This window comes from Sminthopsis crassicaudata, chromosome 2 (assembly GCF_048593235.1).
Source record: "Sminthopsis crassicaudata isolate SCR6 chromosome 2, ASM4859323v1, whole genome shotgun sequence".
Lineage (NCBI taxonomy): Eukaryota > Metazoa > Chordata > Mammalia > Dasyuromorphia > Dasyuridae > Sminthopsis > Sminthopsis crassicaudata.
Window position 1 is genome coordinate 551,662,395 of NC_133618.1, and position 126,408 is coordinate 551,788,802.

At 33.6% G+C, this 126,408-nt stretch overlaps 2 protein-coding genes and 1 pseudogene across 20 annotated transcripts; 2 read left to right on the plus strand and 1 right to left on the minus strand.

Annotated features, from left to right (window-relative positions):
• Nucleotides 1-60,115: 60,115 nt before the first annotated feature.
• ASB7 (ankyrin repeat and SOCS box containing 7) lies at nucleotides 60,116-95,005 on the minus strand. 3 transcript variants are annotated; one of them, XM_074295025.1, is made up of 6 exons: nucleotides 94,377-95,005; nucleotides 94,102-94,186; nucleotides 86,618-86,740; nucleotides 83,054-83,315; nucleotides 72,267-72,872; nucleotides 60,116-61,016 (listed from the first exon to the last, which is right to left on the minus strand). In XM_074295025.1, exons 4-6 carry the CDS (start codon nucleotides 83,262-83,264, stop codon nucleotides 60,877-60,879), a joined length of 957 nt encoding a protein of 318 aa, XP_074151126.1. In that variant the 5' UTR covers nucleotides 83,265-83,315; nucleotides 86,618-86,740; nucleotides 94,102-94,186; nucleotides 94,377-95,005; the 3' UTR covers nucleotides 60,116-60,876. The 3 variants fall into 3 exon arrangements, with proteins under 3 accessions (XP_074151126.1, XP_074151127.1, XP_074151128.1); XM_074295026.1 differs by having other exon boundaries at nucleotides 94,458-94,910; XM_074295027.1 differs by having other exon boundaries at nucleotides 83,054-83,361; nucleotides 94,377-94,910.
• LINS1 (lines homolog 1) lies at nucleotides 94,909-121,444 on the plus strand. 17 transcript variants are annotated; one of them, XM_074295018.1, is made up of 12 exons: nucleotides 94,909-95,208; nucleotides 97,082-97,172; nucleotides 98,959-99,111; nucleotides 107,827-107,943; nucleotides 108,046-108,198; nucleotides 109,412-109,530; nucleotides 113,601-114,088; nucleotides 114,180-114,269; nucleotides 116,147-116,288; nucleotides 116,994-117,596; nucleotides 118,888-119,059; nucleotides 120,543-121,444. In XM_074295018.1, the coding sequence occupies exons 7-12, from the start codon at nucleotides 113,693-113,695 to the stop codon at nucleotides 121,441-121,443; spliced, it is 2,304 nt and encodes a 767-aa protein (XP_074151119.1). In that variant the 5' UTR covers nucleotides 94,909-95,208; nucleotides 97,082-97,172; nucleotides 98,959-99,111; nucleotides 107,827-107,943; nucleotides 108,046-108,198; nucleotides 109,412-109,530; nucleotides 113,601-113,692; the 3' UTR covers nucleotide 121,444. The 17 variants fall into 17 exon arrangements, with proteins under 17 accessions (XP_074151119.1, XP_074151112.1, XP_074151108.1 ...); XM_074295011.1 differs by lacking the exon at nucleotides 109,412-109,530 and adding an exon at nucleotides 100,154-100,277 and having other exon boundaries at nucleotides 95,195-95,344; XM_074295007.1 differs by lacking the exons at nucleotides 94,909-95,208; nucleotides 109,412-109,530 and adding exons at nucleotides 100,154-100,277; nucleotides 112,918-113,023 and having other exon boundaries at nucleotides 95,211-99,111.
• Nucleotides 108,377-109,414, plus strand: LOC141558185 (large ribosomal subunit protein eL15-like; annotated as a pseudogene).
• Nucleotides 121,445-126,408: the final 4,964 nt, after the last annotated feature.

Consider the following 126,408-nt stretch of genomic DNA (forward strand, 5'->3'; position numbering starts at 1 on the left):
TTATACGTGTTCATAGGCAGTCTATGATATCTACATTAATATTTTGCCGTCATCATGTACCCTTTATCTTATCCTGTCCACTGGACAGTATCATGGTGCCTTCCTCTGTATCTATCACTCTGCATATAGTATGTATTTAACAAAAGTTTAATTAATGCTCTACAGTATACCTTTTCCCTGAGATGCTTCAAATAGTCACTAGTGTTTTCTTCCTCTATTTTATTTCAGCACTTCTTACTTGGACCAAAATAACTTACAATAACAATTATGTCAGATATAATTTCTTTTCATATGTAAGCAATTTTTAAATGAAATAATTTTAAATGGAATATAGTAATGACCACAACTTCTGTCTTAGAATACAAATTTGAAAGTTGTGATGTATCTGAAATGGGATTTGAATTCCTGTTTCTACACTGCTAATATAGCAGTCTATCATTTTTCTGTGTTATAGAAATATGGACACTATTGTGATCAAGATACAACCTTTTCACCTATATTTTTGTAAAATAGTAGATTATTTTTGTGAATTCTCCCCTGTTAAAAAAGAGGAGGAGGGTCTCATATGACTAGACAATAAACAAGAGTGACTCACAAAACCTCAGATCTGTGTCCCTTCAGACCATACTGTGTGACCAACTGACTTTGGATTTTTATTTACTTTGTGTTTAGTTGTTGACTGAAAAACATTTAGAGAGATAAATAAAATATGGGATTAGGAAAAAAAACACCATGGTATAAAGAAATGAGGAACAAAATGCTCTATCCAAAGAAAAACAAACAGGCCTAGTCAGGACTTAGACTTATCTTCCAACTCTATTGCCTCACTTAGACAAAAGTAAACATATAGGGGATAAAAATGCAAAATTTTTTTAAAGAGCTACACATCTCAAAAACACTAACCAGTTCCTGGAAGGATTTCTAGTATTTCCCAGCCCTCTATTTCAGTTACCAGATGTTTTCCTCATTAAGACCTTCTTAAGGCAGAAATGGGCCCTACCTAATTATTGTTCCAGATTAGTAATAGTTTCTAATAGGCCTATAGAATGTCTTCTTTCAAGTTTCCTTTATTAACATATAGAAAATTTCCCCCACCAATTTTTGAAATAGAAAACTATGAATTGTGTTGTTTTTTACTCCTGAAAAGCCCAAGGGAAAATATTCTACAGAGTGACTCTACAGTTAGTCACTCTGTAGAATATATATATATATATATATATATATATATATATATATATATATATATATATATATATATATATAAATATATATATATATATATATATATTATATATATATTTATATGACATGATGGTATTTAAGTGATAGGAAAATGGGAAAATGGGCTGGGGACCTATATGAGGCAGCCACTCTTTTTGGTCAGAGTAAAACAAAGAAAACTATTATAAGTGGACTTAATTATGGATGATTAATTATGGGATATGTATGCTGTTGGTTTTTAATAGCATTATTGTGCATATAAAGCTACTATAATCAGTTAAAAATGAATAGTTTCCATTAATTTGCTTGCAATAGCATAGAAGAAAAGACCACCAAAGGCTACCTTGCATATCAGCATTCCTCTCTATTTCTGTGATTAGATGGCAAAAGTTGATGTGTCTGTCTCAGTCACTTCCCCAAAAGCCCCTACAGTATTTGGGGACACCCATCAGGATTAATAACAAGGCTATTTCAGAAAGCAACAAGCATAATTAGACTTTTCCTTTAATGACAAACTGTTAAGGGCAATTTTTTCAGAACAAAAACTGTCCATGAAGACGGTAACAAAAGTTCCTTTTAGTTTAACTGTGAAGTTTAATTAGTACATCCGATCTGCATAGAGCACCTTATAGAATTGTAAAAATATTGTTAACACAGGAGAAAACATGTTTCACCATATTCTTCCTTTAAAGATTAAAAACAATACATGAAACTTAAACTCATATTGTTTACGTATTCCTAGCTGGAGAATAAAAAATGACTGACACATCTCTGCTGAATCCTGGGTAGTGGTAGGGTTCAAGTCCTTCAGTAGACATGTGCATGGACCAGAGGAGGGTCTTCCTTCCTGTCCCCTTTGTTTTTTGCATCAAAAGGCCATAGCTTATAAAAAGTTAAAGCTCTTTTTCATGCTGTTTTTTAAATTTTTTGAGTTCTAAGTACTCTCTCTCTTATCCCCACCCATAATTAAGAATCCACATTTGAAGTTATGTAAAACATTTCCATAAAAATTAAGTAGTGAAAGAAAACATAGATCTCCCACCCTAATAAAAAATAAAAACTGTTAATAAAAATTAAGTTTTAAAAAAAGAGGGAGATAGAGTAAGAAAGAATGCTATGATTGGTATTCAGACAATCAGTTCCTTCTCTGGGTATAGATAGGATTTTTCATTTTAAGTCCTTTAGAATAGTCATGGATGACTATACTGCTGAAAATAGCAAAGTCATTTACAACATTGCTATTACTTTGTATACATACAGTACATTTCATTTTGCTTGAGAGTTCATGGAGGACTTTCCAGGTTGTTGTTGTTGTTTTTCTGAGAGCATTCCACTCATCATTTCCCATAGAACAATAATAGCTCACCATAAATGCACACCACAATTTATTGAGTCATTCCCCAAATAATGGGCATCCCCCCTCAATTTCCAATATTTTTGCCTTGAGAAGAAAGTTGCTATGAATATTTTTTGTACATATAGGTCATTTTTCCTTTTTTTAAAAAAATAAATTCTTTTGGTATTCATGCCTAATAGTGGTGTTATTACATCAAAGGATATGCATGAATTTATAGCCCTTTGGGCACAGATCATATCTCTTGATCATTTATCCATTGGGATATGACTCTTTTTATAAATTTGACTTAGGGGACAGCTAGATGGTCCAATGAACAGAGTACAGCCCTGAAGTTAGGAGGACCTGAGTTCAAATCTGGACTCAGACATTTAATACTTCCTAGCTGTGTGATCCTAGGAGAGTCACTTAACCCCAAGTGCCTAAGGAAAAAAAAAAGGAAAAAAGAAAGAAAATGTTCTCTAAATGTTCTCAGATTTCTTTGTAATTGAGAAATGAGAAAGTTGCTTATCAAAGATCATTTATTGGAGAAACTTGCTTCAAAATTCTTTTTACAATTACTATTGCTATTTCCCACAACTTTCTCTCTCTTTTTTCATTCTGTCCCTCTTCAAAAATGTTTTGGTACTGACGACTCCATTCCCCAATATGTGCTCTCTTTTATCACCCTCTCCCCCTTCTCATATCCTATTCCCCTTCTATTTTCCTGCAGGGTGATAAAGATTTATACACCCATAATGAGAATGTATGTTATTTCCTTTTTGAACTAATACTGATGAGAATAAGGTTCACTCATTCATTTTCTCCTCCCCCCCTCTTCTCCTCTATTATGAAAGCTTTTCCTTGCCTCTTTTTTTAAAAATAGCAGATAACTTGAACCATTCGACTTCTCCCTTTCACTTTCTCCCAGTATATTCCTCTCTCACCCTTTAATTTCCTCATCTCTCTTTTTTTTTTAAATTATCACTTCATATTCAACTCCCACTAGTGCCCTCTTTATATAAACTCCTTACAACTGTCATAATAATGAGAAAGTTCTAATGAGTTACAAGTATCATCATCCAATGTAGGAATGTAAACGATAAACTTTATTAAGATCCTAGTGTTATCAATTTCCCGATGACCTCCTTTCACATTTTCTCTATCTTTTTCATTTTTGGGGGCAGAGGGAAAGAGTTTGCTTTATTGTATCTTGATTTCTTGTTTCATTAACTTCCATTTGCTCGATTTTTTAAGAAACTATTTTCCTCAGTGTGCTTTTGTACAAATCCTTTTCCAATTGGCCAATTTTGCTTTTTAAGGCATTCTTCTCCTCATTAGCTTTTTGCATTTCCTTTTGTACCATTCTCAATTCTTTTTCTAATTTTTCCTCTATCTCTCTAATTTAATTTTCAAAATTCCTTCTGAGTTCTTCCATGTCCTGAGTCCAATTCTTGTTTTTCTTGGAGCCTTTTGTCTGCTCATTTCCCTAGCTTATTACTTGTCTTTTAACTCTTTGTTAAAGTAGGGCTCTGTTTCTAGAGTGGAGGATGCACTGTCCCAAGCATCAGGGATTTTGTGCAGCTGTTTTCAGAGATCCTTCTAGGGAACCTGACCACAAACCCTCTTTTCTGCCCTAGAGCCGTTGGAGTGTCTCCCCCCCTTCCCACTATAGCTGTAAGATCTAGTGTGCTGGCTGGGACTGGGGCCAGGACTGTGCTGGGACTGCACACCAGACTCCCACATCATTGCCACACACCCTCCCCATTGACTTTTCCAAGTCCTCCCTGGTGTCCTTGGGCTGAGAGGTCCAGAAGCCTCCAGCATTGTTTCTGATTCAGAGGTCCCTCCTCCCTGAAGCTGGGGTTCTGGCCAGACTGGACCAGGGCTGCACTGATGTGGCCTGCATGGGGCTTGTGTATGGGACTCCCACCCTGGTTCCACAGACCTTTTCTGCTGACCTTCCAGGTCCTTTTTGGTCTGGAAGCCACCAGTATTGCTGCTGATTCAGAAGTCTGGGGCCTGGCTAGGGTTGTTCTGGGCTGGGCTGGCTTGGCGTGTACTGGGACTGCTCAGAACTCCCACCCCGGTGTCACAGACCTTTTCTGCTGACTTAAGTTTCCTTCAGCTGAAAAATATTCTACTCCATCTTTTTGGGTGTTCTTATGCTTTAAAATTTCTTTAGAGTTATTATTTAAAGGAATTTGGAGCAGTTGGGGGAGAGGCTAGGCAAATTCCTGCCTTTAAAGTGTTGACTTTGTCTCCTAATCATGCTTATTTTGAATAGTTGTTGCACCTTAAAAAGTTACTTTAATGGCTATAAACTATCTACTAGACAGGCCAAGACCAAGCCATTATTCTCCCAATAGTTGATTTGTTCCTTCTTTAGTCTATTGAGTAACCAAGTGGAGAGTAAGTCTAGTTAGAATCTTTGGGAAAAGGCTTAACTAAACACCTCCTCATGGAAAGTGAATTAGAGATTTCTTATACTTTATTTATTCCAAGCTTTGGATCATAATTAGTCACATATAAATTAGAACTGGAGTTCCTTATTTGGAGTCAATGGAATATAAGTAAAACAAAAGAAATGTGCTTTATTTTCAATTTCTTCCTCATCCTTTACCTTACCATCAACACACACACACATGTACACACACACACACACACACACACACACACACACACACACACACAATGTATGTTGCAATGACACAAGAGGCAAGATGATCAGGACTGGATCTGGTGTCAAGCAAGCTGGTTTGATCCTATCCCTATCACTCTGGTCCTCACTTTCCTTTTCTGAAAAATGAGAACTTTGAGTAAGATTGACGAGAAAACCCCAAAACTCTTAAAGAGAAAACCTCCTTGGACTCTGCCTCAGGGAGGGGACTCCACCCTAAGCACAAAGTTTCATCTTTATCTGGCTCAGTCTGAAACCCATTGAATTCAATTCAAATTCTAACCCTGGCTGAAATCCAGCCCGGAGCCAACCTGGGACTTCACCCACAAGCCCCCTTCACCTTGGCCCCCTTCACCTGGTAGCCAAAGCCCCCTATTATAAAAGAGCCAAACTGGAGTCCTCTCTTTGCAGAGGTCCCCAAACATGGCAGCCTTACGCCTGCCATGTCAAAGGATTTCTGCCCACTGGAACTCTGGTTCTGGTGCCTTTTATCTCTACCCTCAACTTTACTAACTAAACTTTACTTCCAAACCCCATAATAAACCTCTTTTATCAATCTAGGTTTTCAGGTCTGTAAATTCCTTTACAGAGAACTCTTGTGTTGCTGCTAGAACTCATTTAACTCTGTATCCTTGAGCCAAATCCAAAGGCGTAGCAGGGGGAGCTCTATTTGACTCCCTGTACCCCGAACCTACCACTATATCTCAATTAACCCTAATTTCATTCAGTTATCCTTTATCTATATCTCATCAAGAAGACTTTAGTCACCCCTACTGGCTCTAAATCTATAATTCTATTATCCCTTCCCCTTCAAAGTCTCACAATATAGAGAAAGGACTGAATTTAAGGGCCTCTGTCTTCTCATTTATAACATTACTAAAGTGAATTTTAAATGATGTTCCCTTTCTAATATACTGTCCCAGAGAAAATGCTTACTGGACTAGAGCTCGCCAGACCATTTTGGATAACCTATATAAATTCTGTAATGCTAGATTACTAGGTCCTGAATTGTCATTTTTCATTTAATGCAAATATTGAGTTGGACAACTATTAGAGGCAGAAAAAATAAACTGAAAATGGACAAAAAAAGAATTTCTAATCTTTTCTTAATGATAAAAGAATTACTTTTGATTTTTTCCGTTTTCCCTTATGTTCATCAACATTAGGTATAGGCCTGTCAGGATATTGTAAATTATTAATGGAGAAAGAAAGAGGAAAGCAATAATTAGCCACTGTCTATTGCTGGTCTTCTCTGAATGCTTCCAGGAAGAAAGCTGATGAGGGAAACACTAGGATGATTTAGAGATATTTCATATAAGGTTTTGAGATCTAATGGTAAATCATAGTCTATTGATTTTGGGGAGAAGAGAAAGATGATCTAGGAAGAAAGATCAAGAATTCTTAATAAAAGTTAAAAAGATGAGAAAATAGGGAGAAATGTTAGATATCTCATATAAAAAATAATTGACTTGGAAAAGAGATAGAAATAACATGAGAATTCTAGGGTTACTTGAAATCCATGACCTAAAAAAGAACTTGTACGTCAAGATATTAAAGAAAATCTTGAAATGTATTAGGACATGAGTTAATGTGAAAAATAGAGAGCATCCATTGGTTATTTCCTGAAACAAATCCCCAAATGAAAGTTCCAAAGAATGCCATTGCAAAAATCCAACAAAATAAAAAATAGAATAGCCAGAAAGAAAAAATTCAAAAATCAAGGAACCATAATCAGGTCTTAATTACAATCTTAAGCTGTCACTTTTAAGGTAAGAAGAACATTGAATAAGATATTCTAAAAGGCAAAAGATAAATGTCTACAACCAAACTTACTCAGCAAAACTGAATTCCTATAAGGAAAAAGTAGATCTTAAATGAAATAGAGAATTTTCAAATATACTTGTTTAAAGGAAGGTGTTGTAAAGGAACTTTGAAATGTAATTGTGGAAGTTAAGAGAAAATGAAAATAACTACAAGTGAAAAAATCAGAAGGGCTTTTCTACAGATGAATTGTTTACATTCTAAAGAACAGAGAGCTATTATAAGGTTTCTTTTAGAATCCTAATGTCAAGCTTTTGTGACAAACTCTCTATTTGGCAAAAACACTGAGAAATAGACCAACATCTCATACCAAATACTGAGATAAGATCATAATGGGTTCATGATTTAGATATAAATGATAGTATCATAAGCAAGTTAGGGGAGCAAGGAAAACTTTACCTGTAATATTTATGGACAAAAATGTTTATGACCAAACAACAGATAGGAAGCATTATGGGATATAAAAATGAATAATTTTGATGGTATTAAATTTTAAAAAGTCTTTTCAAACAATGCAACCAAAATTAGAAAGAAAAGAAGAAACTGGGGGGAGGGGAGGATGGAATGTATAAGTTTTTAAATTTTTTTCTGATGAAGGCCTCATTTCTCAATATCTCCATAATGAATGGAATCAAAAGTATAAGACTATAAGCCATTCCCCAATTGACAAATTATCAAAAGATATGAATAGGCAGTTTTCAGAAGAAGAAATCAAAGCTATCTATAGTGATATAAAAATGTTCTAAATAACTATTGATTAAAGAAATGTAAATTTTTTAAAAAACTGAGGTGCCAACTCATTCATATTAGATTGGCTAATATGACAGAAAAGAAAAACGAAAAGTATAAGAGGGAATGTGGATAAGTGTTAGGATTACAAGGTGAGAACTCAGGTTGTCTGGGCAATTCTCTAGCTCAGAATTCACACCTTTAGTTCCGGCCTTTAGGGGAGTTTGCACCTTTGAAATTCTGAAAAGGAGTTTACACAACCTTTGGGAGGAGCAAGTTCATTGGTTGAAGTAATTTTCTCACAAGCCCTGTTGAGTTCTCACTACAATCTCTGCAAGGATAAAAGGGGGCAGCACTGGGTCTGGAGAGAAGTCCAGTCTGGGACAGAGTTGGGATGGCACTCTGGAAGGAGAGTAGTCTGGATTAGGGAAGGACAAGAGCTGGAGGAGATTCAGAGCTCCCAAGAAACCTGCATACAGAGAAAAGGATTCACAGAGAAAAGAAATCTCCTCCTAGAGAAGGATTCTAATTGAAGAGATGACAGGACCTTTACAATTTGGCGCCCACAACATGGGGCCAGGACTTTTGCTTATCCTGATAAGGACTGATTCTGAGCCTTTCAGAAAGCCTGGACCTTCTCAATTTGAATTGTGGAGGCAGCTAGGTGGTGCAGTGGATAGAGCACCAGCCCTGAATTCAGGAGGACCAGAGTTCAAATCTGGTCTCAGACACTTAATACTTCCTTGTTGTGTGACCCTGGGCAAGTCACTTAACCCCAGCCTCAGGGGGGGAAAAAATGAATTGTAAAGGTCCTGTTGTCTCTTCAATTAGAATCCTTCCCTGGGAGGAGATTTCTTTTCTCTGTGAATCCTTTTCTCTGTATGCAGGTTTCTTGGGAGCTCTGAATCTCCTCCAGCTCTTGTCCTTCCAGACTCCCATCCCAACTCTGTCCCAGACTCAATTCTCTCCAGACCCAGTGCTGCCCTTTTTTATCCTCGAAGAGATTGTAATGAGAACTCAACTAGGCTTGTGAGAAAATTACTTCAACCAATGAACTTGTTCCTCCCAAAGGTTGTGTAAACTCCTTTTCAGAAGTTCAAAGGTGCAAACTTCCCCTAAAGGCCAGAACTAAAGGTGTGAATTTTGAGCTAGAAAATTGCCCAGACAACCTGAGTTCTCACCTTGTAATCTTAACGGAAAAGTAGGGACATTAATGTGTTATTAATGGAATTGTGATCTGATGCAATTTGGAACTATGACCAAAGAGCTATAAAACTTTGCATACACTTTGACCCAGAAATACTATTGTATTTCTGGTCTGTATCTCAAGATGATGAAAGAAAGGGAAAAGGACCTATATGTATAAAAATGTTTGGAGTAGCACTTTTTGTGGTGGCAAAGAATTGGAAATGGAGGGAATGTCCATCAGTTGGTCAGTGGCTAAACATATGATTGTGATAAAATACTATTGTATTATAAGAAATAATGAGAAAGGTAGTTTTAGGAAAACTGGGAAGGCTTACATGAAAGCAAACAAAGTGAAGTAACCAGAAATAGGAGAACATTATACATAATAAACAATAATATTGTATGATAATCATCAATGAATGACTTAGTTATCCTCAGGAATACAATTATTCAAGATAATTTTCAAAGACTTATGAAAAATTCAATCCACCTTTAGTGAAAGAACTGATGGACTCTGCAGATTGAAGCATAATTTTTTGTACTTTTTTCTATATTTTTTTGGGGGGTGAGGTGAAGGAGGTGGGTGGATGAAGTAGGGTCCTACATTTTCTTTGGCAAAAATAGAAGATTACAAAAAATTAGAGATAGGAAATAAATGATAGAAAAGAAAATACAAGAGAGAGGGAGGATAGATTAAAGGAGAGACTAGTCATGAGGAAAATAAATTTTAACTCTGGAGAGATTAAATTGAGATGATTGAGAGCTTAAAAGAAAAAAGAAAAGAAAACATAGCAACATGAAACAAATAGGAAAAGAGTAATATAGAAAATTCTAAAATTGTTAACTAAGTTATTTGGAATTATTGTCATCATGTTAAACCTAAAATTGGCAATTACTGTGTGTGGAACAAGAGGGATGAGATAAAAGTCTTATCAGTTTACCTTCAAGTATGAGACATGCAACATCTAATATTTACCCTGGGAAAAGCTATCTGTATGAAAAACATTCAAAATAGCCTCATTTACCTCTGCAGTCTTCCTTTGGGTGGGTTTCCTGGTTACTGTTCCTAGTAACCTCCATACTAATTCTATTTTTATTCTTTTTTTTTTTGCTCATATTTTGTCCCTGTATTTTAACCTACTTGTGAGATTTGTTTCCTCTAGACTCCAAGCTATGAACTTCCAATTATTAGTTCATTCTGAAAACCATTGCCTAACTGATTCTGACACTCAGCAACTCTCTGAATGCTGCTGTCACCATCTTCAAGTTGCATCCTTCCCCTACTCAGTCTGGACCCCACTAGGCAGGGAAAACTCTACATCCCTTATTAACATGAAGCAGCTTCAGAAGATGAGATTTTTGTCCTTTTGTCCCAAATGAATTTGGGAGCTCAAATGAAGGAAGATAACTTCTAGGGGAGATAGCACTAGGGAGGTTCCCCCCCCAACTTTGGAGTATTTTTGTTCTGGCAATCTGTCAATGATTGTAAAAGAAGATATATTAGCAATCCTGAGACTCTAAGTTTAGAATACTATTGTTTTGACAAATTTTTATGTCATGATTCTAAAGTCTTCTTGCTTTAGGATAGTCCTACATCTGCTGAACAGTAATAACTAAATTCCTTAGACCACCTCTCAGTTCTACCTCTATGTCATAAAATTAACATATCAATAACATGAAGAACTAGATAAATGTGTCTCCTTGCTTCTGGCTCTTTGCTAAGTTATTTCCAAATTTAGCCCACTTCAATTAGTGTTACAGTTACAATAAACTATGTCCCTTGACTTGCATATGGGTTCAAGCCTGCAATTTCTTTTGAGACACCTCATGACATTGGTCTGCATGATGAGGGTGTGAGATAGGGCAGGGATGGGTCTGTGGTTCTTCTCTCTCCAAAGTTCTCTGGGCTGGTCCATAGCGAAAGAACTTCATCTACTCAAAGCTGTGATAAGGAAGGCTTTATTGATTAGAAATAAACACCACAATGTCTTGGAGGGCAATATCAGCTTCAAGAGAGAAGTAATATTGCAAAGAAACATAATCTGAAAACTTCATACAGAAACAGAATAATAGAACAGAATAGGCAAGACTACTTAAGTTTGTATCTGAAAAGGTCTTCCTATTTCCAGAGAATGTAAGTCCATTTAAGTTTGTATAATGTTTTGTTGGTAATTTTACATCACTTTATTGAGCTGTCTGGTTTCTCTCTTATCACACAACCCCAACCTTTTGGGGTCCCTTCTCAACCTCAACACCCTTACTATCTAAAAGAGCCCAGATTGAGCTGAGAATCAGATCAAACTGAGTATTCCTTAAGCTGGGACATATTGGAAGTTTCTTGCAAAAGTTCCTTGAGGTATTGCTACACTAAACCCAGAATATCCCATGATATGACAGATAACTAACTCAAACTGATTTACATCAACTCCTAGTTTGAAAATTAAGTCAGTCCAGAGATGAATGATAAGACCACTATGCAATTACATCCCCTCTTTGTGATTTTTCTCTTTAAAATGCTTGCTTCCTATGTCTACCCAGAGCTCATATCTTGTATGTAAACATGTCTGCCTGCTTAGAAGGATGAAGAAAAGCAAGAACAAAGACAGAGAACAAGAAAAAAAAAAGTAGCATTCCTTCTGCTCTAATTGGCAAGTTGAGTTCTATTAACTTTTTTTCTCCAGTGTTTGGTCTAAGAAAGAAAAGAATTATTGTATTAAAAAAGGTTGTATCAAAATTCTGAAGTTTCTATTCATTTTTTTTTCTTTTTCAAAAAGCTGAAACAATTTATTTTTTGTTCCATACAGTTTTCAATTATTATTTCTTTTTCTTTTTTTTTTTTTTTTTAGGATAACTGATTTTATTACTTGATAAACTGTCAGACTTTAGCTATTTACTGACCTTCATAGTACACAAGATTATTGTGAGGATCAGAAGACATAATGTTTTTTTTTTGCCAATTCTTTTTATTATTGATCCATTAATTAGCTTTTTATTCATTTGACCAATTCTTTTTTTTAAGTCTTTTTTTAAATTTAATTTTTATTTTATTTTATAATTATAGCTTTTTTTTTGACAGTACATATGCATGGGTAATTTTTTATAACATTATCCCTTGCACTTACTTCTGTTCAGATTTTTTCCCTTCCTCCCCAACCCCCTCCCCCAGATGGCAGGCAGTCTTATACATGTTAAATATATTACAATATATTCTAGATACAATATATGTGTGTAGAACCGAATTTCTTGTTGCACAGGAAGAATTGGATTCAGAAGGTAAAAATAACAGATTACACTTATTTCCCAGTGTTCCTTTTCTGGATGTAGCTGATTCTGTCCATCATTAATCAGTTGGAATTGGATTAGCTCTTCTCTATGTTGAAGAAATCCACTTCCATCAGCATACATCCTCGTACAGTATCATTGTTGAAGTGTATATTGATCTTCTGGTTCTGCTTGTTTCACTTAGCATCAGTTGATTTAAGTCTCTCCAAGCCTCTCTGTATTCCTCCTGTTGGTCATTTCTTACAGAACAATAATATTCCATAACATTCATATACCATAATTTACCCAACCATTCTCCAATTGATGGACATCCATTCATCTTCCAGCTTCTAGCCACTATGAAAAGGGCTGCCACAAACATTTTGGCACATACAGGTCCCTTTCCCTTCTTTAGTATTTCCTTGGGATATAAGCCCAGTAGTAGTATGGCTGGGTCAAAGGGTATGCACATTTTGATAACTTTTTGGGCATAGTTCCAGATTGCTCTCCAGAATGGTTGGATTCTTTCACAACTCCACCAACAATGCATCAGTGTCCCAGTTTTCCCACATCCCCTCCAACATTCATCATTATTTGTTCCTGTCATCTTAGCCAATCTGACAGGTGTGTAATGATATCTCAGAGTTGTCTTAATTTGCATTTCTCTGATCAATAGTGATTTGGAACACTCTTTCATATGAGTGGAAATAGTTTTAATTTCATCATCTGAAAACTGTCTGTTCATATCCTTTGACCATTTATCAATTGGAGAATGGCTTGATTTCTTATAAATTAAAGTCAATTCTCTGTATATTTTGGAGATGAGGCCTTTATCAGAACCTTTAACTGTAAAAATGTTTTCCCAATTTGTTACTTCCCTTCTAATCTTGTTTGCATTAGTTTTGTTTGTGTAGAAACTTTTTAATTTGGTGTAATCAAAATTTTCTATTTTGTGATCAATAATGGTCTCTAGTTCTCCCTTGGACACAAACTCCTTCCTCCTCCACAAGTCTGAGAGATAAACCATCCCCTGTTCCTCCAATGTATTTATGATTTCGTTCTTTATGCCTAAATCATGGACCCATTTTGATCTAATCTTAGTATGTGGTGTTAAATGTGGGTCCATGCCTAGTTTCTGCCATACTAATTTCCAGTTTTCCCAGCAGTTTTTGTCAAATAATGAATTCTTATCCCAAAATTTGGGATCTTTGGGTTTGTCAAACACTAGATTGCTATTTTTATTCACTATCTTGCCCTGTGAACCTAACCTATGCCACTGATCAACTAGTCTATTTCTTAGCCAATACCAAATGGTTTTGGTGACTGTTGCTTTATAATACAGTTGTAGATCAGGTACTGATAGACCACCTTCACTTAATTTTTTTTTTCATTACTTCCCTTGAAATTCTCGACCTTTTGTTGTTTCATATGAATTCTGTTGTTATTTTTTCTAGGTTACAATTATGATTTCTTGAAATAACATTCTGTAAAAACAAGCTTCAAAATACCCAAAGTGTTTCAAATGCTGTTACTTGACCACACCTTTAAACCTGAATCACTGGCTTGTGGTGAATGGGCAACAATATCCTCCAATGCCAGACTTTGTGGCTCATTGTTTAGGTTTTGATGGTTTAGAATGAGTGTAAAAAGCACTTGTTTTCTGTGCTGGCCAAAACCACTAAGGGTCTTTCCCTCCCACATTGATAGTTTTATGATCATAAGTTAGGCATGCTTTTTTTCCTCAATTCTTAGTCACTGAATGAGCAAACTGAGACCTGAGAAGGACCTTAATTTAGAAAGACCTGTTCACCCTCTGTATCCTGTGTCATTTCCAATTGTTTGGCTTTTATTTTTGCCACTTGATTTCAATAATTCTGGATGAGAGAGTGAAGCTAATGACTTTGTATAGCTCTGCCTCACTTAAATTCAATTTGCACATGTTAGTACATCACCCTAAGCATTATTCCTCTTCAAGAACATAGAGTGAATGGCAATGACAACTATGTGTCAGACACCATTATTTGTTTGGGTGATTTAAAGGCTAGGAACAAGAGTCTCTGCTCTTAATTAGGAAAAAAAAAGGTACATATGTAGATAAGTAAATCTAAAATATATACAAATTAAATGTTAAGTTTTGGAAATTAGGGACTCTTAAAAATGGAGAAAATTAAAAAAAAAAATCTCCCTTAAGTAAATGCCACTTAGCCTTGAAAAATATAGTCCCAAGAGACATATGTGAAGAGGAAGAGTCTTTTTGGGGGACAGACAGCTTCTGCTGTTGTATGAGGGTGGAGTATGTTATACATGGGGAACAACAAATAAGCTAGTTTGATAAGAACTTTAGATTCTTAGGGGAATAATGTGTAATCATCTTGGAAAGATAAATTAGAGCCAGATTATAAACTTTATTTGCCAGAGGAGTTTGTATTTTGGCCAAGAGGCAATAGAGTGACAGTCTCCTTGAGCAATAGTGTAGAATACAAATTTACCAGTTTTTAGAATACCTGAAGACTAATGAGAAATATATTACAAGTTCTCAAAAGAGAGATAGTAAAGCCTGAAAATAGGGCAATTAGAGTGTGAGGAGAAATAAGTACATGGATTTGAGAAAGGTAGAATCAACAAGACTTAGCAACTAATTACATATGTGGGGTAGTGCAAGGAAAAGACAGGATGACTTACATAGATTGGAAACCTAAGTGCCTACAAGGATGATGGTGTTCTCCATATAAATAAGGAAGTTAAAAAGGATGGTTTGGTTTAGGTGGAAAAATAATAAATTCTGTTTTGGATCTATTATATTTGAGATTAATGAGTATCTGAGTAACTAGTTGGGATTGGCAGAGAAAGACTGAAGTATTGCTAGAATTACTCCCTCAGGCAAGCAGGAAAGGGCACTGATGGAAATCAGTTTAACCTTATAGACCCCACACTGTGAAAGTTGTTTAGTTAGAAATCCAAGTTATGTCACCCTGTAGGTTAAATTTCCCCCTTAAATCTGTCCATGGTTCACACCATCTTTGCTGTGGTGTCTCTCCTCTCATCCTCCTCCCAACCATGTCTCATGGTGTCTTTCTCCTTTTTATAGCTAAGTAACTTTTTCAAGGTGCTAAACTACTTTATAGATTTAGCCTGTCAGCTAAGGGCATACTTCAACTTCTTGATTGTGAGTTCCACTGTGGAACTTGTCTTTTCTATCATTAATTGTTAAAATCCTCTTCTTGCCAACTATTTGCTCTCCCAACTTCATTTCTCTTCATTCCTCTTCATTTTTTCTGGAAGCTTTTCCCCCAAATAAACTTATCTTTTGCCAGAGAGAATGACCATTGTGAATTCTTCACATAACTGAATCCCAGTATTTGGTACCTCAACATTTGGTACCTGAACCTCAATTTTATCATTTGGCTCTCCTAAATTACATCATTTGTTGCCTATGTGAACCACATCAAGATGACCACGGGACATGGGACCAGATTTCAAGAAAAAAAGATGAAGATGGATAAGAATTGATAATTCCTGTGATTTCCTTTTTAGCTGCCATGGAGTTTTGAGGTATTATCTAACTTCCTTTCTACTCTTCATGCCAATATGTGCTCTATCCCATATTAGTATTTTGAAAGATACAGTATCTGATGGCTAACTGACTTTCATTTGTGCTATGATGACAGCACCCTAATAGGCAGCCAAGGCACATGCTGTTTTACGCAAACAGAACTATCTGCCTTCTACCCTAAACAGACTAGCACTGTCGCTATAAATAATTAACAGGCATGTTATTATTATTTATGGGCTGCTAAACTAGGAAAGGGAGCAATAACAGCAGGGTAACAGAACTACAGACAACTGGTTTTAACTATGGCCATCTTAAATTAAATACTCATGATAATTAAAGATGTGTATAACTTAGAAATAAAAACTGCTTATAATCTGAAGATAGATCTATATTTCTTTTAATATGTCATGGTCAGCATTATATGAGACATGATTACTTATGATATAACAATAGTTATACCTTATATTTATATAGTACTTTGAGTTTTACAAAATGTTTAATGTATGTACCTCATTTAATCCTCACAACAATCCTGAGAAACAGGTACAATAATTATCTCCACTTTATAGAGGAGAAAAATGGAAGAAATTTTTTTTTGGTTTTACTTTTACGTAGACAAAATATTCCTATTATCATGGAGCCTAAGAACTGGAAAGAAACCTTGAGAAGGTCATCTAGTCAAACTATCTGAAGCATGAGTCTCCTCTATTATATATTTCGTGATTGTCCAATCTTTTTGTTTGAATGCCTCTAATGACAAGGAACTTACACATTAACCCAATCCATTTTTTAGGAGTTTCTTCTTTATACTGAGTATAAGTGTATGTTCTTCTTGTAACTATTTCTCATACGTCTCAGTTCTGTTCTCTAGCACAACTAAATGATACAGTGAATTGTAAGGGCCCTTTAAATGGGCTGCGCCACAGGGCATCATTGAGGCCCGGAAGTAATTTCTGTGGATATTAGGACTGCCTTGTAGGTGGGATCCTGTCCATTTTGAGATAGCTTCGTAATGGGTGACTCTCTCGCTGATTGGCTGTGTGTGTGACCTCACAAGCCCACTGCAGGCAGCAGGCGGTCCTCTTTAACCTGGCGTTCTTCACCCTGGCTTCCCAGCCTGGGTGGCCAAGCCAAGATGGGTAGCCAAAAGAGGTAAGGGTTTTGGTAGTGAACATGAGGGTCTTCTGACCAGGTGTTCACTCGGAACCAACAAGTCAGGGCATCAGTCAGGGCATTATGGGAGTAGGTATAATAAAGGCTTTTAAGATTACACATGGCTGTTCTTGAGCACGCTACCGGTTATTAAGCTATAGATTCAAGAGATTGTGGCCAGAGACCTTTGAAGGCCTCAGAGGAGGCGAGCCGGATAGAGTTCACACTGCTAAGCACAGTGGTCAAAGGTACTCTGGTGGGTCTAGGACAGTCTAGTAATTGTAACTGCCAGGAGAGCACGTTACAAATGGCGCCCAATGTGGAGGCATCAGGAATTATCAGGTTTGGAAAATATTTAATATTCAGAATTAAGATTCTGAAAGATCCGGTAGAAACGCCACTTAAGAGGGAAGACAGAGAAGCAATATGGACCCAGGTAACTCTGGGATCAGGCTCAAGGACACAGCTGAACATAATGTTTATATAAAAAGGTTCAAGAGCCAGATGGACGATCTTTTAACAGAGATCACCACTGAAGAACAGCAGGAAGCTTGTAATCAAGCTCCCAGAAGGCTATCCCCACACCCAGTAAATATAGCTTGGAGAGGGAGCAACCTAGAGCTAATGCGTATATATGACAGTATAGAGTATAAAATGCCACAGCAAAAGTTGCTGGAATTGCAGGTTAAACTACAGATTGAGACAGAGAAAGAAGAAAAAGCTAGGTTACTACAGATAGAACAGGAAGAGTTCAAACCAGTGGCTGAAACTAAGGAAGGAAATAAACGAACCACATGGACTAAAGTTGTAGAAATTCTTCTTAGCTTTTTGTTGGTTTACCTTGTGTATTGTTGTTTTAAGGAATCTATTGATTACTATTCCATTGAGAAGAAGTTTAGTTCTTTTTATGTGCAAAGCTCAGGTTGGATTTTAAATCAGCCTTTGGGGAATTTTCCAATTCTTCCCTCTGCCTCACCTTCTTGGGCCTAGGGAGAAGGAGAAGGAGGAAAAGGAAGGGCGATAATATCATCAGCACTGCCCATTAATCCATTTAAAACTCCTGTGTCTTCATTTCAAAGGACCGGAGTAGGCTTTATGCCCCAAGGCAAAAAGGAATTGTGGGGTATTGACTATAATCAGAAAAGTTTTAAAAATACAGTTCAGTTAATTTCTAAGAAACCTTACAGGAGTAAGACTTTGCAGTTAGAGAGAGTGGAGTTTTATCCTTGTAAAAATGCTAGGATCGTCTTTGGAAAGTTGGAACTCCTCTTTTCTTACCTCATAGATTTTTCACTTCCACAGGTGGGCTTGATTTCCCAACCCGCTATGAGTAATTATAAAACAGTGTTTATGTTTAGAATGATTTGGAAAATTGCTGTTTTAATCACTAGAATAAATAGACAGTGTGTGATCTTTGACCCAGGAGGAAAAGTAATATCAGATTTATTGATTCACACTCCTGAAGTACAATTCAGTATCAGAAACTCAAACTTTGATTTTTAGGCAAAAGAATTCAGGGATATAGCCGAGTCTTCTTTTTTCATTAACTGTATGAGCGGATGTTTTAAGACCAATGGACATTATGGCTTCATTCCATTCTGGAGAAGCAGCTAGATATGTGATCAACCATTTTTCCATTGTAGAAATTTCACATGCATTTAAGACAGTTTATGGATTGGCTTACAAATATTTTGTCTTTCGGTGTTTTTGCATTGAATTTGACTTTGCCCATTCCATTGGCATTTCTTATAATCCTATTAGTAAAGTCATTACTGCACAGACTATATCCCCAAGATCTTCTCTTCTAAACAAGAGAAGGGAATTTCGGGATATGTACAAGATGTGGCAATACATATATGTGATTGCTTACAATTTTTAAATTTTGATTTTACATTTTTAAACATTTTTGATTTTACATCTTCAAAGTATTTTGATCTTGCTAAGTTATTTTGATTTTACATTTTAAAGTTATTTTGGTTTTATATTTTTAATCTATTTCGGTTTTACACTTTTAAATTATTTTGGTTTTACATTTTTAAATTCTTTGCCTTTTACCTTAGCAATGCACTTCGAGCATACACAGAAAGTGCAGCTAAGTGACAGACTGACTTTTGTTCATCTTTTTGACAAGAACTTTCCTTCCATTGTGATGTGGAAAGGCCTGGATGGCATTTGGAAAGGCCCAAGTTGGGCCCCGGGTACATTCCTTCCTAGGTGCAGATCCAGCAGTAGAGTTCATCCCCACCAGCGACATTTGTAACCTGGGGATCCAAGAGAAGGACCAGACAACAGCCCAGAGGGACCAGCCAGATGTCCGCAGCCCTTCAGACGCTGATGACAGCAATGTCCCTCCTGACCGTGACACCAGAGACATCAGACCCAGTTCCAGTGTTGCAGCTGAAATGGACTGTCTTGGGTGATATGCAATATAAAGACTATAAATGGACAATGGGCCTGCTTGCTTCTCCTGTGGCTACTTGCCATATGGTGGCCTGGGAAGAGGCTTTGCCCTATGCTTTCTATTGAAGGACTATGCTTTTAAATTAGTGGGTGAAAAACCAACGCACCCACCTGCCATTGTTACTGAGACAATGTTACTGGACATGACTTTGCTTATGTGCACCTGTGAAACTAGAATTGCTCTAGGATTATGAAAAGTGCAGTAGAGAATTGTGATAAGCTAGAATTGCTCTAGGATTGTGAAAAGTGCAATAGAGAATTGTGATAAGCTAGAATTGTTCTAGGATTGTGAAAAGTGCAATTGAGAATTGTGATAAGCTAGAATTGCTCTAGAATTGTGAAAAGTGCAACAGAATTGTAAGAAACTAGAATTGGTCTAGAATTGTGATAAATGTAACTAGAATTGTGACAACCTACCTCACTGATATTTGTTAACTAGAATTGTGATGTTTTACCTTGTTGACTTCCCACCTCAGTGTTGACATCCTACCTCATTGGCATCCAACCTCTTTGGCTTATTATCTTGAGTATGACTTTGATGAATGGGTTGAACATATGGAAACAGAGTGTGTCATTTAATGAATGACCAAGCAAATTATGGCACATTAATGTAGTAGAGTATTCTTGAGATATAAGAAATGATAAATATGAAGAATTCATAGAAATATAAATATGAACTGATGCAGAATGATGTAAATAGAATAAAAATAATAACAATGTAAATAGAAAGAACAACTAAATAAAATTAAATATATGCAGTTATAATAACTAAACTTACCTCAGAGGACAGAAGATAAAAGTATTCTTCATTCCTTCATTATGAAGTGGGGAATTATGGATATTGATAGTTAAATGTGATATTGTTAGACAAAGTTGATGTTAGTTGTTTTTTCTGAATTTATTATTTTTTTACATAAGGGTAAAGGATACATTGGGAAATATACATAGTGGCAAAAAGGTATCAATAGAACTAATAAGTAAATTAATAAATAAATGAAATCCTCTATTATTTTCACAGGAACTGTGTTTAAGTTAGATTTCCCCTTTACTTATACAGTTAATTTTCTGATCCAACTAATTTTAGGACTTCACATTCATTCCTATTGCATTTAAATTGATAGATTTGCTTTATGTTTATGGTCCAAATTCTTTTTGCATCCTGATCCAATCACTCCAGCCAGTATTAGTGATCTTGATTATCTAAATTCCCTCATTTTCAAATCTGTTAGTCATATAATCAATAGTTCCATTTAAGTCATAGATAAAATTTTTGAACCAAACAGTGTTGAGGACAAAGTCCTACAGTACAAGCCTCTGCTTAGATTGAAATCAACCTATTTAATCAACATTCTTTAGATGTAGTAGTCCAGTTCAACGAGTTTTCAATACTTTTTCTATCATGTGGCTGAAAAAATTGTTTTAGATTTATTTTCTCCCATACATATGTATTTCCTTCCTACTTTCCCTTTCACTCTCCCAACCACCAGAAACGATCCCTGTCCCTATGCCCAATACATATGCAAAACATATAGTATCATAATTCAAACTTTTAGGGACCCAACAGTGTGTAGATTTTAGATTTTGTAGTCAGAGTGACTTTTCATTGTTTTGTTTTGTTTTTCTGTATTTGTTTTTCTTATGACTATCTGCTGCCATTATCTATGGATCTTCCTATCTTATATTAGCTATTCATTTTCACTACTTTTTTATTTTTCTCACAATAGTTTAATTTTTGGAAATCATTATTTATAGATTTGGACCATTTGCTAGTTTCAGATCATTTTCTATACCTGCTGATTGGCCACTGGCTTTTAGTTTGTATGATTGGCTATTTAAAAAAGAGAGACTGCAATTGGTCCAAGCTTTTATGAAACTCAAACATATTTTAATTTAACATAAATATTTATTGAAGGAATTGAGTAGATGAATGAAGAATGAAAAGAATCAAGATTTGGTGCTAAGCAACTACAGAAAAAGTAAATAAAACTGTTTTTAAGATTTCTGTTTTTTGCCTTACTCTTTGGAAATTTTCTCAGATAGTTATGAGTCAAATTGTTGTAGAGCTCCCTTTAGCACTTCTGCATACTTAGGCTATAAATTTGCCTTAGAGAGTTTGAACATATTTGAGAATTTGGGAGTATAGTCTCCAATCCTATTATCTTGATGCAATTCTGATGTAATTTCTCTAATATTAGTTCTGATGTAATTTCCCTAATGTTAACTGTTAGTAACTAGAACCCCAACTTTCATTTAATCAATTAGTTATTACAAAAAAAGATGTTTTCTGAGAGGATATAGGAAGAACAGATATATAAATATTCTCTTCAATATCTAAGGGCATATTCTTTTCTCTATTTTTCTGTATGTTACTGTAGTTTCATGGACTGGAATTTAAAGCAGCTTCCTCACAGAATTCACTCCACCAAATTTACTTCCAAATATAGCATCGTTAGATGGATGGATGGACGGACGGACCTTTGCTGCCAGTACTCTGGGTTAAATAGCTTGGCTTCAGGTCTTCAGGTGCTGCTTTGTCAAACTGCTTTCTGTAAATTTGGGCATGAACTCCAGCTCTTGGATTTCTTGCTATTCTAACTTTTTGAGTCACATGGTGGCTACTGGGATCATTGCCTTATCTCTTGAACACAACTGGAGTAACAGTAAAAGATAGTGGTTCACTTTTGCCAGTTAGTGCCTTTTGATACCCCAATTATTGGTGGCTCAATAGGCCATCCACAATCCATATCTTTACCACATGATTAGCAGACAGGAATCAGGAATAGAATATCTGCATATGCTACAAATCAGGGAGCAGTAGCTTTCCTTTACTCATCTATAGATTTTTTTTTTTTTTTTTACTCCTTTTAATTCTAAGATCTTCCTTTTGTTCACTATTTCTTTTCTTTTCTTTTTTTTCCTGGGTAAGTCACTTAACCCAGGGTCACACAGCTAGGAAGTATTGTGTCTGAGATCAAATTTGAACTCAGGTCCTCCTGACTTCAGGACTCTCTTCACTGTGCCATCTAGCTGCCCCTATTATTTCTTTATCTTTCATATAGGGTCTTTGTACATAGTGTTTAAATGTTATTCCCATCATCAGACTGTAAGTTCTTTGAGAACTGAGTCTTTTACCTCTCTTTGCATAGCCAGCACTTAGCACAGTTCTTCACACACAATAGGTGCTTTAATCAATGTTTATTAACTGATATCATCATGCTTTTTCAGAAGCAGGTTCCTAAGCCTCTTCCACATGGCCTGACAGCAGGCAAAACTTGTTGTATATGCTTTGAGGATAGAGTTCCACAGGCCATGCCCCATTCTTCTTTTCCCACTTTTCCACCAAGTTTTTATTCCCCTCTGGGACTCATTCTCATAAAGTGAGATTAACATTGAGTAACACAAAAAAGAAAACAAAATAAAACTTCTCGAAAGTTACACTAGTACAAACTCATTTGTTCTTAGACAAATTAGTCCTCAGAACAATTATAAAGCAAATAGCATTCCCCATAGAAATTAGGGACTAGTATACTTTCTAGCCTGTTTTGTTGTAGTTTCTAGATACTTTAGCTACCTCAAGGACCAAACAGCTAAATTTTAAACAGAGAACTAACTGTAAGAAGACATCCATACAGGTGAGGATCAAAGCATTCTTGATCATCTGAGTATACCTAGCAGAAGGTCTCAAGTGCCGATGAGGAATTTCAAAATAAAAATTCTCTAGATATGAATGAACTATGGCAATAATTTAGTCCAACTTCCTCATTTGATAATAAGGAAATGGAGAGCTAGAGAAGACAAATTAGACAGGGAATAGATAAGGTTAAGGCTGAAGCCTGTGTCTTTTGACTTCTGAATAAGAGCTATATTGTCACATTTATATATGCTGGGAATTTTGTAATGACTGTGTTGCTATAGGCACATTACTGACCTCTCTGTGCTTCATCCATCCCAAGGACTCTGAAGATGGTAGCTCTTAATTTCACCTCCCTGCTCAAAGAAATGGTCTAAGAACTAGTGAACTTATACTAAAAAAATGCTTTGAAAAGCTATAGCTAGTGTGTGTATTTTGTATACTATTATTAATATTTCATGCTTGAGGAGCATTAATCAGTTAGCATCTATAAAGTACCCACTATATGACAGGCATTGTATTAGGCACTGGGGATAGAAATAGAAACAATGAAAATATTAGTCTATTATGTAGAAAAATATTCTGATCTAGACTAGGGTCTGAACAATGGCATAGTTCAATTACTTAACAATACTTCTATTGGAGGCACATGACTACCATATCATTTTTTGGGTATTCAATAATGATTTTTATTTTATGTAGTCTCCAGGGAGAAGTGTAGACCATGACTTCTTAAACTTTTTCTATTCACAATTTTTTTGCCCAAGAAATTTTTATGTTACCCTGAGTATATAGATATATTAAATAGGTATACAAATGAAACATTTACTAATAAATCATAATTTTGCAACCCCTACATTCAGTTATAAGAACCTATATGGGGATGCGAGCCATAGTTTAAGAAGCTGGGGTATAGAGAATATATAATTTCATTATATCTATTGATTTTTAAAAGGTATTTAACTCAATTAGGTAATGGCTGAATAAGTTATAGTAAACAAATACAATGGAATATTATTGTTCTATAAGAAATGATCAGCAGGATAATTTCAGAAAGGCTTGGAGAGATTTGCATAAATTGATATTAAGTGAAATGATTAGGACCATGAGAACATTGTACATAACAGTGACAAGAGTATGCAATGATCAACTCTGATGGGCATGACTTTTTTCAAGAATGAAGTGATTCAAGCCAATTTCAATAGACATGCTGGAGATAGCCATCTGCATCCGGAAAAAGGACTAGAGGGACTGAATATAGATCAAAACACAGTATTTTCACCTTTTTGTTGTTTGCTTGCTTTTTTTTCTATATCATTTTTTTTCCTTTTTGATCTGATATTTTTGTGTAGCATGACAAATGTGGAAATATGTTTAGATGAACTGCACATTGAATTACTTGCTGTCTAAGAGAGGGGATAGAGGAAGGAAGGAATAAAAAATTTGGAACATAAGGTTTTGAGAGGATGTATATTTGCATTTAATTAGAAAATAAAAAGCTATTATTACATTTTTAACTCAGAAGAACAAAGGAAGTCTTAAAGAAACATTACACAAAATATTAAAACTATACAATTTCTTAGATGGCACTTAGAGAAATGATACTATTTAGTTACCCATTGAATGATAATAATAATACCTAACACTTATATAACATCTTAAAGATTGCAAAAGACTTTGTGTTTTATATCTTGAGTATTGACATTTACAAAGATCTAAAATGGAGATACACACTTACCTAAAATGTTCACTAGTTTGATGAAAGATGTTTTGTGGGATACCAAAAAAAAAAAAAAAAAAAAAAGATTCTCAGTTGATCATGTTTCCCAAATGCATTTATTTACAGATCATGTACTAACTTTCTTAGGTCCTGAAATACTGAAAATTCTTTCCAGTGATAGCCACAGGAATATGAAAGACACTGGTCTAAATACTGGTTGCAGGAGTGAAAAGTAGATAAAAAATACATATTGCTCAGATATATAATTGGATAGGCAATCTATCAAGTTACTGTATGTATGTATATAATGTTATATGTTTAATTATATATATATATATATTATATAATTTGTAATATAATATACACACATATATGAACCTATTTAACTTTATTGGATATATAGTACATTTGCATGAACTAGACCCAGAATTGAATAAGAGTAAGAGATGGGCTAGATTACATTTGGAAGCTTGTACAATGCTTTCAATGACTCAAAACTGTTCATTCCATTAATCAATATATTTTGAAAACCAAAAGCGATCAAAATGGAGAGTCACCCATAGGACAACAAAAAGGCACATGGCAAGCAGGTATATATAAATAGCATTTTATTAATGAATCAAAAGAAAGCAGTATAAAAAATTCTCACTTCTGAGATCCAAAAAGTAAGTGTGTCTGCTATCTAGAGAGAATGAAAAGCAATAAATAATCAATAGACTTCTAAGGTTTTAAAATAACTGGAAGAAAGCCTCTAGCACATTTGGGTAGATCCTCTGCAGATGATTTGTGAAAAGTCAGGGACAAATACCATATGGGATGAGAAGTTGTAGAAATGATGTAACTAGCAGTGTTGATGTGAGCACTCACACCAAAGAAAGCAAGGAGGTTACAATCTGTGACATGGAAGTATATCTAAATCTATGCAATAAACAAAACTGTATCATATTGTGGTTCTACTAAATGGATGCTTTATTGATGTCCATTAAAACTTGATTTTAATAGCTTTTTCCTAAAAAAATTAGAAAAATATAAAATAATGGTGCTATCAATTCATCTCAAGAGTCCTAATAACTTTGAAGCATCTCAGGAAGCTAACCAATGCTGTCTAATTATAGACTATTTAGCAAGTGCTTAAACTGAATCATCAAAGGTATTCTATAATGCTGCCTGGTGACCAGGACCTTTTTATAACAGAAGGCTTAGATGTATTAAACAGAACCTCATATATCTAAGCAGCCTTTTATCTTAATGCAAAGAGGTGCTAAGAATGGGAGGCAAAGGAGAATTAAAGGCTTAAAGGAGACAGCTTGGCTCAGTGGATGAGGCAACAATCCACAGAGTTATAGCATCAGAACTCTGGGGTCTAACATCAGTTGTGTTGCTGACTTGTTATGAAATCCTAAACAAGTCACCACTTTTAGTTATCATTATCCATTCAGGCATGAAATTAGAAAAATAAGTAAATAAATGTAATTATATGAAGCAATTCAATGGTTTACTTTTCATCTTTGAAAGCCTGTCAGCAACATTTTTGACTTTCATGTTATTCTTCTTCTATGACTCTCTTGCTACCCTTCTGCTTGTTTTTTCTCCTTTTTTGCTAGTTCTTATTAGTCCTCCTTCAGTCCTCCATCTTCTCCTCTTCCCTTTTTCCCCCTCCCCACCCCTCTGCCACATCCCCAAAGACATTAGCATTCCCTAGGACTTTTCCTTTACTTCATTTTTTTTCTCTTCCTCTCAGTGATATTTTCTATTGTCCTGGTTTCTATGATTGTCTCTATGCAAATAACTTAGATTTTCAAATTTTTAGTCCCAAGTAATCCCAAGAATTTGATAGGATACAGAATTTCTTAAACTTTTCCCACTTGTGACCCATTTTTTGCCTAAGAAAATTTTACGTGTATATAAATCAATCATTTGATGCTAATAAATCATAATTTCATCACCTTCACATTTAGTTACAAGACCTCAAAAGGGGTCTTGATCCACAATTTAAGAAGCTGAAAGATACAGCATTGAGAGGGACTATAAAAATCATAAAAAAGGTTTAGATAAATAAATTAGCCAAGATTACATAGGTAATGAATGGCAGCACTAAAATGTGAATTTGGCTCCCCTCATTTCAAATGTACTGTTATGTTTACATATCTTTGTCTGCCACATTGCTTGTAGTATATCTCCACCTTTTTCTAGTTTTCTTAATAATAACTACTATCCTTCCAGTTAGTGCAGCCTTAAAAATTGCATTAACTTTTTATTCTTTCTTGTCCTCTAATTTCTACTAACCCTATTTGAATTAGCTTTCCAAAATGTCCCCTCTGTAACCATTTTAGTTAAGGATCTCATTACTTCTATCTTTTAAAAATGACTTTATTAATGCTTTCATTATTTCTAATGAGATGTAATGAAGGCTCCAAGTCTTGAAATTAAAAAAATAAGTTTAGCCAAACTGATATTTTTCCCCTTGTCTAACAGCATATACACCATTCCTTTTTAAATATTATATTTACAGTATTCAACCAATTGGTCATATCTGGAAAAAAAAAGATGTGCTTTATTTTATTTTCTGAAGTTTCATACTGTGAAATCCTCTGAAGTCATGACTGGAAATTGCATAGATCAGTCAGAGTTCTGAGTTCTTTGCTTAATTTTACTGTGCTCACTGGGCAAATTGTTATTGTGGTTTTGCTTATGTCATTCTCTTATGCAACATTCTACATCTGTAGTCTCCTATATCTTCATGTATTAGCTTTTAATTTTTTTAACTTCCATTAATTGTCCTATTCTTTCTATGTTTTGCTGATGAAAGTTTAGAGATAAAAAATTTCCCCTCCGTCCCACAAATTTTGGTATGTTGTCACATTGTTATAATTTTATCTGATGAAATTATCTCGTTTTTATGACATTCTTTTCCCACTGATTCCTTAGGATTGTTAGTCTCCAATTAGTTTTTAATCTTTTCCTCAATAGAATTTTTAAAAATATAATGTTTATTGCTTTGTAGTCAGTAAAAATGTGCTTAATATCACTGCTTTTCTGTATTTACTTATAAAGTTTTTCTGTGCTAGGACATGTTTAACTTTTAAAAAGGCACTGTTCATGCTAGGACATGTTTAACTTTTAGAAAGGCACTATTCAATGCAAAGAAATATGTGTACTTTTTTCTCTTCCCATTTAGTAGATACCAGAGATCTGTCATGTCTAACTTTTCTAAAATTCTCTTCATGTGTCTACTCCCACCCTGGGAATAGAGTCTAACATTAACATAAAGTTCAAAGTCATGAAAAAAATGGGAAAATGAGCAGAAAAAAACAACCTGATCATAAAATACTACCTATGGTAACAAAAATATACAAATTCAGAAGAATACAGCAATGTCAAAAGAGCCACAAGCAAGGCCTCAAAGGAAAAAAAAAATAAACTGAACACAAACTCAACAAGAATTTCTGGAAAAGCTAAAAAAAAAAAAAAAAAAAAAAGATTTTCAAACTTAGAGTGATAGAGGGGGCAAATGAGGAAAGGAAAGAGCAATGCAAGAAAATTAGGAAAAAACCCAACAGATTGATAAAAGAGACACAAAAACACTGAAGAAAATAACACCTTAAAAATGGGCAAATAAAACAACATGATATAAAAGCTCAATAAAGAAAATAGCTATTTAAAAATTAGAATTGATCAAGTAGAAGTTAATGACTATGAAACATTAAAAAACAAAAATAAAATAAAAAAATGAAGAGAATTAAAAGAGAATTTTAAAAAGAGGATAAACAGAAGAAAATAAGATGGAGGAAAATGCAATTAGTAATCATAATTGAGCATGAATTGGATGAACTCATCTAAAGGTTAAAATATTTACATACTATTTACATACCTACATGAGAAGATTATACTTTTAACTCTTCAGAACTGTATCTTTTGTCAGGGCAGTTAGAAGGGGTATATATACACAGAGAGGGTGTAGGTATAAGTTGACTTTAATATGATATAAAAAATAAACTAAGGAGTGGGGAAAGTATTGTACTGGGAGAAAGAAAAAGGGAAGGTAAAATGGGGTAAAAATATATCATATAAGAGATACAAAAGACCTATTCCAGTAGAGAGAAAGAAGGAAAGGGAATGAATATTGTTTGCACATTAATCTCATCAGATTTGGTTTAAAGAGAGAACAATATATATCTTTAGTTTGGTATAGAAATTTGTCTCACCATGTTGGGAAGTAGGAAGGGAAAAGGGAAAAGAGAAATAGGTATGTAATAGAAGGGAGGGCAGAAATAGAAAGGGGAAAAGAATAAGAAAGGAGGTGGGTTGATATAAGGAAGGTGGGGGTCAGAAGCAAAATACTCATAAGGAGGGAAAGGATGGAAAGAGAGAGAAAAGTATAAATGGGGAGAAATAGGATGGTGGGGAATACAGAGTTAGTAACCTTAACTGTGAATATGAATGGGATGAACTCTACCATAAAACAGAAGCAGATAGCAGAATGGATTAAAAGACAGAAACCTATAATATGTTGCTTACAAGAAACACATTTGAAGCAGAAAGATATATAAAGAATAAAGTAAAAAGCTGGAGAAAAATATATATTTTTCTCCAGATGAAGAAAAAAAAAAAGCAGGAGTGGCAATCTTGATCTCAGATCAAGCAAAATAAAAAATAGATCTAATCAAAAGAGATAAGGAAAGAAAGTTCATGTTGTTAAAGGAATGAAGTAATATTAATACTAAATGTCAAAGCTTCAAGGAGTATAGAATTTTCTAAATTCTTAGAGAAGTTAGTAAGTTGCAAGAAGAAATAAACAACAAAGGATCTCAAGCTTTCTCTTTCAGAATTAGATAAATCTAACCAAAAATAAACCAAGAAAGAAATTAAAGAGGTGAATAGAATTTTTTTTAAAGTTAGGTATGATAGACCTATGATAGATGAATGGGGATAGGACTATACCTCTTTCTCAATGGTACATGACATCTACAAAAACCTCATAATCAAATTCAGAAAGGCAGAAATATTAAATCCACCCTTTAAACGGCCATGGAAAAATAGTCCAAAATTAATTGAAAACTAAATAATCTAATCCTAAAAAATGAATGAGTGAAGCACTAAAACATAGAAACAATCAATGATTTCATCTAAGCGAATGACAATAATGGGACAACATACCAAAACACTAGAGAACAAAGGAATAAATGGAATTTTCCTTAAAATGATAAGTAACATTTATCTAAAACCATCAGCAAACATTTTTTTTGGTATTGAGGACAAGTTAGAGACATTTCCAATAAATTCAAGGGTGAAAAAAGATTTCCCATTATTACTACTATTATTCAAAATTGTACTAGAAACAGCTTTAGCAAAAAGAAAAGAAAATGATATGTTTTATTAAAGCTTTTTATTTACAAAAGAAACACATGGGTAATTTTTCAGCATTGGCCCTTGCAAAGCTTTCTGTTCCAAATTATCCCCTCTTTCCCCCTACCCCCTCCCTAGATGGCAGGTAGTCCAATACATGTTAAATATGTTAAAATATATGTTAAATCCAATATATGTATCCAACACAGTTATCTTGATGCATAAGAGAAATCAGATCAAGAAGGAAAAAAAACTGGGAAAGAAAACAAGATGCAAGCGAATAACAGAAAGAGAATGCTATGTTGTGGTCCACACTAAGCTTCTGGGGGGGAGGGGGAAAGGGGAGGTATAGATGGCTCTCTTCATCACTGAACAATTGGAATTGGTTTGAATCATCATTGTATAGTCTTGTTGTTGCTATGAATAATAATATCCTGCTTCTACTCATTTCACTTAACATTAGTTCATGTAAGTCTCTCCAGGCCTCTCAGAAATCATCCTGGTGGTCATTTCTTACAGAATAATAATATTCCATAACATTCATATACCATAACTTATTCAGCCATTCTCCAATTGATGGGCATCAATTCAGTTTCCAGTTTCTTGCCACTACAAAAAGGGCTGTCACAAACATTTTTGCACATGTGGGTCCCTTTGCTTCCTTTAAAATCTCTTTGAGATATAAGCCCAGGAAACACTGCTGGGTCAAAGGATTGAGAATTTTTTGAGCATAGTTCCAAATTGCTCTCCAGAATGGTTGGATCCATTCACAGTTCTACCAACAATGTATCAGTGTCCCAGTTTTCCCATATCTTCTCCAATATTCGTCGTTATCTTTTCCTGTCATCTTAGCTAATTTGACAGGTATGTAGTGGTATGTCAGAGTTGTCTTAATTTGCATTACTCTGATCAATAGTGATTTGGAGTACCTTTTCATATGACTACAAATAGTAAGAAAATAATATTGAAGGAATTAGAATAGATAATGATGGGCATACATATAATTTCTAATTGGAAAAATACTTGTAGTAGCTCTTTTTGTAATGGGAGGAATTAAAAATTGTGTGTATGCCCATCAGTTGGGGAATAGTTGAATAAGTTATAAAACAGAAAGGAAGGTAATAGTATATTATTGTTCTATAAGAAATGATGAGAAGGGTGATTTCAGAAAAGCCTGGAAAGACCTACATGAACTGATGCTGAGTGAGGTGAGCAGAACCAAGAGAACATTATACACAGTAACAACAACTGATGAACTTGGAACTTTTCAATAATGTGGTGATACAAACCAATTCTAATAGACTTGGGATGGAAAATGTAAATCACATCCAGAAAGAGAACTATGGAGACTGAATATAATTTGAAGTATCTTTTTGTTTGTTTGTTTGTTCTCATTTTTTTAACTTTTAAATTTTTTGTGCAACATGGCAAACATGAAAATATGTTTAAAAGGGTAGTACATATTTGATCTCTATCAGATTTATTGTGTTCCTGGGAAGAGGGGAAATAACAGAAGGAGGGAAAAAATTTGGAATGCAAAGTTGTTGTTTTTTCTTTTCTTTCTTTTTTTTTAAAAATAGAAGTCTATAAATTACATCTATAACAATAACAACAAAACTAGAAAAAGAACAAATTAAAATTTTTTGGCTAAGCACCAAAATGGAAATTGTAAAAATTAAAGGAGAGATTGATAAAATTGAAAGTACCCCAAAAAACCCCAAACTAACAAAACTAACATTTGATTTTATGAAGAAAAAACAACAAAATAGACAAACCATTGGTTAGTTTGATTTTTTTTTAAAAGAAAATAAAATACAAAATTATCAGTATCAATGAAAAGGATGAAGGCCCTATCAGTGAATATGAATAACAATTGTTATTTTGCCTAATTTTATGCCAGTAAATATGACAGTTTAGGTAAAATGGATGAATATTTTTAAAATATACAAATTGCCCAGATTAACAAATGTTGAAATGGAATAAATAATCCTATCTCAGGAAAGAAAATTGAACAAGCCTTTAATAAAAGCCTTAGGGAAAAAAAAATCTCCAGGATCAGATAGATTTACAATTGAATTCAGGCAACAATCTTAACACTATTCTTTGAAAAAACTAGGTAAAAGAGAGAGAGGACCATGGGAACTGAGTGTGGACCACAACATAGCATTCTCACTCTTTCTGTTATTTGCTTGTTTTGTGCTTTTTTTCTCAGATTTTTTCTTCCTTCTTGATCTGATTTTTCTTGTGTAGCAAAATAACTATATAAATATGTACACTTATATTGGATTCAATATATATTTTAACATATTTAACATGTATTGGACTACCTGCCATCTATGGGAAGAGACAGGGGAAAAGGAGGGAATAATTGGGAACAGAAGACTTTGCAAGGGTCAGTGTTGAAAAATTACTCATGCATATGTTTTATACATAAAAAGTTTAAAAAAAAACAAAAAAGAAAAAATTAGATAAAGAAGGAGTCCTACTAAAATCATTTTATGACAAAAAGGTGAGCAAAAACAGAAAGAAAAACATAAGGTCAATTTCTGTAATTAATATCAATGCAAAAAATTTAAATAAAATACTATCAAAGAAACTTTTGGCAAAATACAGCACCATTCCTATTAAAAAAAACACTAAAGAACACAAGAGTAAAGGAAGCATTCCTTAAAATGATAAAAGTAGTATCTATTTAAGACCACCAACAAGCATTATGTATAATGGGAATAAGCTTAGAATCCCTCCCAATAAGATCAGGGTGAGGCAAGGATGCACATTATCATCACTGTACACTGTTATACACTTTAATACATTGTATTAGAAGTAATAGCTATAGCAAAAAAAAAAAAAAAAAAAAAAAAAAAAAAGAAAAAATGAGGAATAAAAAAGGCAACAAGGAAATAAAACTATCATTTTTTGATGATAATATGATGTTATAATAGAGAAGCCTAGAGAATCAACTTAAAAACTAGTTGAAACAATAACTTCAGCAAAGTTGTAGGATATAAAATATAGGTAGACAAATCATCAATGTTTTTATATTACCAATAAAAATCAAGCACCAAGAGGTAGAAAGAGAAATTCCACTTAAAATTGCTGCAAAGATTATAAATACTTTGGAGTCAACTTGCTAAAATAAACCCAGGGACTATATAAACATAATTACAGAACACTTTTCACACAAATAAAGACAGATCTAAACAATTGGAGAAATATTAATGTCTCATAGGTAGGCCAAGCCAATATATTTTCAAAGATAATTTTATTTAAATTGATGTACTTGGTGTCATGCCAATCAAGCTACCAAAAATTGTTTTACAGAGCTAGAAAAAAAATATAACAAAATTTATCTACAAGATCAAAAGGCCAAGAACATCAGGGAAATGAAAAAAAAAAAAAAGTGAAGGAAATGACCATGGTAATCTAATATTTGATAAACCATTTTGAAACAAGGACTCACCATTTGATAAACATTACTGGGAAAGCTGGAAAGCAGTTTGGCAGAAACTAGACATAGATTAATATTTCATAACGTATGCCAAAATAAATTCAAAATGTTTGCAGGATTTAGACATAAAGAGTTATGCCATTAGTAAAATAGAGGAACATGGAAATTTTTAACTTTCAGGTCTATAGATAAGGGAATAATTTATGATCAAGCAAAAGATAGAGAGGATAACAGGAAGTAAAATGGATAATTTTGATTACATGAAATTAAAAGTCCTTGTACAAACAAAACCTATGCAGCCAAAATTAGAAGAAAAGCAGGAAACTGGGTGAAAGTTTTTACAGAAAATTTCTCTGATAAAAGCCTCATTTCTCAAATACATAGTTAGCTGGATCAAATTTATAAAATTGAGAGCCATTCTCAATTGACAAATTCTCCAAAGATATGAACAGGTAGTTTTCAGCAGAAAAAATAAAAACGATCATTACTCATGTGAAAAAAAATGCTCTTAAAAACTATTGTTCAGAGAAATGCAAATTAAAGCAAATGAGGTACTAATTCCCACTTAACAAAATCGCTAATATGATAGAAAAGGGAAATGATAAATGCTGCAGGAGATGTGGAAAAAACAGGTACATTAATATACTGCTGGTAGAACTGTGTACTAGTTCTTTTAGAGAACTATTATGGAACTATGCCCAAAGGGCTCTAAAACTGTGCATATCATTTGGTCCATCAATACCACTACAAAGAAAAAAGGATCTACATGCACAAAAATATTTACAACAGATCTTTTTAGTGTGGCAAAGAATTTCAAATTAAGGAGAGGCCTAGTATTTGAGTTATGGCTGAACAAGCCATGTTGTATAATTGGTGGCACTACTGTGCAATAAGAAATTATAAGCAGGATAATTTCAGAAAAACCTAGGAACACTTTTTTGAACTGCTACAAAATGAACTGAGGAGTACCAAGAGAAAATTGTACACAGTAATAGCAGTATTGTGATGATTAACCGTAGAAGACTTAGCTGCTCTGATGAAAACAATGGTCCAAGGTAATTCCAAAGGATCTAGGATTAAAAAAAATTCACCTCTAAAGAGAAATTGGTGAACTCTAGATATAAACCAAAGCATATTTCCCACTCTATGTTTCTTGCTTTTTTGTTTATTTATTTACACAACATAACTAATAGATAAATTTCTCTTGCAGATCTTCACATATATAATTGATATCTTATATTTGCTTTCTCAATGAGTAAGAGGGAAGGAGAAAATTTAAAACTCAAAAAAAAAAGATTAAAATCATCTAAATCTTAAAAGGGTATCCAGCTACTACAGTTATCTTCCGAAGATAAGGACAAATAAGGCAGAAAAACTGTAGTAATTGGCTACCCTTTTAAATTTAGTTTTACCCTTATTTAAATTTAGTGAATATATATTAAGTATTCACATTATCATTACCTATGGTACTTTTCAAAATGAAATAGTTTTCTTGCTTACCTTTTTAGCTAAGTTTATTTTCCCCCTATTGTTTCATGTGGCAGTAATCCCTATCCTCAATTATATTAAGCTAGTTTTTCCTTAATAGATACTGAGATCATTCTTGAGATTTCATTGTCATAGGGGACTCACAGATAAGGCTTTTGGCATCAGTTCCTGGTCTCCCAAGTACAAAATGCCCAGGAGAAGTTCTAGATGCTCTCTGTTGTTTTCCTAGTGGATCATGAAGGACTATTCAGATAGGGAAATCTTCAATTAAAATAATGCAAGTGGTTTTTTTTGTTTGTTTGTTTGTTTTTAGAACTTGTGGGATTCTTTAAGGCCACTTGTATTATGTTGTATATATAGAATGTTTCCTTAGAAATTGAATCAGGACCATTATCATTGTAATATTCAATTAGTTACTCTCCTACTAGTTTCCATTTATCTGCCCCTAATTCTTCTTCCTTGGAGAAGCAAGGAGATATGTATTCTAACGTTTCTAAGAGTCCACTAATCTGCTCACAAGTTACAAGCAAACCTTTCCTCTTTAGTAACCTAAGTATGCTTTCTATAGATTTCCCTCAGAGTGGGTGAGGGTGAGGGTGGGGGAGATTCTTTCCTTAGTATCTACCCCATTTTAGTCCTTAACAAAGCTTCCTGCTTGGCTCTGCCCAAAGCAATGAAAATTTTTATTGTTGAAACTTCACAAAATATTTTGTGGTTCATGGGCTAGATTTCTTAAGGACCATGCCCTAAACTCAAATTACTCTGGCTCTTGTAGATTATCAAAAAACAGGTCCTAGCCCAAGCCGCACTTGGTCATTGTGTGGACCTGATAATCAAGGGGAGTCCATAACACGAGTTCATTGTTATATAGAGTTGTAGCGAGCTGTCGTCTCTAGAAGCTGCCGGATCACTCTCTGGGAAGAAATCTGCTGTGTCTTCTACTCAAATCTCTCCGACAGATTCTTCTTCCTGTAACGAATCGTTGTCTCCAGGCAGTTGCTGTTAACTCTTGTCCAGAGAAGTGACTTCCCTTCCTGCAGAGAGCCCACTTCCCTTCCTGCAGAGAGCTGCATCAAGCCAGATGTAATGCAGAGTCTTCTTCTTGAATCCTGGCTCTGAATCTCCTCCAGCTCTTATCCTTCTCCAGGCCGACTAACTTTCCCACTGTTGTCTCTTTTATCCTCCCAGAGAATGGGCGTGGGATAATGCAAGGGCTTCTGGGAAGAACCACTTCAGCCAATGAGCTTGTTCCTTCTATCAAGTCAACCTGAGTTCTCACCTTGTAATTGTCCAGACAACCTGAATTCTCACCTTGTCACTGTCCAGACAACCTGAGTTCTCACCTAGTAATCCTAACATCTCCCCCTTTCTTTTGATTTAGAACATAGGACAGTCATGACCTTGAAACATAAATCCATCAATATGGGAAGTATTACAGATAATTACATAAATTACATAAGCACATAGTAACATAGTAACATAACACATGCTAGAAGTATATGACAAATAACATAATCAAATAATCATAAATTGAAAATTTATAAATGTCCATAAGTCCATTGTCAATTAGTCTCATCTTGTGTGAGGAAGTCCAATGATTCCTGCTGGTTTTAAAGTTCTTTGACAGTCTTTTTATTAGCCATGCTCTTTCGGTGTAAGATGTTTCTTAGATTTTCTCCTTTATTTTGAGGTCTTTCTCTTTTTCTGTCTCTCTCTGATGGACGAGGCGAATACGACTCGTTGGCACCCATCTGATTCCTTCTCCTGCTGAAGAAATACAAGCAAACCCTCTCTCCCAGGTAGCCAACCTATCTATTTACAACCTTCTATTTATCACTTTCTAAATCTCTTCTCATCATCTAGCAATTACATTGGAATTGTTTGCACTGGATACAGCCATGTTGGTTTAAAAGGCCTGTATTCTCCCCAAGTATAATCCATTTTTGCAATCTGATTGCCTTTCAGCTGACTTATCAGGTAATCCCTTTCTGCCATGTGATTGCTTTTCTGCTGGTTGATCAAATCAGAGTCCTGGCCTTCTAAAGGTTCTTTGGGTGTAACATCAGCTGCCATCATGCCCCAAGTCTTTTTTGCCTGGGGCCCTGGACCTGGGCCCCTCATCCCATTTCCCTGAATTATTCTACACTCTGATGCCCAAAGGAGTCCTCTGTTGCATTTTGGACATGGGGTTTTAGGTCTTCTCTCACTCTGTCTTCTCACTGTATCTCCATATCTACACTGAGCTCTTAGATGCCCAATTTTTCCACATTGAAAACATCACCGAGTTTCTCTAGAAGTCCCTTGCCAGGAGGGACCCTGTCTTTCCACATTCATCATTGTCCGGGTGTAAAAAGCATTTGTTCCCTCTGTAGCACAGCGTCTTATGATCTCCTCTAAAGGAGCATCTTTGTCTAATCCCCATATAATTCTTTTGCAAATCTCATTGGCATTTTCCTTAGCCAGATGTCTGGTCATTATTTCTGTAGCTGCATTTTCTCCAATAGTTCTTTTGACAGCAGTTTGCAAACGTCCCACAAAATCTGCAAAAGGTTCATTGGGACCTTGCTGTATTTTAGTGAAAGCCTCTCCACGATCTTTCTGTCCAGGAAGGACACCCCAAGCTTTTATTGCAGCCTTAGCAATTTGTTCATATATTGTCATGGTATAATTAATCTGTTCCGAATTCTCTCCATACTGACCTTCACCAGCTAAGTGCTCAAAAGTGAATTGTGTGTTAACTCCTATTTCCAAATTGCATCTGACTTGAATTTTACATAATTCATGAAATTCCGCAAGCCATAATAAATTTTCTCCAGGTTCCAGACATGTCCTTGCTATGGATTTCCAATCATTCGGGTTAGGACTTCATAAGACAAACCATCTAGTAACATTTTGACATAAGCTGATGTAGCCCCATAAAGGGTACAACCTTTTTTCAAATCCTTAATTTTATTCAAATCTAAAGGTGCATATCTTCTCCTTTTTTTACCTACAGAGTCAATCTCTTCAATCACAGGATATGCATGTATAAAATCACTTATATCCTGTCCTTCTCTCTTAGCTTTAACCAATGCTTTTTCTAATCTTGTCATAGGCTTAGGCTGCTTCACAGGCAATTCTGTTTGTATTTCTGCCTCTTCCCCTCCTTCTTCCTCCACCTCTGAAGGTGGGGTTGATGTGGGCCTGTCAATAATCTGTTCTCTAGGCAGGGTTGAAGCTTCTTCAAGAGAATCATACCATAATTCCTCATTTAAATCCTCTTGCTCTAGGGAAAGATCTTGATCTTTCCTTTTTTCCTCACACTTCCTCCTCTGTTCATTTTTAGAACTTTTCCTTCTCCTACAACTTGCTTGATAGTTTAAGGCTAATTGAACTATGTTGTAGATATAAAATACTTCTGCAGAAATTGAACGAGGCCCATTTTTTGCTTGAAATTCTTTCATTTCATATCCCACTAGCTTCCATTTATCTACATCTATCTTTTCTTCCTCTAAGAACCAAGGGGATGTGCATCTTAATGCAGCCAAGAGTTTAGCAATCTGTACCCAGGTTACAAGTAAACTCTGCTCCTCAATTATCTTGATTATACTCTCTATAGTACCACTCCTGAATGGTGGTGGAGCTGAGGTTGCTTCTGGTGCTGGGGTTGAGTCGGCTGAGGTCCAGGGATTGAATATAGCTAACATCTGCCCCATTTCAGCTATAAGAGATTCCTGGTTTAGCCCTTAACAAGTTAAGTTCCTTATTTATCTATTAGCACATTCACTTAATCTTTAACAAAGTTTCCTCGTTACTCACGGTTCTGGGTCAGAGAGACTGAGATCTAGATCGGAAGCTTTTCCACTGGAATCAGGACCGTGTCTGTCCCTGTTCGGGCGCCAAATTGCGAAGGTCTGGTCTAGCTCCTCTTGTCAGGATAAGCAAAAGTCCTTGCCCCACGTGTGGATGCCAATTGTAGCGAGCTGTCGTCTCCAGAAGCTGCTGGATCGCTCTCTGGGAAGAGATCTGCTGTGTCTACTCAAATCTCTCCGACAGATTCTTCTTCCTGTAACGAACCGTTGTCTCCAGGCAGTTGCTGTTAACTCTTGTCCAGAGAAGTGACTTCCCTTCCTGCAGAGAGCCCACTTCCCTTCCTGCAGAGAGCTGCATCAAGCCAGATGTAATGCAGAGTCTTCTTCTTGAATCCTGGCTCTGAATCTCCTCCAGCTCTTATCCTTCTCCAGGCCGACTAACTTTCCCACTGTTGTCTCTTTTATCCTCCCAGAGAATGGGCGTGGGATAATGCAAGGGCTTCTGGGAAGAACCACTTCAGCCAATGAGCTTGCTCCTTCTATCAAGTCAACCTGAGTTCTCACCTTGTAATTGTCCAGACAACCTGAATTCTCACCTTGTCACTGTCCAGACAACCTGAGTTCTCACCTAGTAATCCTAACATAGAGTGTATAACTGGGGCAATTTTCCTGAGCCATTTAAACAATGTCTTTCTGCTAACACATAACAAAAGAACATACATCAACCTAGACTATCACCATTTCCTCCTTAACCAATGAGAAGGCAATAAGGAGAAAAGAAGGACCTAAAAAAGTCACCTCAATAAGAAAACAAGTATTCCACTTCCCATTTAGAGAGATATGGCAGTCAGGCACCATCAATTCAGAGCAAAAACTAATTCTTATAGAGAAGAAAGATATAAGCTCAAGCAATATGAATTCAGAAAATAAGAAACAATGGAAGGAAAACACATTTATAGAATGTTTGGCAAGAAACCACAAGATCCTTAAAGGACTATTTCATTTTTGTTTCTACACCCCCTATTCCTCCCACAATTCTTTGCACATACTCAAATCTGTGATCTCACCAATTTTTAAGTTTCCTCTAATGATGCAGATCTATACCTGACTATCCTGTTTAATGTTTGTTGATGCCTTATTATAAATTTGTCATGAAAGGTCCACATAACATACTGAAAGCCAATCTTGATATGTCCTGATACCACAAAGATGCCATTGAAATATTCTGGCTATTGTCACTTATACTTAATATGTGATCAGCCCATCTTTTTTATCACAGAAGACTTTCAAGATTCTTCACAAGTTATTGGTCATATGTTGCAGCCTTATTACACCCATTGCATACCCTTCATTTGACAGATATGATGTTGATTTTAAAATGCTTTATTGGTATCTTTTGCTTTTATATTGCATATAATTTCTTCTGTATCCCTCCCTTTTTCCCCTGCTAGGCAGTCATCCCAGATAACAAAAAATAAAGAGAAAACATATCAAAACTGATCAATATGTTTTAAAAATCTGAAAATTTATATAATTTCATAGTTGTGGACCTCCTACATATACAAAGAAATGGAGAAAATTGTAGAGGGTTGGAACTCTGAAAAGGTATACATGAGTCTAGGTCAGCAGGGTACTTAATGGCTACAGTTGGCAATGCTCAGTGTGCTACAGTGATATAATTATACTGAAGTATTTAAGGGCTGGAAGGGCTGGGAAGGAGTCTTTCAGCAACAGACATAAGACACCAGACTCCAGATTGCAAACTCCAGACTCTTTGACCAACCTTGTGGTGGCCCTCCTGCCTTCATCACTCTTCACTACAACCAAGGACTCAGGCTGATCCCGTGGTCTTCCAGAGAGCTAGTCCAGACATTACAGAAAATATCTCCTCATATCTTTTCTTTGAGGACATGTTTGTTCTTTAAAATTTCACAACATTCAATTATGATTGTTTTGCATTAACTATCCTTTTGACATTGTTGTAATCATTGTGTATATTATTTTCTTGGATGTTTACTTCAATTGGCATCAATTCATGTAAATTCTCCTGTCCGTCAAATTCATTCTTAGAGCATAGTAATGGTCTGTTACATTCATACATGATTCATTCTCCTTCAATGTATTCTATCACAAAAAGTGGTGCTATTTTGGTGTACTTGGAGACTTTCTATCAATGATTTCTTTAGGGAATATGCCTAATAATGAAATCTCTGTATAAAATGGTATGGAAAATTTAATTATCCTTTGTCATAATTCCACATTCCCATATCAAATGATTAATTCACAGCTCCACCAATAATACAATAATGTGCTCACCCTCCCTGAAGTCCTCCAACTCTGACTATACCCATTTTTAAAATTCTCTTGCTGGGTGTGAGATGAAACCTCAGGCTTACTTTGATCTTCATTTCTTTTATTAGTGATTTGCACTATTCTTTCACATAGCTGCTAGTTTATAATTCCTTTTAGAATATTTGTTGGTAGTTTTAAACTACTTATCTATTAGGGAATTGCTTTGAGAATATTGATTTTCAATGTAACTGGGATAACTATTTTCTGAGAAAGTTGATGTGATTTTCTCCCCATGTGATCTAACTCCCTTCTTAAACATAAATGAAGTATTTCTGTTTATAAAGGAACTTTTCAATTTTCTGAAATCAAAATTATCTTCTTTGTGAAGGATATTTTTCGAATTTATGGCCCAAAATATAGCTAGCTTTTTAAAAGATTCACATGTTTTAGTAGTAGTTGCAAAGTCATGTGTGATTCTGACTCTGGTTCCTTGGAATTTTTCTGACGGCTTACTGTATTTTTTCCCCTTTGACATGGAAGTTCTGATTTTTGTCTTTTATTTTTATTTTGGGGTTTCTTTCAAAAGATAACTAGTGGACTCAGTTTTTATTCTTCCCTCTAGTTGTAAAAGAGCTACACAATTTTAGTTTAAATATCTTGAAATTGGTTATCTAGGTTTTTCCTTCATTTTTCAGTCATACCTTGGAGGTTGTCCAGTAGTTCATATATTTATTTCTTCTTGATCTGTTTGTCCCAAGAGATAGTTTACCCCTTCTTCAGATTTTTTTGTTTTTGTTTTTGTTTTGATATCTTGCTGTCCCTTGGAGTCATGAACTTTCATTTGGTACATTCTAGTCTTTAAGGAATCTGTTGCTTGGTAAAGATTTTGTACCTTTTATGCCAGTCTGCTCTTTCCAATTTGTTGCCTGTATAATTATATTTAGTGCTTTTTAAAATTTTAATTTAAAAAATTTAGGTTATATATGTACATTCATTTTTAATGTATTTCCATAGTTGTGTTGAGAAAAATCAGAACAAAAGGGAAAAACCATGAAAAAGAGGGAAAAAGGGTGAAAAATGATATGTTGATCCATTTTCACTCTTGATGTGAATGGTGGAATTTTAAACATTTTTCCATATTCATATTGTGCAAGAAAAATAAGACCAAATGGGAAAAAAATCTTAAAAGTTTAAATACTATGCTTTGAGTCAAATTCAGTCTCCAGAATTCTCTTTCTGGATGTAATTGGCATTTTTCATCCCAAGTCTATTGAAATTGCCTTGAATCACCTCATTGTTGAGAAGAGCCAAGTACAACATTGTTGATCATCACATAATCTTTTTTACTGTGTACAATGTTCTCTTAGTCCTGCTTGTTTCACTCAGCATCAGTTCATTTAAGTCTTTCCAGGTTTTTCTGAAATCAACTTACCATTTCTTATAGAACAATATTTCATTATTCATATACCATAACTTATTCAGCCATTCCCCAATTGATATTCATCCATTCAATTTCTAGTTCCTTGCTACTACAAAAAGGGCTGCTACATTTTAAAAAATTATTAATTTTATACTTATAACATTTTTTGACAGTACATATGTATAGGTAATTTTTTACAACATTATCCCTTCTGTTCCGAATTTTTCCCCTCCTTCCATGTAAGGGTCTTTAAATGGGAAGCCACAGCACAACAGGAGATTGAGTGACACAGAAGTAATCTCTGTGGATATAGGACTGCCCTGTGGGTGGGATCCTGGCCATATTGAGATAGCTTTGTAATGGGTGATGGCTCTCTCGCTGGTTGGCTGTGTGTGTGACCTCACAGGCCCATGCAGGCAGCAAGTCTCTCTTTTTAACCTGGCTCCCTAGCCTGCGATAGCCGAGTCAAGCTGATGGATAGCCCAGAGAAGTAAGGAGTTTGGTAGTGAACTCCTGGGTCTTCAGCCCAGGTGTTCATTAGGGAGTTAACAAGTCAGAGAATTAAGTCAGGGCATTATGTGAGTAGGTCTACTAAAGGCTTTTAAGATTACAGTGCTGTTCTTGAGTGCGCTACCAGTTATTAAACTAATATTTAAGAAATTGTGGCAAAAGATCTTTAAAGGCCTCAGAGGAGGCAAGCCGGGTAGAGTTCACACTGCAAAGGTCAGTGGTCAAAGGTACTCTGTTGGGCCTAGGACAGACTGGTAATAGTAACTGCCAGGAGGGCATGTTACACTTCCATCCATCCCCTCCCCTAGATGGCAGGCATTCCCATACATATTAAATTAGTATATCCTAGGTACAATATATATGTGCAGAACCGAATTTTGTTGTTGTTGTTGCAAAGGAAGAATTGGATTCAGAAGGTAAAAATAATCTGGGGAAAAAAACAAAAAATGCTAAAAATTTACACTCATTTCCCAATGTTCCTTTTCTGAGTATAGCTGATTCTGTCCATCATTGATCAGTTGGAATTGGATTAGCTCTTCTCTATGTTGAACATATCCACTTCCATGGATATGGGATAAGTTGATTTTTTTTTTTTTTCATTACTTCCCTTGAAATTCTTGAACTTTTGTTCAAAAAACACTTGGCAAGTGTTTTGTACTCTTGGTCATATAATTCTTGACTTTCCTTTGGTAGATATATTCCCAAATATTTTATATTATTGACTTATTTTGAATGGAATTTCTCTTTGTATCTCTTGCTGTTGGATTGTGTTGGTAATGAATAAAAATGCTAAGGATTTATGTGGATTTATTTTGTATCCTGCAACTTTGCTAAAGTTCTGAATTATTTCAAATAGCTTTTTAGCAGAGTCTTTGGGGTTCTCTAAGTATACCATCATTTCATCTGCAAAGAGTGATTTTTTGATTTCCTTATTACATACTCTAATTCCTTGAATCTCTTTCTCGGCTCTTATTGCCGAGGTTAGCGTTTCTAGTACAATACTGAATAGTAATAGTGATAGTGGGCAACCTTGTTTCACTCCTGACCTTACTGGGAAAGGTTCCAGTTTATCGCCATTACATATGTTTACTGACGGTTTTAAATATATGCTCATTATTTTAAGGAATAGTCCATTTATTCCTATACTCTCAAGTGTTTTTAGTAGGACTGGATGTTAGATTTTATCAAATGTTTTTTCTGCATCTATTGAGATGATCATATGGTTTTTGTTAATTTGGTTATTGGTATAGTCGATTATGCTAATAGTTTTCCTAATATTGAACCAATCCTGCAATCCGGTATAAATCCCACTTGGTCATAGTGTATTAACCTGGGGATGATTTTCTGTAGTCTTTTTGCTAATTTTTATTTAAGATTTTAGCATCATTATTCATTAGGAAGATTGGTCTATAATTTTCTTTCTCTGTTTTCAGCCTACCTGGTTTAGGTATCAGTACCATGTCTGTGTCATAAAAGGAATTTGGTAGGACTCCTTCAATCCCTATTTTTTTCAAATAGTTTATATAGCATTGGAGTTAGTTGTTCTTTAAATGTTTGGTAGAATTCACATGCAAATCCATCTGGTCCTGGGGATTTTTTCTTAGGGAGTTGGTTAATAGTTTGTTCTATTTCTTTTTCTGAAACGGGACTATTTAGACTATTTACTTCTTCCTCTGTTAATCTGGGCAAGCTATATTTTTGAAGGTATTCTTCCATTTCATTTAAGTCATTGAATTCATTGGCATAAAGTTGGGCAAAGTAGCTCCTAAATATTGTTCTAATTTCCTCTTCATTAGTGGTGAGTTCTCCCTTTTCATTTCTAAGATTATCAATTTGCTTTTCCTCTTTCCTTTTTTTAATCAGATTTACTAAGGATTTGTCTATTTTGTTGGTTTTTTCATAGAACCAATTCTTACTTTTAATTAGTTCAATAGTTTTTTTTTACTTTCAATTTTCTTAATCTTACCTTTTATTTTTAGAATTTCAAGTTTTGTGTTTTCTGGGGATTTTTGTTCCTTTTCTAACATTTTTTGTTGTAAGCCCAATTCATTGACCTCTTTATTTTATGCAAGTAGGCCTCTAGAGATATAAAACTTCCTATTACTGCTTTGCCTGTATCCCCACATTTTGGTATGATGTCTCATTATTGTCATTTTCTTGGGTGAAGTTATGTCTATGATTTGCTGTTTTACCCAATCATTCTTTAGTATGAGATTTAGTTTCCAATTATTTTTTGGTCTATTTTCTCCTGGCTTTTTATTGAATGTAATTTTCATTGCATTGTGGTCTGAAAAGGATGCATTTACTATTTCTGCCTTCATTTAATTTTGAGGTTTTTATGTTCTAGTATATGATTAATTTTTGTATAGGTTCCATGAACTGCTGAGAAGAAAAGCTACTCCTTTCTGTCTTCATTTAGCTTTCGCCAAAGGTCTATCATATCAAACTTTTCAAGTATTCAATTTACCTCTTTGACTTTTCTTATTTTGTGGTTTGATTTATCTAATTCTGAGAATGCAAGGTTGAGACATCCCACTATTACAGTTTTGCTATTTCTTTTTGCAGCTCTCTTAATTTCTCTTTTAAGAATTTAGATGCTGCACTGCTTTGTGTGTATATGTTTAATATTGATACTGCTTTACTGTCTATGCTACCCTTTAGCAGGATATAATGCCCTTCCTTATCTCTTTTAATTAGATCGATTTTTGTTTTTGCTTGATCTGAGATGAGATGGCTACCCCTGCTTTTTTGGCTTCACCTGAATCATAGTAGATTCTGCTCCACCCTTTTACTTTTAGTTTGAATGTATCACCCTGTTTCAGGTGTGTTTCCTGTAAACAACATATAGTAGGATTCTGGCTTTTAATCCAGGCTGCTGCTTCCTCTTTATGGGGGAGTTTACCCCATTCACATTTATGGTTAGAATGACTAATTCTATATTGCTTGCCATCTTGTTAACCCCTGCTTATGCTTTTCTCCTTTCATTCCCTCTTACCCCCTTCCCCAGTATTAAACTTGTGAGCACCACTTGTTTTTCATAGCCCTCCCTTTTTAGTATCCCTCCTCCACCTTAAAGTTCCTCCCCCTATTTTACCCTTTTTCCTCACAATTTCTGTATTCCCTTCCCCTTAGCTTACTCCTTCCCTCCCACTTTTCAATGAAGTGGAAGAAGTTTCACCATAAATTGAATATGTCTATTGATATTTACTGTGTTCATCCCCCTCCTTTCTTTCTCTCAGATATAATAGGTTACCTTTGCCTCTTCATGAGATGTAGCATCACCACTTTACCCTTTTTTATGATATTTCATTTACACCTCTAGTTTCTAGGACAAATTATACATGTGTTCTTTACATATCTTTATGGCAGAAATATAGTTCTCAAGATTTCTTTTTACCATTTTAGAAATCTCGAGTTCTGTATTTGAAGATCAATCATTTTGTGCAGATCTGGTTTTTGCATCAAGAATAGATGGAATTCATTTATTTTGTTAAATGTCCATTGTCTTCCCTGGAAAAGGATGCTCATTTTTGCTGGGTAAGTTATTCTTGACTACATACCAAGTTCCTTAGCCTTTTGGAATATCATATTCCAGGCCCTTCATTCCTTTAATGTGGACGCTGCTAGATCCTGGGTTATCCTTATTGTGGCTCCTCCATATCTGAATTGCTTTTTTTTTTTTAGCAGTTTCCAATATTTTTTCTTTTGTCTGATGGTTCTTGAACTTGGCCACTATATTTCTTGGCATTTTGATTTTAGGGTCCCTTTCAGTAGGTGATCGATGAATTTTTTCAATGTCTATTTTTCCCTCTGTTTCCAAAACGTCTGGGAAGTTCTCTTTGATAATTTCCTGGAAAATAATGTCCAGGCTCTTTTTTTCCTCCCATTTTTCAGGGAGTCCGATTATTCTCAAATTGTCTCTTCTGGATCTGTTTCCCAGGTCTGTACTTGAGGTACTTGAGATTCTTTTCAATTGTTTCATTTTTCTGGTTTTGCTTGATTACTTCTTGGTTTCTCCATGAGTCATTCATTTCTACTTGTTCGATTCTAATTTTCAATGATGTATTTTCTTCACTCACTTTTTAAATATCTTTTTCTAATTGTCCAATTGAGTTTTTATCTTCTAGGGAATTTTTTCCCATTTCATCCATTTTAATTTTTAAAGAGCTGTTTTCTTTTTCCAACTCACTAATCCTGTTTTCCTTGGAGTTGTTTACCTTTTCCAACTCACTAATTTTTTCAGTGATTTGATTTCTTTATCCACTCTGTCTTTAAATGTGTGGGATGACTTCTCCAGACTCTCTTGCCAAGCTTCCCTTTCCTTTTCCCATTTCTTTTCTAGCTCTCTTGTGAGAGCCTTTTTGATTTCCTCTATGAGAGTTTTGTGTATTGAGGAGCAGATCATATCCCCCTTAGGGGATTCCTCTGGAGACAGTCTGCTTTTAGTCTCCTCAGGGTTTGAAGCCTGCTCTCTATCCATACAGAAGCTGTCAATGGTTATAGCCCTTTTAAATTTTTTTGTTCATTTTGTCAGAGCAGGAATTGAAGAAAACAAATTGATAAGAGAAACAATTGGTCTGTTTCTGGTGGTGGTGGGGGGGGGTTTGAATGGTGTTACCGGGCCTCCTCTACAGACTGCGGGAGACAGCAGCGAGGCATTAACAGGACAGCAATGGCTGTGCTGCGTCTGTGCTCTGAGGCTCTAAGAACACGCTGAGTCACTTCGGGTGGGGGTGGCCAGGTCCCGAGAGACACTAGCTTTCCAGGGTTTTATTCTTTTACCTCCAGTGTTCAAACCTTCTCTAGCTTTCTGCCAAGATGGAATATTCACACTGGGTTAAAGGCAGTTTCTCAGAAACGGAAGAGATCGCACCCCTCCCCCCTTGGGACCGCACAGTGTGAGCTGCTTGCCTCGCTCTGGCTGCTTGCCCTCAGTCTGCGCCTAGTATGTTCATCCACTCCTCCGAGCAAACACAGACCTTTTCTGGCAAATTTCAAGGATGTCTTCTGTTGGTGATTATTTGTGAGGGTTTTTTTCCAGTCAAGCATTAATTCCAAGGCTTGTCATGAAGTAAATTCTGAGAGAAAATGCAGAGCTCAAGCAGCTGTCTGCCTCCACGCCGCAATCTTGGCTACATTTTTGCACCAGTAGATCCTTTTCCCTCTTTTACCTAGCATCTATTTCACTTATAAATTCATCTTATTCCATTTTAAAAAATACAAATTTTTTGTTAGGATTACAAGGTTAGCACCTCAACTCAGGTTGTCTAAACAATTCTCTAGCTCAGAATTTTTAAAAAACAGAAACTTCAATAGACCCAATCTCTTGGTTCATTTCTTCTAGAAATTCTAGTTGAACTTCTTCCCAAGCTGTTGCGAAGTCTTCCCTTAAAGATGTTTTGGACTAATTTTCTTTTATATTTGTACATTGAATATTCCTACTACCATCACAGCTTCTTATGGTAGTTTTTTGGGTTTTTTTTGTTTTTTGCTCATTCTTTGAAATATTACTTTCTTACTCGGTATTTTGGACTTGAGTCATACTCTCTTCATTTCTGAAGGTAAAGGTTGGGCCTTGCTTGGTCCTGTTTTGTATCCTCTTGGGTCCTGATGTTGCTTTGGGGAAGCATTGAGTATTGTATTATTTCAGGAACTCAGGCTTACAAGTTTTCCTAAAGTGGTCTAATATAGTATAAAATCTGCACACCATTCTCTGGTCTAAGCATTAAATTTGTTTTCTTACCTGAGTTGGTCTGAGGAACACAACTACAGCAGCAACTCAGCTAAATACTCCCAACATTTTCTTCCAAACAACTAAAAAAAATTATTCTCCAAATAAAATTCTTGGAGCAGCAAATCCAACAAAAGGTTAGAGTGAAATATATATATATATATATATATATATATTTTTTTTTTTCCCCCAGGCTAACACAACTTAGATCAGTAGTAGAGGTCTAACAATGACAGTAGCAGTTCTGGAAACAATAGATTGGAAAACTGATCAGAAAGAGATCACAGGGGTCTCTTTTCTGGCACTGAGTGTAAGACTTGGTGTTGTCTGCCAACTCTCTTGCCCTGAGTTATAGTTCCAAGGATATAGTTCTGGGCTATAGTTTCAAGATGAAGAGGAGCACTTGTGGACCCATGGTCACAGTTCCAAGGCAATAAGAAAAACTACTAATGACTGCAAGGGAGCAAGGGCTCTTTTTACACAAAGGGCAAAGTATAGACCAGAAGAGCAGTTGATGAGGTGCAAAGGATGAGGTTCAAGAATCGAGGAAATGAGATCCCCTAACAGCAATGGGATCCCCTTGTTTTGTAGCAGGCTTTGCAAAAAAGTTCACCAACCCCAGTGAATATAGACCCAAAGTTTGTGGCAGAAAATGGGGTTTATTTGCATTAAGAAGCCAGTGTGCTAGGAAGACAGACTTCTTAGTGGACAAGCAACATAGCAAAGGTGGGTTACAGTGAGAAGAAAATATCTTCAGCAGTGGACATGATCCTGTTTGGACTTCAAGGAAGATAGGTTTCACCAACCCTTGGTTATATTGGGTACACCTTGGGCTGGGGGGTGGGGAGCAGTTTGAAATACTCAATAGAGGACTATTGACTATGAAGTCTCCAATTTAATGAGATCACTTAATGGGAGTTTGAGCCACTCAATGTTTATGCCCCAAGCCTAGATTTCCAATTGAAAAGAGATTACTTATCTTGGGAGTTTCCCTTATGGACAGAAAAGTGCGGCCCCTCCCAAGTGGCCGGGAGAGTTTGAGACTCAGGAATTCCCCCCCAAAAGAAGGATGAAGTTTCAGGCCTCCCCTACCCCATCCCATCCCCTGAAGTTGAAAGGGGACACAATTTACATCAGGTTACAGGGGACACAATTTACATCATAGTGACCATATCTCTGCCTAGATCACATTACCTTAGAAGTACTGAAAATTTGCAGAACTCCAGAACTAGTTCTAAAAACAGCATAACAACAAAAAAGCCTGAAAATTGAGATGATGCCTCCCCACCTACAGGTGAACAGAGTACATCTTTAACATATAGCTCAAAGTTAAAAATAGGCTGAAAAAATGAGAAAACAATAATAAAATAATGACCATAAAAAAAAATCTACTACAGAGGCAGGGAAGACCAAGACAACAAACTTAGAAGACAACAATGTGAAAAGAGATATAAAGCCTCAAGTAGCACAAAACCTCAACAAAAATTCCTGAAAAAGAATTGAGTGGTAGAGGGAAAAAAATGAGAAAAGAAATGAGAGATAGAAGAAAATTATGAAAAGAGAATGAATAGCTTAATAAAGGATACCTAAAAAATATTAAAGAAAATAATACCTTAAAAACAGAATTAGTCAAATGGAAAAAAGGTACAAAAACTTACTAGAAAAAAAAATTCCCCCAAAATTAGAATTGGGCAAGTGAAAGATGATTCTATTAAATGTCAAAAAATAAGTCAAAAGAATTAAAAAAAAATAGAAAAAGTGAAATGTTTAAATAAAAAAAAAACTGATTAATTAAGATTATCTTAAGAATTATTGGACTTCCTGAAAGCTATGCTCAGAAAAAGAGCCTAGACATCACGATTCAAGAAATTATAAAAGTGCCCTGACACTTTGATCCAGAAGGAAAAAAAAAAAAAAATCCATTGATCACCTGAATAAAATCCCCAAATGAAAACTCTTAGGAATGTTATAGCCAAATTACAGAACTTCTGGATAAGGAGAAAATATTGCCTAGCAGTCAATCATAGAGCCAATCAGGAATTAAAGAAGTAGATGGCATGGAATATGGCATACCAAAAACCAAAGAACTTAGGGTTATAACCAAGAAAAAAACCATCTAGCTAAAGTGAGTATAAGGCATCAAGAGAAAAATAAGAGAACTTCCAAGCATTCCGGATGAAAAGTCCAGAGAAATAGAAAATCTGACATTCAAACACAGAACTCAACAGAAACATAAAAAAACTAAACATGAAAAAAAAATCACAAAGGACTCAAATGTTAAAATTCATATATGGGGTGTTATGTAACTCCTCAAAATTTTATCATTAATAGGGCAATTAACAGGAGTTCGATAGAAGCTGATTTTGTTGGGATCTCAAAAAAATTAAATTTGGAGGAAGAGGAAGAAAGGAAGAATGGGAAAAACCATCTCATCTAAAAGAATCACACAAGGGAGTTTTTACAATGGAAGGAAAAATAGGGGAGAGGTGAGCAACACTTGAACCTCTCATATAAATTCCTCAAGAGGGAAATAAATGTGTGTGTGTGTGTGTGTGTGTGTGTGTATGTGCACCCACATTCAGTTCGGCATAGAAAACATTTTTTAACTTATTAGGAAAATAGTATGGGAAGGGGATAAGAGAAATACAAGAGGTGATAAATAGAAAGATAAAATAAGGGAAGCAATGGTCAGGAGCAAAATATACTTTGGGGAGGGACAAAGTAAAAAAAGAGAAAGAGAAGAAAATAGGATGGAAGGAAATACATAGTAATTATAACTGTGAATGTGAATGGAATGGATTCACCCATAAAACAGAAGTGGAGAGTAGAATAGATAATAAGAATCCAATAATAGATTGTTTACAGAATTACAGAATACAATAATACATTGAAAAAGTGTTATAAGGTTAAAATAAATAGCTAGAGCAGAATCTATTCTGCTTTGAAGTAGAAAAAGGCAGGGATAGCAATCATGATTTCAGAGCAAAAGCAAAAACAGATCTATGTAAAGGGCTGAAACTCTGAATAGATGCACTGCAATCAGACAATAGAGCACTTAAGTCTAATTATCTATTGGACAATACTCTATTATGCTTGGAAAATGGCCCTCCCCACTGTATCTTTTACAGATACAGATAATTGTAGGAAGGATTAGGGGGTGGAGCAAGACAAGCCAAGTCCCTTTTGCAGTGGACCAAGAGAAGGGAGGTTTTGAAGAGCTTATGTCCATCCCCTTCACTTCTCCCCCTAAAGACCAAGGACTTTTGCTTATCCTGACTCTGGCTGATTCTAAGGCATCCAGCGTGCTAACTCGGACTTCACAGATCTAATTAAAAAAGAGAATCAGGGAAGCTACATTTTGTTAAAATGTACCACAATGAATATAAAAATTTTTACATTAAGTTTCATCTCATTTCTCAGAAATATAGGGAACAGAGTGAAATTTATTTTTTTAAAAAGTATTTTCCAATTATTAAGTAGTCCAATTATTATAAACAAATTTTCAGAAAAAAATCAAAGCTATTTATAGTCATATGAAAAATGATCTAACATACTTAATTAAAGAAATATAAAGGAAAAAAACCCTATATGTACAAAAATGTTTGTATAGCTCTTTTTTGTTTGCAAAGAATTGGAAATCAAAGGAATGTCCATCAAATGGAGAATGGTTGAACAACTAGGATACTACTACACTATAAAAGATGATGAATATAAGAAAAACAAAGGAAGATATGTATGAACTGATATGAAGTAAGCAGAACCAGGACATAACTGTACACAGTAAAAATACTGTAATGATGATTAAATGTGATTTAGCTGCTCTGATCAATGATCCAAGACAATTTTGAAGTACTCATGATAAAAAGTACTATCTACTGCCAAAGAGAACTAATGAACACAGTGCAAATTGAAGTATACGTTTCTCACTTTTCTTGCTTTTTTGTGGTATAATATGAAAAATTTTTGCATGATTTCACATGTGTTATTGACATATTGTTTGCCTTCTCAGTGGGCAGGACACAACATGGAATCTGAAATTTTAAAAAAAATGTTATGAAATTTAAAAATAATTATATAAGTAAAAAGAATTTAGAGTCTTGAGTTTTTAAGATTTCTTTGAAAGATGTCAGCATCTTTCATAGTTTTCACTGGTAGTCAGTTTGATTGCATTTTGCATGATTAGCAACCCCTTATTTCTCCAGGCTGACTTCAACTTTTCCATAGTCTGTTGTAACCTAACTAGAAAGAGAATATTAATATAGGAGGATATCTCTTCTTCGTATACAAAGAGAAGCCTTTGAGGTAACTTATCTTTTTAGAAGTTACCAAGCTCTGTAGCTAGTGGTCTGACTGTGTCAGAGACAGCTAGGTGGGTACAATTAACTGTTAACATTGCAGTTAATATTGGACTGGAGTTAAAAAACAAACAAACAAAAAAACAACCCAAGTTTAAATTCAGTCTCAGACACTTATTACCTTGTGACCCTGGGCATGTTATTTTACTTAAGCTCTGTCTGCCTCAATTTCCTCATTTAGAAAATAGAGTTTAATGGCAAAACACACAACAACTCAGGGTTGCTGAGAATCAAAATGAGATCACATTTGTAAAGCACTTAGCATAGTGCCTAGCATACAGTAGGCACTTAAAGCTCCTTCCCTTTCCTTAGAGCAATTTAATTTGTACTGGAGACATTTGAGATATCCAGAACTGTCATCAGGCAGAGATGTGACATACCCTTCCACTCTAATCCAAAACTTCTGGAGTCATGCCACAGTCCTCCCACAGTTAGGATTTTGGGAGATTTTCTGAACTTCTTTTCTGCTTAGAATATCATCTTTCCACCATTAACATGGCTCACCACCTATGACATCATCTGCCTTTATTTGCTCCCTATAACCCAAGAAATTGTCAAAACTTGTCATTTCTAGCTCCACATCTCTCATGTTTATCCTTTCCTCTCCATTATGTCTCAGTCTGCAGGAAGCCTCTGCCCTTGAGGTCCATTGTATCTATTGGCTCTTAAACTACTCTTCAAAAGGTCTTTTTCTGAACCTGTTAAGTCCAATCTCAAACTATGGGTCTCTTTCTCTTCCCTTCCTCCATTTTCCTCCTCCCATCCCCATCCCAATTGATCATTTTCTATGCCTTCAGGGACTTTGATCTGATGAAAAGAGAAAAGTATATTCTTTTCTACTAGTGATCTGAGATCATGTCAGGTCATCCACACAATCACATTGTTGATTTTTTTCTTTAAATCATGACCAATAAAACACAAGATTATCTCTTGATATGTTGCTTTTGAAATTAAATCTACCAATTCCTTTACATGATTTAAAATCTTTTAAAAATGTATTTCCGGGACAGCTAGGTGGCACAATAGATAGAGCACCAGCCCTAAAGTCAGGAAGACCTGAATTCAAATCTGACCTCAGCCACTTAATATTTCCTAGCTGTGTGACCCTGGGCAAGTCACTTAACCCCAACTGCCTCAGTGGGGATGGAGAAGAGAGTAGGGAAAATTTAGGAAAAAACTGTATTTCAATTAACAAGCATTTATCTCTCTTTTCTTCTCCCATTAAAAATAAACAAATCCCTTTATAAAAATATGACTCATTTTGGTACTTTTCTTTTTTGTCTTCTGGTTTCATTTATAATGAGATTGAAATACATACTAGTTTTGTATTACTTACTTTACTTTACTCACCAGAGAGGATTTCAACAAAACTTCAAAAACAAATTGTAAACTTATTGAAGATCTAAAAACTGTAATTCTTGGCATCCTTTCTTTTTCTGCCACCAGTAGGGCAGATATAAAAGGAACTATGTAGGATTAAAGGCTATTTTAGATTTTTGTTTTTCACGGGTTGCAACAGTCAAATAAATTTATCACCCAATCAAGCCCGATGGTGATAAATCATTTTATACTTAGTTTTCAAAAGCAGACAGGGTTTGTGTTGATTATTTGTAGCCCTTCAAGAATTGTATCACCTGTTAAAACTTGTACCTATGTTCATTTCAACAACATTGTGAAAGCACTGGAAAAGGATTTTGTGGAGGAATCCAAGTATCAAATTTTATAATGAACTTAGTAAACTTTCTAAATATAATACATAAATGTCATTATTAAAATATTTCAAAGTCTGACTGAATATAATAGAGAAGCAGCAAATTACCTTAATGAAAGTCAACACAAAATTATTCCTCACTCAACAATATTCAGAAATTCAATATTCACTTAATAGTAGTTAGAAGATATAACACTGCCTTTAAAAAAAAAAATTCTTCCTAGTAGAAATGGATATCATTAGGAATACTGCACAGGATATTATGCCCACTAAAAAACAAAAGTGTACATAAAGGCATTTTATGTTTGTCCCCTGGAATGCTTTCCCCTCTTCCCTGGTTTTTGTTAAGTCTTAACTAAAATTCCATGTATAGGAAACCATTCTAGACCCTTTAATACTACTGCCCCTCTCACTTAACTATTTCCTTTTTATCCTGTAAATATATTGTTTATATCTGTTTGCTTGTTGTCTCCCTTATTAGATTGAGCTTGAGGACTAGGACTTTGTCTCTTTCTGTCCTCAGCATACAAGAGATGTTTAATGAATGTAAATATTTAATGACAGATTCTCTAATTCAGTGTAACTGGTGGAAAATAAAGGGAATAAAAACTAAGAATGTAATACAGAATCCAGACTTCTTTCTGAAGTAAAAGTGACTGGACCCTTATAAAAAGCTAAGTGATCAGCAAACTAAAGGAGTGAATATAAACTAATTTTATGCAAGTGTCATTTCTAAATAAATAATTTTTTTCTATGATTTTTTGGGAGGGAAAGGAGGTGGCATAGATGGGAAGAAATCACTGAATACTGACTTAATTTGAAACTACTGGGAAGAAAGAAAATAGCTATCAGCCCCAAAACTAGCAACAGGAAAGATCTGCCTCTAATTGCCAGTTAATTTTACAGGAAGTGTCTACAGCTGTATTACAATGTTTCCCTACCAACATATTCATTAGATAATAGTTATTTCCTAGTTTCAATTGATAATCATTGTCTCAGCTCAATTATCATTCTGCTGAATTTTAAACATTCTTGTTTCAAAAACAAAATGGAGTCACTACCTTACTTATGACTGTTAAAAATGTTCACAGTTGAAATGCATTTGCATTTGTATTCATTTCAAACCAATTTTCTAATTAAAATTATATCTGTAAGCAAATAAGTCAAAGGAATAATACTTTTAAGATGCACAAATAACAAAATGTCAAACATGATATATTTTTTCATTAGAAAGAAATAATATTTTTCACAATTTTAAGGTACCAGCAAAACAGGACAAAAAATTTGTCTCAAACATTTGTTTATTTGAAATATGTTACCAATATCCTATACTTATTAATAACTTACCTCTTTGGTACTGAATTGAATTATAGCACAGATAAGTGAACAGGACACATTCATAATTATTCTAATAAAAATTATTTATTGAGCACCTACTATGTGCAAGGCACCATTTTCAAAGAATACCAAGTCAAGAAAGAAAACCAAGGACTGCAGAAAAAGTAATCCAACTTATTAATTTTAGGCTACCACTTTCCTACCTTGCCATTTATTCAATGGATAAATTTCTCAAAAACTGCCTCAAGTAAAAACAGTAAAAATACTCATGTACCAACAAGATGGTAAAAGATGCTATAAAATATATTAAGATCTTCATCTCAAGCTATCTTTAACACACAAAATTAGTTGAATGATACAGGAAAGGTAATCATCATTTTTAAAATCTTCATACCTACCACTTAAGTCTTAAAATTCAACATTTCTGAATGAGTTTTAAATTTTTTACTAGTACTTTGATGACAATCATGTTTCAAAATTACATAACTCCTTTCCTTATACTCAAATGACCCAAGAATATCTTCTATATATTGATTTTAACTATATAAGATAGAGTTGCATTTAATTTCATCTTCAACATCCAAATTGCATGGACTTTGCAAATGTTTTTATCAGATATTCTCTTAAGTCAATTTTTTATAAACGATCTTTCAGTTGAAAAGATAAATAGAATGCTTACATAATATATGAAGAGAACTGAAATTACAACTTCCAAACAACTTAGTAATTTTCCAAATTTGATCCACCAGTAGATTGCTCCTCAGACTTAATTTCAAATACACATTCATGGCCTTCAATAAGTCATGTATTGGATCAGTTTATGTGCTTTTAAAAACATTTTTAAGCTGATATAGAATTTACTTTTCATTAATGTGGCCATACTATGTGGTACATGAAATTTAAAGAACCAATTTGCTTTCTTCTTTTTGAGTTCTACATCAAACTAATCAACTTGTCTTGATATACCTTTTTGTATGTCAAGCAATGTGTGAGCCAAACCTCATCCCCTTTCAGTAGGGCACACACAAAAGTAGTGGTTGTTAAATTTCCCCCCAAAAGTTTGGTGCTGAGTCAGCTTTTGGTTAAATATATGAATATATTTTGACTTTTGGAGATTGCATATTTTTGGTTTTGAGAATACTGGCTGGATGATGAAAGTTCAAATTAACAAGATTTTAATATCTGATGATTTTATCTATATTAGCATATCTAAAAATCTATTTTTTATGGTCTTACATAATTCTTGGTCAGTCAAAATGCTGACACATGAAAAATGCTTCACTTTTTTCTTCATAAAACAGCTAGAAATAAAAAAAAAATTTAGAACAAACTAGAAATAAACAGGACAAGGCTCCAATATTTTTTAAACCAGGTTTAAGTTTTTTTTTTTGTTTTTTTTTTTTAAATTCAAATTGACCCAAACAAAACTTACATTACAAAGGAAGAACAAAATACATTATGATATAACACACAAGGAGTTACATGGAAGCTAAATTTGTGGGCAAATTGGAAGTTGTTCTTATCCCAATCATATTTTGGGCTAGTGAGCAACTTTGCAGAAAAGTTAGGATTTCAGTTTCCTCATGGTCCACTCTGGCAATCAATCTACATATTCTCTTCTCTTTCAGGGTGTGTATGAGAAATGAATCATGCTCCTCTTTGTCCAGATGTGCACTTCTGCTACTGCCAACTCTAGCCAGAACATTAAATTCTTTAGCTGAAGTGCTGTTCCAAGCATGAGTGATAATGAATTAAAAACCAAAACAGTCAAAAAGCCTTTCAAACTAACGAGTATGGACTATAACGTAGTAAATAGTTTAGAAATATGGGAATTAAATAATCTAAAAAACACTCTTACTCTGCTGTACATTTATAAACACAAATATTTACAAAACACTCTGCTTAGTTTTAAAGGATGAGGTTTGCAGTTCATTAATGATCATAATCTTTTACTCGCCTGCGTCTTTGGTGTATTTGCCAAATATATTTTTTAAAAGATTTAGTAATAAGTTAAATAAAGTAGTTTAGAAGAAAACTATGAGGATCAGTGAAAATTATAATATGGTCTCATCTTTTTGCAGTCAAGATTTTCTGGTATAATCAAATCAGTTTGTTTTCTATAAATCCTTGTTCTTTCTATCCAAATTGTGACAACAGAATGGCTCCATGTAAATCTAATTCAAATACAGACTAGCATTTTAATCAATAAATTTGACCAATTACCTAGATAAATTTTAGATACTGTAAAATGTGATATATGATTGGGATTTTATTAACAACAACAAAATAAAGTGTTCTTTTTTAAGTTACCAGTATAATCAAACTTCAAACAATAAATAATGGAATTATACAATTCTTCATTAAATAGAAATTTCATTTCCAGGAAGATCTCTCATAATTTTTCTGAAGTCACAGCAGCAACACAGAACAAAGAATTTACCTTAATCTGATTTGTTTATCTGGAACTCCCTGACTAAAACTCAGTGGCTAAATCAGCTTAGAAAATACTGATGTAACTTTTGGATGAACATGGGGAAGAAAAGTTTTAAAGTAAATTAATAAATTAACAATTATGGGGGGAAATTCTTATGTTTATGACAACTAATATTACTGCTCTGGAATGCCAAGAAATTAAAGAGTGCAAGGCTCCCATACCATCCTACTCTCACCTCATCATACCTAGGTGCTGCAATTTCCTCAGATTATAGAATCGTGACATACATGGAGAGGAACCAGGTAGACTCAAACAATGCAAGTGTCTCTATTTGACCTTTATTAATCCACCCTGATCTGGGAATCACCTAATGGAATGAGAAGGTAGTTAAATTCAGACTCCCCCTTTATTTAGTAAATGGCCTATCTCTGGAAACCATGTTTGGGAGGCATATAATTTTTTTATTACAAAAAACACAGACCAACTCAAATCCCACTCTACCAAGTGATAATAACTCTTCAATCATTACTGAATTAGGCCACTTTTTAACTGGTGTCCTGAAATTGAAAAACTTTATGTATATTATCAATCTCTTCTTTCGGTAGGTCTCCATTCTTGAAAACCTGCTCACTGCCTAGGCACAATAGAATAAGATAATCCTCACTCCCAATCAATATTGTGCATTCACACTAACATTAAGCTTTGTGCTTAAGCTACTACTTCTGGCTCTAGAGAGATAAAGCCAAAGGAGACCTAATTCTGAATTGAGCTACATTTTTTCAGTTAAACCACTTCCCTCATATTTTCTGATCTGAAACTAGCAATACAGAAAATAATAACTGCTTCAGCACCTAAGTTTCTGATAATAAATTCATTATCAGTACCTAAAACTGTGAAAAGTCTACAAAAACATTAAGAACAATGACATTCTGAAGCTAATATGATGCCTAATTATGTGCAGAAAACGTTTCCAAGGGCATCATTTCAGGTCTTTACGGGTCCCAGAAATCTTGTCAATTGTTAAGACACTTCATGTCTTATCATGTTTACAGTGCAAATATGTGCCCGGTCAACTTAGAAAATAAAATCATTCAGTATAACAATTTTCAAAATATAGTAGAAATTTTGTTCCTGCATTATGAATTATGTGGATTTACTAACTATGTAGCCCAAAGACATTCTATTATACTTTAATTGGAAAAAAATTGAAACCACACCAAATTATTTAACTAAATTAAAGCAAAATGTTTTCATCAAATTCTGGACCATATATTTTTTAAAGAGACCTACATGTGAAATCTATGCTTGGAGTGAAATAAAAGTATGTATCCAGGAAAAATGCTAAAATCAAAACTTCAACCAATGTGTTATGGTATGGCAATGCAAAATTAAAGTGGCAGTCAGTTACTACTTTCATGGACATAAGCTGGCTATGGAATGATGAACATAAAATAAAACAATGTATAAAATACACCAGAAAAATTATTGCACCGGAGGCACTGTTTTAGAAACAGAATAGATTAGCTTTATAAAGTTATTTTCTTTCCCATTAACTTTTTTTTTTTTAAAGAACATATTCAACTAGAGACAAAGAGAAAGTGAGACACAAAGTCTCTGTGTAGTGTACTACTGTTATTAAAAAACAAAGTTAAAAACACGAGCACACTAACAGAAAAGCCGAGGTACTAGACTTATGATATCTTAGCTATAGCAATTAGGAAAAGAACTGTATAAAACAGCCAATTTGTATTCATTAAAATGGAATGGGATGTCTGTATTTATTTTAAATTTTCTTATGGCATTTTCCAGCATATCCCTGGACCCCCCTAGATAAAACTATTATCTCCAAACCTCACTCAGCTTAACAAGTTGCTCAGCTGGTTTACAATACCATGCGTGCCAATGGAAACCATAAACATTCTGAAAAGGGTAAATTCTCCATTCCAAACCTGCACGCTTCATTAAAAAAAAAAAAAAAATAACAACAAACACAACAATTTTCTAAATGCAATATTGTATAGAAAGCTTGGACCTTTTAAACTTGGACCAAGAAACCAAAATTAAGACTTTCTAGCATGTGGTATAAAAAAAAAGTCCCTCCCCTACAGTGAAAAACAAACAAAAAAAAAACCCGAAAGTGTATACCTGCCTTCTGACTTCACAGCAAATCAGAAATTGCATAGGATATACTTTGTGCAAGGCAACAAGCCTTTTAAGTATCTGGTATATATCTCCTAATCTTGCTCATGATGTCCCAATGATATCAGATATCATCAAATTTGTGTTTTAAGTAGTCTTTCATGACCTTGGCAATTGGTAGTTCATCAAGTAGTTTTAGGTTTTGAAGGCCTATACATTGGCGAATTTTAATTCGGCACAGGTCCTGCAAGTTTCTGGGCTGCCCTAAAAAGAAAATTAGAAAAAAAAAAGTTATAAAGCTAAAATGGCAAAATTTAAGGTAGCTTTTTAGCTTATCTATTGTGGAACTGTTTTTCTACTGATTTTTTACATGACCTATTTTTCTATTATTGGTCAACTAACCATACATAGGCAAAAACATAACTGTCTAGTAATTACTAAAAATCACATGACGACCAATTTCTTTCCATTTTCAAAACTACCCCCCAATTAATTTTTCTCTCTTTCCTTCCCCTCTCTCTCTCTTGATACACACACACACACACACACACACACACACACACACACACACACACACTCTCTCTCTCTCTCTCTCTCTCTCTCTTTCTCTCATTCTCTCTCTCTCTTCCCTCCCCCTAAACAGACACAAGAAATATATGTATTTTTTCTACTGCTGTTCCTTGAACTTCAGTGTGGGGCTATGTTGCTCTAACTGTTGTCTAACTGGCTCCAGTTCTCCCAATCATGCTTCAACCTGGCTGTCCTCTGGTGATGCCATCATTTTTTACAACTAAGAACAACCTTCATCCCATCACCTATGCTTTTAAATTTAGGCTTAGGTAATGGTAATCAAACCAACATTAACACTGTTTCTGGAAACATGAGTAAACTCACAATCCTATAACTCTACTCACTATCCTTTTAACTTCCAGACCAAAACACCCTTCCTTAACTAATATTTCCTAATATATGCTTAGTTCCCCCAGTAGAATGTAATCTTAAGAGAAGAAACTTTTATATCTGTATCCTCAGCATTTAGCTTAGTGCCCTAGCACTTAGTAAAAGTTTAAAGTGTTTTCAATCATTTTCACCAACTTAAGTGGAATGCAGAAGTAGTTTTATTTATTGTAAAATAATATAACCTATATATTGACAAAGTAAAAATCTTCCTTGGAGATTTTTCCTTGGAGATACTTCCTGGACTACTCCATTTTATTATTTAAAGTCACCTTATGTTCTGATAAAACGTTTTTTAATGATTTTTAAAATTATGCTAGTTTGCACAAAACTGCATTTGTTTACAACGATCTAAAATGCAGATTTGGGGAATGAACAATCTCCTCAGAGAAAAGCTTTTTAACTTTATATAAAAATTGATCTTTATAATTCTATTAGGATAATGGGTAATCTATTCCTGAAAAGGATTTGCCACTGTTGTTATTATTCTTAATAAAAATGTGTCAACATAATGACATAAGTATGTGTCTATATGTGTTTGTTATGTTGTCTGAGTTTGTGCATATGTACACAGCATACATTGACATGCACTTATAATGACAAGTCATGGCAAAGGTTTGAAATAGAGATTAATAAGAGGAAAATTCATTAGCAATAGTGTATATATTTTTATGGTAAAAATTGATTAAGGTAGATCTCATCTTATGCATGTTTAGCTTATAACTGAATGGCTATACAAGCAGGGCTGAGTTAGCTAGGAAGATAGAAGAATTACAGGACCTTTTCCCTCTTTTCATACTTGCCAACATTTGGAATTTTACAGTTCTCATCCTCAACAACGCCGAACCCTTTGTTATCTGGATTCTAGATCTACCCTCAGTGTAAATCTAAGGTTGTGTATGTGATGGAAAGGGAAAAAGCCCTGTTTATTACTATTATTTCTCCTTAACAGGGATAATTTATGTAGCCCAAATACTTGGTCTTGTAGTGTAGTATATTCCTTCCCTCTCTCACTCCAATCCCTAGTAGTGAAACCAGTTGTGTAGTCACATGAACTATATAAACTCCATATGTTTATCTCCAATTATCATTACATATACAGTTATTAGGAGAATAATCTATCACTGTCATTTTCAATAAATGCTTACATAAATTTTTCCTTATCCAGCTAAAAGGATTCTTAAAATCTTCAATTCAAGGTTTACTGCTATATACAGATTATCTGCAATACCTGAAATAAATTGTAAACAGTAATAGAGTAGAAATTAATCCACAAAAGGGGGGATTAAATACTCCCATTTTTTTAAAACTGCAATTTTAGAACCTAAACTATGATATTTCCTCTTGCAATATGAATCACCTCATAAGGTAAATGACTGAAGATTACATTCAAGATTAGTTTACAGAAACCACTACAATAATATATTCAAAGAAGAATAGGTGAGCCAGTCAAAAGCATGATATATTATTGCTGTGTGTTTTATAAACATCTTTCTTAACCTTCTCTATGAATATGTACCTTCTAGGACTACGTCTCAACAGCAAAGTGCTTTAGTTTGCTCTTGGTCTCTTTCCCCTTAGAAAATGAGTTAAGTCCTTTATTAATGTTAATGCTTAAAACATTTTTTTTTTTTAAATTCTGAATGTTTCTTAATGAAGCACCGGGCTGTTTTTGATTATGTTTTTTGTTTTTTGTTTTTTTTTTTTTTGCCATTTGTATTTAAAAAAAAAAAAAATTCTCAAACTTCCTTTAAAGGAGGGACCAAAGCTGAAGAAATGAAATTACCCTAGATATTCAGACAACTCTTAAGTGTAATTTGAACCTCTTTAATCACCAAAGATACTTTGATCAAAATAGATCAAACTCCTTGCTAGGTAAAAATAAGTGTCCCCTCCTTGGAATGTATAATCTCTGTTCATTTTGTATATACTATTTAACAGTAAAATTTTGAATCGTTTAGATCTCTGAGATTTAAAAGTGCTTTAAATGAGGGCATTTCACATCTCCCTCGTTCAATTTTTTTATAGAGATAAGGAAACAAAAAGTTTACATAATGTATCTGAGGTCACAAAGTCATGGGCACATAGGAATGAAAACTGAATGCTGCTGAGTTGAATTCACTAGGCAAAATAATTTTCCCTTTTAATACAATATAGCTTAATTTATTTCCTCATAGCACTCTAAAACAAAAGAAGCACTTATATTCACAACATTATATATGCCTCATAGGACCAGATTTAGAGCTTGAAGATACCTTGAAGATATAGTCTAACCTCTCTCATTTAATCAAAACACCAGAAAATGTATAAACAAAGTAACTGCTCTGCAAAAAAAGACTTTTCTCACAGTTGTTGCAGTCATTAGTGCACAAAGGAAATCATATACTACATTAAGTTCCAATAATTTAAGACAATGGTGTCAAACTCAAATAGAAATGGCTTATTTGGGTGAGCATATTGACTTAGAAAAGCACGAATTAACATTATTTATGTTGCATTGTATTTTTATTTTATGAAACACTGCCCAGTTACATCTTAATTTGGTAAGTACTACACTGAAGAATTTTTCATAGAGTGGACTCCCCCCCCCAAAAAAAAAAATTGACAGCTCTACTCTAAGACAAATTATTACAAATTTGTAACAAAACTTTTAAAATATTTTCACATCTTTTATTTCATTAAATCTTCTAAGAACTCTATGGGGTCAGAATGGGTATTCTCATCTCTTCTCAAGATGAAGAAACCAAGGTTCAGAAATGACAGGATTTCTCTAATGTCACACAGCTAATTAATAGCTTAACATTAGAATTACTGAAGAGTAGGAATATTCTTAGAAATATTCTTGGACCTGTTAGGAGAAACTACACAGTTTTGTTACATTACTAAATAGAATTAGAAAGGATGTGATTAAAAACATAGAAGGAAATTATTGTAGGAAAACTGGCAATAGTTCATTCAATCAGCACATGTCTGAATAAAGACTTAAAAATGCTATACTAACACTTATACTTCAGAAACTTCTGTATTTGATTGTAATATTATTTAAAGAGATAAAAAGACAATTCACATAATGTATTGAAATATACTGAGAAAATCCCAGGAATTTCTGGAAACACTACATACCAATATCAAAGTTAACAAGGCCTATTCAATAAGCACATAGTAGGTATTTAATAAATGCTTGCTGAACTCTCTCTCTCTCTCTCTCTCTCTCTCTCTCTCTCTCTCTCTCTACACACACGGAATTTTGATCCAGGACTGTGGTGAGTAAAAACTGAGATAATGTATGTAAAAACCTTTACAAATCTTAAAAAAGATTTTATGTTAGCTTTTATTATAACATCATTATTTATAAATGTTTGAATCTAGAGTTGAACCAAACTACAAAGAGAATGGGGTTAGGAAAAGAGGAGATTGAAGAAGTAAAAAGAGTAAAGAAAATAAGGAAAGGGAAAAAGCACAAATATAATTAGGTAAAAGGCTTATTTGCTATCCTAGAATTTCATTCTTATGCTAGTTTGTAAGAGCTCAAATGCCTATAAGACTTTAAAGGTAAAAATGAGCAAGAATGACTGCAAACAGTATAATTTAAGGCTCACATCAATTATTGGATATACACAAAAACTGTAAGGTAATCATACTGAATAATTTAAATATATTCTATAACAATTCAAAAGATCGTTAGCATTTTGATTTTGTAAGAAAACTATCATAATGGGTGGGTATAAAATAGAAGTAAATCAACACTTATAGGTCCATTACAAACCTTGAACTATTATCTTAATTTCTGAAATTAGAAATTCAAGTCCACCCACATTTGAGATCCAAATCACAATATTTATAATTGGTCAAAGTTCTTAATTTAGATAAGAAACCATCTCAAAAATATAGAAGAGGGCAAAACATCTCTGATATATAACATTTTAAAAAATGAACCAAGAAAGGTTATGATAGTTTTTATAATATAAATATGAAAGAGCTGAACCTTTTTTTTCCAGATTACTTCATACAATCTCACTATTGTTAATACAAGGGCCTTCACGACAGCACATCTGGAATAGCCTTCCTGTACCTCCTTGTTTTATCTCACCATCTCATTTTAAAAACCCACCACAAACATATTTTCCCCCTTGCCTGTGCCTTGGAATTCCCTTCTGATTCTATTTTAAAAGATTATAATTTCACAGTAACATAAAACAGTAAAACATTAGACTTAGATTAAAACAAATTAAACAAAATCATAACGATGCACAAAAAGTAGTTTTTATTGCTCTTTTTTTTTTTTTACTCACAAGGGAATGCAGTGAAAAACAAAAACAAACAAACAAACAAAAAACACCAATTATCTAAAAATCAAAGGCTGTTTAATTTAATTAATCTATAATTAGTGTTGGCTTTGAGACTTTTGTCTATAAATCACATTTTCCTTAGGTAAACTGTTAGTCTCATTTTATATTTTCAAGTTGCATTGAAAGAAAAAAAATCCCAATAATATGATACACTAAGAATGAAGTCTTTGAGTAAATATAAAAAGTCACACAAAATAATACAAAAATTTAAGGGGAAAACATTTTTTCAATTCAAAATATTCCAAAATCTTCTGCAATTAGATTTATGATTTTATATTTTATTCCTTCTAAAAGTGTTTTTTAAGATTCAAAACATAATGAGGGTTCTCTCTTGAATATTAGGAGTTGTCTTTAATTTATACAGTAAATCAAGAGTTCATCAGATAAGTTTTAGTTCTCATGTAATGTTGTTTTGATAATTCCCTTTGGTTCTTTTAGTTGATTTATCAAAGAAGAGTACATAAAGGAATGCATGAGTTGACATATTTAACAGTACTTGGTATAATGGAGTTTTTGTGCAGTCTTTTAGTTCACATACCTGGCATTTTACTGTATTTGACACTACCACAGATTAAATTTCACTATCTTAAGTTTAAAAACAGGAGTGTTCTGAATTTTTATTGTCACTTTATGTTTGGTAAAAGTGAAGTTTGAAACAGTTATGCTTCTTCAATTTAAAAGAAGATATGGCTGTAATTAAACAAAATAAGAAGTTTAGAGTCACTGCTATCATTGTGAAATAGTATTTTTAAGCACATGTGAATGATATTATATTTTGTGCTTTTCAGAACAAACTAGATAGATATTAGTCCTTACCAGATAATTCTGCAAAGAAAAGATCCTGCGATTTGTAACACACCGAGTGTTTCTGGGATTTTAAAAAGTTCTATGAAGTAAGTGCTAATTCCTTTTCTACCACTAACATTTCTTTTAGGAAAAACATGATCCTCAATCATTCATTCATAAGAGAAAAATATAAGCAGGTCAGAATGCTATTTATCTTTCATAAATTACAGAAAATTATAGGAAAGTACTACAACAATTAAGTTTCATTAAGATGAATAAGGCAACCAATCAGCACAAAATGCCCAATTGAAGAATATTTATTATAGATTGGCTGTGCACAGTATTCAGATAATCAACAGAAAACTATTTTCAGTACATTAAATGATAGAGTAATGAAAACAGCAGGAAAAAAAAAAAAAGAGATAAACTGAAATACTAGATCTGGTACATAGTAGCCTCTTAATAAGTGCCTGTCAAAGGGACATACTTTGAAGCTTGACAGATATAAGTAAAAATAAAAGGAAGTGCTATCTTACATAGTAGGCCATAAATTTACAGGCTTAATACCCCAGAAATCAGTAAAGGCAGGATATAGAAATGGAGTCAGAGAATTTTTGAAATGAAAGATTAACATCTACTCTTACCTCTTCACTTTACAGATGAGAAAACTGAGGTCTAGTGAGGTAAAGTAACTTGCCTAAATTCACACACCAAGGCAGTATAAAGGTAAAAACTGGAAATCTGGTCTGAAGTCAGAGTTCAGTGTTCTTTCCAATTCATCACACTGCCTTTGGTCAAATTTATGAATGACAGAGGCACAAAGAGCTACAGAGAAAAGATGAGATATTTAAAAGATATCTATGTAGGCTTCTCTTGAAAATCTCTGGGGGTTACCATAAATAAACTGATGGACTATGATTTTCCCTAAACGGTCACTCTTATATTTTTTGTGTTTATAAAATGAAATCAGAAGAGTGCTTTGCTAAAGACTTATTTTTGCTACATCAAAACAAAGCTCATCTCAAAGACAAAGTTGGATAACTGAAATTTTACTATAATTTTTTTTTAAACTTCAATATGCTGTAATCATACTTTTCCTCTATCATTAAGAGATTCATAGGGACAGAAAATACACCTGTGACTTCACTGTAACATAAACTACCAGGTGAGGAAATTTCTTCTACCAATGCAGAGTTCCACATTTCCTCTGCAACTTAAAATCTTAGAAAACTGCCTACAGGACTAATGTTAAAAGATTTTCCCCAGGTTAAAAAGCCAGCTATGTATCATGTAGGCTGGCTTTCTATACCATTATACCACAATGCTTCTTCAAGAAGAGATTAATAGACATTAAATCATTAAAGGCACAGTCATAGAATTGTAAAGCAAGAAGAAATCTTTGTCCAAGCCTCTTATTTTACAGCTGAGGAAACTGAAACCAATTTATTGAAAACTAAGTCTCAGGTAAGAAGAAAGTTCCCACATATGACAAAATCTTTACGGTAGCACTTTTTGAGATAACAAGGTCACTAACTTTAGAAAAGCTAAATAAATTATGATTCATGAATGTGATAGAATATTATTGTACCATCAAAAATGACAAATATGATGAATATAGAAAAGCATGGAAAGATCTGCATGAACTGATAAAGTAAGCAGAGCCAAGAAAACAATACTCACAATGACAACAATATAAAGAGAACCACAAAAAAGTCAAAAGTGAATGTTTCCAAAATAACAAAAAGCAAGCATGACTCCAAAGAAGAGTTATGGGAAAATAACTATATTTTACCCTTTGCCAAGGTAGGAGATCTAAGAATGGTATGCTGCACACATTTTTCAGACTTTTTTGATATATTGGTTAATTTTGCCAATTTTTCCCCTTCTATGTGTTATCTTTAAAAATATTTGTTATATAGGATAGCTCTCTGCAAAGGGAAGGGCTGCTGGGGAAAATTTGGTGATTAAAAAACCCAAAAGATATGAATAAAAACTTAATTAAAAACAACAACAACAACAACAACAACAACAACAACAACAACAACGAAGTTTAAAAAGTCCCAAGGTTTTTAAGAAACCTAGGGCAACAGTAGTTTTCTTCCCTCCTTAGAATCAAATGATATATCCAATCAAAATTCATATCTTGCTATATTTGAAGACCTGACTATCTAATAAATTTTATGTTTTTACATAATAATCACTATGAGACAATTTTGCTTTCCTAATATGTTGGGGAGGGGAGAGAGTCTAAGCTCATAGAATCTAATTAGATAAGGAAAAGTGATACAAGTTGCAATTCCCTTCCAATTCCTAGTTATTAGTACTGCTTGAACTTCACTTTGATTTTCCACAGTATAAGTAAGAAGTCTAGTGAAAAACAGCAAGTTTTTCATATAGCTATCAAGTGAAGAATATATCTAAGCTAATACCCAGATCCCAGACAGACACATTCCATTTATTTTTAGCAATAAACTATCTTAAGAGTACTGAAGCTTAAGATAAATGGAATTTTTTTTTTTTTGAACTTACACAAGGGGTCAGAAATTACTCTTGAAAATTATATTGAGATGCCTATTTTCCTCATTCATTTATTTATTTAACAGACATTTACTGAAATCTATTATTTGTAAAGTACTATGTCTTGGGATTACAGATTCCATCCCAAAACCTTATCCATCAGTTTGATGAATAAATATGATTTCTTCCTCTCTGATATATTCTTCTAGAGCATTAGTGTAAACTGATGCTAGTAGCAATTGAACAAACCTACTTGCTGAAAATTTTTTTAAAAATGTTTAAATAAGTTTTCACTTCTTCTAACCAAAATTATCTTTGAGACCAGGAATCCTTAAGAAGGTCCAAAGATTCTCAAGGGGTCCATGGATAGATCTTTCAGGACCCATGAACTTAGGGGGAAAAAAAGAATATTTTCACTAATCTCTAATTGAAATTTTCTCCAATTATGAATTTCAAACACAACAACATTCTGACAAATGATGATTAGGCTCCAGATCGATAAATGAGTCCATCACACACACACACACATGAAAGAATCTTTGCTCCAAGCTATTTGGAGCCAAAGTTTCTGGATGCACATGGTCAGAATCAATTCACTTTCCTATCAGGACTGAAAAATATTAATAAATGGCAGTTGTGGATTTAGTTTGCAAAGATTGATTTAACTGAGTCTGAAGAAAATGTGACATGTGAAGGGGAAAAAAATCAAATATTAAAAAAAACAAAAACAAAAACAGTCCAAAAAACAGAATAAAATAAAAACTATACAGGAGATACAGTATGACATAATTCTAAGCCTCATGTTCAGGTTTAGTTTTATCTGTGATGATACCAAAGTCCTTATCAGTGTTATAAATTACGACTGCTAGGAAAAATTGCTGAGAGACACAGGGTTTGAAATTTCATTCAATACCTTTTTAAAAATCATAACACTAAGAAATGAAATGGTCAGGATTAGATAGGGATAAAGAAGAAGCAATATCATTACAAGCCTAGTACTGCAATCCTCCTCAAATTCTAGTTGAACTCAAATTATTTTATCCAAATAGTGACAATGAAACAGGTCATGAAGTCCTTTCCTATATAGCTAGACTAATTTTATTTAATGTTATTGTTATATAATGGCAATAGCTTTAACAAGTGAGACTGAAACATCTGAAACTCTAACACTTTAAGTAGATAAAGGTAATATTACATTTGTAAAATAATGATCAAACACAACATTTAATAGTATAGAAAAGGGGTAAGGGAGGAGTAGGGGTCACATTAAATATCATATTAAAGTTTACTGTTAAAACTCAAGGTACAAATGGTAACATATCCAAGATACCTAGGCATTGTGGGAGTAGAGTAGGACAGGCATTAAGTACTGGTTTTGCTACTTAATAGCTGTATGACTTAGGGCAAATCACAACTTTTCTATGCTTGAGTGTCTTCCTCTGCAAAATGGGGATAATATACTATCTAATTCACAAAATTGCTGTGAGGAAGATGATTTGTAAATTATAAAATGCTGTATGAATGTCAGTAATAAAGGGGCTAGATGAGAAAAAGTGAATGGATAAATGCCAAAGCCAACATTCCTATTACAAGATAATGATATAATATATAAAACATTTATAAATCACATGACTCTTCCTATAAAAAAGTAAGCATATAACTAAGCATCATAAGTATTAATTCTTTGCTAGTATCATAAAACATTCAAAAGTGATTGGCAAAGCATGTGTTTTTTTTTTTTTTTAATAGAAAAAAAAAAGAAAGCCAAGAGGGATACCACTTGCCTGAAATCAGTAGTAGAAGCCAGATTAAAACTCTGAATTTTATTTTATGTCTTATTTCTAAGTCAGATATGTTATCTTTTCTGACAAAGATAGTTCTAAATTATTAAGGAGTACAAGTGAATTTACTTATGAAAAAAAACTTCTAATTTTTGCTGAAAAAGAAGCAATCATGAAAGTGAAGAAACTATGAAAACTGAAAATATTTATGCATTAAAAATACTAAATAAGATAAAGGAAAGAGAGAGCAACAGCAAGAATAAAATGGATTTAGTTTGACAGTGAGTGGGGTTAAAATGTGATCCATAATACTGTGGATTCAAAGATTCAACTTCATATGATTTTTTTCACTGCACTAACCAAATGCTTCAATTAAACCAAAGAACTGATTTGCTATCATTTAGACCTGACTTTATTTTTTTCCATCTCCATAAAAAGTTAGCATAATATTCTTCAAGAAACTAAAAAACAAAAAAGAATAGTGTGAATAGTACATTACAGTAACAAAATAATGAAAACAAATTTTTTAAAATCTGTAACTGCTAGTATGCACATATTCATAAAGTAACTAAATATGAACTTATATTCTTTTAAATATGTTCCTTTAATATAAGTTCACAATACATATAACACTACAAATAAGCTTAAAAACTATCCTAATTACACATCACAAATGTCAATATTACTCTATATCTAGAAAAAGACAATAAAACTTGTGTTTATCCTAATCTCAATGTCAAATCTGCAAAGCTTGAAAAGATAAACCTTATGGTCAATAGAGATTGTTTTCTATTATTCTAATATGAACCTTCTATAATTTTCTTGATTCTCCTTCACCCTTCTCTTCTCTTCTCTTTTATATTGTTTAACTACAGCTATTCCCAACACCAGAAGTAGCATCTGTTCCTCTTAATTTGTCATAGGATGTTTGATGTGATATGAGGGTAACTTCCTTTTTATTTTGAATGAATAAAGCATTACTTACCAGTCAGAGCTGTTGTAAATAACTGATGCCTGATACTACATGAAGTTTATAAATGCTTCAAATTCTTCAAAAGAAACATGCAAAAGTAAAAACAACTGCAACAATATCAATGACAATTATAATAAAATATATTACATACTTGTTACTTCTTGTAAGAAATCCAAACAGGGTCGACTATTTCCAGAAATACTTATTGAAACAGCCAATGGGGTCTGTCCTTCATAGTTCCTTGTGTTAGTGTCCGCTCCATAATTATATAACATTCGGGCACAAAGCACATCATCCCTAAGGGCAGACAAGTGTAATGGTGTTTGTCCATCTTCTAAACGACCCAAGTTTGTGTCTGCCCCTCTCTGAAGGAACATTCGGCAATATGAGTGATTGCTTTTGATCACAGCATATCGTAACAGGAAACCATTCTGAATGTCGATATTGGCATTGTGATCCAGAAGGATTTTCACACAGCTTGACCTCTCCCGGATAATGGCTAGCTGAAGCGGTGTTGTACCTTTATCACTCAGTGGATCGACCTCAGCCTTGAACTCTAGCAGGAGTCTGACAAATGAGTCCCTACCATAGTGAGCAGCTACATGGAGGGGAGTCCAACCATCATTGCTTTTTGCATTGATAATGTCACTTCTGTATTCAGATTCTAACATCAAGCGTGCAATCCGGGCTCGACCATGCATAGCTGCATAATGAAGAGCAGTGAAGCCTCCAATTAAGTCCTTAACTGTGGGATCAGCTAAAGTCAAAATCAAAACAAAAAAATGTTAGAAAACATTGAGAGAAGAAACTACCCTAATGTACATTTTAAAACAAAAATTTAAACCAAAGTTTTTAAATGAATATATAATAATCTTTTCATTAATGACATTAACATCAATTTTAATGGAAAGTTAGCAAGTCTAACTTAATGGAATGAGAATGGCAGATCACAGAAGTGTTTAAACAGGCATCCACAAAACATACAGCTCCCTGACAGCCACATCCTTTTCTTCTGGTTATTTGAAACCAATTGCTTACATCTCTCTTCTGGCTATTGAAAAATCTTCATTTCTATCATGTTTTTCCCCACCACTTTTAAATTTTTATTTTCTCTTGTGTTGCTTCTTAGTCTTAAAAAGAAGCATGTGTAGCAACATCTGCTATTCTAAATTGCGGATGTGCTGTGGTCTGGCAGATTGTGTTATTTTAGGGTGTATTAGGTAAAAGTTTCTCTGTGGTCTGTAGGATTTCCAAAGCATGTAAGATATATGTTCTTTAAGTAATCTTGATAAAGCATGTTTTTATAAGATGAAAAGTCTGTTTTGAATTATTATTTTTACAAGAACTTTGGAATTTACAAGAATGTAAGCAGCACATTGTGTGAAAAATTAGAAGAAACCTCAGTAGTGTAAATATTCTCATTTTTGAAAACTATACAAAACTCTTCCTAAGTTAACTAACTTAATAAAACTATGATGATTTAAGATCTTATGCACTCTTCACTTATTGCTATAGACTAACACTTTCCTCACCTGCTCTAGAAATTTTCCTTAGGCCAAAAGACTGTATCAGCAACTGTTTGTGGTTCTGATTCCACCAAAACTGCCTGACCAGTTGGCCAAGCAAGGGCAAAAGTTTCTGCTATGACTAGACTAAGTAAGTCACTTTGCTGAGCTCATTCTTCTTATCAGGCTAGCATTTAAATGCAAAAAATTAAATTTGTCAATTCAAATGACTTGTTAAAATGCTGTTTTATTCAAGTAAAATAATTTTTAGTTTACCTTGTTTCATGGATACTCAAGGGTTGAAAAAAGGATGAAACTTTTCCAAAAATCATCAACCTTCAAAATTGTGGAATTAAATAATCATGTATGGCTCAATAAATGGTTAAAACAAAAAATAATATGAATAATGGATTCAATAAATGAATAAAGTAGGTAATGATAAATAAGATATTGATACTATTTGAGAAAAGCAAAAAATTTCAACCAAATACATAGCTGTTAATGAAAACTATAAAAACACAAAGATTTCAATACAGATTTATAAAAACATACATTCAGTTCATTGGTGTGAGTATTCCCTTCACTGGCACAGGATGCACAAGTAAATTGTTCATGAGCTGTGGAAGCCAAAAAACTTAATCATGTGGTGGTCAACCTTCTGGTGAATAGTCTCTCTGAACTTAGCCAGTCTAGTCCTCTGACAACAAATATATAGTTTGTCATCAGGCTTGTATTTAAAACCTTTCTAGTTTTGAAGACCTGTACTGCAGTAGTATAACTTTTGAGAAGCCAGGATTATCTCCATGCCATGAAGAAGCATCAGCCTAAGTCATCAGGGGAAGGTAAAACATACAAAGACCAGAACCAAACCATATGGTTTTATTTTCATACAGAGTGATAGTGAAAATACCATGGTTTTCCTTAGAGGTAAGTAACAAAACTGAGAAACTATGTGATTTAAAAAAATGAAGTTAGCCAGAAATTTTTTAAAAAGTATTCTACTGCCACCTCCTGGAGCAAATAGTCATGAGCTGAGCTGCCAATGTTCAATTTTTTTTTTTTTTTTTTTTTTGGAGGGGGCTTAGTTTACCCAGAGGAAATACTTATATCAGTCAAATCTGTTTGTTTGATGTAAATAAGTATAACAGTGAAAAAATGCTACTATTTCCTCTAAAACAGATAAGCAACAAGTTGTGAACTCCAAAAGATATCTCCCTCTATTACTTTGAAAAGAAAAGATCCTGTCAAGAAACTATTTCTAACCTGTATCCAGATAGGCCCTACGTAATCTTATTAATGAAATTGTTGAACCTTTCCCTCTTCTCCATTTGTTAGCGTAGATGAATTTTAGCTTGATAGTAAAGTATACTTTAGTAGCCCTTGCTTCTACTTGATTTGTTCTATTTATTAATAAAGTTAGAGTAAAGATTCTAGAACTTAAAACTTTTTCCTTGTGTGGTTTGTTACCTCCCCCCGTGGGTCTTTTTTTTTTTTTTCTCTAAAAGTTGCTAACAGTTTGCTGCTGAACTAACGTAGGTCAATTCTAGATTTTAAACATCAAAGAATCAAGAATTAATCAATAGTCAATCAAACAATAACCAAAGAATCAATCAAAGAATTAACAATCTGGTCTAGTTTCCTCATTTTATAGATGAAAAAAAGTAAACACAAACTGTGACTAGCCCAAGAACATACAGCAAAACTAGATTCACTATCAAGGCTACAACTAATGCTATAATCTCCTTTATTTCTATCCCAGGACATGTCCCATTTATGCCAAGCTCATTAAAAAAAAAAAAAAAAAAAAAGAGCTTCCTAAGAAATGCTGGGTTTTTTAAAAAACAGAAGGTATACAATTTGGTGGTTGTGTTTAACTAATATGACTGAAACTAACAGACTATTACAAACCCTTCTCTACATTTTTACATAGGATATGTAAACTTTTTTTTAACCTGTTCATAACTACTCCAAAATTTATGTCATGCATAGTAAATGGATATACTTTGAATTTTTGCCTTCCCTCAACATTATAGTACATAATGGTAACTCAAACTAATCAGTCTAAGTGGTTAGGGAAGAAACTCAGTGGTGATAGTATTTATAACCAAATAATAGGTCACAGAGGTCTACAGATTATATATCTATGTTTATATACTAAAAGCAAAAATATGAGTTTACTTTACTTATAGATATTTATAAGTGAAGATATCAGCAAACTTCTTAAAACTTGAATGTCAGTAGTAGGATTAATGTCTGTTAGTATTGATAGTACTCAAAGACTTAAAAATAGAATAAAAGCAAAAAAGTGAAGGAAAAGAATAAAAGAAAAAAGTGTAATATACTGTTTTGTCTAAATCTACTACAAACATAAGAGTTCCTTCAACATGAAAGAAATCTAAGGGAAAAGACTCAAAAAAAACCTTTAGGAAGGCTTAATTTTGCTTAGAATTCCTATAGTGTGTGTGCATATGGGTGTGTGTGTGGGGGGAGAGCATATCTGTGCAGATTGCTATAAGAAGTTTTTATTTTTGTTCTTCACTTCTTTTATCTGCAATTTAAAGGTTTCCTCAGGAAAACTCTAACTCTGATAAATTAACCAAATGAAGACTGGTATATTTTCTAAATCCATTATATAATTTGCTAAGTACATTTTTCTCCCAACTTTAATAAATTTTCATCCCTTCCCCATTCTACACAGACAACATAAAAATTATACACATTTCTACTTCTGAAAAATCACTATTAACTAAAGCTACACTCCCCAAAATGTTAACCTTTCAAAATATCTAACGGGTTCCTGCAATTTGCTGTTGTTCAGTCATTCAATCTTGTCTAACTCTTCATGACCTCATGGATCACAGCATGCTAGGTCTTTCTATCCTCCACTATCTCCTGAAATCCATCCAAGTCCTTGCTTCCATGACATTATCTAGCTCATTTCTTTGCCATTCCCTTCTCTTTGTGCCTCATTTTTTCCCAAAGTCAGGGTCTTTTCCAATGAACCCAGATTTCTCATTACGTGGCCAAAGTATTTAAGCTTCAGTTTCAGTATCTGTTCTTCCAAAAAAAAAGTCTGAATTAACTTAAGTTTGAGAAATTTTATTTCCTTGATATCTAAGGAATTCTCAAAAATCTTTTCCAGAACTACAGTTCAAAATGATTGATTTTTGCAGCTCTCATCTTTCCTTGTAGTCCAACTCTCACAGCATACATTACAATTGGAAAAACCAGAGCTTTGATTATCTAGGCCTTTGTTGACAAAGTGATGTTTCTGCTTTATAGTATGCCATCAGAGTTGCTACAGTTTTCTGTTCAAGAGCAAGAATCTTTTAATTTTATGGCTGCAGTCACTATCTGCAGTGATTTCCAGGTCTAAGAATAGAAAAATCTGACAATGATGCCATTTTTTCCTCCCTCTATTTGCCAGGATGATGAGCAATTGCCATGATCTTAAGTTTTTTTGATGCTAAGCTTCGAATCAACTTCTATACTTTTCTCTTTCAATCCTCAAGAGGCTTCTAAATTATTCTTCATTTTTTTGCCATTGAAGTGGTATCATCTATGTATTTGAAGTTGATATTTCTCCTGACAAATCTTAAATCCAACTTTTATTTCATTCTGCCTTCTATGAAATAGAAGGCACTCTGTATACAAGTTAAATAACAATACAATATACAATCTTGATTTCCTTTCCTAATCTTAAACCAACTAGTTATTCCATGTTTAGGTCTAATTGTTGCTTCTTGGCCTTCATTTAAGCTCCTCAAAGACAAGATGATCTAGCACTCCCATGTCTTTGAGGGCTAGCTACTTTTAATGTGATTTACATAGTCAAAGATTTTAGTGCAGTCAATGAAGTAGTAGATGTTTTGGTTTTTTAACTTCCTTCCCTTTTCCATAATCCAGTAAATGGTGGCAATTTGGTTTCTAGTTCCTCTGCCTCTTTGAAAAACAGCATGCATTTCTGGTAATTCTTGGTCCACATATTATTGAAGCCTACCTTGCAGAATCTTAAACATAACCTTGCTGGCGAAGGAGAGAAGCATACATTGTTCAGAAATTTGAATATTATTTGATATCATTCTTCTTCAGAACTGGGATATAAATTGATCTTTTTTAATCCAGTAGCCACTGTTGTGTTTTCCCAATTTGTGGACATACTGAGTGCAGCACTTTAACAGCATCAACTTTTTAGGATTTTAAATAGTAAAAATGAAGTTTCATTACGTCCATATTGACACCAATGCTTCCCAAGGTCCCTTGATTTCATTCTCCAGTATATTTGCCTCAAAATCAATAACTATATCATGTAGGCTATTGATGATGTTAAGATCTTTCTTGTATAATTCTTCTATTTATTCTCGTCACTTTTTAATCGCTTTTACTTCTATTGTCTTTATCATTTTTTTAATCATGCACATTTTTGCACAAAACATTCCCCTGCTATCTCTAATTTTCTTGAAGAAAATTTTTCTCTTTCTCATTTTATTGTTTTCTTCCATTTCTTTGCATTGTTACTTTAAGAAAACTTTCTTAACTCTCCTTCTGTTTTCTGGAATTGTGCATTCAGTTGAATATATCTTTCCCTTTCCATTTTTCCTCAATTTATTTGTAAAGTCTCATCAGAGAGCCATTTTGCTTTCTTGCTCTTCTTTTTCTTTGGGATGTTTTTTATTGTCTATAATTCTTCTATCCAACTTTTTGTCTTCTCCATAATTTTTAATGATGTTGATATAATACTCCTTTTTGACATTTATTTTTTTCTTGACTTGTATTTATCCTACCTAGTTTCCTACTGACTGTTCTTTCTCAGTATATTTTGCTGGGTCATCATTAGGATTGTACTCCTTTAATTGTGGCTGTCCCTGAAGGTGGTCTTGGTTTTTCTCCTCTTTATTCTCTCTTGATGATCCTATCAATTCCCATGTGTTCAGTTATCAGCTTTGTGCAGGTTATTCCCAAAATCTATATCCAATCTCTTATCACTAACTTCTTTAAAGCTGCTTTTCATAAGCATCATAAATTTAACAAAAATTATATTTATCTCCACTGTCTTGCAAAATAGCAAAAATAAAAAGAAATTTCATGCACCCACCCTACCTCTACCATTCACAAAAAAATCTTACCAAACCAAAAGTTCAAAACTACCTAAATCCCTTTTCCAAATTTCTCTGTTACAGAGGCTATAGCCATTCTTAGCACAATGCCTGGCACATAGTAGACCTTTAATAAATATTTAATGAGGGATCGATTTTTCAAGTCATTTAGATTTATAAGGAAAACATCCTCAAATCTTCTTTCTTTCTCACTCACATTACTTGCTATCAAAAATCTTATTGACTTTATCCATATAGTATCTCTCCTCTGTTTCCTTCTCTCACAGTCACAAATTGAGAGCTAAATTAAAATAATTTTTCCAAAGTCTAGGTCTCACTGCATCATCCCTTGCTCAAAATATTTCAATGGCTTTTTACTATCTCAAGGATAAAATATATACACCTTTGCTTAGCAATTAAAACCCTTAACAGTTTGGCTCCAGCTTATCTTTCCCAGACTTATTCCTATTACTTCCCTTCATGAATTTTATGTCCTTGCCAAACTAGACTGCTTGCCATTTCCTGAACCTGGCATTCCATCTCTCACCTTCTATGCCTTTGTACATGCTGTCTCATGTACCTGGAACACTCTTACTTCACCTGTCTCCTATAATCCTAAGCATCCTTCAAGGCTCATTGCAGGTATTATACCTCTCACAGGAAGCCTGTTCTGCTCTGTCTGGTTATTAATACTCTAGCTCTTCTCAAATGACCTTGTCTTTACCTGTGCAAACATTATATTCCCTATCAGTTAAGATGCATATAATTTCTTGAAGGCCATTTCCATTTGATCATCATATCTTCAGCATCTAGCCCAGTACTTCATAAATAACTGATGGTTAATTTTTGTTGAAATGAGAATAGAATCCAGAACTGCTGATCTCAGTTCAGTAGTCTTTTAATTATATAACAGTGCTTCTCATCTCATCTTATTTACAAATAATGCTACTACATAAAATGAATTTAGCTAAATAAATAAAAAATGGGGGAGCAGCTAAGGTGGCAACAAGAATTTTACATTTTAGAGAAGCTTAATTAGTTATCTTATTTATATATTAGGAAAATGAATCTTTTTTATAATTAAAATCTTTTTCATTCATTTTACTTTCATTTTTATTCACTGTGAAGGTCCGGTCGTCTGCCGTCTCAACTATGTCCCAGACTCAACTTCTCTCCAGACCCAATGCTGCCCTCTTTTATCCTCCAAGAGATTGTAGTGAGAACTCAACGGGGCCTGGGGAAATACTTCAACCAATGAACTTGCTACAAACTTCTTTTAAACATGTAAACTTTACCTCAGAAGATCAAAGGTGTAAACTCCCTTCAAAGGCCCAAACCAAAGATATGAATTCTGAGCTAGATAATTGTTTAGACAACCTGAGTTCTCACCTTGTAATCCTAACAATTTTAGCTCAACAATCAATTGAGAAGTGGTGGCAAATACTCATTCTTAAATAACTAACATGTAGCTCCAAAGATTGGCATGGTTTACAATCACTTTAAAGAAGAAATGAGTCCTTTTCTTGTAAGGGGAACATAGAGAAGGTCTCTTAGTGCCTGAAATTGTTTGTCTATTCTAATTGCTCTTGAATCAATTTGCTCTAGATCCAGAACATGCCAAAGAAGAGTGTGTGTCCAATCTCTTTCCTGGCTCAGATCTAGCTACTTTTCCATGTATCAAGAAAGCTATTATCAAGAAGTTCTGGATTCCAATGATCAAACAGTACCATAATAACACTAATTTCAGCAGTGACAAGCTACTTTATCTGGGAGAAGACTGTTAACATGAATAAAAAGGCATATTTATAGTACAAAACAAGTAACAGTAAAGAATAGACTGGGGAAACATAGTTTCTACCTAGAATATATGTCTAAAGCATATGTATTTCTTGGGCATAATCACACCTGGTTTAGTAGGTAGTAGAAGAGATAAAACAGTAGGACATAGGAGCATTATCTCAGAAGGTAAAATGTATAGGGAATTTTTATTTAGGACCTTAAGATGCCAGATTCTAAGACATAAGAGAATTTAGAGCTCCAATCATAAGAACATGTTCTAAAGGAAACAAAACAACTCTATGAACTACAAAGAGGACAAGTTATAGGAAAATATGATGAAGGAATTATTAAATCAAGTATTAGTAATAATTAGTATGAAAAGACTATGAATAATACAGAAAGAACACATAAGTTCATATTCTATAAAATTAATTTCATATGCATGTATGCAAAAGAGGAGGAATAGGAGGGAAGGAAAGAAAATGAGAAGAAAGATGAATAATAATAGTGACAAAATCAGAATAGGAACCAATAGGCTATGGTTTTAGTAAAAGAAAAGTGAGTTGTAAGCAAGAGAGATAGCGGAAAAAGAAAGACGATAAAAATGCACATGCAAAAATTGTACTGACTATATACAAATTCTTGTTTTGTTGCAAGACTAAGTCAATGAGTCTACCATTCTTGACCCTTAACCTTCATACCAAAATCCAGAGATATTTTAAGAATGAGACAATAAGAAGTTCAGAAAAACTAGTTTCATATATTTTCTATGCTTCAGTTTTCTCATCTCTAAAATTAGGTGACTGAATTAAATTATATCTTTTGAGGCTCTTTTTAAAGGCCTCCACTCGCGGAGTTAACACTAATAACTTACTAACTTTTATTTCATTAATGATCATAGTCACATCAACAATAAGGCCTAGGGGCAACTAGGTGGCTCAGTGGATAGAGAACCAGCCCTGAAGTCAGTTCAAATCTGACCTTCAAAACTTAACACTTGCTAGCTGTGTGACCCTGGGCAATACACTTAATCCCATTTGCCTCAGGGAGAAAAATAGTAAGGCCTTCAAATTTTTAAAAATAACTGCAAATATTAAAATCAAAGTATGGCTACACCATTATAAAATATACTCTTTTAAAAAAAAGTGTGTTATTGTTAAAATGCATCTGGAATACAGAAGAAAAAAAAAAAAAAACTGGGTTCAAATGCCTATTATGTAACTGCATAACTTTGAACTTAACCTCCCAAGGTCTTCATCTGTGAAATGAGTATAGAAGCATATAGCAATAAAGCCTCTTTGTACATTATTAAATATTAAGAAAATTATATTCTGTCAGTGACCTAGTCTAAATAGAAAACCTGTTCAATACTTATACAAAATTCCAAGAAAGTAACACTCATTCTACTCTGAAGCTTTTACTTCTTGTTCATAACTGAGGACAATCAAGTTCAAGGAGGGATCTTCTTAAAAATTAAGAAACTTTTATCTTAACTATGTTGAACAAATAAGGAGTAGAAATATCTAATCGACTAAAAAAAATTATCTCTTTAGAATACCTTTGAGGACAATGAACAGATAAATCCTAAGAGCAAGGAGACACAGAGGGGATATTCTCTTATTCTTAATTTTGACCTGTACTAAATCAAGACAGTTGAGGGAATTCTTATGTCCCTCTTACATTTAGCTTAGATAATTAACAAATTTGTTTCTGAAAGACATATTAATGTTCAAAATATTGAATTTTTCTAGACTAGAAGACCTCTAAGGTTCTTTCCAGCTCTCTATCTTTTAACTTATTTCCTACTATCTACTTTATGTGTTCTAACCAAGATGGCTTTAGTTTATAATGTACAAAGAAAATTCAAACATGTAGATGGGTATAGTATTTATCATTGGATAAATGACAAAAGTATGAAGAGACTTTATTGTATAGAAATTAATTTCAGATAGATGAATCAAAAATAGGACATTTAATATAACTAAAAGCTTGTACAAAAAAAAAAAAAAAGCTGGGATAAAAAATGTCTAATGGCCTATAAGTATACTAAATTAGAATCAGATTCTTCAAATGCCTACAAATTAACAACAATTCTAGGAAAAGGAAATAGGGAAATTACCAATATAGAACTAAATTAAAAGAATAATTTATATTAAGATTTAGGAGTATAATTTATAAGGGAAGCTCAGTTATGTGGCTAAATCTGAGCTATTACTTGTGAGGAAAAAATCTTTTAACTAATTGTGGGAGCATGGGGCTGTACTTCAGCTTTTAAAATAAAATAATCTAGGCAACTGAAAAAAGGAGTTTAGGAAAAACTCAAAGAAAATTGGCAGTACTATCAAGTAAAATAACAAAATAGCATATTAACACTGTGAATACCTTTTAAAAATTTTGGTGCTAAACAAGGCTTAGTGGAATTAGAAAGTAATTGGAAAAAAATCACCACTAAAATAGAACATTAAAATATTTTCTAATGACTAAAGGCTAAAACTATCTTACAATAAATTTCAAGCTTATTTTGAGAGAAAATTTTGGGGAAATAAAAGGTCACTTACCTCCATGTTCAAGAAAAACTCGTACACATCTTTCCTTTCCTCTTGCTGCAGAGAAATGAAGCAGGGTCCACCCATTAGCATCTCTGCCATTTGGAGAATAGCCCTGTTCTAACATCTTTCGTACTGTGTGAACATCCCCAGCAGCCACTGCTGCCTGAATCTGTAATTCTTCCTGTAGTTCAGGATTCCTTCGACAGTGGTGGTGTAACATCCTAGCTGAGTCGACTTTTTACAAAAGATTCATTGGGTCATGGGGATTCACCTTCAAATGGAGAACACACAACTCAAAATACTTGGTTCTTTTGATGCTACGTTTATAAAATAAGATTAAAGATTGCAAATTGTTAAAACTCAAAATCCTTTCTCAACAGATGATTCAATAAATGAGCATATAAATTTTAAAAAGAAAATTTCAGAAATTTCCCAAAGATTACACAATGAATGCTAAAAAGGACTGGATTTGAAACCTAGAACTCTTTAAAATGCAAAATTCTATCTCGACTTACTGAAATTTGGCCTTCTGAAACACAAAACAAAATGACCATCATGTTCAAGAATTCTATTGCAGAATATGCCCCAAAAAGAGACAGGATAAGATAATAGTTGTATCAGGTAGTGGAAATAGTTTTCAACAGAAAATGATCTATCTGGCATGAGGGAACATTAATGAATCACAGGATAAATGCCATTCAAAAATTCTATACCAACAATGATTTGCAAAATTCTACTCTTATAACACAAAAGAAAACATTAACCAGAAAGACAAAACTTAAAATCAATAGCAGAAAAAAGCCTAGAATAATAAACATAAAAGAATGATCTCTTCAGAAAATAAAATCATTGATAAAGCATTTAATAAACCCTTATTGGAAAAGAAAAAAGATCAGTGGCAACTTTTATGAAAACTGGAATAACATTAGAAAACCAAATAGTCTGTTCACAGGCCAATACTGTATTTCTATCTGTATGCTCATTCTTAACCAAAACTCAATTACTGTTACGTCAATGCAAACGTTTTCTATCCTACCTGTTTTAATAAATAAATCACTATTTCCCAAATGAATTTGAAACAGTATAACTAGAAAACAAATGTGAAAGGAGTAAAGTATATTATAAAAATAGGTTAAAGATATTTATATCTAATGAGTATTATTTCAGAAATAATTTATTTCCTTCAAGAAAATTGGAGCACATATACTTCACAAGTTTTTGGTATGTATTTTTCTTTTCTGTTTATTTTTTACATCTCAATCCATAAACATTCATGTCAATCCAATACATGGTTTATTATTCTACTCTAGTTGTCAGTATCCTCCTCTTACTTTTTTTTTTTTTTTTTTTTTTTTTTTTACAAATTCAATTTTTAGAATGATTTTAAGACTAAAAATACAATACATCAAAGTGTGGAGAGAAAAAAAAAACTTGAGAAAGTCTAGCAAAAGGATAATCATAGGCATACAATTTGAAACAGGCAACAGAACCACATTAGAATCAAACAGAAAGTAGCTAAGTGACTATATAAAAATAATTTTAAAATCGCTAATACAAACCAATGCGATAGAGAAAAGTAAAAATGAATTAATGAATATGCTGAACTTATTTTAAAAAGAAATTCATTTTATCCTTTGTTAACAAATACACCAATTAATGATCCCTATAATTATTGCTAATTTGCTCAGGAAACATTTTCTTTATTCACAATGGAAAGTTCACAATTTCAAATATTTAAATTAAACTTATGTTGGTGTATGCATTTAAAGAAACATTGCTGACTCTATAATCACAATATTGGAAAATAAAGGATGTAATTCAGATTCTAACTAGTCTTCTAATGACATATACTTAGAAATTAGTAACTTTCTGATCTCTGTTCACTTTTAGGATGCCTGTTTTTCCATTAACCCATAACCTATATAAATTCAACAATTAAAAGCATAAAAATTGACTTAGAAAGACATGGTATATTATTTTGGAAATAATACAGAATAATATAAGAAAAAATTAAAGCACATCAGCTGGATTTAATGGAAATATTAACTAATAAGGTAACAATCTTGACAAATACAAGCTTTACTATTTTCTTAAACCCTGTTTGATTTATAACTAAGGTTCTTCATATAAGGAAAGAAATTTAAAAATACCAAAATGTTTACCTGGGATATGGAGAGTTATATTTAATATAAATCAGCTATAATGAAAGTAAATTTTAAAAATCAGCTAAAAGCAAGCTTGGATTCAAAGAAGAGTTGAGAAAATATCATTCTTCTTTGTACAGATGGAAGACTATAGTAGTCTATGCGCTTATAGAGATAATCTTCAACATTTATGCATTTAACTTTTGTGACTTTAAGCATTTGTGTGGTTTTATTAATAGCCTCATTTTTACTTTCACATCAGGAACCATGCATGTCTGTGAGTATGAGCAATAGAAAAAAAAAAAAAAGAGAGAGAGAGAGAGAGACAATGTGTGCAAGTTTGTGTAGCAAATAGTATCTGGCTAGGATATATTATTTCAAGCTGGTATATCCTTCATGATCACTAGGGCTAGACACCAGCCATGAAGTATGGTGTTAGGGATAATGTTGAGACTTAATCTATCTTGGCAGCTTCAACAACAACAACTAAAATCCAACAATCTCTCCCTTGGTTTTTAGAAGGCAGCCAAGATAGAGAGGTGTTTACAATGGTATAGTATACAGTATAATACCCTTACACCACCATCTGACATAGTGGAAGGTTAAGATTCAGGTTAAACAATGTTTTTGTTTTAAGAATTTGGGGCAGCTAGGTGGCACAGTGGATAGAGCACCAGCCCTGAATTCAGGAGGACCTGAGTTCAAATCTGGTCTCAGACACTTAACATTTCCTAGCTGTGTGACCCTGGACAAGTCACTTAACCCTAGCCTCAGGGGAAAAAAAAGGAATTTTATTTGCTGTGCAGTATTTGTGTCATTGTTATTTCATGTGTTAAAAAACAAAATATTGTCTGAAATCATGTTTTTAATTTATTGAGATGTTAGCACAAAATTTTGGTCACAGAATTCAAGAATATTACTAGCAAAAAAAAAAACATTTTGCATGTTACCAATTTTATTTTATGTACTGAATTTTAAGGGCCATTTCATGATTATAGTGTTAGCATATTATCAGAATCAATGTTTTGTTATAAAGAAATGTAGGTAGAAAAATATATTTTCAAAAATGTCTAGTGAAAGATTAAGTTAGCAGTTACAGAAAGCTAATGCTCTATTTAATATAGGTTCAATGTAACAACACTTCTGCTATTTACTTTCATGCTGTTTTCTAGGAAATGTTACTCCTGTACAAGCTGAGGACTGACTATGTACACATGACTTGAACAATGTGTTGGTCAGTTTTGCTGAAGTGTTTTTTTTTTTTTTTTCCTTTCTATTTTTATTCATTGTTAAAACAAATGGTTTTCTGGAGAGGCATATGTTTGGCAACATTTAACCAAATAATATCAATAATTTTGTAAAAAAAAAATTTTTTTTTTACAAATATAGCTCAGCAAAGACAAAATTAAACCAAAAATCTAAAGATTACCTTATTGAAGAATTTCACTTCTGTTGCTATGAGTGCCAGTGATCATTGTGCTTATAAAGCACAATGTGAGGAATTCTGCTAAATCTATGTGTCCAGAACACATAGCAAACAAGTTTCATTTACCTTAAAGAAAACAAAAATAATTGTTATATGAAAATCTCTTTTGAAAACTTATCGAAGGCACCTAACATGCAAATTCTACTTTTTACTAAAAATCAAATTTCATCACAATTTTCCTGTCTACTAGGGAAAAAAGAATTAAGGCCAATTTTTATTTAAAATCTTCTCATTATAGACTAGAATCTCCAGGTTGTTAAATGTGATATTTTTTCCAGGGCATTTTCCCTGAAAGGCAGTTTCAATGAATAAATAAGTAAAATGAGATATTTCTGGAAAATGGATATAAGTAGGGATACTTTTTTCTATGTTTAGAATAAATCTTTTTTTTTTTTTCCTTCATAAGAGCTACTTTTTAACTTCCAGTTGGTCATGTGCTCATTCCAAATAAAACTAAAGTGAATTGTACTCATTCAATAAGTAGATGACTAGGTAAAAATAAAAGCACTGTTGAGACTGTTGCTGGTTTTTCAAAAGAAATTTTAACTGTTAACTTTGGTTCTTGAAATTTCTAAGATCTTCAATGGCATTTTTCACAACTTTGAATACTAAATTGTATACTAAAAGCATGTGCAGCAAAGAAAGCAGTTGTGTTAAACTTCTACCTTAAACTATTTCATAATTATTTTCCATGAAGAGTGAAATAAGAATTTTTTCTATATAGATTAAACCATAGCTATTTAGCAAAAAAGATGAAGTATATTAACTTTTATTATATAAAATTACAAAGAAATTATTTTTGTCTAAAGATTGAAAAATTTTGCAAATTTTATCTATATCACATTAGAGCCTATAACAAAAAAAAATACACACACACACACACACACACACACACACACACACACATATATACATATTTACGTATTTATCCTTATACTGCTTAGTATAGTTGTCAATATCTATTCAGGTCAGAGTGTCACAGAGCTGGAAGGAACCTCAGATGAAAAGACCCCCAAAATAGCCACTCTATCAATGAAATTAATGGGCAAAGTTGGGCTAGAAAAACTTAGCATTCTGATGGTAAGGGGAAAAAAGGCTATTTCTCAGAGCTTTGAGCTCTATCTGGAAATCTTGAATTTTAATTATACACATCAAGATAAAACAGAGGAATCTCTTGCACAAGTGTCCATTATTTGAGCCATAGGGTCCCTTCTAATTTTAAAACTACTCCTTTCTATATACTATTTTAACATGTCTCCTTTATATAAAGCATCCCAAAGCAGGGGTTATTTTAAAAGTATATAAAAATATTTTTAGATTAATAATAATGAAAATTATTACAAAATAATAGTCTGCATTTATATTAGGATTAAAAGTTGATAAAATATTTTTATATAAAAGATTTTGAGTGATCCTCATAATAACACACAAGGCAAGTTATATTATTATCTCCATTTAATGGACAAGGATACTAAGTATAAGCAAGGTTAAGTGACTTGCCCATAGTCACAAAGCTATCAAGAATATAAGGTGGGGCAGCTAGGTGTCACAGTGGATAGAGCACCAGCCCTGAATTCAGGAGGACCTGAGTTCAAATCTGGTCTCAGACACTTAACACTTCCTAGCTGTGTGACCCTGGGCAAGTCACTTAACCCCAGTCTCAGAAAAAAAAAAAAAAAAAAAAAAAAAAGAATATAAGGTAACCCAGGTCTTTTTGACTCTAAGTCCAATATTCTTTAATCTATTTCACCATAATGCCTCTTACAAATGTACTTATGTAATGTCAGTATACGTAAAGAAATGTCAGATGCAAAAACGTGCTCAGTAAATACTTTTAATAATTTTTGTACAATACTTAAATCTGTAGGGTTTAACAATCTTTATATTAAACTGTGCCTACTTCTTCAAAGAAAATTACCCTGAATATCTTTTTTGCATAATGCATTTGGCTACTTCTAGTACCTACTAGAAGCAGAAATGTTCAAGCATAATTCCAATTCTTATTTCTCCTAACTTGGTTTCTTCAAAAGGAGAAAAGAAGGAAGATTTGGGAAGGGGGGTGTAAAATAGATTTTAATTGTACACAGAGACAGAGCCATTGTTAATATTGAGGTTCTACTAAGTTATTTCCTCCGTATCTTGGGGGGGGGGGAAGGCATAAATAACACTGACCAGTGAAGTAATTGGGAGGGGCCTTTTGCCCTGAATACAGACAGTATAGATAGCTCAATTAACCAATTTACTAAGCTTTTACCATTTTCTGACTACTGTGGTAGATACTGGGTAGTTTACAATCATTTTCTTTAGGTTATGTTTTAATAAAAATTAGGGAAACTGAAACAAATGAAATACTAATTATTTCCAATATTACTAATCCCCTTTTCTGACTGCACAAGTTGTATATATAGGCTGCATCTTCAATAACAAAAATACAATACTCATTGCTTCTGCACAACAAATCAGTCTTTTCAATTATACCTTTACATAAAAGTGGTGATCACTATCACTTAAACATATTCAATTGTATTTACCAGAACTGTAAGGCTGATAATAAATTATTTTTCATTATTTTATCAAGGATCTTCTTCATTTAATTATCTATCTATGCAAATAAAGTAAGGAATAGGAGAGAGAGAATGAACATGTTGAGTTACTATTAAAATAACAAATCAATTCTAAAAATAAGACCAAGGAATAGGTTTGCTTTCTTCCATGAAATCCAAGCTTAAGACCTCCATGTAAATTACTTGTCATAATAAAGCCAAAAGTGATGATTTTTCTAAATAACAAACTATGTTTCATTTAGCTTTGATAGATATATTTGATGAAACTCATTTTAAGGGAAATTTCCAAATAACGACAACTTGTTTTTACTATCATTTAGTGTCACAAAACTTTGAAACTCATAGCTTAAATTTAATAATCCCACATATCATTTTATATTTCAAAGTCAAGAAAGACCACTTGTACAGTAGTAAGAAAGGGGGGAAAAAAGAACACTATTTGTTTAGGTACTATAGGAGGAAGTATGATGAAAAGTTAAGGACTCAGAGCTAGCAGACCTGAGTTTGAGTGCTAGCTTTGATATTTATCTCTGTATGCTTCAATTAATTCATCCATAAAATGAAGAGTTTTTGGGCTGAACATCCTTTAGGGTTACTTTCAACTCTGAGAGGCTGTGAGTCTAAATACCAAATATGAATTAAATTTCAAAGTGTTCAAATTATTGGTATTATGCAACTAAAATAAGTTTTCTCCAGTCTATCTTAAATTGGAAATAATTGTTTACCTTATTTCAAAAGAATGTTTAAATGTTTTAAACTCATTCTAAAGATTCATTTTGTTTCAGCTGACATTGAGTCAAAAGAAACAAACCTCATTTTTCATATTGACTATTACATTATAAACCTTGTGAATTAAAAGTTCAAGATACCTATTTCCACATAGACAGCAAATAAACATTTGGTTATAATAAAAATGCCCAATGTTTGTAAAATACCCATATTCTTAAAATAAAAAGCACAAAAGTACCACCCAAACAAAATACAAGAATTTACAAAAAATAATCTTCACACAATCATAGTTTCACAAAATCTGATCTTGCAAAAGTAATTAATCCTTAATAATGTTTTGCATATAAGTTTTACTTAAAAAAAAAATCCACACATTTTTGATTAGATGATGCAAATGAGAATTGTGCTGATTTCACACAAACTAGAAACAAGATAACAGCTTGCTCCACAAAAAAAGAAACAAGCATTTCTTTCCCAAGTAAAGAGATACAGGGAGGGAGTAGAGAAACAAAATCAGTAACTCCAATGACTTTCTGAGCAAACATCAATTTAAGACTTGTAAGATATAAGGAATAGTAAGTCTAAATATTTAATATTCAAATCTATTATGGAAATTATTTGTTGAGATGTAAAATGACTTGTTACTTTATATAATCAATAAATTAAATATAAAATTAAATATTAACATTTTAATATGAGAAAGACAGCATGCTACAATGATTAGAGAGCTGGCCTTGCAGTTAGGAACATCTAAGTTCAAATATGGCCTTGGTCATATTCTGATGGCAGTAGCCTGGGCAAATCACTTAACTTCTCAATGTCCCAGACAATTCTCTATCATTAAATGTTACAGACTAAGTGCTGATCTGCATTGGTAGAATGAGTTCCTCACTAGGCGCTTTCTAAAATGTATGAAATCACAGATACAATAAAAAACAACAATTACCTCCCAATTTTCATTCTAAGGAGATACATTTATCTATTCAAATCTCTATCACAACCCCAAACTTTTTATGCTTCTTTGCCAAACAAGAATAAATAAATTTTCATTTACCCAGAAATTTTGAAAAATCCAAATTCTAATTTTCCTGACTTAAAAAAAACCACAGAAATTAGGGACAAACAACAACATCAACTAACTTCAATTTAGAATGAATTCAATCGATATTATTCTTATCACACATAGACATGGATCACAACTGAACATATCTGTCTAGAATGGAAATGACTAGGATAAAGCTTATTATTTTGGTAGTCTTATATGTCAATATTTGAAGATCTCTTAAAAGGGAAAATGCCATGATCACTCCATTCTGGGGATAATTATAATTTAGAATTAAAAGAGTTACAAGAATTAGATTTGCTTACATAAGCCATATTTGGCTTTAGAATTTTCTGTGTTTATAAACTTCCAAAATCATGCAAGATTTAAATAAAATAAAATTTTAAAATGACAATTATAAACATTACTATGTTTTTCAGATGTAGTAAAAAAAAAATTTGTATAACATGGCAAAAATGCATTGTAATATAATGTTCATTAATGAGAATGCCAAATACTTTCTACAAAATTATCACCATCTTAAGATTACCAAGAGAATTAGATAATTCTTTCCAAAAAATCTAGCTTTCAAAAAAAATTTAAATGTAGCTTTCAAGAGAATTAATGAACTAAAAAAATCCTAAAAGGACTAAGATCTGAACAATAAATTTCAGTGAATTGGCTAAAAGAGTATCTTAAACAACTTTTTCAATTCCTGACACAAAAGAGGTTTAGAACCTTTATCAGATAATCAATTCATTAGAGATGAACTGCAATTAAAAAAAAAAAAATCAATGAAATAAAATTGAACAGATATAATATAAACAATAAAAAAGATGATGGATTTGTTAAGTTGTAGGTTAAGGAAGCAAACTTCCTTTACCTTATAGTTGCACTTTAGTTAGAGACAATTTTAGAACCATCATTAAAATATATATATATATATATATATATATATATATATATATATATATATATATATATATATATATCTTCACTATGTTACATGACCCTGATTTCACTGGTGTGAGTATTCCTAATAATGCGGATCACAACCTTTCCACATTTTAATATGTGGTCTTCATGTGTTGCTGTGGGCAAACACTTGGTAGTTAACCTTCTGGGGATAAACCTTTCCAAATTTAACTAGGCCTGTCACTGAATAAGATATATACATATACACTAGAAGAACCCTATGCATGTTCTTTCACTTTGATAGCTCCTTCCAGAACTTTGCCTTACTCATATCATTCCTTCCAAAAACCAGGATTGTTTGCCTACCCTAATGAGACTTTAGTAGTACTTTAGCAAAGAGATATAAAAAGAACCTTCAGAAAGGAATATGTTCTATTAAATTTAATCTTGAAACAGGTTTAAGTGAAAAAGAAAGCTTGCATAACAAAAAACATTTCATTTTTATACCCAAAACTGAAGCGTTTAGAGAGAAATCCTGACATATATACTATTTATATTTATATTTAAATGGAGAAACTTATTCCCTAACTGCTTGGTTTGATGAAATGTAGCAATTATTTTTGATTCTATATATGTTTATGCCCCTCCCCCCCAATACATGCAAAAGCTGTGAGTGGGTGAAAGTCACTGCATTAAAATTTCTTACTATCTACTTTCACTAATAAAGAGTAAATGTTAAATTGTTCTGTACAGTACACTCAAGTCCCTGTAAGGCTCATGGTATATGTTATAAATATGCAACACATGAGAAGGGAAATTATCTCAGAATTTATCCTAAGATATGCCATGACAATGAAAGGACCATTAATGACACGATTTTTTTGTTTTACACAAGGAACACACAAGGCCACAGGGTAGTTACATGAAGCAAAGACATAACTACTGACTCCCTTTGCTATTAAGTGATGTTTAGTAACTGTAACTAAAAAGGAAACATCCTAAGTAATTTGAAATGTTAAAAAGATTATGAAAGAAGTTAGAAGTCATTTTATATCCTTAAATGTCACTGTAAAGATGGAAACATATTGTTCATTTGGCCGACTCCTACATAAAATTTTCCCTGGCCAATTTTCCTGTTTCTTTCTAATGCCTGAATTTACCTCTCAATCATTTTCAATAATATAATCCAAATGTGGCAAAAGAGAACATTTTAAAATTCCTTTACTAAGGTTTTTAAATAGTAGCACCACATTTTCTGCAAGATTTTCACATTTAAAAAGCAGTCCAATTATAAAGACTTCCAAAATAAAGTCTCATATTTCTAATCAGACCATGGCCTAAGATAAATCTGACCAAGCTTAATGCTAACTATCTCTTTCTTAAAAGGAAAATCACACACACACACACACACACACACACACACACACACACACACACACACACAGAATCAATTGCCAAAATATTGTGAGATATAAAAATTTTTTGTAAAATTATGAAATGTGATACATTTTGCTTTGATAATAATTTCAGTGTCCATTATCTACATCTCAAATTTGAAATGATCAAAAAACAGTGAAAGCAATTTTTTCACTATGTACTCTGCTCACAAAATTAATGTTGGCAAATAATTCAAAGCAGCATAAAGATTAATGTTACATATAACAATTATCGATATATTTTCAAGGACATAAATTATTCTATAGCAATTTTCAAACAATTTCTTTTTTGGTGACCTCCAAATTTCATGGGCTTTGATAACTTTGAAGATAAGGAAGAAAAGGAGAAAATGTCTAGAAATCACAGTTTAATGAAAAACTATAGTTACTCAGAACTAACAAGCAAAGCAATTTGCTTGTGAAATTCCTATGGGTATAGCAATAAAATGGCAAAGAGAAGGTCTCAAAGCTGCAGGGCAAGGTAGAAGGAAGGTATAAGAAATGATGACATAAACCATAGAAAAACACCACATAGAGTAGGGAAAACACAGTCCCTGGGGCAAGGAAGTTAGCGAATGTTCAGGGTTAGGAAACAGTCGGTGTTTCTGTTTTGCTGGGGTAGGGGAAGAGGATTGGGAATATTCCCTGGGTTCTACCCTAAAAATAAAGCTCTGACTATAGAGATAGAGAGGAGGAGGGAAGGCAATAACTCAGTGGGGGAGGGGAAATTATTATGATTACCTTTGTACTGGATGATGGTCCCACTTTCACTGGCTCTCAGTGGGCAAATGGCAGTAGAAATCTCCTTTTTAGATCTCAAGTCAACCTGGAAAAAAACCAGGCAAACAAACAAACAAACAAGCACAACTCAGTTAGTGCAATGTCTGGGTGAAAAGGGTATGAGGAGGAAAGAAAACTGAGATGAGGTAAAAAGGGCAAAGGACTGAGGAGTGAGAGGAAGGAGAAATGATTCCTTCCCCTCCCCGCCACCCCCAAGAGATAACTGACTTTTTTACCTTTTTTTTCTCTCAGCTGTTTCTCCTCCTCCTTTCAGCCGCTACCACAGCCACCAACTTCTCCATTTAAAAAAAAATCACCTCAGGGCCAAATCACTTGGTGTTTCCAATTCTCCTCAGCGCCTCCGTCTCAGCCCGGCGAGCATCAAGACAGCAGAGGGGGTGGAGGGAATCCTAATTTAGGGGAACCTCAAGGCAGGGGGTGGGGGGGAAGAAGTCCCGGACAGGAAAAAGGGGGGAGATCTAGTCAGGGTGCTCAGGGCAGGGGGTTGCCGATGTCAGGGGCAGAAGCGCCGCAGTTGTGGGGGGACCGGGAAGGTCTCTGGGCAGGAAGAGATCACCTCATGCAGGGTTTGAGGGTGCCGGAGGCGGGAAGGTGCTGGCCAGGGGGCTCAAGGCTGGGGGCTTTCTGGGTGCACTTTGCACAGGGCCACCCCCGCCCCCCTTCAGCACTTTGGGGTCACAGGGAAGGGACCAACCCCCCACCAACCAATCAGCTGCCTCACAGGGGACTGAGCCTGGAGCCGTAAACCAGGTCTGAGGTGGGTGGGGGTGGGGGTGGCTTGGTTGGTTGGTTGGTTTCTTCTCTCCGCCTTCTCCCCGCTCCCCCACCCCCCCTCCTCTGCCGTAAAGCCACATGCGCGTTCGCGACAGTTGGAAGAGGCGTGCCGTTCTGCGCCAGGACTCGTCTCCGATTGGCTCCGCTGCCCGCTCCCCTCACCGCTTCTCCACTCCCTTCCAGACTCCGCCCCTAGTGAGAGGACTCGGGGAAGTTGCTAAGCGACGACAGCTCGAGGGAGGGGTCTCTGCGCATGCGGTGGGCGGAGAGTAGGTGAGTATACGAAGGTCTTCGAACTACGGTGCCCCGGAAGTAGCGACAGGGTAGCGTCCCTGGGATCTATGGTCCACTTGAATCCAGAGCGTGAAGGCGGAGCGACTTCTACGGGACTCCGGGGCTTATTGAAACGGTGACGTGATAGAAGGAGGGGTGGACGCCGGTTTCTGGGGGAATCTCCTCCAAGAAGTTTTTGAGTCTAACCGAAGGGGAAGAGGTTGGCTGGGGAGGGGAAAAACGGGAGTAGGCCCGGGAAAGTGAGGGTGGAGACAGGTGACGGCGGCTGCCCCTCCCCAGAGGTCTGGGAGCCCTGCAGCCCCTCCCGCCTCCTTGGCTGGGCGGCTCTTCCAGACTGGGCTGAGGGCGATGGGAGGAGAGGTCCAACCCTGCTCTACCTGAGCTCTGCACGTGCGTTTTGAGAAGTTTAATAGTTTAAAATCTGACTTCTCCATAAGGGGCCGGGTCAAAGCCCGGCACCTGTCAACATCTCTCTCTTTGCCCTTCTCCTTAAAGGCGGCCAAAAAGTTAGTGATTCTTAAAAAGAATCACGCCCCGGAAGTTTGTGAACTAGAGATGTTACCTGGTTCGTCTAATCCCCTGTTTTTGTGGGGAATACACTTCGTGAATGATAGATTCAAGTCCATCTAAACCAGTGCTGCTGCTATTAAGTTATGTGGGGTTTTTTACTTTACTGTTAGGGGAAAGTGAGACTAATGGATCATTATATTAAAACTAATTTTAAGGAATAAATGTTACACGTACTTAGCAAATATATTTACCTTTACCAAATTCACCAAATAACATGTTTATGTTGTTGTTTTGCTTTGTTGAATCTTCTTAATTGGAGAAAGTTTAAGAAAGTCAACCTTGGTGTGGTGTGAGGTTTTTTAAAAGCGGGGTCAATAACCCAGAAACGCACAGAAGCTGATCACAGTTTGTGAGGTCCGAATTAATGACATTTTACTTCTTTAAAAATAACTTATAATGTATTCCATATTGCAGTTATCATCTAAACTATACAATCACGCATGCGGATTAGTGGGATTTCCTTCTCTTCTCCCCAGCCTCATTTTTGCCAGACCACTAGTTATTCTACTTTCTGTGGAATGAAAGAGTTGGATTAGGTGACTTCTATGGGTCCTTTCAAGGCTCTCAGTTTTATGATCCTAGGACTGCAGAGAGACCATATTCACAGACTCTTAAAAGACCAAACAATTCCAATGATAACATTCTTACTTTTAGAAAAAGCTTAATTAATTATATAGTTCAATATTTCACATGGGTAAAATGAATTGCCTACTCTGTGCCAGACACTACTGGAGATTCAAATAAAGGGGAAAAAAAAATCCTCAAGGAACCTTGTAAAACCACATTCTGTAAAATTGAGCTGTCTCAATTACTGTTCTTATTGGTTCATAACAAATTGAAATTTTAGAATAGCATGGCTAGCGATTTGAAACTGTAAAATTAAGACTGGTGAGAGTCTGATATCTGTGCTTAAATCACATATGCTGAAACCCTGCAATTAAATATTTCTAAGCATAGATAGAAAATGAGCTGCAATGGCCAACCATTCCAATATCTTAGAAAATCCAAAATGGAGTTGGACATGACTGAAAAACTGCTAAACGACATTATACAAGTCCACCACTGAATTACCAAGTAATGCTTCATTGTTTCAGGAGAGTGATCCTTAGTCCTTTAATGGTATGCCTGCAAAGTACAGCCCATAGTAGATTTTGCTAAGTGCAAAGTGCCACCATGGAACCCAAAATATCAGTTCTCCAAGATTCAGCCTAGTTAACTCAGTTTAGAATCCCTTCATCTAAAGGTAGGAAAGAAAATGAAGTTTGTTTATTTTTGGCCTCAGAATTTCCTTGAACCACCTTTGCTTAATGCCTGGTTGTGATCTGCATTGCTGCAGGGTGCCTACTTGAAATAGATTTTGGAAGAATATTCATGTAAGTATGTAAAAATGATTATGTTGAGAGTGTAGAGATGAAAGAGTACCTCTATATCAGAGTTAACAATTCTGTGTGTGTGTGTAATAGAAAATAGGATATCAAAAGCTCAGTGTAGTGTTCTAGATTGTGCTGTAAAGAAAATGCTAGGATAAAAATGTAAACCTATTTCAGAGAGAAACTTAAAAACATTATGCTACTTTCCAAAATCAGTCCAGCTTACTGTCTTGTTTTCAGGAAGTTCTGGGGCTAAATGAAGTGACGATGTTCATTTCAGTCCAGGTGAAATAGCTGTTTAAGATAATAGGTACTGATACTTTATATAGCTGAATTATAGCCTGCACAGTAGACGTTCTTCATCTACCTGATTTTTTTCCCCTTGTGGATCACTAGATCTAACATATGATAATATATATCACTTATGAAGTTATGCAGTGTGCCTGGGCTTGGTGTAGTTAAAGTCATACACAAAAGAACCTCTGGAGAACCTGAATATCTGTGTTGTTAAGTCCTTTTAACTGTGTCTGACTCTTTGCAACCCCATTTGTTTTGTTTTTGTTTTTTGACAAAAATAGTAGAGTGGTTTACATTTCCTTCTCTAGCTTATTTCACAGGTGAGAAAACTGAAGTAAATAGGATTAAGTGACTTGCTCAGCCTCACAGCTAATAAACATTTGAGGCCGATTTTGAACTTTTCCTCCAGACCTGCAACTTCATCCACTGTGCCACCTAGCTACCTTTCATTATCTGTAGAGATTGCCCATATCAGTTGTACTTTACTCCATTTTCCATAATATCTGTAAATATCTTTGTTATGCATATATCTGTGTTATAACTCACTTAATATTTATGATCATTTTTTGAAGAAATTCTCTGATTGACCAATTTCCATTCTTTGACTATGAAACAAGAATATAGGCTAGCTAAAACATTTTTTAAAAATAAACTAAAACAAGTATTTTCCCTTGAAACAACTGATGATATGTTCTCATTCCAGTGTTGTCACAAATTTTCAGTGCTTGTTTTATAATTATCTTAAGAGCTATACAAGTTTGCAGCTCTCATAAGAAAAATTCTCATCACTACTCATTTTTTTTGACTAAAAATGATATTATTTTTGTTGATGAGTATATTTAGCAGATATCATAGCTTCCAAAAGTTAGAGTGGCAAGGACCTTATCCAACTCAATGTTCTCATTCTATATAGAAAGAAATGGATCTGGAGAGACTTGCATACTGGTATCTTAGGTAGAAAGAACAGGGCTAGAATTTGAAGGTCTGGATTCTCAGATATGGTGCTCATTCCATTTTACCATGCTGCCTCCAAATTATTTTTGGCTTCTTGCAGAAATATCAAATTTGCTTTTAAAATACAAAGATTTTCTGAAGTTGTCTAAAACAATGCTTTTGGCAAATGACAACATTAAAAAAAAATAATTCTCCCCAGTGTGAAAAAGGGGATGATTCTTTAAAACATATTAAAATCATAAGATAATTTGTAGTCATAATCTATATGTCAATCTAGTCATGTTCAATATTGATGTAATGTTTAGTTTAAAGCAAAAAAATTACCATTTTCTACACAAAGTAGAATAAAAATGAATAGTAAAGCCACAAAATAGTATTTTATTTACAAATAACTTGTATACTTTTTGTTTCCCTTTATACCTAACCTTTAAAATAAAGTCTGTTGAATTAATAAACCTATAAAGCTTATACCTTTAAGTAACTCATAGTTTCTCAATATTGTTAGTAATTTTTTTCTTATGATGCTATTTATTTCCAGGGGGAGAATTATTTCAAAATTAATAGTTCCATTTTAGGAAACTACAATGATAATAAAACTGATTGATTGTTTTGCTACTGGAATAGAGAACTTGAGAGATGATCTACTACAAATCATTTATATTAGAAGTGAGATTATTTTGACCGACAAAAGGTAAGTGACTTGCCCAAAGTCACTGAACTAGTTGTAGATACCCTGTTTTTCTGATTCTGTCTAGTTCCTTTTTCACTATTTACTGCTTCTCCTGCTCATTGCATTGAAGTTAAAATGGTCTTGAGAATAATCAGAATGTGGTCTTTAATGTAACTGCAGAGCACACCATTGATCCAGAATTAAAATTTATAAGTACAGATCATCAAAATCTAATTTCCTTCATTATTTAACAACTGTATATTTAAATGCTTGCTAGGTGATGCATTGGGATAGCTAGGTGGCACAGTAGACAAAGTGTTGGGTTAGGAGCCAGGAAGACTAATCACTTCACCCTTTTTGCCTCAGTTGCTCATCTGTAAAATGAACTTGAAAAGGAAATAGCAAACCATTCCAGTATCTTTGTCAAGAAAACCCCAAATGGAGTCATAAAGAGTTAGACATGATTGAAACTACTGAATAATAATGCAAAGTACTATGGAGAGTAACCCCCCCCCCCCACACACACACACACACACACATCCCTTTTTTTTTTGATTCATTCTAAATTTTATAACTTCTCCTTGCTTTGGAATTTTGAAAGAAACATTTCTGACTGGGGAATGATTTTTAACCAATGAACGTTTGTTCTTAACATATATTTTATCTCCCATTCATCTAGACATATATAAAATTTGAATGGAAACAGTAATTGAACATGTCCATAATTATATTGGGCATACATTTTATAAGATTTTAGATCATAAAGTTGTATCTCAATTTTTATTTTAATTCTTTAATGAAAAAAGGGTTTCTAGAATAATTTAGTTAGATTATTTGTGCTAAAAATAATAATTTTAAAAAAGCCACAAGCTGAAACAGAAGAAGGCAGAGTAAGTTGTCAAATTCTGATAGCCTAGATCTCTTATTTCATCAAGAATGCTTGAAATAAATATGAAGTAAATGAAATCCATTTTTGTAGTTAGCTCAGGTAGAATAATGTAATGACTACATCACATTGTCCCAAATTATTTACTATGTATTTTTTTTTTGTTCAATCTTTCAGTTGTGTCTGATTCTTCATGATCCTGTATGGAGTTTTCCCTGGCAGACATACTAGAGTGGTTTGCCATTTCCTTTTCCAGTGAATTTAAGGAATCGAAATCAGATGATTTGCTCAGTAGTATTATGTGAGTATTTCAGGTCAAATTTGAACTCCAATCTTCCCGACTCCAAGCCCACTGTTCTATCCACTGAGCTATGTAGCTTCCTTCCTCGTATTGTTTCAGACTATTTACGTGTCTATATGTCCATTTTCAATAATATGTATTCTACAATTTTTTTTCCTATCTCAGTGTTTCTGTTATAATTTTTGTGGTGGGGGAGGGACTTTAAATTATCAGGTCTTCCATTTAGTATTTCATTGTAAACTAGAATTTAACATTTTTAATTGAAGAGATTTTTTCTTAACACAGATTAATATAATTTTGCCTTTTAAGAAATCATTTCCCAAAATGTGAATAAGCTTAAAATTTATCTAAAAGTATTATGTCTTGTATATAGAAGTAGGTAATTTCTACTGCTCTGGATTAAAGTGACATCCAAGAAAATGCTAGGATATAGGAACAAAATAATTTTATACTTTGTTTAAAATAAGAAAAATTTTATAAATCATATTGATGTTAGGTGTGTTTTCAGAGGAATTAAAAAAAATTAATCCCTGAGGCAGGCAGGGAGAAGGCTCTGATAGAGATCAATTTAGCTCCATGGTCCCACCCTCTGGGAAGGTCATCTAGTCTGAAATCCTAGTTATGCCAAACCCCAGAGACTCACCTTCTCAGTCTTACCTTGTTATTTCCTCTCAGAAATCTCAGTCATGTCCATGAGGTTAAATTTTCCCTATTTACTTATGGGCCATCTTATGATTGCTTTCTTCTTTTTGGGTCAGTCTACTATGACATTCTGCCCCATGATAATCTTTCCCCTTTCCTTCTTTCCCCATGCCATGTGATATCTAAACTAATTTCACTATACTTCCTAACCCCATTTCTCCTGATAGCTAACTAACTCTTTTGTGGTGCTAAGTCCCTTTCTCTAATTTAATGGGTGCTAAGTTGTGGTGCTCCTGAGTAATTGTGAGGTCCACTGAGGAACTTGCCTTTCATATGCTTTCCCATTCTATTTCATATTTACCATTCTTATGTCTATGTCACTTCATTTTGTCAGTAAACTTTTCTGTAAATAAATCTCCCTTTTATCAAAGAGAATGACCATTGTGAATTCTTCATATGACTGAACCTCAACTTTTAGTTTTTATCATTATCTGGTGTCTACTTCAACTACATCATTTTGGTCCATTTACCACTTCAATATAATACAGTCACATATGTTCGGGACTATATAGGGAGAGAATATCTTTCTGCATATGTTCCCTTTTTTTGCAGCCATAAACTAGAGGTTATGTTTTAGAAATTTTTCTTCTGTGTTCAACATCTTATGTTTTTTACCTCCCGTGTTGACAATTTCTTCATCTTTTTGCAAATCTTAGGCATATCTTGTCTTCTCATTTATATTATTTCTGTGTTGGATAAAGACCACCAGCTCAAATAAATAAATTAAGGAGATTTCTCAAGGTAAAAGCAGAAAGTGATTTTATTACGATCTTGTGAGAATGGGCATCTTCCTTCCAACAAGCAGTTAGACAAGGAGAGGCAAGGCCCAGTTCACAGACAAGAATTATATAGGAACTTGAGGTAACGTTCCATATAGGCTGGATCTTTGCCCCAATTAGTCAGGACAAATGACCTTAGATTGTAAGTCATAAATGAGGAAAAACTTTTAACTCAATCACATCTTTAGGATTATTAAATTACCTTATATGCCAAGGTGGCCCCAACAAAAATAAGGGTTTTGTGGTCTCACTCCTTGTAAACCACATGATCTCTGGAGAAAGAAACTTGGCCCTGGGATGCAGCTAACCTCCATTCAATTTTTAGAACACTATTTCTATCTTGTGAGATAGGTTTCACAGTTCACTCACATTCATCAAGTCAATGAAGCCAGGTTGTTTTGTTTTCTTTTGTTTTTAGCCTAAAAGAAATCCTTCAGCACATAATTGCATAGTTCAGCAAATCAAATTTTCATTTTATCTGTGTCTGAACATTTTAAGTTTCATCATGTCTCTGTCAGGAAATGAATGTAGTGTTTCATCTTCATTTTTTTGATCATGTGCTTTATCATTGCATTGATAAAGAGTTCTAAAGTCTTTCAAAGTTTGTTTTTTTACTCTGTTATTATATAAATTGTTTTCCTTGTTCTATACATTTTGTTCTGTGTAATTTAATAAAAATCTTCCCAATTTCCTCTGAAATTTTCCATTTTATCATTTCTTATTGCATGTTAATACCCCATCACTTTTATGTACCACAATTTGTTTAACAATTTCCCCAAAAGCAGGATAGTCCCTTAATTTCCAATTTTGGGCTACACAAAGAAAGTTACTATAAGTATTTTTGTATATTTAGATAGATCCCTTTCCTATTTCTTTGGGAGTATATACCTAGAAGCCATTTGGCTAGGTTAATGGTATGAACAGTTTGGTAACTTTAGAGCCCTAGTTTCAAATTACTTTCCAATTTTGGACCAAGTCATAGATTGACCAACAATGCACTAATTGTACTTATTTTCCCACAGCCCCTCCATTGCCTGTTTTTTGTTTTTTTCCCTGTTGTTTTATTGTTGTGTTTTTTGTTGTCATCTTTAACAGTCTGGTACAAGGTAGAATTTCAAAATTGCTTTAATATAGATTTCTCTAATTTTTAGAGATTAATAGTATTTTTATATGATTATTGATAACTTGGATTTCTTCCTTTAAAAATTTTGACATTTTTTTTAAACATTTCCTTTAAAAACATTTGACAGTTATATGTTGGGGAATGGCTCTTATTTTTATAAATTTGAAGTTGTATTATTTTTCATTTTTTATGTTCAACTGAAATTAACACTTCATTTTTTGACATTTCACAGTGAAGCAATTAAACATATTTCAAAGCTTCTGGTTGTGAAATAAAAGCTTTGTTTCTGATCTTTAAAGGATTTTCAATCTTCTGAAGCCAGTTATGCTCCCAAATCCTTTTGGATATACCGGTACATTTATTTGAAGGTACCTCTTTCTAAAATTACTTAGAGTTCTAGAGGCAAGTTTGATGTAATATGATTTTGTGGTCCCCTAATTTTAGAGGGGGGGGGCAATAAGTCAGTGATTCTAGATTTTCTGCCTGAGGAAACTCCTGAGGTCAGAAGCTATCTGAGTAAGAACTTCTGAAACTATCAGTAAACCAAAAAATTATTAGGCATATCAGAAGAGAACCAGCTCTTTTATTTGGCTGAATGTAAAAGATAGATTACTCGCAACCCACCATTTGATACTTTTGGAATTACAATGATGTGACAATGTTGTCTTCCCAGTGAACAAATTGTACTTTTAAGAGAGCTGTCTTCCTCAGATATCTTTTCTGTTTTATCTTTTTTCCTTTGAAGAAAACATTTTCATACCTATTAGAAATTTCCATTTTGATTCATTTAAGGTTTAGAAATTTTGTTAAATAAAAAATCTTAATTAGCTTGAATTTTTATTGAAATGCAGACACAAAATAACAAGGTGTTCTGTATCAATGGACTTAGTTTGTATAGTTGAAAGTATTACACTTAAGGATAAAACTTAAGTCCCATACTTCCATTTAAAACCACTGGTGTAGTTTGAGTTTTATAAAGAACTTGTGAAGTAGATCATCTTCATATAGACAGTTATGATTTATAAATTGAAAAGCTTCTTAAACAAATGCTATTTAAAACAGAATAGAGGGAGGAAGAACCAAGATGGCTGAATAAAGGGAGGAAGAACCAAGATGGCTGAATAAAGGCAGGAACTTGCCTAGCCTCTCCCCCAAACTGTTCCAAATTTCTTTAAACAATGACTCTAAACAAATTTTAGAGTAGCAGAACACCCAGAGACAAAGTAGAAAATTTTCCTGATGAAGGCAATGTAGAAGGACAGTAGAAAAGGTCTGTGACATCAGAGTGGGTGTCCAAAGTTCAGTCTTTGTGCAGTCTTTGTGCAGGGTATGCTAGTGCATCTCCAGCCCTAGCCTCAGCCTGACCTCTGAATCAGCAGCAGCTCTAATGGTTTCCAGACTTCTCAGCCCAGAGATGCCAAAGAGAACTTTATAGTTCACCAGAGAAGATCTGTGGTAGGAGATGCATAGGAGCCCAGCACACAATCCCAGCACAGGCTACCAGCCCCAGACCGAATCCAGACCCCCATGTCAGCAAAGCTAGAGGGACCTCTGAATCAGCAGCAGTGTTACAGGTTTCTTGACCTTTCAATCCAGGGACACCAGGGAGGACTTGGAAGGTCAGTGGAGAGGGTCTGGGCACTAAGGTGAGACTCCTGCATGTAATCTCAGTGCAGGCCAGCACAGTCCTGGCCCTGACCTCAGCATCAGCAAAGCAAGACTCTGTTAATTTAGCACTCAAGATCTTACAGCTACTGTGGGGCAGGGATACTCTTAACAGCTTCAGGGCAGAAAAGAGTGTTTATGATCAGTTTTCTAGAAGGATCTCTGAAAACAGTTGCACAAAATCACCAAAGCTTGGGATCCTCCATCCTAGGACCAGAGCCCTACTTTAACAAAAAATTAAAAACAAAGTAATAGATTGGGAAAATGAGCCGACAGCAGAAAAAGTTTCTGACCATTGAAAATTATTATGATGACAAGGAAGATGATAACAGAATCAAAGTTCCTACATCCAAAGCCTCTGAAAACAATAAGAATTGGATCAGCCCATAGAAGACCTCAAAAGAAATTTTGAAAATCAAGTAAGAGAGATAGAAGAAAAATTAAGAAAAGGATTAAGAGTGGTACAAAAGGAAATGGTAAAAAAAAGCTAATGAGAAGAAATGCTATTAAAAGCAAAATTGGCCAAGTAGAAAAGGAGACTCAAAAGGTCACTGAAGAAAATAATTCCTTAAAAAACAAAATTGAGCAAATGGAAGCTAACAAAGTTATGAGAAATCAAGCAAAAAAAAAAGAAAAAATAAAAAAATATATCATTGAAAAAGCAACTGACCTGGAAAATAGATCCAGGAGAAATAATTTTTAAATTATTGATTTACCTGAAGGTTATGATAAAAAAAAAGATCCTGGACATCATCTTTTAAGAAAAAATGAAGGAAAACTGTCCTATATTCTAGAACTAGAGGGCAAAATAGAAATTGAAATAATCCACCAATCATTTCCTAAAAGAGGTCACAAAAGGAAAATTTTCAGAAATACAGCCAAATTTCAGAACTCCCAGGTCAAGGAGAAAATATTGCAAGTATCCAGAAAGAAACATTTCAAATATAGTGGAGCCAAGTCAGGATAACACAAGATTTAGCAGGTTCTCTAATAAAGGACCAGAGGAATATGATATTCTGGAGAGTAGTAGAGCTAGGACTACAACTAAGAATTACCCAAACAGCAAAACTGAGTATAGTCCTTAAGAGGAAAAGATGAAAATTTAATGAAATAGAGGATTTTCAAGCATATGTGAAAAGACCAGAGCTGAATGGAAAATTTGATTTTCAAATACAGGACTCTGCAGAAGCATAAGGAGGTAATACTTAGTAAGCTTTATGTATTTATTCCTAACAAAGGAGAATAATACTTGTAACTCGTTAAAAACTTTCTCATCTCATTATCATGGTAGTTAGAAGTATATGTAAACTGAGGTGACAGGTGTGAGTTGAATATGAAGGGATGTCTTTTTTAAAAATGATGAAATTAAGAGGTGAGAAGAATGTACTGGGAAAAAGGGAAAGGGCAAAGTGGAATGGTGCAAGTTGCTTTAAAAAAAGGCAAGAAAAAGCTTTTACAGTATGGGGGAAGAAGGGGAAAAGAGGATGAGTGAGTGAACCTTACCTCTTATCAGAACTGGCTCAAAGAGAAATTAACATATTCTCAATATGAATATAGAAATCTATCTTACCCTGAAGGAAAATAGGAAGGGAATGAGGTATGGGAAAAGGAGGAGGGTGATGAAAGAAAGGGTATGTTTGGGGAGGGAGTAGTCAGAACCAAAACTTTTGAGGAAAGCAGGGTGAAAGGAGAAAGAGAATTAATGGGGGGAAATAGTTATCAATAGTAATTATAAAAAGAATTTTGAAATAAGTATTTCTAATAAGGCTTCATTTCTCAAACAGGGAACTGAAGTCAAATTTATAAAAAATAAGCCATCCCTCAATAAATGATGAAAAGATATGATCTGTGCCCAAAGGGCTATAAATTCATGCATATCATATCCTTTGACCTAAAAACACTACTAGGCATAAATACCAAAAAAGATTTTTTAAAAAGGAAAACATGTACAAAAAAATATAGCAGTTTTCTTCTCAGGGCAAAAAATATTAGAAATTGGAGAGATGCCCATCAATTGGGGAATAGCTCAATAGCTTGTGGAATATTTTTTTGGTTTTTTTTTTTTTTTTTTTTTTAAAAGCTTTTTATTTACAGAGCATATGCATGGGTAATTTTTCCAACATTGACCCTTGCATAACCTTTTGTTGCAAAATTTTCCCTTTCTCCAACCCCCTCCCCTATCTGGCAGGTAGTCCAATACATGTTAAATATGCTGAAATACATGTTAGAGCCAATATATGTATACATATGTATACACTTATCCTGTTGCGCAAGAAAAAATCAGATTAAGAAGGAAGAAAAAAAACAAAAAAAAAATACAAGCAAATAACAACTGAGAGAGTGAGAATGCTGTGTTGTGTTCCACCCTCTGTTCCCATGATTCTCTCTCTTGGTATAGATGGCTCTTTTCATCACTGCACAAATGGAATAGTGTGAATCATCTCAATGTAGAAGAGAGCCACATCCATTAGAATTGATAATCATATATTATTATTGCCATGTATAATAATCTCCTGGTTCTGCTCACTTCACTTTGCATCAGTCATGAAGGTCTCTCCAAGCCTCTCTGAAATCATCCTACTGGTCGTTTCTTACAGAACAGTAGTATTTCATAGTATTCATATACTACCACTTATTCAGCCATTCTCCAATTGATGAGCATTGTGGCATGTTTTTGTGATGGAATATTATTGTTCTAGAGGAAAAGTGAGCAGGAGGCTCTCAGGAAAAAAAAAATCTGGAAACTCCTCCATGAACTGAAGCTAAGTGACATGTATTCTATATGAAGTAATAGCAATGTTTTGGGATGGCCAATTCTGAATAACTTTGCTATTCTCAGTGATACAATCATCTATGACTATTCTGAAGGACTTATGAAAAATCCTATCCATACTCAGATTGATTCAGATTGTGGCTGAATACAGATTGACACATTCTTCCTTTCTCTTTCTCTCTTTTTTTTTAAAATTATTTTTTCTTGAGGGTTTTTAATTTTTTTAGGGTGTAATCACAAACTTGACTTTTATGAAAATATTTTGCCTAACTTCACATGTGGTTTCTTAATTGTGGGTAGGGATGAGACAATTAAGAACTCAAAAATTTTAGAAACAAATGTTAAAAAAAATTTGTTTTGAATGTAACTGAAGAAAAATTAAAATAAAGTTGTTTTTTTTTAAAGTAAAAGAAAATAAAACCAGAATAGAATTTCAGTTAATTGACTTAAAGAATCTAAGGGGTTAAAGGGCTACAGTCATTGTCCCATCCATCCTTCATTTTTCAGGTAAAGAAATCATGATGTAATGAAGGGAAGTGATTTTCTCAGGATTCCCTGATTGGTTAGTAACAGAGCTAGCATGATGATGATGAAGATAAATTCTACAGTCCTTTTGTCACACTGGTAAGAGATGTATTTGATTCTTGGCCATGCTGCTTACAAAACTATATAATTGGAGAAAAGTCTTATTTTATCTAAACTTCAGTTTTCTTTTCTGGAAAACAGAGATCATCATGGAGAATCTGGCTTGACCTGGATTATTTGTGTCCAGTAATATGTATTTGCATCGCTTTCATGGAAGTGATCTAGCATGGAGAAGCTAGGTCAGAAGGGCAGAACTTTTGTATAGTGAGGGTTTCCAGATACTTTCACTCCCAGGTAATAGATTATATCAAATCCAAGAATATCGCCTCCTAAACAGGATCCAGAAAAGCTTGGCCTAACTATAAAAGTGGATAAAGAATACCTCCTGAATAGAGTTGATGTAATTAAATAGACAAAATATGTATTTTGGGCAATCCCTAGTCTCCAGATTTGATCAGAATTAGGTGAGTAGATTATGTTGCTTTTAGAAGATTGTAAAGTTCTTATAATATTCCCAGACTTCTTTTTGAAACAAACGCTCAGTTAACTTTTTTCTGATTGGTGGCAGCCATTAGGTAGGCTAAGTGGTAGCCAGCATGGGGACCTCCAAATATATCCAGGAACTCTGGAGAAAAAAGCACAGCACTTGGATGTCATGCGGTAACTGCTGCTTATGTGCTGTTGGCAATATCTCTAGTTATCTGCCCTGAAGGAAACCCCTGGCTCATGAGACTTGATAAGATGCAGCAGCTGGGGTACAAGGCCAAGCAGGGTTATGTCATCTACCATATTCGTGATGGGCACAAATGTTTGGTTGCCAAGAATACAACCTATGGCAAAGCTGTGTATTATGGTGTCAGTTGGCTGAAGTTTGCCAGGATTCTTTGATCTGTAGCAGAAGAGGGTGCTGGTCACCACTATGGAACCCTAAGAGTATTGAACTACTAGGTGGTTGAAGATTCGACAAATTCTTTGAGATTGTTCTTATTGACTCATTCTGTAAAGGTATCAGAGGAAACCTTGACACTCAATGTATCACCAAGCCAATGCACAAACACTAAATGTACCTCAGGTGGCCAGAAGAGCCGAGGTCTTAGAAAGGGTCACAAGTTCCATCATACCATCGAAGGATCTTATGCTGCTTGGAGAAGGTGCAACACTCTCCAGCTACAGATACCACTATATTGTACATTAATTTGTAAACTTAAATATTTAATAAACAAAATTCAAAATGGTGAAACAAAGGCCAATCTTTTTAATGCCAATGTTTCATATAACAGTATAGTTAACAAGTCATATAATTTCTAAAGAAATGGAGTTGAAAATCACCCAGAGGTCAGTCGAAAGGTGTGCATTGAATTTGGACAGTCTGAAAAATGTTTTGAGTAAAGGATTAGTGTAAAGGAAGGAATAGGAATTTTTAATTGGAAAAAAACAAATGGACTGGTCATGTGGTAAGAATGATGAATAGTTACTGAATGAACCTATGTATGTGCTTTATTGTCAGGGGAATTCAAGAATCATATTGGGGAGACCCCTCGATGGTAAATATATGGACATGAACACTCAAGATGAGCAAAAGTAGATGGATTGTAATGTGTATTATTGGAGGAAATAACCACATCAGTGAGAATACAGATCTCTTAGAATACCTAACTTAGAGAATTAAGAATCTAATGCATGTAAAGTATTTCATAAAATTTAAAATGCTATAGAAATATAAGTTATAGTTCAGGATTTTATAGTAAATATGCTTTTTAGTATTAGTTGTTTTATAGTACTACAAGTATAGGTGTAATGATATAGGAAATTAGTCTAAAATTGTGTCATTAACATATCTTAGATTTGGAATAGATTTAGTGGTTCATCTAATCATACTTCCTCTGTTCACTTCCATTTACAGCCTTGCTTCTTTCCCTCTTTCCCCTTCACTCAGCTTCCTAACACTCCTAAGAAGCACTCCTGTGCTTGAACACCTTTAGTGCTGGGAAGCTTCAACCTTAGAAGTCAGACTTCACATCAGTGAAATCGCAGATGCAGATTTGATGCTTTCTGCCACAATGTCTACTTTTTTAATGAAAAAAAATTCTATATGGCATATCAGTATTTTGTATTAAGTAATGGCTTAGGTCCTATTTCACTAAAGTCTTAAGACCTGCAATAGAGAATAATACAATCACTATTTTCAAAGGCTGAGAGTATGTCAACTTTTAACCCTGCTTAAGGATAGATGTTTTGTCCTAGCTCTGCCAAGGACATGCCGTGTGTTACACCATTTATTAGAATTCTAGACTGAAATGAATCAAATTCTTTGTCTATGGTTGTCCGACCACTTAAATCCATTTAACTGTGTTGCAGTTAGTGAGCCACATTTCTTTTGTGCATAAAGAAATAAACGTTTATCAGATATCTTGCTGAAATTGTTATGCTGTATTCATCCTTGATTATTCACCATTCTTTTTCCACTTATCGAGTCAGTTGCTAAGTCTTATTTCAAACTCCTTAATAATTTGTTCTACTCAAAACCATCATCTTATTTTAGAATCTCATTATCTCTTAGTTACTGTAATGGCCTCATCATTAGGCCATTGAGATTGTTCTTATTGACTCATTTTGTAAAGGTATCAGACAAAACTTTGACACTCAATGTATCACCAAGCCAGTGCACAAACATTGGCTGTACCTCAGCTGGCCAGAAGAGCTGAGGTCTTGAAAAAGTTCTATCATACCATTGGAGGATCTTATGCTGCTTGGAGAAGGTGCAATACTCTCTAACTACAGATACCACTAGTTGGTATACATTAATTTGTAAGCTTATGTAAATCCCCACTCCATTTTATCCTACATATTGTCACATAAGTGATTTTCCTTAAGTACAGATCTGGCTATGTTGCTCCCTGTGCAGTAAGCTTCAGTGGCTCCCTAAAGTCCTTCACAATCCAACTTATCCTTCCTTCTTTATGCATTATTCCCTCTGATATGTTTTTCAGATGAGGCTACCTGGCTTTTTCTGTTACTGACACCATTCCTTACTTACTTGCAGTCATTATGTTTTTTCATTGGCTATTTATTATCTGCCTGGAACATACCTACACCTTATGGAGAATCATGCTAAAGTAAATCTGGAAAGGGATGCTGGAGCCAGATAAAGAATTTTACTAAATGCAAGATCAAGTAATGTTTTGTTTTGTTGTGCATCCCCTATTTAAGGAGCTATCAAAAGTTGTTATAGCAGGGATATAAGTGTCATGGTCAACATTTCCTTAGGAAGATAACTTCTGCACCTGTGTATAAAATGGGTTGGAGAAGGCAGGAATAACAATTTGAAGACTGTTAAGATAGTGGAAGTGAGAGACAATGATAATTCTGAAACTCGAGGTGGTTAAGGGAAGAGAGAAAAGAGAGCATGTGTAAGAGGTGTTGTAGGAGTAGAATCAAGACAAGACTTGTTTAGAGATTCAGTTGAATGATGACATGAGGATGGGAGGTGAGGGAGAAAGAAGAGTGAACAACTCCTCCCTGGTTGAGAACTTGTATAATTAGGAAATGATTTAGTTCTTTTGAAACTCTACTATATAATTTGTCTAGGTCACAAATTTGAAATTAATTTAAAAATGTAATACTATCTGTATTTTAATGTGGTTTTATATATTTTGTTAAATATATTGTTAAATAGTTAATGCTGTGTGCTTTATCTTTTTTAAAGTGAAGTTTCTCCTTGATATAAAAAATAAATGGAAATAAGAGTAGAATAATCCATCTCATCCCTTAACATTATCATTTTCCCTAATCAAATCTTAGATTTGGAACATTTGGGTTCAGTTGAGTCCAATAGCTGAAGAGCCTTTTTACCACTACCTGCTTTCTTAGTGACCTTAAACAACTAATATCCTATTTGAGTCTTAGTTTTCTTATCTGTAAAATGAGGGGTTAGACTAAATGGAATCTAAAGATACTTCCAGTTCTAAATCTGAACCTATTTTACACAAAGCTTTAAGAAAGAATTATTTTTTGTCTTTGGCTTTTTTTGCAAGCCCATTCTAAACATTATTGTGTGTTCCTTATAGATTATATCACATTTTTGTAATCATTCTTAGTTTATATTCTTTTGCACTTTGTGCATGGTCTTTTGAAACAGGATTTTTAAACTTTATAAAAACTGGATATTTTTTTTTTTAAATGGATTGTATATTTCCAGAAGAGATAAATTCAAAGGTTCTTCATAAATATTCTTTTTTCCATTTGAATTTTCATTATTTTATTTGTTCTTTCCTCAAAACATATTCTGTCTCCTTTGCTCTCTTTTCTTGAATATGTAAAATAGATTTTGTTATTCACTCTTTTTGCACTATCTCAATGGTTCTATTCATTTGTAGTACTTTAATTGTCATGTATGCCTCAGTTTTACTTTTGTAAAATGTAGATAATAATAATAGCTATTACTTCCAGGTGATCATGAGGATCAAATGAAGTAATATTTCTTCCCTATTTTCCTTCAATTACCCTATGCTGCAGATAAACATACTTTTTTGCTATTGTTGCTATGCTGAAAACTACCTTTTACCTTTTCATGCTTACCTTGTCTGTTGTATCCTTTAAAGCTGTAGAATTACATTGAAGTAGAAGTGAGGGCCACCAATCAATACATGAGGATCCCTGTAAACCACATATTGCCTCAATTTAAAAATGTAATACTATCTATATTTTAATGTGGTTTTATATATTTTGTTAAATATTTTCTGGTTACATTTTAATTTAATTTCTGCAGCAGGTGAGAGTTTGCAGGCTTTATATTTGTCACCTCTACTTTAAAACATTTATATTCTTAGACCTCCTTTTAAGGCCATTGGAAATGCTGCCTCAAATTTTAAAAGAAAAAAAAATCACAATTTGGGAGCTGAAAGCTCATACTCCAAATTTCCACTATAATTTAACTGACAAATGATTATTTAGCATCTTGAAGATCTCCAGTAAAGGGAATATACTAAATGTTCAGTCTGAATTTTTTCCTAGGTAGAAGTGACCTTTGTCTACATGGACATTGTGTAGCATTTGACTTGGACTTTGCTTTTGAATTTAGATGATTTGATTTACCCATGTGTCATCTCTTTATTGGATTGTGAGTTTCTTTAATTTAAGAATTGTGTTTTAGCTAAATCCCTTTGTATCTTCTGGTGCTAACAGAGAGTAATGCCTATAGCAGACAATCAATATTTGGTGAATCAAATTGACTTTATTTTAATTGTAATTTTTCTTTATTTTATTTTTGTTGTTGTTGTTGTTGTTGAGACAATTGGGATTAAATGACTTGCCCAAGGTCACACAGCTAAGACATATTAAATATCCGAGGCCATATTGGAACTCAGATCCTCCTGACTTCAGGGCTGGTGCTCTGTCCACTGCACCACTTAAGCTGTCCCTGTGTTTTTTTTTTTTTGTTTTTTTTGTTTTTTTCTTTTTTTTTGATCATAGTTAATTATAAATTTATTTGAATTATTCCATTCAAAAACTATCTTTAATAATACTATAGTCTGTGTTTTGTCTCATGTTGCTGTTAAAAAGTTTTTATATTTTATATTTTTTAATTGCATGTCAAGTTTTGAAAGTAAATTAAGTGATTGAATAGAAAATATTGAGTTTGTAATACTAGAAATGAAGTTGGTAATGCTGTTGTATTTTTTTTTTTTTAATTTTAGGAATCATCATTGAAGGAATATTCAATTTAGATTGAAGAAACTATAGTTGCTTCAAGAAAATTGAGATCAGACAAATAACCTCTTGGGGAAAAATGGAAACCTCCTACCAAATTTTAGAACAGTTATATAAGAAGATGCTTCTTGGAGCTCCACTTGAAAATGACACCCAAGAATATGCATTTTATCTCAGTCTACCATTTTCAATCCAAGATTTATCCACATCAAATTTCTTGAGGTGGCCATGTGATCATCCTGGAAACCAAGCTGGTTCTGTCAACATTGGTGCCACTCCCATTCCTGTAGAATTAATAAATTTGAAAATGAATTTTCAAGTTAGTAATCCCAGAGATATAATGCTGCTTCAATTAACAGTCATCAAGATGATGATAAGCAAAATACTATCTAAAAAAATGGAATTCACTATAAAAGAGAAGTATAGTGCTATAATTGAAATTCTTTTAAAGTCATATGAACTGGAATCTAAATTAGTAAGTTTTTTTAATGTAAAAATATCAATGTCAAAGTTTAGAATTTAAAATAATAGATTTAAAATTTTTTAAAATATTTGTTTTCATATAGATCAGCACATTCCATGGATCTGATAAATTACTGTCTCATATGGCTGCAAAATGTCTTGCCTCACTGTTATATTTACAACTAAGAGAAAAGGTGAGTGTAGAAAATTGTTAAATGATGTATTTCTTTTATAAGTAAACTTTTGGGTTTTATTTTTTATAATAATAGCTTTATGTTTTTCAAAATAACATGCAAAGATAGTTTCTAACATTCACCCTTGCAAAATCTTGTATTCAAAATTTTTCTCCCCCCCCCTTCTTCCATCCCATCCCCTAGTAATCCAATATAGTGTAAACATGTGCAGTTCTTCTAAACATATTTCCACATTTTTCCTGCTGCACAAAAAAAAAAAAAAAAAAAAAAAAATCAATCAAAAAGAAACCATGTTTAAAAAAACAAGCAAGCAAATGACAAAAAAAGGTGATGTTCTCTTGGTTGTTTTCACTTCACTTTGCATCAGTTCATGTAAGTCTCTCCAGACATAAGTAAACTTTCTTAAAAGTCATTCAAGTGATTATTTTGAGATGCTTTTTTATTTAAAATTGTATTCTCCAAGCTCTTTGACTAGTACTGTATTGTGCTAAATAACTTTCTAATGATATATATGTGAGAATAAAGAATTAAGAGTCTAAGAATTCTTGGATTGATATTGTCATAAAGTTTAGTATAAATATATAAATTAGTATACATTTTTAATTTAACATAGTTCCATATACATATATATACATATACATGCATACACATATATGCTATACATAAAGAAGTTCAGCTTCATTTCTTTTTATATATTGTAGCTTCTTTACAAATAAACAAAGCAATTAATATCATTTATTGGCTTGAATGATATTAGGATAGATAATTTAAGATAGCTTATAGTCTTCCTTTTTTCCCATAGAATTCTAGACTGGGCAGAAATATCATTTGTTAAAAATATTTCATAGGAAAAGTTTGATTATGTAAAAGTAACATTTTTTTTCTTTACAAATAAAGCCAATGCAGCTAAAATAAGAATTATTATTGATAAGTTGAAGGGGGGGATATTTGAAGGAGAAATTAAAGATGTTTAACAAGTTTCTCTGATAAGAATAAAATTTCCAAGATACATTAGAAATTGAATTGTTAAATAGTCAAATGATAGGTACAGGCAGTTTTCTACAGTAGAAATAAAATCAGTCATTAGCCATATTTTAAAAATGCTAATAATTAGTAAAATTCAAATTAGAACAACTGAGTTTAACTTTCAGTCATCTCACTGGCAAAGATGACAAAAATGGAAAATGATAAACGGAGCAATTCTAGTAGAACAGCCAAATTAATATTGTCTTGGTAAAAGAGCGAATTAATTTAGACATTCTGAAAAACAATTTGGGACTATTCTCAAAAAATAGTCCTACCGTTTGATGTATTTAAACTACTATTGGGTCTAAATTGTAGAGGAATTAAAAAAAAATAAAGGAATCTATATATACAAAAATTCATAGCAACCATTTGGGGCAGCAAAGAACTAAAAACTAAGGTCATACCTATCAAAATGTCTCACCTCTTTGACAGATAATAGGAAGCACACTTTAAAATAAAATATATTATTATGGTATCTCTGGAATTGTGCTTCATTATTGTATTGTTATCTTTAAAATGTCATTATCATTGAATAAATTGTTCTAATTCTGCATATGTTTCTCTGAAACCATCCTTTAATCAGTTTTTTTTTTTGGTTTGTTTTTAAATAGCACAATGTTATTCTGTTATATTATATATTTGCGTCGTGGCCATTGAGAAAATTTGTTTTCCCTGAATATTTTCAAATATTACTATCCATTGGCAAGGGAAAGAGAGAGAATAAATGTTTTTGGTGAACAAAATGTTAAATTTTAAAATGTTTATATAGAATTAAATTTGTATCATGAAAAATAATTGATTTGTGATTGAATTTAAAACATACATTATTCCTTTATTTTTTTCTCTTATAGGATATAGTAAATAAAACATGGACACATTTTTGTTTAAAAAGTTTTTCCGACTACCCTGAAAGTAATACAATCTCTTATTGTCTCTGGACTCTTACAGCTGTAATAAAAGAAATATTGAAGGCTACATGTTTACAGAAAGCAGGTGCTAGTTCTTTTATGTAATTAAGCATCATTACCCCTGGAAGAAGTTTTATGCTTATAATAAGGAATGGGTTCTATTTCACAGCTGCCTATCTTTGAAATAGGAATAACAAGCCTTCCCCACAATACTTTCAGAAGTCCTAGGTTAATAGGCTAACAAATAAGTTTGTATTTTTGAAGTAGAAATTGAAAGTTTTTGATCATTATGTTATTCTATGACCTTTAGATTATCTATTATAAATTTAGAGCTAGAAGAGACATTTTTCAGCTGCTTCCTTCTATACTAGGGAAAACTGAGACCCAGAGAGATTAGAAAATTTGTCCAAGGCACACAGGTAATAATAGTTAGAGGCAGGATTTGAATCTAAAATCTAAGTCCCATGACAATCAGGCCAGTGTTTTTTTCTGCTATACCACAAGACTTTCAAGTTCAAGTTTTCCCTTTCCTTCCTTTTAAAATTCTAATCTTAAGAATTCTAGTTTATATTCTATTGCTCTGTTAATGGCTTTAAACAGAAGAGTTTAAGGTCCTCAGAGATGTTTTTATCATAAATATTGTTGGGGGGTTTTCCTTATGATTTTAGTTAAGATAAATTCAGAATCAGTTTTAAAATTTTGTTTAAAATATTAACATGTATGTTTAATTGTGATTTAATCACTTATATAATCATTTATGTCCTATTTACAATTTTTTTTTTCATTTCAGGATTATTGAAGCAGTTTTTGGCATCTTTTGATTTTCATTTTGAAGTCTTTTACTGTTCAGTTTTTTCTCAGAATTTTGAAAACAACCACGATACCAAGATACCAAATCCTAAAATCACAAATTTTTTGATTTGCTTTTTGGAATTGCTTGAAATTCTTATAGCCTCCAGAATTCACTTGAAATTATATCTCACTTGCCAGAGGGTTTTTTATTTGAAAATATTTTGTGCTTTGGACATTATTAGCTGGCCTATTCACTCTTTAGTCAAAAAGAAGTTTATCATCCTTATTAAAAGATGTCTGCTGCATAAAGTGGGTGAAGATGTCCTAAATACTTCACTTCCCACTTTAATTGAACAGGATCCTTATTTAGATATGGACATGTTAGCTTTGAGTAATGCTTTTCTGCAGGCTGTGAATTTGGGGTGGTTGAAACAATTATCTGTTAGTGGAAAACCCAGCCACTTTGGAGGCAGTGAAGTTCAAACTGAAAACGAAAGTCTTCTTGTCCCTGATCTCATTATCCTCAGAGCATCAAGTTTAGTTTTACTGAAATCCTTAGAAATCAAGGTGCATAATTGTATGTCTGCAAGTGAAGTAAGAGGTAATTTGCCAATTTACTCCTCTCCCTTATCCTGCAAGAAGAATGATGCATGATAAACTTTTTCAAAATTTAAAAATAGCAAATCTGCCTAATTTGAACCAATGAAATTCTCTTTGAACTTATATAAAATGATGTTTTTATAATTTTTCATATATAAATTAATACATTTATATAGAAACAAATTTGTAGAATTGGTTTTCATTAAGTGGCTAGTTATGACAAAATGACAACTAAAAGTACTTCATTGTCACACAATCATATTTTTATAATCTGTATAATAGAATGAATCATGCTTATAATAATTATAATGTGTTGATAAAAATTAGAACTTGACTGGTGAGATATTTTATAAACTGCATGAAATCTTCAATTATTCAGGATTTGTTGGGGAATAATTATGAGGATCCTTTGTGCAGATAATTTTTTGTTGAGTTGACTAATCAGAAGGTTTATTTATTATGTTGCATTTCACTACCTATCAAATGAAGCCCAGTTAATTCTGACATTTCAGTTTAGGTGTGAAAAAGATTCCTTGACATTACTTGAGAGGAACTACAGGATATAAGTCCTATATAAATAGAATATTAATTTTATGGTAAAGTTTTATACCAGGATATATATATATATATATATATATATATATATATGCATATATATACATACATATATATGCATATATATATATATATTTTAACAACAAATTAAAAGCCTGACAAATTTGAAGTTTCTACTCTTTCATTCCAGAAGTATTTCTATTTTATATGCAATTCTAAATTAGAACACTAGGTGGCACGTGCTATGTAATTTTTAGAGTGTAATAGTTTTAAAAAATCTTCACAGTATAATGTTTCAAGATTTAGTGGTATTTTATTAGCACTTTTGGTGGTAAACTTTCAAAAGGCTTCACATATTTGTAACATCTTTAGTTGGTCAGTTTTTGAATTTACATAATTTATATTTTTACTATAGAATTTGTTATAATTGTCTTTTATATGTATTCTACTCAGCAATTTAAATTTAACAAAGCCTCGTTTGAAAAAATACTTGTTATTCATTTCCTATAGTAAACTATTGCTTTGCAACAGGTATTTTTGTGAGTTAATTGTTTAAATGAATAATTTTATTTTATACTGGCCATTTAAAAATTTGTTTTATCTTTTTGAGATACCATGAAAAACACATTTTTTAAAGAATTTCAATTATTGACACGATTTTGTTTTTGTAATAATTTTGTATTAAGAAACAATGCTTTGGTGTTTTAATTATTTTATTTTTGGGATTTTTAAAAAAGCTGAATTACAGAAATTCATGTCTGAGTTACTGGCATTCTTAAAACATCACCTTCATTCCTCCCTGAAATTGCATCATCACTGTGAATGGCTTTCTAAAATCTTCATAGAACAAGACGATGACATGCTGGAGGCTGCAAAAGCATCATTAAGCATTTATATAAAGCTTACTAGGTTTGTATAGAGTTTATTAGTTAACCCAATAAAAAAAATATTTAAAGGTAATTATTATACTAGTAAGTCCCAGGAAAATGAGAATACTTTTAACAGTTTCTTTTAAAAGTAATTACTTTTTTTTTTTTTTTAAACTGGAACAAACTCTAAAACTTGGCGTCCCTAGTAAGTATTTATTTCTGCTTTCTTATGGGGCCCCGTTTTTTTTTACACGCAAATTGACAGGATGCATTTCAATCCTCATAATGAAAACTTGTCTACCTGAGGCAGCTTTATTAGTGGGAAAGTGAAAGTACTGAACTTGGAATCAAGAGACTGAGGTTGTAGTCCTGGTTCTTCTGCTGTGTAACTATGTGACTTAAGTCAAATAATTTATCTTGTCTCACCTTTAATATTTCATTTGTAATGTGGAAAAATTGCACTAAATGCAATTGAGGATTTCCTGTAGTTCTTAAATTCTATATATTTTTTTTCATTAGAAATACTCCTTGTTTGAAAAGTGATCTTCATCTTTATATTTGTAGTTTGGAGTACATACTTGCAAATAATCAAATCATCCCTTTTGATTTTTTTTTTGTTTTGCAAATTAATTTGGGATAGTGTCTTCATTAAGTGAATGTCTATAATTGATTATGAATTTACAGATGACCTTTTATACTGGTTGTCCTACTACTTTATTTGAAACCAAATAGTATTTTTTGCAAATCCATTTGTCTTCTTAGCTAATTAGAAAAATTACTTATTAATGATCTTAAGTGAAGTTTTTTGCTGCTCTTTCTTGTATTATGACATTGCTGGCAGCATCATTTAGAATATTGAATGTTTAGTGCCAAATTTTCAGAGGATTTTAATCAAGAATATAAATTCCTCTGTGATTTGAGTTAGGCTTTAAAAAGATCTTATGTAAACCCAGTGTGAAAATGTATACAACTTTTAGAACTTATCTTAGTTATACTAAAATTAATTTCTTATTTCCTCACAAGGGAATATTTCTAAATTGGACTTGATTTTGTTTAGTGCCAAATTTTCAGAGGATTTTAATCAAGAATATAAATTCCTCTGTGATTTGAGTTAGGCTTTAAAAAGATCTTATGTAAACCCAGTGTGAAAATGTATACAACTTTTAGAACTTATCTTAGTTATACTAAAATTAATTTCTTATTTCCTCACAAGGGAATATTTCTAAATTGGACTTGATTTTGCATAAGCTTGAATTTTTCATATGAAATAGCTGTCCTATGAACTTTACATGTTCAGTTTGCCATGAAATCACATTGAATGTATTAAATATCTTGCTTTTTTTTTTTCATTCTGGTTGTCCTTTTTGGATTAGATTATTAAGTATATTGGAAAAGAATGTTGTGTTTTTTTTGAAGTCTGTTTGTGTAACGTGCTGTAGTAAGAACCTAACATATTTGCTTTGAAAATAATTGATAGTTGAACTGATACTTAATCTGGATTGTATAATTACATTTATTTACAGAGCGTGGAATGAAGCTGCTAAGGACATGACCCAAGAAAAAGAAACTTGGGACCATCAGACACATGAAAATGGCTTTAATCCTCATTGTATTTTCTTATTTCTCTTAAAAAATATCGGATTTGATGCAACAGTTCTCCTTGACTTTTTGATTTCTTCAGAAACCTGCTTTCTTGAATACTTTGTTAGGTATTTAAAACTACTCCAAGGAGAGAAGAACAATTTTTCAAATGTTTGTAAGTTATTCGATGCAGCAGAAGTAAGAGATGGTATGCATATTTCTAAAATTGTCACTTCACATGTTGAAGAAAGATACAGCAACCAAGCTACTCATCAGCATCCTTTTTGTGGTACAAACTACTATTCTTTATTACCCTTGGCTTCTGACCCTACTACTTCTGGAACAAATATTAAACAGAAAGACAACCAGATTATGAAGTTGAAGCAACCCAACTTATTGATGTGCTTTGATAATACATCTTCACCAAGAACGTCTCAAAGCCTGGTTGATTATTCAGGCAGCTCAGAAGATTCTGAAGAGGAATCAGTAAAAGAAGAAGATTTATCAACTATTAAACAGACTCCTTTAAAATATCAAGTCAATACAAAGATAAGGGAAATTGTCAGTGTGACTGGAGAAAAGAACCAGAATTACCTAGAATATACTGCCACACTTCTAGATCCAAAAGAGGCTTCTACTTTGTCATCTGTTAGTTGTGAAGCTACCCTAAATAATATTGCCTCTGAAACTATAATATTTTGTAAAACGTTTAAATGCTTGAAAGAACTAGAAAAGGCAATTTCCCGTTTGCACAAGAGACAACTCTTTCCATATAATCCCTCTGCATTATTGAAATTGCTAAAACACATTGATACAATAAATAAAAATATGAACGTGTTATAAAGAATGCATTTCTATCTAACCTTTCCTTTTTTATCTACGGATTTTTTTACTCTTTGAGAAGTCTAGTTTTTTTGATTCCCCTTGGTGTCACCACTCCCTTAACTTTGTATTATTCCAGTTGCTTTTACTTATACTTACCTTGGACTCTTTATTGGCTTCTCTTGCCCTTCTGCCAGTATTTGATTTTTTTAGGCTACTGAGCACTGCTGAAGAAAGTTTCAAAATAGTGCTTATTTATTTTAGAACAAATTAACGCTATCTAATTGGAAACCCTCAATTTGGTTGAAAAATCATTTTATTCATCTTTAGTTGGCTTTCATCATTTCCCTCACAGCATTTGTTACAGATTTATTAGACTTTCATCTAACCCATTTTTTACTCACTGCAGATGATTTTGATTTTTACTTAGTTTGACAACAGAGGCCATTTGACATGAGTGCTCTAATTTCCATTCTTTTGTCTTTTCCTTTTTTTTTTTTTTCAAAAGGAAGAAATAAAGCTAACTGGCCCATGATATCTTTTATCTCATTCTTTCTCATCTTTCCCAGATGTTTGCTTCATTGATTTATTTTATTTCTCATTTTTAAACTTTAAATCTTTAACAATTTGCCATATCTTGATGTAGAGCCTGGCAGGTACTAATCTCCTAATTCATAACTGGGCCCTCTGTGTCTTTAGCCTTTTAACCCATTCTGTACATTGTTGCTGATTAACTGTATTTAAAGCAAGCTCTGCTAATGTCATATACAACCTCTTCACCAAAAAACTCTTCACCTTTGGTTTCCTACATTACTAACTGAATCAAGTACTGATGCCTTAGCCTTACCTTAAAGTGCTACATAATTCGATTCCATGCTTTCTGTTCCTGTCTCTTACTATTTCTCATTCCATATCCTACATCCTGAGACTAGAAATTACTCCTTTCCATTCCCCTAATTATTAAATCCTCTCCCTTTTTGCTTAAAAGTGCCCCTCTTGCCTTTGCTCTTATCCCACAGCTTTACTTGCCTAATTTTAGGTAAGACCAAATTCGGTTGCCATTTCCATGAAGCATTCCTTTAGCTCTCTCAAGTTTGAAATAATTTTCCTCTATCATGCTTGTTATTACACTTTTACACTTTGTTTTGTATAAAGCTACAGTACAGTAAAAGAAAAAAAAAAAGTTCAAGATCTGTTACCCATTTCATTTTCCCTTTATATACTGAATGCCTAGGATAGTACCATATATACATTGGTATTTAATACATGTATGTAGAATTAAGTTGAGATGTTTACATCTCCCTTGTTAAAATATTGGTTCTATCAAGACAGGGACCTTATTCTTCATAGGATCAAGCATTGTAATTTGCCTATATACATATATTCAGTTTATATTGAGTTGAGGAATCTGACCTCTAAATAGAATTTTATTTTCAAGAGATCTTACTCTTATTAGATAATTAGCTTTTTAAAGATTTTTTTTAAAGTTTAAATCAGAACTTTATGCTTATTGGAGCCAACTTAACTAACAAATAGCCTGATAACCACAATAAAGCTCCTAATTCTTATAAACAGATAGGATTTTTGCTTGTAAGAGTAATCTTGATAATGCTAGAGAAAGGTAGTTGGACTTTTAACATTTTTACTTTTCCTTTCTATGTTTTCTCTCATTTCCTGCCAATGAAGTAGGATGCAAAACTATTATTAAAGTTATATGTAGCCAAGCAAAACAAATTTTCACATTAGCCATGTCCAAAATTAAATGTCTCAATCTGCATCATGAATCCATTATCTGTAAGGAGGTGGATAACAGAACCAAGCAGTCAAGAATTTTTTGCCTACTCTATAGTAGGTGCTATATTTTGCTAAGTTCTTGAGATACAGAAGACATTTTTGTTCTCAAGGAACATTTTGTTCTCATTGTCTAATGGAAGAGACAATATGAAAACAACTATGTACTAATGACATATACAAGACAAATTTAGAGGTAGCCAAAAGAGGAAAGATACTAATAATAAAGGAGATTAGGAAAGGATTTCTTTTTTTTTTTTTCTTATAGCTTTTTATAAGATATATGCATGGGTAATTTTTCAGCATTGACCCTTGCAAAACCTTCTGTTCCAACTTTTCCCCTCTTTGCCCCTACCCCATCCCCTAGATGGCAGGTAGACCAATACATGTTAAATATGTTAAAGTATATGTTAAATACAATATATGTATGCATAACCATACAGTTATTTTGCTACACAAGAAAAACTGGACTTAGAAATAAGGTAAAATTAACCTGAGAAGGAAATCAAAATTGTAAATGAGCAAAAACAGAGGTTGTGGAAATGCTATTTTGTGGTTCATACTCATTTCCCAGAGTTCTTTTGCAGGATGTAGCTGGTTCTCTTCATTATTGAACAAATGGAACTGATTTGGTTCATCTCATTGTTCAAGAGAGCCATGTTCATCAGAATTGATCATCATATGGTATTGTTGTTGAGGTATATAATGATCACCTGCTCATTTCATTCAGCATCAGCATGTTAGTCTCTCCAGGCCTTTCTGAAATCATCCTAATGGTCATTTCTTACAGAACAATAATATTCCATAACATTTATATACAATTTATTCAGCCATTCTCCAATTGATGGACATCCTTTCAATTTCCAGTTTCTAGCCACTACAAAAAGTGGGTCCCTTTCCCTTCTTTAAGGTCTCTTTGGGATATAAGCCCAATAGTAATACTGTTGGATCAAAGGGTATGCATAGTTTGATAACTTTTTGAGCATAGTTCCAAATTGCCCTCCAGAATGGCTAGATGTATTCAAAATTTCATCAACAACATATCAGTGTCCCAGTTTTCCCACATCCCCTCCAACATTTAGCATTATCTTTTCGTGCCATCTTAGAAAATCTGACAGGTCTGTAATGGTATCTCAGAGTTGTCTTAATTTGCATTTCTCTGATGATTTGGAGCACCTTTTCAGTTTCAATTTCATCATCTGAAAAATTGTGTGTTCATATCCTTTGACCATTTATCAATTGGAGAATGGCTTGATTTCTTATAAATTAGAGTCAATTCTCAATATATTTTGGAGATGAGGCCTTTATCAGAACCTTTGACTGTAAAAATGTTTTCACAGTTTATTGCTTCCCTTCTAATCTTGACTGCATTAGTTTTGTTTGAACAAAAGCTTTTTAATTTGATATAATCAAAAATTTTTTTTTTATTTTTTGATCAATAATGATCTCTAGTTCTTCTTTGGTCACAAATTCCTTCCTCCTCCACAAGTCTGAGAGGTAAACTATCCTATGCTCTTCTAATTTATTTATAATCTCATTCTTTATGTCTAGATCATGAAACCATTTTGACTTTATTTTAGTGTACAATGTTAAGTGTGGGTCAATGCTAGTTTCTGCCATACTAATTTCCAATTTTCCTAGCAGCTTTTGTCAAATAGTGAATTCTTATCCCAAAAGCTGGGGTGTTGATTTTTTTAAGACTAACAATTTATTTTCCTCTTTCCTTTTTCTAATCAAATTTACCAAAGGTTTATCTATTTTGTTCCTTTTTTCATAAAACCAACTCTTCGTTTTATTTGTTAATTTAAAATAGTTTTGTTTACTTCCAGTTTTATTAATTTCTCCTTTTAATTTTAGGATTTCAAGTTTAGTATTTGATTGGGGGTTTTAACTTGATCTTTTTCTAGCTTTTTAAGTTGCAAGCCCAATTCATTGATCTTCTTTTTCTCTATTTTATTCAAGTAAATCTCTAGAGATATAAAATTTCCCCTTATTACTACTGTGTGGTACAGAAATGGTGAGGGGTCACCATTTAATAAAAAAGCTGGAGAGAGCTCTAGAGAAAAGCAAAGTTTATTGTACATTCTCGTGAGAAGGGCGTCCCACGAGCAGACAATGGAAGAGGGGAAGCGCCTCCAGTGGGCAGGACAGCCCCTTTAATCCCTAAAGCAAAACACCCCCTCCCACCACTGACCCTCATCCTCATTGGCTCAGAGTCTTACATTCTAAAGGGGAAATCTGCCCAAGAAATTGAACTTGACCAATAAGTACATAGTTGCCCATATTTAGCTGAAATAGGGAGGAGGTATCATGAGAGGGGAAAGCAATTATGCCCTTGACTCGATGTTCACAGTCCTTCAGGCCTACTTAAACTCTGAAGTAGATAAAGCCTTACTTGATTTTCACAACTGTCTTGAAAGATCTCACCTCATCTCATTCACTACTTTGGTTGCATCCCACAAATTTTGGTAAGTTGTCTCATTGTTGTCATTCTCTTGGGTGAAATTATTGTGTCTATGATTTGCTGTTTCACCTATTCATTCTTTAAGATGAGATTATTTAGTTTCCAATTATGTTTTGGAAAGCTATTTACCCCTAGCTTTTTGTTGAATGTACTTTTTATTGCATCGTGATCTGAAAAGAATGCATTTGCTATTTCTGCCTTTTTGCATTTAATTTTTCTGTCTTTATGTCCTAATGTATGGCCAATTTTTGTCTAGATTCCATGAACTGCTGAGAACAAAGTGTACTCCTTTCTGGCTCCATTCACTTTTCTCCAATGATCTATCATACCTAACTTTTCTAATATTCTACTTACGTCTTATTTCTTTTGTGGTTTGATTTATCTAATTCTGAGAGTGCAAGATTGAGATCTCCCACTATTATAGTTTTGCTATTTATTTATTCTTGCAACTCTCTTAACTTCTCCTTTAGGAATTCAGCTGCCAAAACACTTGGTGCATATACATTTAGTATTGATACTGCTTGATTGTCTATGCTATCCTTTAGCAAGATATAGTTTCCTTCCTTATCTGTTTAATTAAATCAATTTTGGCTCTTGCTTGATCTGAGATAAGGATGACTACCCTTGCTTTTTTGACTTCACCTGAAGTATAATAGATTCTGCTCCAGCCTTTTACCTTTACTATGTATGTATCTCCCTGCTTTAATTGTGTTTCCTGTAAACAACAAAGG

Bases quoted from the DNA above. Each gene is read 5' to 3' on its own strand.
- LINS1 (XM_074295018.1), top strand. From the start codon at position 113,693: ATGGAAACCTCCTACCAAATTTTAGAACAGTTATATAAGAAGATGCTT. The intron at 114,089-114,179 runs GTAAGTTTTTTT...GTTTTCATATAG, and splicing joins ATGAACTGGAATCTAAATTA to ATCAGCACATTCCATGGATC. The intron at 117,597-118,887 runs GTAATTTGCCAA...TTTTTAAAAAAG, and splicing joins GTCTGCAAGTGAAGTAAGAG to CTGAATTACAGAAATTCATG.
- ASB7 (XM_074295025.1), bottom strand. From the start codon at position 83,264: ATGTTACACCACCACTGTCGAAGGAATCCTGAACTACAGGAAGAATTA. The intron at 72,873-83,053 runs GTAAGTGACCTT...TTTTGACTTTAG, and splicing joins AGTTTTTCTTGAACATGGAG to CTGATCCCACAGTTAAGGAC. The intron at 61,017-72,266 runs GTATGTAATATA...TTTTCTTTTTAG, and splicing joins TTTCTTACAAGAAGTAACAA to GGCAGCCCAGAAACTTGCAG.